The 104,977-nt window shown below is 43.2% G+C and overlaps 1 protein-coding gene across 4 annotated transcripts; it reads left to right on the forward strand.

Moving 5' to 3' along the window:
- Positions 1-26,400: 26,400 nt before the first annotated feature.
- acot9.1 (acyl-CoA thioesterase 9, tandem duplicate 1) lies at positions 26,401-104,524 on the forward strand. 4 transcript variants are annotated; one of them, XM_043700255.2, is made up of 18 exons: positions 26,401-26,431; positions 29,673-29,773; positions 40,302-40,328; positions 42,340-42,385; positions 45,159-45,329; positions 45,452-45,489; positions 47,454-47,534; positions 50,290-50,393; positions 52,139-52,212; positions 59,694-59,761; positions 63,875-63,986; positions 71,546-71,636; positions 84,300-84,383; positions 87,531-87,616; positions 90,745-90,832; positions 101,376-101,526; positions 102,720-102,780; positions 103,139-104,524. In XM_043700255.2, exons 1-17 carry the CDS (start codon positions 26,406-26,408, stop codon positions 102,776-102,778), a joined length of 1,407 nt encoding a protein of 468 aa, XP_043556190.1. In that variant the 5' UTR covers positions 26,401-26,405; the 3' UTR covers positions 102,779-102,780; positions 103,139-104,524. The 4 variants fall into 4 exon arrangements, with proteins under 4 accessions (XP_043556190.1, XP_043556189.1, XP_043556191.1 ...); XM_043700254.2 differs by having other exon boundaries at positions 102,720-104,524; XM_043700256.2 differs by lacking the exon at positions 84,300-84,383 and having other exon boundaries at positions 102,720-104,524.
- The last annotated feature ends 453 nt before the right edge of the window (positions 104,525-104,977 follow it).

The following is a 104,977-nucleotide window of genomic DNA, read 5'->3' on the forward strand; positions in this document are numbered from 1 at the left end:
TTCAGGCTTCTGTACCTTCTCCCGATGGTAGAGTTTGTAGAAAAACATTTCCAGGGTGGGATGGATCTTTGAAAATGATGGCGGCCTTTCCTTGACAGCGGGCCTGGTAGATGGATTCTACAGATGGGATTGTCCGGGCCGAATTCACCACTCTCTGTAACCATCTCCAATCTTGAATGGTACAGTTGCCAGGAGAAAGTGAGGACTGCAGATGCTGGAGATCAGAGCTGAAAATGTGTTGCTGGAAAAGCGCAGCAGGTCAGGCAGCATCCAAGGAGCAGAAGAATCGACGTTTCGGGCATGAGCCCTTCTTCAGGTACAGTTGCCAGACCAGATATTGATGGATGACATCATGTCATCACAAATGGATGACATTAATATCTTTTATTTGGATCCATTGTCAGTGTGTAGATTGATGAGCATCTGTGACCATTTCAAACTGCCTTGCTAGCCAAAAGTTATGGCCAGAGCAAGGCAGTCCTGTGTGAGAACTGGGCTAACTTGTTCTCTTCATTCATCAAGTCAGATTACCTGATGGTACTGGGGATATCATTCAGAAAGGCTGGGGCTTGTGCTAAAATTTGGAGAAGTCAGTAGACATGGTGAAACAGCAGTTGAGCATATGTGAGCAACACTCCCTCTCCACTGATGCATAAGAACTTGTTCATTGGTGTAAGGTTATTTCAGAGTTGCTGTATCTGCCAAAGGTCTGGCAAACTCTTCACTCCTATGCTGTGGCGATCACATAAAGAACAAAGAAAATTTACAGCCCAGGAACAGGCCCTTCAGCCCTCCAAGCCTGAGCTGCTCCAAATCCACTGTCTAAACCTATCGCCCAATTCCTAAGGATCTATATTCCTCTGCTCTCACCTACTCATGGATCTGTCCAGATGCACCTTAAATGACTCTACTGTGCCTGCCTCTACTACCTCTGCTGGCAACGCGTTACAGGCACCTACCACCCTCTGTGTAAAGTACTCTCCACATGTATCCCCTTAAACTTTTCTCCTCTCCCCTTGAACCGTGACCTCTCGTTATTGAAACCCTCACCCTGGGAGAAAGCTTATCTATCCACCCTGTCTATACCCTTCATGATTTTGTAGACCTCAATCAGGTCCCCCCTCAATTTCCTTTTTTCTAATGAAAACAATCCTAACCTGCTCAACCTCTCTTCATAGCTAGCACTTTTCATACCAGGCAATACCCTCGTAAACGTTCTCTGCACCCTCTCCAAAGCGTCCACATCCTTTTGGTAATGTGGCGACCAGAACTGTACACAGTATTCTAAATACGGCTGAATCAAAGTTTTGTACAATTTTAACTTGACCTGCCAGCTCTTATACTCAATACTCCATCCGATGAAGGCAAGCATACCAGATGCCTTCTTGATCACTCTGTCCACCTGTGCAACCACCTTCAGGGTACAATGGACCTGAACTCCCAGAGCTCTCTCATCAACTTTTTCCAAGACTCTTCTGTTTACAGTATAGTTTGCTCTACATGAACCATCTCCTGCTTTATCAGCAGGTTAAAAGCTTGAACATGATATAAAAATCACAGAATTATAGATTCCCTACAGTGTGGAAACAGGCCCTTTGGCCCAACAAGCCCACACTGGCCTAGACACATTCCTCACCCAGTAACCCACCCAGACCCATTCCCGTAACTAACCTACACATCCCTGAACACTATGGGCAATTTAGCATAGCCAGTCCACCTAACCTACACATCTTTGGATTGGCCAAAATCTCTAGACAAAGGAAGAAAGAAGTGACCAAACAACTGTCTTCCTAATGAGTACCTCTCTGTATGGCTACATCTTCAGTGCACAAGCATCATGCTAAGTGTTACAGAGGATGGGTTTGTCCACACTGCTGTGAAATGCTGCATCTAGTTGGACTGTGTTGTACCACTTGTCCCTCATGGGAAGGTTTATGCACAAAAATATCTTTGACCAGTCCAAAAGGCAGTCATCTATGCTTGACATCCTCTTGGAAAGGGACATCTGTCAGATGGTTCCTTGATATTACATCTATAAACAAGAACCAAGATGTAGCTTGGCTGTTGGTGAGAAAGGTCTTCCCCGTCCAATTCTTCCTGCATAACTTAAGTCTTCTGCAGTTTCGGTGAATCAGATTGCGAAGGATAGCCTGAAAATTCATTCATAGTGTGAATTTGGGCAATTTTGTAGAGCAGTGTGTGCTAGGTCCAAATAGGTATGAATCAGACTATTTGACACCTGATAATGTTCAATGGGACAGAAATAATTAATAGCGTCATGATAAAGGAACCTTTTATTATGTTAGCAATTATAACATTGTCAAATGTCCCACTTAGCTTAAATAAGAGGAGGAGGAGTCAAGGAGTAATGTTTTAATCCTAAATAAAGGCAATTCTAAGAAAATGAAGACAGTTGGCTAAAATAAACTCAACGTTAGATTAAAAGGTAGAGATGTAGTAGCAGACTTCTAAGGATGTGACTATTAACTCTCAACAATGATTTATGGCAATGAGAAAGTTGTTTGAGGATAATCTGTTATCCTTGGCTATGTAAGAATGTGAAATTGAAAGAAACACTGTACAGTTCTGTAAATGGAATATAAAAATAGGGTAGTTTTATTGCAGCTGTACAGGGCCCATGATAATACCACACGCAGAATACGGAATGAAGTTTTGGTCTTCTTTAAAATTTTCTAAGCAACCTGTTCAGAGATGTTATTACACATCTCTTGAGCAGGTGGGACTTGAACCACTTGGCTGAAAAACAGGGACACTACCACTACACCATAAGAACCCTAAGGTTTTGGTCTCTTTACTTGAAAAAGGAGATAAATGCATTCACAGAGAAAATTTGACCCATTCCTGGGTTGAAGAGTTTATTTTTGAAGAGTTTGGTTTTTTGAGTAGTTGTTACTGTGTTGAGTTCTCCTGAATCTGCACAATTGGTCCTGACTGAAATCCAAACAAAAGACTGTCTCTGTGCAAAACGGCCATAAACGAAGACCCATGGTGTCAATGTGTCTAGTATTCTCCTCTACTGTTTGAATAAGGCTTTGTGGATACAATTCATGAGTTCCGATAAAATGTTCTGAAAGTGGCATCATTTTAAACAGTTTCCTTGATTTAAAGCAGTATTTTTTCCCCAATAATTAGCCCACAGTCCAAAGAAAAAGTTGAATTAAAGTCTTCTTCCAACTGACAAAGGCACCTAGAATGTCTCGAGTCCTAGCTGTGTTGAGTATGAGAACAACATTTACTTGCTTGAAACCACTTTGTTCTTCAGCCCCCTTTCTGTTCTGACTACTTTGACTGGTCAGTCACCTTTGAACTGTTCTGAGTGACCTATTGAAAATTTTACATCAAGTCCTGCCGTTATTACTGGGTAAAACCAAACAATGGAACAGACTGTTGCCTCAATATTACAATACTCACAGACTGTTGACTTACACAATGCAACTAGATACAAAAGAAAAGGATTTCATCAACTAGGGACCACATCAACTCTGGATCAAGGACCACCAACTCTGAGATTTGTTTTGGCTTTTTGGCTGATGTGCAAGTTGCTGGTCTTCAAATGCAAATTAATCGTTCATGATCGAGTGTTGCACACTGGTACATTCCAAAGTCAAAGACTATGTTTTGAAGGATGCATTAAAGCTTTGGGCAGCTGTTGCAAAGGCCCAGTGGGGAAAGGCCACTGTCAAAGACTCTCCCACCATACTACAGAAATGCTGAAACTGTAAAAACCCTTCAGGGGATAGATTCAATAGGAAATAAATATTGTGAATATAACCTGGAATGCTATTCAAGCGGTTCAAGAAGGCAACTAGGCCCAGCCAGTGAGGCCCACCTCCCACAAGTGAACAGAAAAATCAAACATTTAGTGAGGTAGCTCAGAGCGCCACAGAGTGGAAATGGCTGTGATTTGCACTTTATGTAATGTTGATTCTGAACTGTTATAGAATCATAGCGTCATAGAGATGTACAGCATGGAAACAGACCCTTCGGTCCAACCTGTCCATGCCGACCAGATATCCCAACCCAATCTAGTCCCACCTGCTAGCACCTGGCCCATATCCCACCAAACCCTTCTTATTCATATACCCATCCAAATGCCTCTTAAATGTTGCAATTGTATCAGCTCCACCACTTCCTCTGGCAGCTCATTCCAAACGTACCACCCTCTGAGTGAAAACGTTGCCCCTTAGGTCTCTTTTATATCTTTCCCCTCTCGCCCTCTAGTTTTGGACTCCCCGACCCCAGTGAAAAGAATTTGTCTATTTATTCTATCCATGCCCCTCATCATTTTGTAAACATCTATAAGGTCACCCCTCAGCCTCCGAAGCTCCAGGGAAAACAGCCCCAGCCTGTTCAGCCTCTCCCTGTAGCTCAAATCCTCCAACCCTGGCAATATCCTTGTAAATCTTTTCTGAACCCTTTCAAGTTTCACAACATCTTTTTGATAGGAAGGAGACCAGAATTGCACGCAATATTCCAACAGTGGCCTAACCAATGTCCTGTACAGCTGCAACATGACCTCCCAACTCCTGTACTCAATACTCTGACCAATAAAGGAAAGCATACCAAACGCCGCCTTCACTATCCTATCTACCTGCGATTCCACTTTCAAGGAGCTATGAACCTGCACTCCAAGGTCTCTTTGTTCAGCAACACTCTCTACGACCTTACCATTAAGTGTATAAGTCCTGCTAAGATTTGCCCAGCAATCACTTCTCTAGCTTCCCACAAGTTCTATGGTACACCTGATCAGGTCCTGGGGATTTATCTACTTTTACCCGTTTCAAGACATCCAGCACTTCCTCCTCTGTAATCAGGACATTTTGCAAGATGTCACCATCTATTTCCCTACAGTCTATATCTTCCATATTCTTTTCCACAGTAAATACTGATGCAAAATACTCGTTTAGTATCTCATTTTCTGTGGTTCTACACAAAGGCCGCCTTGCTGATCTTTGAGGGGCCCTATTCTCTCCCTAGTTACCCTTTTGTCCTTAATGTATTTGTAAAAAACTCTTTGGATTCTCCTTAATTGTATTTGCCAAAGCTATCTCATGTCCCCTTTTTGCCCTCCTGATTTCCCTCTTAAGTATACTCCTACTTCCTTTATACTCTTCTAAGGATTCACTCGATCTCTCCTGTCTATACCTAACATATGCCTCCTTCTTTTTCTTAACCAAACCCTCAATTTCTTTAGTCATCCAACATTCCCTATACCTACCAACCTTCTCTTTCACCCTGACAGGAATATACTTTCTCTGTACTCTCGTTATCTTATTTCTGAAGGCTTCCCATTTTCCAGCCGTCCGTTTACCTGCGAACATCTGCCCCCAGTCAGCTTTTGAAAGTTCTTGCCTAATACCGTCAAAATTGACCTTTCTCCAATTTAGAACTTCAACTTTTAGATCTGGTCTATCCTTTTCCATCATTATTTTAAATCTAATAGAATTCTGGTTGCTGGCCCCAAAAGTGCTCCCCCACTGACATCTCAGACACCTGCCCTGCCTTATTTCCCAAGAGTAGGTCACGTTTTGCACCTTCTCTAGTAGGTACATTCACATACTGAATCAGAAAATTGTCTTGTACACACTTAATAAATTTCTCTCCATCTAAACCCTTAACACTATGGCAGTCCCAGTGTATGTTTGGAAAGTTAAAATCCCCTACCATTACCACTCTATTATTCTTACAGATAGCTGAGATCTCCTTACAAGTTTGTTTCTCAATTTACCTCTGACTATTAGGGGGTCTATAATACAATCCCAGTAAGGTGATCATCCCTTTCTTATTTCGCAGTTCCACCCAAATAACTTCCCTGGATGTATTTCCGGGAATATCCTCCCTCAGCACAGCTATAATGCTCATCCCTGATCAAAAATACTACACCCCCCTCCTCTCTTGCTTCCCTTTCTATCCTTCCTGTAGCATTTGTATCCTGGAACATTAAGCTCCCAGTCCTGCCCATCCCTGAGCCATGTTTCTGTAATTGCTATGATATCCCAGTCCCATGTTCCTAACCATGCCCTGAGTTCATCTGCCTTCCCTGTTAGGCACCTTGCATTGAAATAAATACAGTTTAATTTATTAGTCCTACCTTGTCCCTGCCTGCCCTGACTGTTGACTCACTTCTGTTCTCAACTGTACCAGTCTCAGATTGTTCTCTTTCCTCACTATCCCCCTGGGTCCCAACCCCCCACCTTACTAGTTTAAATCATCCCGAGCAGTTCTAGCAAATCTCCCTGCCAGTATATTAGTCCCCTTCCAATTTAGGTGTAAACCATCCTTCTTGTACAGGTCACTTCTACCCCAAAAGTTATGTTTTGTACCCTCCCATATTTTTTGAATAATGTTTTTGCAACATTTTGAATGACACAAATTGACAGAAATTGGAAATGTGGAGGTCAGCCAGGTGACCTTTGCAATGAGATTCGGCCTGGAAGAAACAAATGCACGGTCGAGAGTTCCAGCAACAGGTGAGCCAATGCAGCGATTCAGTTCCAGAGGTGCAACCAGGTTGTCAGTGTGATGAGAAGACAGATTGTGAAAAATCTAGTTCAGACTCAAATAATGGCCTGGACAAAGTCAGTGGTGGTGACTGGTGCTAACGGCTTAAAAACCCCAAATGTTCACTTGGAAGAAAATGTTTATCCCACACTATTGGACACACTGTGTGACAAATCAGACAGTGAAAAGATCGAAGCAAGCATACGTGAGATAGAGCTGGGGGTTGTCTGCATACATATGGGACCTGACTATGTCTTCAGAGAATATCATTAAGCAGCGGTATGTAGATGAGAATTAGGAGGGAGCCAGGATAGAAGGTGGAGAGACATTAGAGTTAACATTGCATTACTGGGAGGAGAAGCAGGTTCTCTGACTGTGGATTGATAGATAAGAATGGAACCAGGCGAGTATAGTCCTATCTAACCTAAAGAAAACAGACAGCAATGACGTGGGATTGTGTGGTCAACTTAGTCAAAGGTTGCAGCTAAACTGAGAAAGATGAGGAAGAATAGCTTCCCATTGTCACACTCACACAAGAATTATTTGTGACCTTAATAAGGGTGGTTTTATTGCCGTGCTGGGGGTCGAAACCTGATTTGTGTTGGGGAGAATCTTAGTGATCCTATGCAAATTATGTCCTGTAAATTATGCCTGCCAACACCTCCTGAATCACACCTATAACTAAAAGCAAGAAGGGGCAGTAATGGCGTAATGGTATTATCGCTGGGCTGTTAATCCAGAGACCTAGACAATGTTTTGGGGACCTGGTTTCAAATCACCCCATGGCAGATGGTGGAATTTGAATTCAGTAAAAAGGAAATCTGGAATTAAGTGTATAATGATGACCATGAATCCATTGTTGATTGTCAGAAAAACCCATCTGGTTCACTTATGTCCTTTAGGGAAGGAAACTGCCATCCTCACCTGGTCTGGCCTACATGTGACTCCAGACTCTCAGCAATGTGATTGACTCTTAAACTGCCCTCTGGGCAATTAGGGATGGGCAATAAATGCTGCCTGGCCAGTGACACCCTCATCCTGTGAATGAATTGAAAAAAAGACAGAGTCATAGAGCTGTACAGCATGGAAACAGACCCTTCGGTCCAACTCATCCATTCCGACCAGATATCCTAAATAAATCTAGTCCCATTTGGCCCATATTCCTCTCAACTTGCTTTGCAGTAAGCCCTCACTGAAAGTTGTGGATGCGTTCCTGAATATTGCAGTTTTATTTGAAACATGGTTTCCCATGTGAAATATTAAAAACAGAGTCAGGATCCTACAGAATGTTTTTGCTTGGAAAAAACACAGGTTGAAATGTTGTACCACATTTGTATCATACTCTGTATTTCTAGCTGAAATAACTTGCAAAATCAAATAAATCGCAAAGTATGAAAGCAACACAGTAGCAGCAAAAAAAAATTTGAAATGGTATTAAGCCGAAATGGTATAAATTCCTAAACTCGTAAGTAAAATAACCTTTAAAATAAAATGTATTTAAAAATCTAGAATAATTGCTATAAATCAAACTGTTCACTTGATGAAGTTTTCATTGATCAGACTCCATCAAGTGGTAGACATTAGTTAGTACAGTCACATCCACAGGACATCAAAAGGGAATGTATTATTTTCAAATAAGGAACAAATTTGTTAAAACATTTGCTGTTGCTTTTCTACCATCATGACCTACCATCTTTTAATAAAGGTTCCCAGTTGACCTTAGGCAACTTGCCTCTCTTCCCTATCAAATTTTCACTGTTCAAATTTTGGAACCTAGTTTCATATTTGACTAAATCACTCTCACTCCACATAATATTCTATTGTATTATGATCATTCTTTCCTAGAAGCTGCATTATTACAAAGTAATTAATTAGCCCTGAATCACTGAATGATACTAGACCTAAAATAGCCTCTACCCCAGTTAGTTCCTTGATATATTAATCTAAGTAACTATATTGAATACATTCCATTAATTAATTTTCTGTATTCTCCATGGGCCTAATCCATTATGACGAAGATCATTTTGCCCTCAAGGACACGTTCACACAGTTTACTAAAAGTATGAACAATTAAAACCATCATTCAACATGGTATTCTGCATAAAATTACTCCAAAGTCAAACAATGGATCAAGTTTGCCAACTGAAGTGGCCATCCAACAAAATAATTTTATCAGTTGTTTGGTTTACATAGTGTACCACAGTGTATCCTTGAACACTGACTTCACCTTTACGCTCCTATTTTAAGTTTAAAACCAAATTAAAGGGAGGAGAATAAATACTTTTTAAAAAATTAAATACAGCACGATCAATGCAAACTGTTCCTTCCACAAAGCCACCAAAGCAGAAATGGAGTGAATTTTTGTGAAGGCTCTTCTGCTGAAATCAGAGGGAATAAACAGAACTCTTGTGTCTAGGAAGTTGTTTCCAGTGCAAGGAATTTATGCTGAGTGGTTGATTGGTTGTTTTGAGGGAAGGGTGGAGATGTTTTGGGGAAACTGTTATGGAGAAGTAGATTGTGTCCCTGCCTCTGAGTCAGAAACTCTGGGTTTGAATTCCACTCCAGGACTTGATGACCACAGATGGAGTGTGTTCTTAATGTGGCCGAATGGGTTCTCCAGCAATTTTTCTTTTAGATTTCCCCAGCATCCACAGTTCTTTGTTTTTTGAATCAGATCATTAATTGTTATTGGAAGAACATATTGTACAGCACAGGGACAGACCCTTTGACCCTCCATATCGGTGCCAATCATGATGCCATTCTAAACTAATCCCACCTGCCTGCACATGGTCCATATCCCTCTATTCCCTTCTTGTTCACGTTTGTCTAAATGGCATTTAAACAGTGCTATTTTATTTACTTCTAACATCTCCCCTGGCAGTGCTTTCCAGGTACCTCCCACTCTGTATAAAAAAAACTTGCACATCTCCTTTGAACTTTCCCTGTCACTTAAACCTATGTCCCCTAGTATTTGACATTTCCACCCTGGGAAAAAGATTCTGACTATCCACTCTATCCATACTTCTCATAACTTTATCTACTTCTGTCATGTCACCCAATGCTCTAGCTAAAATCATCTAAGTTTGTCCAACCTCTCTTTATGGATAAGGCACTCCAATCCAGGCAACATCCTCTTTTGCACCCTGTCCAAAACCTCCACATTCAACCTATAGTGTGGTAACCAGAACTGCACACAATACTCCAAATCTGGCCTAACTAAAGTTTTGTATAGCTGCAACATCACTTGCCAAGTTTTATACTCAATGCCTTGACTGAAGGCATGGATGCTAAATGCCTTTTTTTTTAAACCACTAAATCCGCTTATATGTGACTTTCAGGGACCCCAAGATCCCTATGTATAGTAATTCACCTGCCATTAACTGTATACTTTCCTCTTGCATTTGACATCTCACAATGCATCCTATCACAATTGTCTGGATTAAACTCTATCTGCCATTTCTTTGCCTAACTTTCCAGTGACAACCTTCCTCACTATCCACAATTTTGATGTCATCTGCAAACTTTCTAATTAGATCACCTAAATTTTCATACAAACCATTTATACATATTACAAACAACAGAGGTCCCAGCTCCAATACTTGCAGAACACCACTGGTCACAGATCTCCAGTCAGCAAACACTCCTCCACAACTCCTCTCTGCCTTCTATGACCAAGTCAATTTTGTATCCAACTTAACAACTCACCATGGAACCCATGTGACTTAACTTTCTGGACTAGCCTATCATGAGGAACCTTGTCAAATGTTTTAGTAAACTCCATGTAGACAAAATCCACTACCCTATCCTCATCAATCATCTTCAACACTTCCTCAAAATCTCAAAACTCAAAAAAAACCTGAAAGATGAGCCCTCCAAGATGTTGTCTCTTCATGTAGCTGTGACATTCTCCTTCATCAGTAATGTAGCTGCTGCACCTCTTTTATATCTCTCTAGCATGCCTGAAACATCTAAACCCTGAAGCATTGAGCTGCCAGTCCTGCCCTTCTCTCAACAAAAAGGTTTCTGTAATGACTACAACATTGTAGTTCCATGGACTAATCCACACTTTAAGCTCATTTGCCATACCTGTTATATTCTTTGCATTAAAATAAATACACTTCAGTCCCACTATATTCATTAACCTAACACTGCCTATTCTTCCTATTAGACTTAATCGATTAATCCCTCCTTTTTCCTCAATCATTCCACATGTTGACCTACTGCTCTGATTCTCATTCCACTGCCACACTAATGAAAACTCTCCTGAGTGGCACCAGCAAACCTCCCTGCCAGGATATTGGTGCTCCTGCAGTTTAGTTGCAACCCATCTTCTCATATACGTTTATCCTGCCCTAGAAGAGATCCCAATGATTTTGATATCTGAAGCCCTCCCTCCTATACGAGCTTTTTATTCATGCATTCAACTGAATTATTTTCCTAGTGTCTGGCCTCACTAGCACATGACACAGGGAGCAATCCCAAGATTACAACCCTAGAAATTCAGCTGTTCAATTTTCTTCTGAAATCCCTAAATTCTTTTGCAGGACATTATCTCTCTTTTGTGTCATTAGTACCAGTATGGCCATTACCTTTGGCTGTTCATTCTCCCACTTCAGGTTATCCCATGCACACTCAGAGACATCCTTAACCCTGGCAGCAGGGAAGCAACACACCATTCTAGAGTCTGGCTTGAAGCCACAGAAACACCTGTGTACCCGACTAGAGAGGCCCAACCAGTACCACTCTCCTTCAGTTTGACCCTTTCTGTTGTAAAACAGAGTCAGTCATTGTGCCACTGATTTGGCTGCTGCTATTGCTATCCTCTGAGAGGCCATCCCCACCCAACAATATCCAAAACGGTCTACCTGTTTGAGAAGGGAATAGCAACAGAGGACTCCTGCACCGTCTGCCTATCCCTCCTGGCGGTCATCCATCTATCTGGCTGAACCTTTGGTATGACTAAAGCGTTGAAATTCCTATCTACAGGGGAACCTCGATTATCTGAATGAGATGGGCGGGCACTATTTCGTTTAGATAATCGATTATTTGGTGAATCGATTAAACGCTTTTCCTCTGGGGCTCGGAGTTTTAAAAGTCTGCTCCCCATTCAGGAGACTGCAGCAGCACACAGTGCACGAGGCCCCAGCCCCATTCAACACCGCCCCCGCCCCGACCCCATCCAACACCACCCCCTTGCTCCCAACCCCATCCAACACCTCTCCACGCCCCACCCAACACTGACCCCAACATCGCACTCCCACCCCCCCCCCCCAGTGGTTAGCACTGCTGCCTCACAGCACCAGAGACCCGGGTTCAATTCCCGCCTCAGGCGACTGACTGTGTGGAGTTTGCACATTCTCCCTGTGTCTGCGTGGGTTTCCTCCGTGTGCTCCGGTTTCCTCCCACAGTCCAAAAATGTGCAGGTTAGGTGAATTGACCATGCTGAATTGCCTATAGTGTTAGGGGCAGGGGTAAATGTAGGGGAATGGGTCTGGGTGGGTTGCGCTTCGGCAGGTCGGTGTGGACTTGTTGGGCCAAAGGGCCTGTTCCCACACTGTAAGTAATCTAATCTTTAAAAACAACACCGTCCAACACTGCCCTCCCGTTTGCCCACACCCCCTCTATGGGGCAGCCAGACTGTACACCAACAAGAAAGCTGCTGCTACCTTTGTGGGGTGAGTCTCCAAATAGCACACACACACACACACAATGTTTACTGCAACTTTTTGACAGGTTACACGTTTGCCCTGTACAGGACAATGTTGGAGAGATTATCTAGGAAAGGGGGGTTTAGGGTACACTCCTCTGTAGAACTCCAGGGAAAGTGTCGAGAGAGAGAGAGAGAGAGGGCGGGAGGTCAGTCATTTGGAGGCGGAGCCTGTTTAATCACTGTTAATAAAAGACATGATCACTGTTGGAAACACGTCTCTGATGTAATGTTTCTACCAGGACCTCGAGATCTCCTACGGATAATCCGATTTTCGGATAATTGGTATTCGGATAATTGAGGTTCCTCTGTACACAACGTTCTGCTTCCTGTATGATCCTCAGTAAGTCCAACTGCTCCAAACAATCCATGTGGTCTCAGAGGAGCTGCAGGTGGACACACTTCCTGTAAACATCATTGTCAGGGATATTTGACTTCTCCCTAATTGCGCACATCTCACAGGACGAGTATACCATCTCACTATTTCTATTCCTTTAGTAAACATTGGATTAAAAGAAAAGACCTTACCTTGCTGTACCTTAACACTACTTGCCCTCCACAATGCAGTCTGACGCTCACCAAAGCCTGTTTTTCTCCTGGAATCCTCCTCGATCACTTCTCACTACTGCCCTCTGTTGAAGCTCTTCCTTCTGTTGAGCACCAGCTCCTTCAGACCCCTTCTAAGTTCCGGTGAGTGAGCTGACTGCTCCTAGATACTTCCTCAGTCACTTCTCACTTGCACCCTCTGAAGGAGCAGGTAAATCAGTATCTGGTATTATTAGAACGTGAAGTTTTCGTAAGTATCTTAAAGCTTATTGACAGTGCTAAAACATACTTTAAGGTGCAGTCTGCATTCATTATAAACTAATTATGCAGGAAATATTAGTTAACTATATCCATGTTAGAGATGGCAGGGCAGATGATGTGCCACAATTGCAGAATGTGGGAACATCTAGGTGTTAGTGTGATCTGGACAAAACATTTCTGCAGTAAGTGCTTGCTGCTGCAGGAAATTTAACTGCAAATGATTAAGTTGGAGGCCAAACTGCAGGTGCCATAATGTGGAGAATATTCCTGGGCACTTCATTCCAGGAAGCAGTCACACCCCTAAGACAGGGTCTTCTATTTAGTTAGTGCTTAGGGACAGAACTGTGTGGCTACGATAGTTTGTTTTGGGCTCATTTTGATTGGATTTTAGATGAATAAGGAATGATCTGACTGAAGCTTATAAGATCCTGAACAGTCTTGACAAGATGGATGTGGAAAGCCTGTTTCATCTTGTAAGTGAGTCTAGACCTAGTGACACTGTTTTAAATTCGGGGTTGCTGTTTTAAGACAGAGATAAGGGGAATTTTTACTCTCGGCAGGTGATATGATTTTGGAATCCTCTGCCTCAGAAGACAGTGGAGGCAAGGTTATTAATATTTTTAAGATGAAAACTGTCACTACAGTGATGTTATATTTAACTGTGTTTCAGAAGAATAATATCACAGAAGCAATGGGGAAAATGTGTCAGAAAAGGCTAAGTTTCCAACATATATTCAAATTTTTGCGATTGCCCATTCCTTATTAGGAAATTATTTGAATTAACTCTTTCAGTTTTGGTGTTGTTTTACCAACTGAGATTTTTATGCTAATGAGCCAAAAATAGGAATGACAATCTTTCACATGACAATCTTTTATTTATAGCTTTGCATGTTAGAAACAAAATGCACAACATGATTTCTTTTCTTTCTTTCTGTGAAAAATAAATCACATTGTGGTACTATTGTAAAAAAGAACTGCACATCCATAAAGCCATGGAAAACATTTAATTTAATCAACTTGTTCAAACATGTTTTGAAACATCTTCAGAATAGATGTGACTCAAACCCTGCGACCCAGAGCTAGGACACTATCACTGTGCCACACAAGCCCGGTAAACACTTTATAACATAAAGACCATTCAGGATCTTATGAACCTCAATCAGATCCCTCCTTGATCCAAACTCCAGTCAAAACAAACAATTGTCCCTAAAAATTAAAAATCAATTTGCTAAATAATCAATGTTTAATTAACAGATCGAGAGTTTAACCTAAAATTATATTAAGAAGGAAAATAATTCTAATTTTAATTCAATTAAAATCAAAGACAACATTTATTTAATATGAGTTTAAAAACAATAAAGGTATGATAACAGGGTTATCAATTAGTAAGAATGATTTAGAGGAGTGAATTTTCAGGGAAATTAGAGGTGCAAAAGCTATGGATCAGTGATAATGGAGGACTTTAATTATAAACTTACATAATAATAGTCTAAGGTTTAGTGCTAGTCTAGAGCAAGAGTTTCTGGTATGTTCATGAAAATTTTTTTGATGTATGTTTTCAGTCAAATAAGGATGCAGGATCTAATTCTGAGGAATAAGATGGAACAAGTGAATCAATCTCAATGTGAGAATGTTGAAGGAACTATGGTGGTGCTATTACATGGTTTAGATCAGCCATAAGAAAGGACTAGGGGTAATTGAAAGTAAATATATACAATTGAGGGAGGACCAATTTTAGTGGCAAATAGATTGTTCCAGATAAAGTGAAAGCAAATATTGACAGACAGAAGTGAAATAGAACAAATTATTGTCTTAGAGTCATAGAGATGTACAGGACAGAAACAGACCCTTCAGTCCAACTCGTCCACGCCGACTAGATGTCGCAAACTAATCTAGTCCCATTTACCAGCATCCGGCCCATATCTGTCTAAACCCTTCCTATTCATATACTCATCCAGACGTCTCTTAAATCTTGTAATTGTACCAGCCTCCCACAATTCCTCTGGCAGCTCATTCCGTACACACACCACCTTTTGCATGAAAAAGTTGCTCATTAGGTCCCTTTTAAAACTTTCCCCTCTCACCCTAAACCTATGCCCTCTAGTTAGAGTCATAGAGATGTACAGCATGGAAACAGACCCTTCGTTCCAACCCGTCCATGCCGACCAGATCTCCCAACCCAAACTAGTCCCACCTGCCAGCACCCGGCCCATATCCCTCCAAACCCTTCCCATTCATATACCCATCCAAATGCCTCTTAAATGTTGCAATTGTACCAGCCTCCACCACTTCCTCTGGCAGTTCATTCCACACATGTACCACTTTTTGCGTGAAAAAGTTACCCCTTAGGTCTCTTTTATATCCTTCCCCTCTCACCCTAAACCTATGCCATCTAGTTCTGGACTCCCCGACCCCAGGGAAAAGACTTTGTCTATTTATCCTAATCATGCCCCTCATAATTTTGTAAACCTCTATAAGGTCACCCCTCAGCCTCCGACGCTCCAGGGAAAACAGCCCCAGCCTGTTTAGCTTCGCCCTGTAGCTCAAATCCTCCAACCCTGGCAACATCCTTGTAAATCTTTTCTGAACCCTTTCAAGTTTCACAACATCCTTCCGATAGGAAGGAGACCAGAATTGCAGGCAATATTCCAACAGTGGCCTAACCAACGTCCTGTACAGCCGCAACATGACCTCCTAACTCCTGTACTCAATACTCTAACCAATAAAGGAAAGCATACCAAACACCTTCTTCACTATCCTATCTACCTGCGACTCCACTTTCAAGGAGCTATCAACCTGTACTCCAAGGTTTCTTTGTTCAGCAACACTCCCTAGGACCTTACCATTAAGTGTATAAGTCCTGCTAAGATTTGCTTTCCCAAAATGCAGTTCTTTAGTGAATTTTATGCCAGTAAGGGTATTATTGATGGTCTTGAAGGTTTCCTCTAATTTGTTTTGGTTAGTGATGACAAAGGTGTCATCCATGTGGCGGATCCAAAGTTTGGGTTGGATGGTTGGCAGAGCTGTTTGTTTGAATCTCTGCATTACTGCCTCTGCTAAGAAACCTGATATCGGAGATCCCATGGGTGTTCCGTTGGTTTGTCTGTGGTTTTGTTGTTGAAGGTGAAACTGAATGAGCTACACGAAAGACTAAAATACTTAGAAGACGCATGTTAGTCCCCACCCTCCACCCAAGAATTCCTGAAGACCATCAAAGGCACTAAGATTGATGTAACAGCCCTGTTCACATCAATCTGGCCAAGGAAACACTGACTACACGATTAGAAGACCCAAAGGCACATACACCAAACACCACCAACTTCATCAGCAAGGACAATATCGTCAAGCTAGTGGACCTATGCGTTATCACCCACTTCACCTTCAACAACAAAACCTACAGACAGACCAACGGAACACCGATGGAATCTCCAATATCAGGGTTCTTAGCAGAGACACTAATGTTCAGGACCTGACCATTAATTGTATAAGTCTTGCTCTGATTTGCCTTTCCAAAATGCAGCAGCTGACATTTATCTAAGCTAAACTCCATCTGCCACTCCTCAGCCCATTAGCCCATCTGATCAAGATCCTGTTGTACTCTTGAGGTAACCTTCTTTGCTGTTTGCTACACCTCCAACTTTGGCGTCATCTGCAAACATTCTAACTATACATCCTATGTTCATATCCAAGTCATTTACATAAATGATGAAAAGCAGTAGACCCAGCTCCGATCCTCGTGGCACACCACTGGTCATAGTCCTCCAGTCAGAAAAGCAACCCTTCACCACCACCCTGTCATCTACCTTCGAGCCAGTTCTGTATCCAAATGGCTAGTTCTCCCTGTATTCTATGTGATTTAACCTTGCTAACCAGTCTCCCATGGGGAACCTTGTCAAAGGATTTACTGAAGTCCATACAGATCATATCCACTGCCCTCATCAATCCTCTTCGTTACTATTTGAAAAAACTCAGTTGTTAGTGATATATGATTTCCCATGCTAAAACCCATATTGACTATCCCTAATCGGTCCTTGCTTTTCCAGACACATGTAAATCCTGTCCCTCAGGATTCCCTCCAACAAATTGCCCTTTCGTCATTACTGTATTTATAAAATCCCTTTAGATTCTCCTTAACCTCATTTGTCAAAGCTATCTCATGTCCCCTTTTTGCCCTCCTGATTTCCCTCTCAAGTACACTCCTACTGTCTTTATACTCTAAGGTTTCACTGAATGTCTGCTGTCTACACCGGACATATGCTTCCTTCTTTTTCTTGACCAAAACCTCAATTTCTCTTGTCATCAAGTGTTCCTTACACCTACCAGTCTTTCCTTTCATCCTAACAAGAACATACTATCTCTGGACTCTCGTTATCTCATTTGAAGGCTTCCCAATTTCCAGCCATCCCTTTACCTGCAAACATTCACCGCCAACAACTTTTGAAAGATCTTGCTTGATACTGTTGAAATTGGCCTTCTTCCCAATTTAGAATTTTAACTTTTTGATCCAGTATCTTTTTCCATTACTGTTTTAAAACTAATAGAATTATGGTCGCTGGCTCCAAAGTGCTCCCCCACTGACACCTCAGTCACTTGCCCTGCCTTATTTCCCAAGAGGTCAGGTTTTGTACCTCCTCTGGTAGATAGTGAATCAGAAAACTGAATCAGATACTGAATCAGAAATTTTTTTTGTACACACTTAAATTCCTCTCCATTTAAACCCTTAACACTATGGCAGTCCCAGTCGATGTTTGGAAAGTTAAAATCCCCTACCATAACTATCCTATTATTCTTACAGATAACTGAGATCTCCTTACAAATTTGTTTCTCAATTTCCCTGGGACTAGGGTGGAGAGGGTCTATAGTACAATCCCAATGAGATGATCATCCCTTTCTTATTTCTCAATTCCACCCAAGTAACTTCCCTGGACATGTTCTTAGGAATATCCTCCCTAAGTACAGCCGTAATGATATCCCTTATCAAAAATGCCACTTTCCCCTCGTCTCTTGCCCCCCTTCTATCCTCCATATAGCATTTGTATCCTGAAAAATTAAACTGCCAGTCCCGTCCATCCCTGAGCCATATCTCTATAATTGCTATATCACAGTCCCATGTTCCTAATCATGCCCGGAGTTCAATTGCCTTCCCTGTTCGGCCTCTTGCATTGAAATAAATGCAGTTTAATTTATCAGTCGAACCTCTGCTTTGTTCCTGACTGTTTGACTCGTTCGATTCGTCGAGAGTTGCGAGGGAGGAGCGGAGGACTGCTGGGAAGGTGAGTGAAAAGAGCAGAGCAGCGAGGAGAGAGGGCAGAGAGAAACAAGGGCTGCCAAGACGTTTTTAAGTGGGTGAGGTCTCTGACACTGAGCCTGGCAATGTGCCTCAGAAGGGAAGGGGGGAGAATAGAAAAGCGCTCGTGGTAGGCGACTCAATAGTTAGATGGGTTGACAGGAGATTTTGTGGTCAGGAATGGGACTCCCAGAAGGTATGTTGCCTCCTCGGTGCCAGGATCCTCGATATCGCCGATCGGGTTTACAGGATTCTGAAGGGGGAGGGTGATCAGCCAGAAATCGTGGTACATATTGGCACCAATGATATAGCCAGGAAAGGGATTGAGGATCTGAAAAGTGACTACACAGAGCTAGGTTGGAAGCTGAAGAGCAGGACGAGTAGAGTAGTGAACTCAGGTTTGCTACCGGTGCCACGAGACGGTGAGATGAGGAACAGTCAGCAAATGTAGCTTATCACGTGGCTGTGAGGCTGGTGCAGGAGGGAGGGCTTCAGATACCTAAACCATTGGGATACCTTCTGGGGAAAGTGGGACATGTACATGAAGAACAGTTCGCACCTGAATTGGAGGGGCACAAATTTCCTGGGTGGGAGATTTTCTCGTGTGGTTCGGGAGGGTTTAAACTAGTTTGGCAAGGGGATGGGAATCAGAGCTACTTATCTGAGAAGGGGGCAGTTGTAGATGGGGCAGGAACAGGATATAGTGAATCCAGCTGGAAGGTTTCTCACGTGATGAAACAAAGGGATTGGTTTAAGTGTGTCTGTTTTAATGCAAGGAATGTCAGAAATAAGAGTGATGAACTTAGAGCATGGATCAGTACTTGGGGCTATAATGTTGTGGCCATATCGGAGACATGAGTTTCACAGGGACAGGAATGATTGCTAGATGTTCCAGGGATTAGAACGTTTAAAGAGAACAGGGAGGGTGCAAAAAGAGGAAAGGGTGTAGCATTGCTAATGAGAGAGTGCATCACAGCTACATTAACAAAGGTTGTTGAGGAAGGTTTGTCTACTGAGTCAGTATGGGTGGAAGTTAGGAACAGCAAGGGAGCAGCCACCTCATTGGGGGTTAGCAATAGAGAGATTGAAGAACTCATAGGCCAGCAGATTTTGGAAAAATGCAGATGTAGCAGGGATATTGTTATGGGTGATTTCAACTTTCCCAACATTGACTGGAACCTCCTTAGTGCAGATGGTTTGGATGGAGCTGTTTTTGTCAGGTGTGTGCAGGAGGGTTTCCTTACTCAGTATGTAGACAGGCTGGTGAGGGGAGAGGCCATTTTGGATTTGGTGCTCGGCAATGAGCCAGGACAGGTGTCAGATCTCCCAGTGGGAGAACACTTTGGTGACAGTGACCACAACTGCAGGTCATGCCTCACAAACCTTACTGAATTCTTTGAGAAGGTGACTAAGGAGGTGGACGAGGGTAAAGCGGTAGATGTGGTGTATATGGATTTTAGTAAGGCATTTGATACGGTTCCCCATGGTAGGCTACTGCAAAAAATACGGAGGTATGGCATTGAGGGTGAGTTGGAGGTTTGGATTAGGAATTGGCTGGCTGGAAGAAGACAGAGGGTAGTAGTTGATGGTAAAGGTTCATCTTGGAGTGCAGTTACTAGCAGTGTTCCGCAAGGATCTGTTTTGGGACCATTGCTGTTTGTCATTTTTATAAATTAGATTAGATTAGATTACTTACAGTGTGGAAACAGGCCTTTCGGCCCAACAAGTTCACACCGCCCCGCCGAAGCGCAACCCACCCATTCCCCTACATTTACCCCTTACCTAACACTACGGGCAATTTAGCATGGCCAATTCACCTGGCCTGCACATCTTTGGACTGTGGGAGGAAACCGGAGGACCCGGAGGAAACCCACGCAGACACGGGGAGAACGTGCAAACTCCACACAGTCAGTCGCCTGAGGCGGGAATTGAACCCGGGTCTCTAGCGCTGTGAGGCAGTAGTGCTAACCACTGTGCCACCGTGCCGCCCACCAGGAGGAGGGGCTAGAAGGTTGGGTGAGCAAGTTTGCAGATGATACGAAAGTCGGTGGAATTGTTGACAGTGAGGAAGGATGTGTCAGGTTACAGCGGGATATAGATAAGCTGCAGAGCTGGGCAGAAAGGTGGCAAATGGAGTTCAATGTAGGTAAGTGTGAGGTGATTCACTTTGGTAAGAGTAACAAAAAGATGGGGTACTGAGCTAATGGTTGGATACTTGGTAGTGTGGTTGAGCAGAGGGATCTTGGTGTCCATGTACACAGATCTCTGAAAGTTGCCACCCAGGTAAATAGTGGGGTGAAGAAGACATATGGCGTACTGGCTTTTCTTGGTAGAGGAATTGAGTTCCGGAGTCCTGAGGTCATGTTGCAGTTGTATAAGACTCTGGTGCGGCCGCATCTGGAGTATTGTGTGCAGTTTTGGTCGCCATACTATAGGAAGGATGTGGAGGCACTGGAACGGGTGCAGGGTAGGTTTACCAGGATGTTGCCTGGTATGATAGGAAGATCGTATGAGGAAAGGCTGAGGCACTTGGGGCTGTTTGCATTGGAGAAAAGAAGGTTTAGGGGTGACTTGATAGAGGTGTACAAGATGATTAGGGGTTTAGATAGGGTTGACCATGAGAACCTTTTTCCACGTATGGAGTCAGCTATTACGAGGGGGCATAGCTTTAAATTAAGGGGTGGTAGGTATAGGACAGATGTTAGGGGTAGATTCTTTACTCAGCAAGTCGTGAGTTCATGGAATGCCCTGCCAGTAGCAGTGGTGGACTCTCCCTCTTTATGGGCATTTAAACGGGCATTGGATAGGCATATGGAGGATAGTGGGCTAGTGTAGGTTAGGTGGGCTTGGATCGGCGCAACATCGAGGGCCAAAGGGCCTGTACTGCGCTGTATTTTTCTATGTTCTATATTTACCATAGCCTTGGAGAGGAAAAGGAGCAGTTACCAACGGCAGATATTTAATTGGGCAAAAGGAACTTATGATGCTATCAGACAGGAGTTGGGAAGTACACACTGAGAGCAATTGTTCCACAGAAAGGGCACAGCAGACATTTGGAGACTGTTAGCATAGGGAACTTGTGCGTGGATTCTGAGCAAATGGGGGAAGCCCTAAATTAGTTTTTTGCTTCGATTTCCACTAAGGAAAGGAACCTTGTTGTGAATGAGAACTTTGAGGAGCTGGGATACAGGCTAGACCAGATCAAGATTGATGAAGTGGATGTGCTGGAAATTTTGGCAAACATTAAGATTAATAAGTCCCTAGGGCCAGACCAGAGTTATCCTAGGCTGCTCCAGGAAGCAAGAAAGGAGGTTGCTAAGCTACTGGCGAAGATCTTTGCTTCCTCACTCTCCATGGGAGTCGTACCAGAGGATTGGAAGGAGGCGAATGTGGTTCCTCTTTTCAAGAAGGGTAATAGGGAATCCCTGGAAATTACAGACCAGTCTTACATCTGACTGGTTAGTAAGGTTTTGGAAAGAATTCTGAGGGATAGGATTTATGACTTTTGTTTTGATATACAGCATGGAAACAGACCCTTCGGAAAAGCATAGCATGATTTAAGGCAGTCACAGCATGGCTTTGTGAGGGCCAGGATATGCCTCACAAATCTTATCGAGTTCTTTGAGGAGGTGACAAGACAGGTTGACGAAGGTCGAGCAATGGATGAGGTGTATATGGACTTCAGCTGAAACGTCGAATCTTCTGTTCCCTAGATGCTGCCTGACCTGCTGTGCTGTTCCAGCAATAAAGTTTCAGCTTTGATCTCCAGCGTCTGCAGACCTCACTTTCTCCTCGTATATGGACTTCAGCAAGGCATTTGATAATGTTCCCCATGATAGGCTCTTTCATAAAGTCAGGAGGTATGGGATACAGGGAGATTTGGCTATCTGGATTCAGGATTGGTTGGCTGACAGAAGTCAGAGAGTGGTTGTAGATGGAAAGTATTCTGCCTGGAGGTCAGTGTTGAGTGGTGTCCCACAGGGCTCTGTTCTCAGGCCTCTGCTCTTTGTAGTTTTTATAAATGACTTGGATGAGGAGGTTGAGTGGTGGGTTAGTAAGTTTGCAGATCTTAGTGTTCAAGTACATAGATCCCTCAAAGTTGCCACCCAAGTGGATAGGGTTGTGAAGAAAGCATATGGTGTTTTGGCTTTCATTAACAGGGGGACCGAGTTTCAGAGCCGCGAAGTTTTGCTGCAGTTCTACAAGTCCCTGGTGAGACCACACTTGGAATATTGTGTCCAGTTCTGGTCACCCTACTATAGGAAAGATACAGAGGCTTTGGTGAGGGTGCAAAGAAGGTTTACCAGGATGCTGCCTGGACTGGAGGGCATGCCTTATAAAGAAAGGTGGACTAAAATCGGACTTTTCTCTCTAGAGAGGAGGAAGAGAGTTGACCTGATCGAGGTACACGAGATAATGAGAGGCATGGATAGAGTCAATAGCCAGAGACTTTTCCCCAGGGCAGGATTGACTTGTACGAGGTGTCATAGTTTTAAGATATTAGGAGAAAGGTATAGAGGGGACGTCAGAGGAAGGTTCTTTACACAGAGAGTTGTGAATGCATGGAATGTGTTGCCAGCGGTGGTGGTGGAAGCAGTGTCATTAAGGACATTTAAATGACTGCTGGGCATGCACATGGATAGCAATGAATTGAGGGATGCATAGGTTGTTATTTTATTTTAATCCTCGGCACAACATCGTGGGCCAAAGGGCCCGTACTGTGCTGTACTATGTTCAATGTTCCTTTTTCCAACTGTATCAGTCTCAGACTGATCTCTGTACTCATTATATCTCTGGGTCCCACCCCCACCTTACTAGTTTAAATCCTCCTGAGCAGTTCTAGCAAATCTCCCTGCCAGTATATTAGTCCCCTTCCAATTCAGGTGCAATCCATCCTTCTTATACAAGTCACTTCGACCCCTGAAGAGATTCCAATGATCCAAAATGTGAACCCTTCTCCCTTGCACCAGCTCCTCAGCCATGCATTCATTTGCTCTGTCCTCCTATTCCTCTCCTCACTAGCTCATAGCACTGGGAGTAATCCAGATATTACTACCCTTGAGGATCTCCTTTTTAAATTCTGCGTAACATCCTATATTTCCCCTTCAGAATCTCATCCTTTTCCCTTCCTATGTCATTAGTTCCATGTGTATAACAACTTCCTGTTGGCCCCCTCTCCCCTTTGAGAGTATTCTGCACTCCCTTCAAAATATCCTTGATCCTGGCTCCAAGGAGGGAACACACAATTCTGATTTCTCACTGTCGGCCACAAAAATGTCTGTCTGTGCCTCTACTAGACAGTCCCTATTCACAATCGATCGCTTGGAGCCTGACATATCCCTTGTTCAATTAGAGCCAGTTTCAGTACCAGAAACTTCGCTGTTCATGCAATATTGCTGTGAGAGTCCATCACCCCCTACATTTCCAAAACAGCATACTTGTTAGCGATGGGATAGCCACAGGAGACTCCTGCAGTATTTGCCTACCTTTTCTGGCGGTAACCCATCTACCTGACTGTACCTGTGATTTTTTTCTCCCTTCCTATGACTGCCATCCATCACACCTCCTAACTATTGTAAATTCCTCACTGCCTCTAACTGCTGCACCAACTAATCCATGCAATACGATAAGATTCGCAACCAAACACACTTACTGCAGACATAATCATCAATAAATGGAAACTCTCCCTAATCCCCCACATCCGACAGGAAGAGGGCATCACTCCACCAAAGGCCATTTTTGCACCTTGACAATCTACAGACCCAGAAAATAACACAGTCTTACTGCTCTAAAAAAAACACTGCTCCAGGTTAACTTCGTACCTGTTTTATATTTTTAAAATTTAATCAAGAGACAGATCTCAATAAAACATATAATCAAAAAAAGAACACATTGTACTCGCTATCGTAGATTTCCAAACAAAAACAAAAGCAAGGCTATACTTAAAAACTATGCACTCAGCTACTCCAATGCTGTGCGCTCTCCCACACACGTTCCTCCAAGGTCAGCTGTGAATTTTGCTGTTTGTTCATTTCTCTGACCTCCAGAGATACTCAAACAGCAAAGGCAGTAGCTGTGCAGATTCACTGCTGCGTCAGGAAGAGCAATGCAACAGCTCATAAAATAGTAATTATTGCTCCTGGAATTCAAGGAAATCAGCTCCAACACCTAAAATACCTCAAAAAAGGAGCAGCTCTGACAGCAGGATAATATGGTTCATCTATGCTTGAGATAAGTTCCTGCAAATTTGTAAGGCTAAATACAGACCGGTCAATTTAACCACAGTAGTGGGTGAGCATTTAGAAATGATTACGGCAGAATAAAGCTCTAGTTCAATCCCAAATGGAATTTTGTGTTCAGTTCTGGTCACCACATTTTAGGAGAGATACAAAGATACTTGAGAGGGTGCAGAGAGAATTTACCAAAATGCTTCCAGGAAAGTGGGATTTTAGTTACAGTGTTGGATTAGAAAAGCTGGGGTTGTTCATGTTGGAGCAAAGATTGAGGGGAAAAAAATGATAGAGATGTACAACATTGTAATAGATGCAAATAAGGCGGCCAAGGGAAAAAAATGACAGAGGCATAGATTTGAATTTTTACATAAAAATGTTGCAGGAGCAAGGTGAGGAATACTTTTTCAAAATTCTGGAAGCTCACTGATGACGTTACCTAGTATGGTGACGAAACATCTGAAAACAAACCTTCCAGCTCAGCGAGCAAACCTACATCCAGAACCTCAACCTGAGCTACAAAGCTTCTCAAAACTCGCTATCAGGGAGGTGTTGATTAAGTGCATTAGTCAGGTGTAAATATAGAACAGTAAGGAATGGGCCTACAAAAAAATTAGTTGCAAAATTCTGGAAATTGCTGCCGATGAAAATTGTGGAGTGACAAACAATTGGGAAATTATGAAGAAAATAGGCTTTCAGAAACAAATTGACTGTTAGAAACGAAAATCGCTTCTCAATAATCGCTCTAGACAAATTCAGGAAAACAAAGTTTTATTAACAAGTCAAGTCTGCAGAGTCGGGCACCCTTAAAGAAAAGGCGCGCTGAGGCTTACAAAGTCTCCATTATTTATAGGACAAGTCCCTCCTCTCCTTGGCTCCAACAAGCCATGAGGTTCACATTCTTAAAAACATCATTATTTTTATCACAAAGTCTGCAACAAAAGGCTCCAGAGTCTCCAAAGTTTGTTGTTTTTCTCACCCTGTAGTCTTATCAGTCAAAAGCTTTAATCTTGAAACAGATGTCTCAAGTCGTACTCCCATCCTGGAGTCTTATCAGCCAAGGACTCATCCTTCTCTGCTGTGTGAATGGCTTCATTAATCAAGAGCCTGCTCGCTTTCACTATAGCTCACAAATTGTCAGCATTCTGCACAATTTAAACTACTCTACTTTTGAGTATATAAAATGGTTGTTAGAAAAGAAACAAAGGTTTTGTCTTTTATTATAGATCAGTCTGTGGTCCAGGCACATCTTAAAGTTTAAACCGAAATTACCTCTTACATTGACCAAGACCGAATTCTACGGATCTAGAAGAAGTAACACCAAATCATTTTTGAGATGTTAGACATCTTGCTAATGTTGAAGCCTATGGAATAAAAGGATCTGCAGCAGCATGAGCACAAACCTCAAACTGGAGGAAAATATGTAGCAGTTGAGTCCCGACTACTTGTTGCTACTTCTTTTTACTGCTACCTCGTAATTTGTTAATCAGATTAAAAGGAGTATATATATGGAGTGTTGCCAAAAAAAAAACACTTTCCCCAACCTACACACTCTCCCAACGAATTTCAGTCATGAACCCGGACCTGTCTCCCACGCGACCAGTGCGATGGACAATTTCTGGACGCAGCCGCACGAGGCAGGCTGCGTGATGACGTCAAGCTGGTGGACGGCTCGGCGCGCTGAAGTTGTGGGCGGGGCGAAACGGTGCTGTCAGGCCGGTGGTGGGACCTACGTGCTGACGTCGGTCCGAAGGGCGGGGCGGCGTGCTGACGTTCGCGCTGGGGCGGGGCGCGGCGCCGTGCCGCGCCGACGCCCAAGTTGTCACGGCGAGAGGTGGAGAGAAGCGAGGGAATGAGCATCATGTACCCGGGCTACAGGTTAGTGAGTGGCCGGGTTACTGCTTCTTCCGGTGGATCGAGGAGTTAAGAGTTGACAGCTCGAAGTTAGGCTATGGGAATGGGATGGGGATGGACGACTTCAGCCGCGGCAGGCGGAGGAGGGGCTCGGATTTCATACCAGCAGCGAGCCAGGGCCCGTGCCCGTGCCCGGGATGGAGCATGCGCAGTTGTCTCCAGCTCTGCCCGTATTGCTCGTGAAACACAGCTTTTCACTGTGCCTCGGGACACGTGACAATCAATTCCTTCATATTGGGCTCCCATTGGCAGGGGACTGAACTGAATCACCCACTGCCATTGCTATCCAACAATCGAAAGGCTGCTGTCATTCCCTCTGCTCACAAACTTATATAGCGCTGTGAGCCTGCTTTTAACCACCTGACAGCCTGTGAGTGCTGCCCCCTTGCCACCTGACAGCCTGTGAGTGCTGCCCCCTTGCCACCCTACAGCCTGTGAGTGCTGCCCCCTTGCCACCTGACAGCCTGTGAGTGCTGCCCCCTTGCCACCTGACAGCCTGTGAGTGCTGCCCCCTTGCCACCCTACAGCCTGTGAGTGCTGCCCCCTTGCCAACCTACAGCTTGTCAGTGCTGCCCCCTTGCCACCCTACAGCCTGTCAGTGCTGCCCCCTTGCCACCCTACAGCCTGTGAGTGCTGCCCCCTTGCCACCTGACAGCCTGTGAGTGCTGCCCCCTTGCCACCCTACAGCCTGTCAGTGCTGCCCCCTTGCCAACCTACAGCTTGTCAGTGCTGCCCCCTTGCCACCCTACAGCCTGTCAGTGCTGCCCCCTTGCCACCTGACAGCCTGTCAGTGCTGCCCCCTTGCCACTCTACAGCCTGTCAGTGCTGCCCCCTTGCCTCCCTACAGCCTGTCAGTGCTGCCCCCTTGCCTCCCTACAGCCTGTCAGTGCTGCCCCCTTGCCTCTCTACAGCATGTCAGTGCTGCCCCCTTGCCACCATACAGCCTGTCAGTGCTGCCCCCTTGCCACCTGACTGCCTGTCAGTGCTGCCCCCTTGCCAACCTACAGCCTGTCAGTGCTGCCTGTCGCCACCCTACAGCCTGACAGTGCTGTCTCTTGCCAACCTACAGCCTGTCAGTGCTTCCTCTCGCCATCCTACAGCCTGTCAGTGCTGCCCCTCACCCCAACATTCCCTCATCAATCCACAAGTTGCCATCCACACCTTCACCAATCTACAGTCTGTTACTCCCCCCCTCACTAACCTATTGACTGTCACCCCCAAAGCCCCTTACCAATCTACAGGTTGTCACCTTTAAGACCCCCTCACCAATCTACAGTTTGCCACCTCCACTGTACTGGCTGCCAACCACATTCCCACTCTTAGACCACTGATACTTGCATCTACCTTTGCTGGTCCACTAGCTATCAACCCCGAATTCCCCCAGCCTCAGTTCACAGACTAGCATCTCCCAGTCCATAGTGTTATCCCCTCTGGCTAACCAGAAGCAGCCATCCAATCTCCATACCCCTCCCCTGGTCCACTGGCTGGTACCACCCATTTCTCCTTGTCCACAGGTTCTACACACTGCAACTCAGCAGTAGCTAAACAGTTGGCTAAATTGTATTCAGACAGCTTAAATGGCTAACCATGGCTAACAAAGGAAGCTGAGGATTGAAAGCAAAGACCCGTGAAGAATATAGAATGCAGCAAAGGAGAACAAGAAACTGAATAGGAAAGGGACTCTAGAATATGAATGCAATTGTACAAAAAAAGCACTATAAATTGGCTCTTAAACCATTATAGATATGTAAAAAGAAAATGTTCAGCCAAAAGTAATGTGGGTTCGTTATCAGGCAGAGCCAGCAGAATTTATGATGCAGAATAGAGAAGTGGCAGAGAAACTAAATGATTACTTTTTGTGTCTTTTTTTCACTGAGGCAGGTACAAGAAATCTCCCAGTGTAGAGATTCAAGTGATTAGGGAGAATAGGTGTTGAACAGAATTAGTAAAAATAATGTATTGAAGGGCTGAATATTAATAAATTCCTAGACCTGATTGTCCACATCCCATAGCGTTAGAGAGGAGGTATCTACAGAGATGGTTGATGTATTGATTATTATCTTCAATAATTGTATAGATTCTGGAATGATTCTTGTGGAATGGAAAGTAAATTTAACCCCAGTATTTAAGAAGGGAACTAGAGAGAAAACTGAGAATTACAGATCTGTTAGCCGTATATCAGTTATAGGGAAAATGGTCAATCTATTATAAAGGGTGAAATCAATAGACACTTGGATAATAGTGATCTGATTAGATAGATTCAGCATGGATTTGTGAATGGGAAGTCATGTTTGACTAACTAGTTGGAGTTTATTTGATGATACTAACAATTGATGGTCGATGGACATAGTATACTTAGATTTTGAGAACACTTTTGATGAAGTCTCCCACAGAGACTGATTAGAAAGTTTAAAGCATACAGGAAGAAAGGTAATGTACTGGTACAAGTTAATGATTGGCTAATAAACTGGAGGAATAAATGGGTCATTGTCATATTGGCAGGCTGTGGTGAGTGGGGTACTGCAAGGATCAGCACTTAGCGCCCCAGCTGTTCATATCAATGATTTGGAGCAAATGTAATATTTCCAAATTTGTGGATGATGAACAGCTAAGTGGGAATGTGTGTTGTGAGGAAGATGTAATGTAACTTTGGGAAGATTTGTACAGGGTTAGTGAATGGGCAAGAGCATGGCAGATAGAATATAATGTGGAAGAAAGTGAGGTTACTTTGGTAGGTCAAACAGATGTTCAGAGTATTTCTTAAATGGTAAGAGTTTGGAATATGTAGAAATTAGAAAAGGATCCTGGTGCAGTATTCCCCCTAATTTTCTTAGAAGCCTGCACAGATGGTGAGATCCATGTAAGGCAGCAACTTTGAAGAAGCAGAAATCATGATCAGCATGCTGATTCCAAGCATTGGAGTGCATTGCTGCCATATTGCCTAGGTGACCTTGTCAATAAGTCATTGAAATGTTATTGCCATTGAAAGAGTACCAGACTTGCAACTGGACCTGCCCTTTGAAGAGAGATGGGAAAGCTGGATCTCTATTCTCTGGAGTTTTGAAGAGTGAGAGGTAACCTTGTTGAAATCTGCAAAATACTGAAATGAATAGTTCGAGATATTTTAAAGAGCATCTTTGAGGAGAGCAGGGCTAGAACTTCAGTTTTCTTTCAACATTGCAAAATATTCTTTTTGTTTTAAAAGGTTTTGGAAGCACTGGAATATTCCTTCTGTTCTCGTAAGATCATGTACCTCACTGTCTGCGAGTTTACACCCTGGGGGATGTTCTCCAGATTTGACTGAAGGTATTGAACCAATAATCGTAATGTGTCTACAGAGTTTTGCAATGCACATAAAGACATGTCTGATCATCTTGTGTTACAAATAATCATGTCTTTACTCATTTACTCACTGATTGGGGGAGGTGGTGGAATAAAAATCATCTATCCTATTCTAATTGTAGTCACATGACTGGTGATCATGATACATCATAGAATCCCTATAGCGTGGAAGCAGTCTACTGACCCTCTGAAGAGCATCCCATCCAGACTCACCCCCATCCTCTCCCTGTAACCCTGCATTTCCCATGGCTAATCCACCCAGCCTGTACATCCCTGGACTCCACGGGGCAATATAGCATGGCCAATCCACATACCCTGCACATCTTTGGACAGTGGGAGGAAACCACAGCCCCCAGAGGAACCCACACAGACCAGAGAGAATGTGCAAACTCTACACAGACAATTGCTTGAGGCTGGAATCAAACCCAGGTCCCTGCAACGGTGAGGCAGCAGTGCTAACCACTGAGGCTCTGGTCCATTACATTCTTTCTAGCAATCACACGACCAATCTGATGTTTCTTTCTTTAATGAGCAAGAACCTAACCACTTGCTACATGACAAGTTTGTTTATTACCTGGAATTGTATTCTTCATTTCTTGAGTCTTTCCAATGGGAATTATTTCTTCCTTCCTGCTTTTTCCAGGCCCCTAATGATTTTGATCTCCTGTCAGTTCTTCATCTACATTTTCTTTTCTACCGTAAATTCATGCTAATGTAGTGAAGATGTAGATCCCAGGTGGGACCTCACTGTTTCGAGATTGGTCAAAAGAATCAATGGAATGCAATCTATATAAAGCAAGGTTATCTGCTTAATAAAATAAGGCAGTCTAGCGCAGTTTTGTCCAGCAACACAGAGGTTAAAGCTTCTGTGTTCCGTGGCGATATTGTGTAATTACATTTGAAAATTACACATCATTTATAGGTTTTTTTTTTAAGAGACACCACAGCCTTAATTACAAGAAAAGACCAATCAAATGTAATAAGCTGACATGATTAACAACAGGTTAATCCAGTAATATTTCCTAGGAAATGATTCTTGTCTTATGTAGATCATCTCATGCTGCCAGTTCAAGGTTAGTTCGAGTGGTCAGTTAATGTCTCATGATTCATTTTATGAAACCTCCATTGTCTGCTTTATCTTGTAATTCAACTAACTCAGCAAAGCAGTAATGCAGATTCACAATGTCAAATCATAACTTGAAGCCATTTTGTTGTGTTATTTTAAATTGAAAAGAAAGCCATTTTGTGGTTATTAAAAACCTACATATATTTGTTGTTTCTGACAACAGCCTAAATTCAAATTTTAAATCCTCATCTCCCCTCTTTGGTCATTCTATGACCACACCATAAATGTGAAGGCATGGATAGGGACCAGGGCCAGGCAATGGTGCTTCCTCAGCTTCATCTAAGAGGAGAAGAAGCATTTTCTGGGTGAAATCAATATTTTTAGTGGAAGCTACTATCTTAGCAATAATACATTTAACAATAGCAATACAAACAATAAGACCAACTAAAATAATAGCAGCATATATAGCCATATTGATTAACCAATTGTATATGACCTAAATCTCCAAACTCCCCATCCTACACCTTAATTCATTTGACTGTCAAAGGTATGGATGTTACCCAAGAGAGAGTGAGACTACAAATGAGATAATTACAGTTTTGATGACTAATAACTCCTGAAGATCCTCCTACAGAAAAAAAAGAGCTGCATATGCTAAAGAGTGAGTTTTACTGTTTTATAGAGCCTTTGGATTCTTCCATTCTGCACAAAACTCAGGGGAGACTGAACGTGTAACAGGGGAATTCCAATCTCGTTGCCAGGTAATTGGACAGGGAACAGTAGTTGGAAAAAGTGTTCTACAGCTACTCAAGACAAGATGGTTAGATGCTTTATTATGACTAAAAAATAACAACCAAGTTCAGTATAGATGATGGAGGGACCTCCCCAATAAGAAGCGGGCCTATCTTTGTGACTTCCTGGAGTATCTGGATAGTCCATGATTACATAGTTTGATCCTGGACATAGAGGGTGAAAATTGTTCAGTCGAATGAGGTGGGTCTCTCAATAAGAGACGTGGTTATTATCCCAGAATGGTTCCACCCATCCCATAATTGGGAAGACATTAGTGCCATTAGGGGTTTCATAATGAAGGTGGGTGTTATTACCTCAGCTACAGCATGAGGAGTACTTGCTTTATTCAAGACAAGATGGTTAGATGCTTTATTATGACTAAAAAATAACAACCAAGTTCAGTATAGATGATGGAGGGACCTCCCCAATAAGAAGCGGGCCCATCTTTGTGACTTCCTGGAGTATCTGGATAGTCCATGATTACATAGTTTGATCCTGGACATAGAGGGTGAAAATTGATCAGTCGAATGAGGTGGTCTCTCGATAAGAGACATGGTTATTATCCCAGAATGGTTCCACCCATCCCATAATTGGGAAGACATTAGTGCCATTAGGGGTTTCATAATGAAGGTGGGTGTTATTATCCCTAAGGCATACGGATGAGATGCGAGGTCCTTCAGGGCAGCAGCGATGTCTGGTACATTTGATCATAGCACAGGGAATAGTTTTAGGCACTTTTACAAAGGTGCACTCCCATCCCTTACCATTGTGGAAATTTGGATAGGTTATCTCGAATTGTCCATAAACAAGTAGCGAATGGAGATAGATAATAATTAAAAGAAATATTACATCCCGTAAATGCTTTAGAATCATTCCACACTTCCATGTTAGGATTTGGGAGGATAAAAGGGGTCAGGGAGTCTTTTGCTAAAGTAAGGGCGTAACAAACCACTTCATCCTCTCCAAATATTCTATTATGACTTTCAAGAAACAAGTTGTTAGTAAAAGATAATGTTCCCCCTTTTTCTCTTTTACGATGTGGTCTATTTGAATTTGAAATCAAACTGGCACACAACACCTTGACAAGGTAAAGACCATTGGGGCTTGTTCTGTAAATGGACTGTTTGATCTTGTAGGTGTAGTTGACCATTATGACAATCATCTTGGGCAATGTTCCACACATCGAAGGGATCAGTCTTTTGGCATATAAGAACATCATCCTGGCATAGGTGGTATACAGTCTCCTGTTGTTCAGGATCACACAGATAGATGGTCCCTTCTTGTGTATGAATGCTGGCCAAGGCAAATCCATATATCAGGATGAAAGTAATTCTGATCCTGGTAGTCATTTCTGTAGCAAGGGTTAGGATATCTAAAACAGAAGGAAAATTATGATTCGAAAATACAGCTATGTCCTAATAGTCTGGTTCTGACTCCTTTCTCAATTCCCGTTAATTCTCATTATCTCCATCATCATCTTCATCTCCATCATCCTTCCCCCTTTTTCAATGACTTTACAATGATGGATGTGAACCCAAGCAGAACACCCAGCCACTTTAACAGCAGTTGGGGTGGTGAGGAGGACCTGAAAGGGTCGTTCCCATCGAGTTTGGAGGCCACGGCATGTCCAATTCTTGATGAGGACAAAGGAGCCTGGCTCTATTGTGAACTCCTTCAAGGGAAGGGAGCTTCTCGTGAGCAGTACATACTCGAGAATGGAGCCCACGCAAAATTTTAATTAAGGAGAGGACATGTCGTCTGCCATATGGTGAAGGTGAACAGGAGCAGTGGCGTCATTCCAAGGTGTGCGTAAGGCTCGGCCGTAAACTATTTCAGCAGGGGATAAGTGAGTTCTCCCAGCAGGAGTGCAGCGTGGGTGAAACAGAACCAGTGGTAATAACCCAGGAAAGGTCTGTCTCAGAAGTTAATTTTGCAAGTTTAGTTTTCAGAGTCTGGTTACAACGCTCCCCAAGACCTGCAGTCTGCGGGCGATAAGCACAAAGGAGTTGGTGGCGGATGCTGAATTGAGAGCACAATTCCTCATTTATGTTACCAATAAAATGAGGACCATTGTCAGAAGACAAAGTGGAATACCAAAGCGGGGAATAATCTCCTTAAGTGGGATACAGTTTTGGCAGGAGCTTTGGAAGTAGGGTAAACTTCAACCCATTTAGAAAAAACACCAACAATAACTAAAACATACTTAGAGTTTTGACACTTTTCTAATTCAATGAAATCAAGTTGAAGAGTTTGAAAAATTCCCTCAGGGAGGAGTGTCTGTCCCATAGGGCAAGGAATACCTTTCCAAGAATTGTGTTCTTGGCAGGTGAAGCAGCCATCACTTACTTGTTGGGCCATCTGCTGGAGGCGCAGATGCCACCAAGTGTTTAAAAGCAAATCAGACGTTGAGCGAGCCCCACTGTGTGTAGCATTATAAATACAAACAACTACCCAGAAAGCAAGTTCATCAGACATACAAATCTGTCCACCTGGAGTGGTCCATAGTTTAGTAACAGGATTACAATAATAGCCGATTTTGGACTACAACTGCCTTTCGGATTCAGAGGTGTCCCGCTGTAAGGTAACAACATCTTGAATGGTTGGCATTAGTTTATCCGAAGTAGACCCACCCTTGTCAGAGCTTTCAGTCTGACAATCATAAGATGGTTGCAAACGGCTTGTTTTGCAGCCACATCAGCAGCACGGTTACCAATATCAGCAGGGGATTGGCCAGTTCCATGGGCAGTTCATTTGATAACACAAACCTGTTTTGGGAGTAGGAGTGCAGTCAAAAGATCTGAGACAAGCTGGCGGTGAGAGATGGGCGTGCCAGATGATGTCAAGAATCCTCTGTTTCTCCAGAGTTGTCTAAAATCAAGTACAACCCCAAAAGCGTATCGGGACTCAGTGTAAATGTTAGACGGAGCCCTGTCCCTAGAATAGAAGCACGGATGAGTGCAAAAGGTTCAGCTTGCTGGGCTGAAAAAGGGCTGTGGAGGGCAGCAGATTCCAGGATAGAGCCATAGTCATCAACTGTAGCATAGCCTGAAAGATGAGTTCCTGTATGATCAATAAAGGAATTGCCATCAGTGAACTTATTGATATCAGGATTTGAGATTGGCGTGTCAGAGAGATCTGGCTGAACTTGGAAGTCCTCATTACAAAGTGTACAAAGTTGAAGGAGGATGAGCTAAGAAATCAGCAGGGTTAATGGTAGTACAATGCTTAAAGGTCAATTGAGGATTATTTAAAGGATAAATCTCATAACGGTTTTGGTGGGCTGCAGTCAAATGAGTTTGTAAATTCCCTAAGAGGGCAACTATTGAATGAGAACTGTAGATGATAATATCCTGTTGTAGTGTAAAATTCTCTGCGGATTGTAAACTGGGATAAATGGCAGTTAAAATTTGGGTGCAGCGGGGATATCTTAAAGCAATAGGATCAAGTTTAGTAGCAAAATAGGCAACTGGACAATGTTTATCTCCATGAAGTTGAGTAAGTACTGAAGAGATCTCTTTCCAATCCTCCCACTTCCTCCAAACGAAAGGAGTAGCCATGGGCACCCGCATGGGCCCCAGCTATGCCTGCCTCTTCGTAGGATATGTGGAACAGTCCATCTTCCGCAACTACACTGGCCCCATCCCCCACCTTTTCCTCCGCTACATCGATGACTGTATCGGCGCCGCCTCGTGCTCCCACGAGGAGGTTGAACAGTTCATCCACTTCACCAACACCTTCCACTTCGACCTCAAATTCACCTGGACAGTCTCGGATTCCTCCCTCCCCTTCCTCGACCTTTCTATTTCTATCTCAGGCGACCGAATCAACACGGACATCTACTACAAACCGACCGACTCCCACAGCTACCTGGACTACACCTCCTCCCACCCTGCCCCCTGTAAAAACGCCATCCCATTCTCCCAATTCCTTCGTCTCCGCCGCATCTGCTCCCAGGAGGACCAGTTCCAAAACCGTACAACCCAGATGGCCTCCTTCTTCAAGGACCGCAATTTCCTTCCCGACGTGGTCGACGATGCCCTCCACCGCATCTCTTCCACTTCCCGCTCCTCCGCCCTTGAGCCCCGCCCCTCCAAGCGCCACCAGGACAGAACCCCAGTGGTCCTCACCTACCACCCCACCAATCTCCATGTACAGCGCATCATCCGCCGTCATTTCCGCCACCTCCAAACGGACCCCACCACCAAGGATATATTTCCCTCCCCTCCCCTATCAGCATTCCGTAAAGACCACTCCCTCCGTGACTCCCTCGTCAGATCCACACCCCCCACCAACCCAACCTCCACTCCCGGCACCTTCCCCTGCAACCGCAAGAAATGCAAGACTTGCACCCACACCTCCCCCCTCACCTCCCTCCAAGGCCCCAAAGGAGATTCACCTGCACCTCCACACACATCATTTATTGCATCCTCTGCACCCGATGTGGCCTCCTCTATATTGGGGAGACAGGCCGCCTACTTGCGGAGCGTTTCAGAGAACACCTCTGGGACACCCGGACCAACCAACCCAACCACCCTGTGGCTCAACACTTCAACTCCCCCTCCCACTCCACCAAGGATGTGCAGGTCTTTGGACTCCTCCATCGCCAGACCACAACAACACGATGGTTGGAGGAAGAGCACCTCATCTTCCGCCTAGGAACCCTCCAACCACAAGGGATGAACTCGGATTTCACCAGTTTCCTCATTTTCCCTCCCCCCACCTTGTCTCAGTCAAATCCATCGAACTCAGCACCGCCTTCCTAACCTGCAATCTTCTTTCCGACCTCTCCGCCCCACCCCAGTCTGACCTATCACCCTCACCTTGACCTCTTTCCACCTATCGCATTTCCGACGCCCCTCCCCTAAGTCCCTCCTCCCTACCTTTTATCTTAGCCTGCTGGACAAACTTTCCTCATTCCTGAAGAAGGGCTTATGCCCGAAACGTCGATTCTCCTGTTCCCTGGATGCTGCCTGACCTGCTGCACTTTTCCAGCAACACATTTTCAGCTCTGATCTCCAGCATCTGCAGACCTCACTTTCTCCTCTAAGTACTGAAGAGGCACAGTCATCCAAAATGGTATAGTACAATTGAAAGGGTCTATCATAAAGAGGTCTTCCCAGAGCTGGAGCGTCTGACAAAGCTTGCTTTAGTTCATCAAAGGCTTACTTTGCATCTGAAGAGAGGGTAAATGTACCTTTGTAGGGGAAATATAGAGTCAGCTTCTTAATGAGGAGAGCCGCGTTTGGAATCCACTGTCTGCAGAAGTTGACCATACCCAGCCATTGGCGCACTTGTTCGCAGTGATTGGGGCTGGGAAGCTGATAATAGGAGTGACGTGGCTGTGTTCCAGAGAGCGTGAATCAGCAGATATAATAAAGCCTAGGAACTTAGTGCAATGGAAACTTTCTGTGGAGAGACGACATATCAAGTAGTACTTCAAGTAGTTGAGGAGGAGACCAACATCAGAGCGGTTTGATTCTTAATCAATACTGGCTACAAGTAGATTAGATTACTTAGTGTGGAAACAGGCCCTTCGGCCCAACAGGTCCACACTGAAGCGCAACCCACCCAGACCCATTCCCCCTCCATTACCCCTTCACCTAACACTACGGGCAATTTAGCATAGCCAATTCACCTAATCTGCACATTTGTGGACTGCGGGAGGAAACCGGAGCACCCGGAGGAAACCCATGCAGACAGGGGGAGAATGTGCAAACTCAACACAGTCAGTCTCCTGAGGTGGGAATTGAACCCGGGTCTCTGGCGTTGTGAGGCAGCAGTGCTAACCAGGTTGTCTATGTATTGAACTGTTGTAGATCCACTTGTCAGGGTTAAAGACCGCAATTGTTTCTGTAAAATCTGAGAGATAAGGGTTGGAGAATGAATGAAGCCTTGGGGTAGTTGAGTCCATGTTAGCTGCTGCCCATTAAAGGTGAAGGAAAATAGGTACAGGCTGTTCTCATGAAGAGGCAGTGAGAAAAGGGCATGTTGAAGATCGACAACAGCAAAAAAATTAGCCTCTGATGGTATGGTGGATAAAATACGAGCTGGGTTTGGAACAAAGGCATGAAGTGGCTGGACAATGGCATTCATAGCTCTTAATGTTGAACTGATCTATATTGGTCTGGCTTGCCAGGATTTGGGAAAGCCATAATTGGAGTGTTACAAGGCAATTGGCATGGGGCTAATATGCCTTGATCAAGCAACTTGAATGGTTTCACAGTCTAAGTCCAACGTGAGAGGATGTCTCAGCCCATACATCAGGGTTGACCAAGTCAAGGATATAAGGGGTAAAAACAATGACTGCAGATGCTGGAAACCAGATTCTGGATCAGTGGTGCTGGAAGAGCACAGCAATTCAGGCAGCATCCGAGGACAGGCAAAATCGACGTTTCGGGCAAAAGCCCCTGATGAAGGGCTTTTGCCCGAAAAGTCGATTTTGCCTGTCCTCGGATGCTGCCTGAATTGCTGTGCTCTTCCAGCACCACTGATCCAAGTCAAGGATATGCCAACTCTCATGGTGCTGGAGTGTGGCATTGCAGGAGGTAGGAGTTGGATAATAGAGAAGTCATATCTTCTTGAAATGTCTGCAGCATATAATAATGTGGGTCAGCCTTGGTAATTGCACGGTGGACCAAACGGCCAAGTTCCTTAGCTTGGTGAGACAGATTCACTTTCCGAGGGATTTGAGGGGCTGAGGAATCCCCTTGCTTCCACAGGTGAGAAGGTATTTCAACAAAATCTGCCTCACCTTCTGGACCGGTAACACGAGCCAAAATCTGTACAGTCCATTTAGTTCCAATTAAATCTGCAAAGAAGTTTTCAGGAAATTTATCTTGGTCTGTTCGATAAGAGTAATGTGACCTGCAGAGGCTTGAGGGTCAATATCAAGTGACCACCATTGTGGTTTAGTGGACACATACAGCTGGCGTTCAAATGAGTCAGAATCAAGTTGGGCACCATCAGGGGAACATGCAAGTTTAACTTGAAAGGTACACAGCAGGTCTTGTCCCATCAGGTTACATGATAAGTTGGTTGCAACCACAAAGCGATGAAGCAGGGAACAGCCTTGGAAATAAACACGGAACGGATCAGAAAGCAGATATTTATGGCTTTCTCCTTGGAAACCAGATAAATTCTTTGTCTGTTTAGTAATTGGCAGATTCATGTCAGATTTCGCAGAAGACATTGAAACCCCTGTGTCAATTAGAAAAGTCAATTAGATATAGTCAATCACTATATAAAAAAAAACTTGGAAAGTTGGAAAGAATTGGTTGCGGGGTTGGGGATCAAGGCTCAGAGTTCAACAACACCAAAAATCGACAAAGGTTCAGAGGTCCGGAGGTGAACAACCCCAGAAATCGCCATCTATGAATATAAGGAGGTCCCAACTTCACTTATTCTCCCCTGCTCCTTTTTATATAGGGTCCCCTGACCCTATCCTTGCTAAAACCGATCCTTTCGGGCTGGACTGGAAAATAAACAGCGAGGGGTCAGGTTGGACACATTGAGTGAGAGGAAAACCAAATGCATATACAATACTCACCCTTGGCCGGCCGAATTCCTCAACCCTCAATAGGATTCTAGGCTCCTACACCGCTGTTCACGATCTGTTCGTGCTGAACCACTAGTTACGGCACCAAATGAAGATGTAGATCCCAGGTGGGACCTCTCAGTTTCGAGATCATCAAAAGAATCAAAATAATGCGGTCTGTCTAAAGCAAGGTTACCAGCTTAATAAAATAAGGCAGCCTGGCACAGTTTTGTCCAGCAACACAGAGGTTAAAGCTTCTGTGTTGAAATTACATTTGAAAATTAAACATCATTTAGAGGTTTTTTAAAGAGACACCACAGCCTTAATTACACAAAAAGACTAATCAAATGTAATAAGATGACATGATTGACAGCAGGTTAATCCAATAATATTTCCTGGGAAATGATTCTTGTCTTGCATAGATCATCATCATGCTGGGAGTTCAAGGTTAGTTTGAGTGGTCAGTTAATGTCTCATGATTCATTTTATGAAAACTCCATTGTCTGCTTTATCTTCTAATTCAGCTAACTCAGCAAATCAGTAATGTATGTTCGCAATGTCAGATCATAACTTGAAGCCATTTTGTTGTGTTATTTTAAATTGAAAAGCCATTTTGTGTTTAATAAAAATCTACTTATGTTTGTTGCTTGTGACAACAGCCTAAATTCAAATTTTAAATCCTCAGTAGTACCCCCAATCTCACAAGCCTGAGTCTTGTATAATGAACTTGTGTGGCAAATGCCTTCTGAAAATCCAAGTGTTCAACATCTATGTGTTCTTCCTTACCTGTTGTGCTAGTTACATCCTTTAGAAAATATGTCGTTTCTGTTTCATAAAATCAGGTTGACTGAGAATGTGGCACAAATCAGACCGTAGGTCATTGCACAAATTCCACTGCTGTTAAGTTTTCTACATGATTTACTTTGTACTTAAAAAAAATTACGATGTTTACTCTTTGCAAAAACAGAATAAAGTATTTTGATACTGTTAGTTACAACATAATGTTTGTTCGACTTAAGTTCCATTGTGGTTCTATATCTGTGACTTGGAGCCTTTTGCACATTTTGCTACAAATCTTAGTCCTTTTTTTCTCTTCACAGGGCATTCCAAACAATTAATGAATGACGGTGAGTGGCACATTGTGAAGATTGGTACGAAACAGTTAGAGTTACAGAGTCATACAGCATGGACACAAACCTTTGGTCCAACCAGTCCATGCTGAACATAATCTCAAACCAAACTAATCCCACTTGTTTGCTCCTGGCCCATATCCCTCCAAACCGTTCCTATTCATGTATCTATCCAAATGTCTTTTAATTATACCCACATCCACCACTACCTCAGGGGGTTCATTCCATAGCAAACAAACCTCTGTGTAAAAAGAAATTGCCTCTCATTTTTTAAAAAACCTCTCTCCTCTCACCTTAAAGGTGTGTCCCCTAATCTTGAAATCCCTCATTCTAGGGAAAAGGCAACTGCCATTAACTCTATCTACACCTCTCATTATTTTATAACCTTCTGTCAGATCGCTTCTCAACCTCCCACGCTCCAGTGAAAAAAGTCCCAGCCTATCCAGCCTTTCTTTATAAGTCAAACCTACCTTACCTGGCAGCATCCTGGTAAATCTCTTCTGATGCCTCTCCAGCTTGATAATATCCTTCCTGTAACTGGGCAACTAGAACTGAACACAGTATTCCAGAAGAGGCCTCACCAATGTCCTGTACAACCTCAACATGACTTCCCAACTCCTATACTCAAAGATCTGAGCAATAAAGCAAGCATGTCAACTGCTTTTTTAACCATCTTGTCAATATGTGACGCAAACTTCAAAGAATTATGTACCTGCACCCCTAGGTCCATCTGCTCTACAATACTACCCAAGGAGAAAGCGAGGACTGCAGATGCTGGAGATCAGAGTCAAGAGGGTGGTGCTGGAAAAGCACAGCCAGTTAGGCAGCATCCCAGGAGCAGGAGAATCGATGTTTCAGGCATAAGCCCTTTTTCAGGAATTCCTGATGAAGGACTTATGCCCGAAATATTGATTCTCCTGCTCCTCGGATGCTGCCTGACCAGTTGTGCTTTTCCAATTCCATTAATTGTATAACCCTACATTTGTTGTACCAAAATGCAATACCTTGCATTCATCCAGATTAAACTCCATCTGCCATTTTTCAGCCTATTTACCCATTTGATCAAGATTCCTTTGTAATCTTATAAAACCTTGTTCATTGTCTACAATACCACCAATTTTGGTGTTGTCCACAAACTTGCTAACCATGTCTTCTATATTGTCATTTAAATCATTTCTATAAATGACAAACAAAAGAGGACCCAGAACCGATCCCTGTGGAACACCACTGGTCACAGACCTCCAGTCCGAAAAGTAACTCTCCACCATTACCCCCTGTTTCCTGCCATTTACCCAATTATGTATTCAGTTGGCTAGCTCACCCTGAATCCAGTGTGATGTAACTTTACTGATTACTTAAAGGTAGTGCATTATTATTGAGGAGGTGATGGCATTGTAGTATTGTTGTTACTCTAGTATTTCATAGACCCAAGTTGATGCTCTGGGGCACAGATTTGAATCCTACCAAAAGAATCTTGAAAATCTGGAATTAAATAAAGATAGTTTAATCGCGACCATGGTACCATTTTTGATTGTCGTAAAAATGTCTTTTTGGAAAGGAAACCTGATCTGGCCTGTATGTGACTCCAGATCTACAGCAATGGGGTGCCATTAACTGTCTCTGAAATGGCCCTAACATGCCACTCAGAGGAAGGGCAATAAATGCTGGTTAGCCACCGATTCCCATATCCCATGAATAATTAAAAATAAACAATTTATATTGGAACAGATTCCCTGATGGACTGAGCCTCTTACCTCTAAAAATAAGGTGATGTCAGGAAATGCTCAATTACCAGCAAAACTCAGGAAAATTCTCCCTGCAGAATCTGTCTAACTTGTTGAGTGAGTCCAACATTTTCTGTTTCTAATAGCGATTTCCATTTTTCTCTCATTTTACTTTGTGTTTGACTTCGTCATTGACTCAGCAACAACAATTTGAGGGAAAAATACTTTCTCAAAGTCAAGTGGAAATCTTATTAGATGTTAATTAAGTTCTCCTTTTTGCTCAGTTCGGTCGAAGCTACAGGAAATCGTTGGTGCATCTAAAGACTGGAGGTATGTTGACTGTGCAGTTCTTAAATCAAGGCTGGACAAAATATTGGGATCATGAGCTCCAGTGGGATTGCAAGTTCTGAGGCAGTAATGGCTGCCGCGGAGCTCTGACTGGGTGAACAACAAACTTGCCTGCGGTCCTTACCTCACCTGTTATCATCAATGAAAAGGAGGGAAGTGAGAGACAGGAAAAGGAACAGAGGAATGTGAAGGACAATATAGAAAGACAGGGTCTCTCAGCAACCCAAGCTCCAGTCAATAGTGAGTCTATTTCTTTACCATTCACCATTATCCACAAAACATGCCACAGTGGTATCTTTTAAAGGCACATCCATAACACTCATTTACAAAAATGATTTGGATGCGAGCATGAAAGGTACAGTTGATAAGTTTGCAGATGACACCAAAATTGGAGGTGTAGCGGACAGCGAAGAGGGTTACCTCAGATTACAACAGGATCTTGACCAGATGGGCCAATGGGCTGAGAAGTGGCAGATGGAGTTTAATTCAGATAAATGTGAGGTACTGCATTTTGGGAGAGCAAATCTTAGCAGGACTTCTACACTTAATGGTAAGGTCCTAGGGAGTGTTGCTGAACAAAGAGACCCTGGAGTGCAGGTTCATAGCTCCTTGAAAGTGGAGTCGCAGGTAGATAGGATAGTGAAGAAGGCGTTTGGTATGCTTTACCTTTATTGGTCAGAGTATTGAGTAGAGGAGTTGGGAGGTCATGTTGCGGCTGTACAGGATATTGGTTAGGCTACTGTTGGAATATTCTGGTCTCCTTCCTATCGGAAAGATGTTGTGAAACTTGAAAGAGTTCAGAAAAGATTTACAAAGATGTTGCCAGGGTTGGAAGATTTGAGCTATAGGGAGAGGCTGAACAGGCTAAGGCTGTTTTCCCTGGAGCGTTGGAGGCTGTGGAGTGACCTTATAGAGGTTTACAAAATTATGAGGGGCATGGATAGGTTAAATAGACAAAGTCTTTTCCCTGGGGCTGGGGAGTCCAGAACTAGAGGGCATAGGTTTAGGATGAGAGGGGAAAGATATAAAAGAGACCATGGGGCAACTTTTTCATACAAAGAGTGGTACGTGTTTGGAATGAGCTGCCAGAGGAAGTGGTGGAGCTGGTACAATTGCAACATTTAAGAGGCATTTGGATGGGTATATGAATAGGAAGGGTTTGGAGGGATATGGGCCAGGTGCTGGCAGGTGGGACTAGATTGGGTTGGGATATCTGGTCAGCATGGACGGGTTGGACCGAAGGGTCTGTTTCCATGCTGTACAGCTCCATGACTGTATGACTATGAGCACCCCTACTCTTGCTCAGCGTAGTCCACTCACCTCTTTCCACTCCACCTTCCTCCAGGACATACTCATTCCCCTTCCCACCTTCCAGTCTCTCTTCTCCCTACCTTCCCACATATTCCTCCTAGATTTATTTCACCTTCCTTTCTCGCTCCTCTTCTCCTCACCTCACCACTGCCACCTTCTGTTACACCCTGAACCCCACTTCCCAATCATCTCCCTCTCTTCCTAATCCTATAACTCCCCCCCCCTCCCCTCCACCATTACCACACCTTTACCTCAATCTTTAGAGTCTCCATATTAGAATGATATCTGACTAGATGATTAGATTCACTCTATTGCATAATTTCCCATAAACTGTTTTTGCTGCTTTGCATTTATTTGATGGATATATGATCAAGTGCAGCAAGATTGCCAAATGTCTTTCAGTTTCAGGTTTAGTAGTTTGAATGCCATGGGAGCTGTCCAGTCTATTTTTAGTTTAGTGATTTTATTAAGCATTAAGATGCTTCCCATTTATATGTTCTGCTATTCTTGTTGTGTAATTCCTCAACTGCCTCGTCCGAATAGTCAAAACTAGTTCCTTTTTCATTAACCTGTAAATTTTACCACTTTGAATTAGGTTTTGCAATACTGGTTGTTTAAATAAATTGTAGGCTGGGGAGCGTGATGAGGTGAAGGTGAGCGATTCTCAGGGAAAGAATGGGGTCACATGAGTGCACAGAGGAAAGATGCCAATGTGGAGAGGTTTATGGGCGATGGGGTTTGGGGAAGAAGAACATTTGTCAGGGACGGACTCATTTTTCATGTTCACCTCAAGTTTCTCTTTCTCTCATTCTCCTTTCCATTGATGGGAAGAGAAAAGCAGATTAGCTAAGGGACCTGTTCAAGGCACAGGCTGGGTTTGCATTAAAGAAGATCCTCAGAGCAACTTGGGCATGATGCTTGTAACTTGCTCTTTTGCCCAGCATCTGTATCCGACACCCTGCAATCTCTATTGTCCAACCTAGCTTGATTCTTCTCTTTGCCCCCTTGTTGTATTTTACCTCTTTTACCAACCATCCCATTCTCCCAGTTTCCTCCATTGTCTATTGTCTTCCACATTGCTGCCCATTTGCACTACCTGTACAGGCCTATATCCTTCCTTTCCATGACATCTTGATCCTATTCCCTGCCTTTGCCTTCATTCACTCTTGTGACCTTTCTTGCTGCAATACTAACTGAAGCAAACGCAGTTACATGTAGTGGAAGGCCTGGTTGAAAGTCAAGGAATGTAATTGTTGAGATTTCTTAGGCAAAATGTTTTCCTCACCCCTGAACCCACAATTGCTGTGGCCTCCTCTGTACTGTCCTTTATTTTGCTTTTGACTTTTCCCTGGTCTCCTGCACCATTACCACTGTCCCTCCATTCCACCTTCATTTCATATTCTGCTTTGCTTGCAATTCTAGTTTTCTTGTGACCCTTTTCCAGTGACCATCTCCAATCTATGAAGGAAAGAGCTTCATTAAGCAATCAACTAGTCAGCAAGCAGGAGGATTTGCCTCATCGACGAATGAAAGACAGTTACCTGGAGGCTTATCTGCCATTGGGAAGCCAACCCAACTTGAGGGAGAAATACCTGAATGTTCATAAGCATGTAAGGTACAGCAACTGATTAATTGTGCTTTACAACTTCAATTACCTTTTAACTTTGACACCAAACAGTTTGCATGTAGTATTTTCATGTTGAAACTCCCTTAAAAAAAAATGTCTTCCTCCCGCAGATTTGGCAGGATTCTTGAAGACCTTGACTCATTTGGAGGTAAAGTCCTGGCCGTTTTAAACCAATTTTAAGTGCTGTTTACATATTTTTGCTTCAGTGGGAGGTGTATTAGAATGGCAAAGCTTGTGTAAATTATGTGGTAAAAGTGATGATCAAGATGATCGATTTTACAGAAGTTGATGTACATGACATCCAATATTTCTTCAGGTCACAAATCCCAGTTATCAGCTTGTCATCTTGTTCAAGAGTAGTCACAGCTATTTAAGGCAATGCAGGTCAACTCTTGATGAATGGGGAGTCAAAGGGTTTGGGGGTTTGCTATTCTTTGGAAAGAGAAGTTGAGGCAACAATCAGAACAGCCGTGATCTTATTGAATGGCAGAGGAGGCTTGAGTGGCCAAATCGCTTACTCCTTCTAATTTGTATGTGGGACATGAGATTACTGTAGAACAATATTGAGTAAATTGTATATGAATGCAATTCTATTTGATGTGGGAAGTTGTATGAGGTAAAAACCCAGGATTTTAATAAGTAAATGTTGAAGTAAATCAAAAAGGGGTGACTACAAATTCTGTGCACATGGGAAGAAGGCAAGACTAAAGGTGGCATATTTCAGGATCCTGGCATGGAGCGAGTTAAGAGTAGGAGACAGCATGATCTTTTTCCTTATTGTTTTAGCGGACCAGCACATTAAGAGCCAGAGAAGCACTGACTATGGCAGCATTGAGCAAGAGAAACGGAAAGTTAAAATGATGAAAAATATTAGTTGGAGGCCAACTGGGGTTGAGATTTTCTTGCATCCAGTCAAGGAATGCAGATATTTTCTAATCAACCTGTTCAGAGATGATCTTACATCTGGAGCAGGTGGTAATTGAACCTGGGCCTGCCAGCCAGAGGTGGAAACACTACCACTGCGCTGCAAGAGTTCTCCTCCGTCACTGTGAAAAAGATTGCATGAGTTTGCTTAGATGTGGCGAATATATCCAAATTGTAGATGAGCCTGGGCATTACACAGCTTTGAAATCAATCAATGGGAGATGCATTGGAAAGATAGTGCTTATTTGCAGCATCTTTTGCACTGAACATGTTGCAATAGATTTTCTTTGTGCCACTATACCTCACGATGAATGTTTCAGTCAAGTATCAAGTATTCTTCCCACCTTTCAGTTTTTAAAGGATTACATTGTGCCCCTCTGAGTCTCAAGCTATCAACCCTAAAAAATATCAATGTCACTTCTGGGGCGGCACGGTGGCTCAGTGGTTAGCACTGCTGCCTCACAGCGCCAGGGTCCCAGGTTCGATTCCAGCCTCGGCCGACTGTCTGCGTGGAGTTTGTGCATTTTCCCCGTGTCTGCATGGGTTTCCTCCGGGTGCTCCGGTTTCCTCCCACGGTCACAAAGATGTGCAGGGCAGGTGAATTGGCCATGCTAAATTGCCCGTAGCATTAGGTGCATTAGTCAGAGAGAAATGGGTCTGGGTGGTTACTCTTCGGAGGGTCGGTTTGGACTGGTTGGGCTGAAGGGCCTGTTTCCTCGCTGTAGGGAATCTAATCTAATCTTAGGAACTGGATCAAGATCTTGAAATTCCCTTCTTACCAGCCCTGTGGATGCATCTTCACCATCCAGATCGTAGCAGTTTAAAAAAGTGGTTTATTATGACATTGAGGCAGTTGCTGGTGCCCACCAAATGCTGGCTTTGCCAGTGATGCCCACATCCTGTGAAATATTTTATAAAGGTTTGAAGAAATGCATCGGAGGAGGAGATACCATTCTGGGTTGGGAACAGAAGGAAAGGTCTGTTGGAACAGGCAATTGCAAAGAAGGTAAAAGAAAAAGGAACTGTGGATTTATTGACAATAATGGAAAGGTAGCTACATTAGAGACTAGTAACAGAGCCTCTGAATTTTGTGCACATAACTCTGTGAGTAAGAACTTGTTGTTAATATTTCACAAGATTAATTATTGAGCAAGTGTGATATAATTAATATTTCCTTTTGTTTTACAGTTTTGATTAGCTATACCCATGCCAAAACTGATAATCCTAGAAGTCCTTTTTCTATTGTCACTGCCCTTGTTGATGAAATAGGTATGTTTGCTTTTTTCTCAAAATTGTATGATTAGAACATCTCTGGCACACATGCACCAAAGCAGCCCCACCGGTCTGTGGCCGACCACTTCAGTCCACTCTCCCACTCTGCCAAGGACATGCAAGTCCTGGGCCTCCTCCATTGCCAAATCCAAGTCACCTGACGACTGGAGGAAGAACGCCACATTTTCCGCCTTGGGACCCTCCAATCACCCGACATCGATGTCAACTTCACCAGTTTCCTTATCTCCCTCCAACTTGGCACTGCCCTCTTGAACTGTCCATCTTCCTTCCCATGTATCTGCTGTACCCTCCCCTCTGACCTATCACTATCACCTGCCACTTGCACTTACCCATCGTCTTCCAAGCTACCTTCCCCTCCATCCCTGCACCCATCCTCCTACTTATCTCTGAGACCCCCCTCCATTCCTGATGAAGGGTTTATGCCTGAAACATCGATTCTCCTGTTTCTCGAATGCTGCCTGACTAGCTGTGCTTGTCCAGTGCCACACTTTTTGACTCCAGCATTTGCAGTCCTTGATTTCTTCTAGTGATTATTGTATCAACTGAAACCAATATATCCATGTGGATGGCATTTACTGGATGTTTAGTTGAGCACCTGTAAGGGGATGGTACCCTTTAACAGGTTTTTCTTTAATTAAGCAGCTTACTGGTCTACTTTAAAAAAATATAAAGAGATACTTATGCTGGAGTGGAGTCAGGAGATATGTACCTGTAACGTTTCACTTTGTGAATGAGTACATTCCAATTGAAGACTGGCTTTGGTTACTTCACCAGATGACTTAGAGGAATTTAATATGAATATTTTTTGTAGAAGTCCCATGGAATCCATAAAATGTTTTCTTTTCATCAGCCCAATGTGTTTTCAGTAATACTACAATGATACAAAGTCACTTTTAGGCATTATGCCAAAATGATGGACCAATTATAGAGTCAGGTCAGGGATCTAACTTTCAGATATATCAAGTACTAACCTAAGATCATTTCCAACAGATAACAAAAGGTCCATTCCTTGTGCTTTGTAACTTTGTGATGTATAAAATTTACTTGTCCATTGGGCTGCAAGGACTGCTTTAATTTTCATGTTTCTGCAGCGCAAAATTACTGTTCACCCATTGCCTTTGTTCACTGACCCACTTTGGCTCTAGCCAATCTGTGTCTCAATTTTAAATTTCTTATCCTTGTACTCAAATCCTTTTCCCATGCCCCTCCCTGTTTTTGTGCCCCTGTGCAGGCCTACACTGCTCAGATACCTGCATTTCTCCACTTTTAGCCTCTGGTGAGTTAGGGTCATTGGTGGCTGATCCATCAGCTGTCCAGGCAACAAACATGAGGGGATTAAAAAAACCCATCAAATGTTGAAGAGCCATTGAGTTTGTTAAAGTGAATCAGTACAGATTTGTCATAAGCAGATCATGCTTGAATACGCTTATTGAATTCTTGAAGTTACGTAGAAGGTTGATCATAGAATCATACTATACAGAAGAGGCCCTTCGGTCCATCGAGTCTGTATAGCCAAAGGTAGACTAAATCTACACAAGTCCCACCATTTAGTCCATAACCTTGAATGTTAAAAAGAAATTTTAATTAATTTTAATGAAATATTTGTCAAAGCATTAGATGATAAAATACTAGATGACAAAATAATAGGTTCATGTTCTGCTGAGAGGGAAAAGGAGGAGGAGATGGTTGGGAAGGAGGAGGTTGTGGAGAAAGTGTGTTCCTGGACCTCCCCCCTGCCCCAAACCCCCACACACCCCACTGCCACACCACTCCCCCTTGCATGTCCTCACTCCTCCCCCACTGCACCTTCATTATCTCCACCCTGTCCCAACCTCGCTCTCGTTGAAACTCATTTCAATATTGCACTGCTTGTCTGCATGTACACAGTGTGGCCTTTGAGCGTGAGGTCATGAAATGATTATATAGTGGGTCTGGAATTGTGTGCTCGCACATTTCCGGATTACAGTGCAGATGATGTCAGCAGACACTTCTTTAAAAAAAATCCATCATCTCTGCAGAGACTTGTCCTTTTGTGTTGAATGTATCTGCATGTGAAATTAAGGAGATAATTTTAATTTCGGATCACAGTTTAGATGTTAGTCAGTTGTCGTGTATTTTTAAGAATAGGTTTTGTTTACAAAAGGCAGGTTCGTTTATTGGGGTTGATCGCCTTGCTTGTCAGGACTGCTGGTTTGCACAGTAGAGTGATGTTAACAGCCTGTGTTCAATTCTTACTCTGGCTGAGGTAACTGTGAAGGCCCTGCTTTCTGAGCCTTGCCCTTTGCTCGAGATATGGTGACCCTCAGGTTAAACTCACCACTATCCTAATGACAGAACAGTCAGTGGTCCTCTGGGACTTCGGTGACTTTCATTTCATATTTTGAGAAGCCTGATTGATGTTTCTTTTATTCTGAGTAGTAGTACAAATGAATGGATTTGGCTGTTTTGGTCATTGAATCAATAAATTTACACTAATATTGCGACTGGTTATCACAGTTTTGATTTGCTGTAATAAAGATTGAAAATACAGAGCAGGTCAGACAGCAACCATGGAGAGAGGAACAGAGTTAATTTTAGTATTTCCAGCACTTTCAGTTTTATTTCAAATTTTCAACGTCTGCAATGTTTTGTTTTTGTACGTTATTTACAGGTTGTCTTAATATTTTTGTGCTCTCATTCTGTTGGAAGTACAAACATTTGAAATGCTGTTTTTATTTTGTTTTCTCTCCAGACCTCGTCAAAAAGATGATACGGCCAGACTGTGACCTAAAGTTCGCTGGTAATGTCACCTGGGTTGGGAAAAGTTCCATGGAAGTCCAGATGCATGTATCTCAGGTTAGCACACAATTTCTGAAAGAAAGTACAAGTAATTGCCTCAGGAAATTAAACACGATCATTGCTGAGCGCACAAGATTTGAAATGTGTCCAGGTGAAGATGTCACAGAAGACAGAAAGTGGATTTTGTTTTATATGTAGTTTCTGGATTGATGAGAAAACTGAAGGTGAAGCCTCTTACAACATCTGTGATACTTGGAAACTTGCAGTAAATTAGAGTCATAGAGATATACAACACGGAAACAGACCCTTTGGTCTGACTCGTCCATGCCGACCAGATATCCCAACCTAATCTAGTCCCACCTGCCAGGACCTGTTCCCATATACATATCTCTCCAAACCCTTCCTATTCATATCCCCATCCAGATGCCTTTTAAATGTTGCAATTGTACTAGCCTCCACCACTTCCTCTGGCAGCTCATTCTACACAGGTACCACCCTCTTTGTGAAAAAGTTGCCCCTTAGGTTTCTTTTATATCTTTGCCCTCTCACCCTAAACCTATGCCCTCTAGTTCTGGACTCCCCCACCCCAAGGAAAAGACTTTGTCCATTTATCCCACCTATTTCTTGCATTGTTTATCACCAGCAGCTTAATTCCATTTTTATTCCTCAATAATGGGTATAGAGTAAGCGCTTCTTCTGAAAATGCTCTGGGCAACATTGTTTTGACCACAAAAACAGAATTGTTAGAGAAGCTCAGCAGGTCTGGCAGCATCTGTGGAGAGAACGCAGAATTAACGTTTCGGGTCCAGTAACTCTTTTCATGGTTTCAGAATGGATCTCCACAACCTGATCAAAACAAAGCCAATGTACTCTGCCATTTTGCAAATAGCTAGTATTGATAATGCTAACAAACTGGACTGAAGTTTCTTAACTAATCGCATGCTCTTTCATATGTTTTATCAAGTTGAGCAGTATTTGTGACCGAACATACTCATATTTGATAACACTGGATATTAAATAGCATATTCATTTTGTCTTCTCAATAATGAAACTGTTATAATCTTTGGGGAATTTCAAGAAATTGTTCATTTCCTGCTCTTTGAATGGCTTTTCAACAATTTTGGAATAATATACTATGGACAAATATGGTTCACAAAACGCATGTGCATGCAAAGTATTGAATGATTTGATGAATATTGATTTGGCTTGACCAGATGGAGGAGACAGATTAATCTCTTCGTTGCTTGGATGAATAATTTTGAATGTGTGTGGTATATATTGGAAAATCTGGTGAGGAGGATTACACAGCTGTACAACCATCCAATCTTGTGCCTGTTTTAGGATGGATGGCATTGTGGATGTGTGGTCCTCCTGGCTGGATTTTCCTGTATGTGACTCACCCAACTGGTCCATTCCAGTTGATAAAGAGGATGATCCAGTCCTTCATTTTCTCAAAAATGCATGCTATGCTTACCAAATTATAAAAATGAGAAGCTTTTATTAGAGGTTAAATATCAGAGACATAGGGCAAACAGTTGTTGATTTGTGTAATTCTGGATTAAAGCAATTATTCTAAAAATATCACAAATTGTTGATTATTCACCGAATGCAAATGGGCAACCACTCGACACAGCCTGACCATAGCTGGAAAAAGGTTATCATTTACTGATATGTGCAAACTTCAGATACTGAGGATATTGATCTAGCCTTGTCAGAAAACACAAATTCTGCCAAGAATGAAATCAGTTCAGTCAGATGAGTTTGGATAATGCATTGCATTTAATTGTGTTTTTTCTTTCAAGTATCATGATGATGTCTACAATCCTGTCTTAGATGCTACTTTTGTGATGGTTGCACGAGATCCTGCAAATAAAAGGTAATCATTGTCGGAACTGCTTCCTGTAAAAGTTAGAATAAGTTATTTGATTTATTTTGTGCAGAATTTCTAGTGTCATCCTATAAATGCAATGTTTTCTTTGTACATCTGAAGATCACAAGTAACTCTCAATAAACTGAAGATGTAATGTACAGAATGTTGCACTTCAGTTTCTGCTGCATATCCAAAGGATAGTTTTCCCACTTCTGTGAAAAATTCACGTAAAACACAAGCTAGGTGTCTTACATTCAAGAAAAATGTATTGCATGCTGCTGCCATTTGTATTGTGATTTCTTGTTTTGGGAGAAGATGAGGATTAGGTGATAGGGTGTTGAACAACACGCTTTCTAACCTTTGGATGTTGCATGTGTCTCCAAGCTCACTTTTGGTAATAACATAAAGCATAAAATAAGTTTGTCTGTCTGGTAATATTTGCCCTGCCTGGATCTTGGCATCATACCGCCAGACAGCATCAAAGAAAAGAATGGATAATTTCTGCAATTTTCAATGTAGTTTATCCTAACTTTGCTTGATCAGCTGTGACTCTCCCCTCTTAAGGCAGAACCTATTGGTTCCAGCTTGAGCACTGATATCTAGGTCAGCATGCCACTGCAGTGCTTTCAGGTAAGTCAGGAAACTTAGGACGTATTGGCCCTCTTAGCTGGCCATAAAAAAATGCAGCAGTACTATTTTGAAGGTTAGCCCTAGTGTGGCAATGCTTGTGCCTCAATTACCATCACGAAATACATGATCTGTTTGTTAGCATTTTGTTATTTGTGGGAGCTTGTAATGTGCATATTGCCTGTAATGCTTGTTGTGTCAGAGGAATAACTACTTCAAAAGCACGTCATTCACTGTCAGGTGCAATGGGATGTCCTGAGGTTGAGAAGAATGATATAAGAATGCAGTGTCTGACAGAATGGAGTCCTAAATATTGGCAGACTTTCTCTCCTACTTTGGCCTCATTTGGGACTGACCTAGGCAGATTGATTGGAAAGCTAGACAGGGTTAATTGATGCTTACAATTTCTGAATTTTCAGCTAAAGTGGAGCCATGTCAACGTGGGCAATGTGCTTTGGACCATCTCTGCCTTTGCATTGCTGGTATAAAGACCATTTTACATTCTTCTTTCTCAGTAGGGCCATAGATGTGACTGGCCTGGCATATGGAGGGTAGAAGCCAATCTGATCATTTTTCGTTCCCCCACCACCCATCCCAGGTAATCTCCCAAACAGAAGTAGCTTTGCTGTTGGAGATTAATTGAAATACCTAAAGTTCAATTGCTGAGGAAAGCAAATGGGGATGTTAGCATTTATTGCAAGGGGAATCAAATATAAAAGTAGAGAAGTTTTGCTGCAACTGGACATAACCTTACTCAGACCCTATCTGCAGCAATGTGTAAACTTTTGACCAGCCTAAAAAGCACACAATGCTTTAGAAACAATTCAGAATTAGAACAATTAGATACAATTACTCGACTCATTCATAGGCATAGAGAGAAGGAGATGAAGACCATTCAGACTTTGAGCCAGTTCCTTCATTCGGTATGACCATGAGTGATCCTGTATCCCATTGCCATATTCCTGCTTTCTCCTCCTATCACTTGTTACTTTTAATATGTAAAAACTTATCTATTTCTTGAATATATCCAGTGACCTGATTTTCACAGCATTTGCAGGAATGAAATCAACAAGCTCACTACCCTTTTGGGTAAAGAAATGCTTCCTCATCTCAGTCCTAACTGGCTTACTCAGTATCCTGAGACTGTGATCTTTTGGTTTAGTTTCCCAACCAGGGAAAACATCCTCTCTGCATCTAGCCTGTTGAACACTGTTAGAATATCACGTTTCCGTCATATTCCTCTCATTTTTAAAATTTCTAGTGAATACAGGCCCAATCAAACCAATCTCTCCACATATGACACTCCTGATATCCCAAGTATCAGCTTAATGAGCCTCCATTGAACTCCATCTCTATGACAAGTACTTCCTTTCTTAGGTAGGAAGACCAAAAATGCACACAATATTCTGGGGCAGTCTTACCAAGTGCCTGTATAACTGCAGTAAGACATTCTTACTTGTGAACTCTAATTCTCTTGTAGTGAAGGCCAACATACCATTTGTGTTCCTAATTGCTTGCTGCATCTGCCTGCTTACTTTGATTGACTTCATTTAGATACAGAACTGGCTCAAAGGTAGAAGACAGAGAGTGATGGTGGAGGGTTATTTTCAGACCGGAGGCTTGTGACCAGTGGTGTGCCACAAGGATCGGTGCTGGGTCCACTGCTTTTCCTCATTTATATAAATGATTTGGATGTGAACATAGGAGGTATGGTTAGTAAGTTTGCAGATGACACCAAAATTGGAGGTGTAGTGGACAGCGAAGAAGGTCACCTCAGAGTACAATGGGATCTTGCTCAGATGAGCCAATGGGGTGGGGAGTGGCAGATGCTGTTTAACTTAGATAAATGTGGGATGCTGCATTTTGGAAAGGCAAATCAAGGCAGGACTTATACATTTAAGGGCAAGGTCCTAGGGAATGTTGCTGAACAAAGAGACCTTGGAGTGCAAGTTCATAGTTCCTTGAAAGTGGAGTCATAGGTAGATAGGATAGTGAAGAAGGCATTTAGTATGCTTGTCTTTATTGGTCAGTGCATTGAGTATAAGAGTTGGAGGTCATGTGGCTGAACAAGACATTGGTTAGGCCACTTTTGGTGTGCAATTCTAGTTTCTCTGCTATAGGAAGGATGCTGTGAAACTTGAAAGGGTTCAGAAAAGATTTATAAGGATGTTGCCAGGGTTGGAGGATTTGAGCATTAGTGAAAGACCAAATAAGCTGGGCCTATTTTCCCTGGAGTGTCAGAGGCTGAGGATGACCTTATTGAGGTTTATGAAATCATGAGTGGCATGGATAGGGTAAATAGACAAGATCATTTCCATGGGGTGCAAGAGTCAAAAACTGTAGGGCATAGCTTTAAGGTGAGAGGGGAAAGATTTCACGCAGAGGGTAATGCATGTATGGAATGAGCTGCCAGAGGTAGTGATGGAGGCTGGTACAATTACAACATTTAAAAGGCATCTGGATGGATATATGAATAGGAAGGGTTTAGAGGGATATGAGCCAAATGCTGGCAGATGGGACTGGATTTATCTAGGATATCTGGTCAGCTTGGCAAGTTGGACCGAAGGGTTTGTTTCTGTGCTGTACATCTCTTATTGGTGTACAAGAACGTGTCAATCCCTTTGTACATCCACATTTACCAACATATCTCTGTTTAATAATATTCTTCCTTTCTGTTTTTCACCCCAAAATGTATGATTTCACATTGAACGACATTGTGTTTGCCTGCACACTCACCTTCTCTCGATCACCCTGAAGGTCCCTTGTGTCCTCCTCACAACTCCCAATTCCACCACCTAGTTTAGTGTCGTCAGCAAACTTATAAATATTACATTTGGTTCTCTCGTCCAAATCATTTAAATATATATTGTGAATAGTTGGGACCAAGCACTGATACCTGCAGTACACCACTAGTAACCACCTGCCACCTGAAAAAATCAATTTATTCCCACTCCCTTTGTTCCGCTCTGGTCTGATAATTCTTGATTGATACCGCTATATTACCCCCCATCTGGTGTGTTTTAATTTTGCTCACTAGCCTATTATGTGGGACCCTATCAAAATATATAAGCCCGGGATGTCTTAATAAAGAAGGTTGGAAAGGCTGAGTTTCTGTTCATTGGAGTTTGGAAGAATGAGCGGTGATCTTATTGTAACATACAGAATATTAAACAACTTTGAGACAAAAAACAACAAAGAATTATGAATGCTGGAGATCTGAAACAAAATCAGAAATTGCTGGAGAAACTCAGCAGGTCTGGCAGCACCTGAGGCAAGGAAAATAGAGTTAGTCTTTTGACTCCAGTGACCCTCCTTCAGAATTATTTCTCTCCACAGATCCTGCCAGACCTTCTGAGTTTCTTCGTTTGTTTTTATTGCAAATCTTGAGAGAACTTGATAGGGTGGATAAAGGGAGGACGTGGGGGAGACTAGAATTACAGGACATGGTTTAGGAATGGGGGAAGGGAGTGTTCCCTTCTAAAACAGGGGAGAACCTATTTTTACACAGAGATTTGTTAGTCATTGGAATTTTCTTCCCCAAAAGTCAATGAAGTTGTGTCATTGAATTTATTCAAAGCTGAGTTAGATAGATTTTTGTCAGAGTTTTGAGTCGAGGGTGGGGGTGCGGGGGACAGGAAAGTGACATTGCGACCACAACCAGATTAGCCGGGAAAGAGTGGACTTGAATGGCCAAATGGTTTGCTCCTATTCCTGTTCATAATCATAAGCATTCATCCTGAGGATCAGAACTGCACTATTTAGCTCAGATCAGAATCCCTTGCAACAAATATATGAACATAGAAATATGGAGCAGGAGTAGGTAGTTTCGTGACTTGAGCTTGTTCCACCTTTTCAATAAGATGATAACTGATCTGATTCTAAGGAGAAAGTGAGGATTGCAGATGCTGGAGATCAGAGTCGAGAGTGTGGTGCTGGATAAACGCAGCAGGTCAGGCAGCATTCGAGGAGCAAGAGAGTCGATGTTTCAGGCAGAAGCCCCTCTGCCCGAAATGTCAATTCTCCTGCTCGTCAGATGCTGCCTGACCTGCTGCGCCTTTCCAGCACCACACTCTCGACTCTGATCTGATTGTAACCTCATCCACATTCTCGTCTTCCCTGATAATCCTTCAACCATTTGCTTAATAAAATAATTCTATTTCTGCCTTCAATATACTCAAGGACTTTCAGAGAGAGTATTCCAAAACACACACAACCATCTGAAAACACAAAAAAGGCTTACTATCTATTTTAAATAGTGACCCCCTAGTCACAGATTCTCATATAAGCTGAAACAGCCCCTTTATAGCTATCCTATCAAGACCCCTCGGAATCTTATGTTTCAGTCAAGTTGCCTCTAACTCTATTAAACTTCTGACTTTTGATTTGAAACCTGAGCACTTAAGCCAGTATCTTTCTTTTCAATTCCCTGTGACATTCCCCTCATATCTATTCTTTATGCATATACAGAGCTAATGTTCAGTCATATTTCCTTTTCATTAGCTCATCTTTCTGTTCACTATAAAATTACACTTCATCTATTTTGTTTTGTAGATCAATTTCTGTAGTTAATCTCAGTAAATTCCACCTTTCAGTCTTGCTTGTTATAATGTTATTTGATTCACTGGCTCTGGGATTTCAATGATGCCGAGCTATTAGCGATCTGTGGTGTAAAAGCCACATCGCTGACCCAAATGGATAATGGAACATTCAGTTTGTCCCTGGCCAGGGAGAGTGCAGCTGTTAGTGCTCTTTTTGTGACTAAACAAGCCCACTCAAATTTCTCCTGAAATGGTTCTTGGCTTTGTAATGGAATCCTTCATACTCCGAAGTCGCAGCTAGAATTGGCACCATTGAGTGACAATGCGATGTAACAACCACACCATTTAGTGAATAAAATTCTTCCTGTTAATTTCAAGCAAGAGCAGGAAATTGCATTTGGCTGGTGTTTTTCATGCTCAGATGTCCCAAATTACTTGACTACCAATTTAAAAAAATGTCTTTGTTTTTCGTCAGATGTGGCATCACTGCCAAGACTGACATTTTTTTCCTCATTCTTAATTGCCCTTGAACTGAGCGGCTTGCTAGGCCATTACAAAGGGCAGTTAGATGTCAACTACACTACTGTAGGCCTGGAGTTGCAGGTTGACAACAGACAGATGAGGTAAGAACAGTTGATATCCTTCCCTAAAAGTCATTAATGAACCAGATGGCTTTTGTTTTCTTCTTTTGTTTTACTGAGGAGACTCTAAATCTCCTGGTTTTTTTTTCTTTTTCTTTAAACCCCCCCACCCCACTACCGACTAACTGCGGTAGTGCTTATATTTTCCCCAGCACCCATGGTGTGTGTGTACATGTGTGAGACACAGTGAAGGACAACAGGTGTACAAATCTTTATTCAATTTCCACCACCAGGAAGAAAGGAAACACCCAAGTGGCCAGTGACAAGACCAGATAGCTTTATATATCGTATTTCAATGATAGATTGATCAATTGAATTTTAATTCCATCGGCTGTCATGGTGGGACTTAATCCTGTATCTATGGAGCACTGCGTTGGGCCATGGGATTACTAGTCCAGCAATATTACCACTGCAATACCAATTAGAACGTTAAGTTGCTAGGGTGGCACGGTGGCTCAGTGGTTAGCAATACTGCCTCACAGCACCAGGGACCCGGGTTTGATTCCAGCCTTGGGTGACTATCTGTGTGGAGTTTGCACATTCTCAATTGGCCAAGCTAAATTGCCCATAGTGTTCAGGGATGTGTAGGTTATGGAATGAGTCAGCAAAGAATGGATGTGGACTTGCTGAGCTGAAGGGCTTGTTTCCACACTGTAGAGATCCTACAAAAAAAGAAAGCACAGTGAATTCTCGCTATCAGAGTGGGTCCTCTCAGGGTCAGTGCAGGGGCCACAACTGATGGCTAACTATTTGTTTTAATAATTTTGGCTTTGCAATTAAAAGCATAATTTCAAAATATATGGACTGCACTAAATTGGAGATCAGTTGTAATGAAGAGGACTACAACACTTTTCTAGAAGATATTAATAAACTTGGAGAATGGCAGAAATTGGAAAATTAATTTCAGCATGAGCTGTTGTATTTTATTAAGTGAGAAAGTTGCATATTACTTCAAAAGTGAGAAAATAAAGGAGTTAGGAGAGCAAACCACTAGAAAGTAGTAAGTTAGTATGACCATTCTTTTTTAAAAAAAAAACAAAGTAAGCATCAGAATTTATTTCTAGGTGAATAAAATTGAGAAGTTGACAAAATGTGCTCAACAAATATTAAATCTCGTTTAGAATACACTTGGCATGTAACATACCCTGGTTGTCATTATTGAAAAGATGCACTAGAGAAGTTGTCCAAAAAGTCAGCATGACTGAAATTAGGATAATTAGAGTATAACATCACCAGAGTGCACAGGTTGGGTTCCTTCTCTGAAGTGAAGGCTGAGGGATAACCCAATAAAAGTACTTTAAGTTATGAAAGGCTTGTGATAGAGTAGAGACTGAGCAAGTGTTGTCATTTGTGGGCAAGTGAAAAACAAGAGGCTGCCAATATAAGGTAGTTGCCAAGAGATTAAGTAGGAGGTTCATGAGAAGAAAAGATTATGCAGTGGGTGGTGTGGCACTCACTACCACAGAGAGTGATTGAAATGAATAGGACTGCTGTATCTAAGAAGAGGCTCAATATGCAATGAAAGCGAATAGAGAGTCATGCTGACAGATGAGAATGGATGGGAGGAGCTCAAATGAACACAACCTAGTCAGCCAAATGGCCAGTTCTGTATAGTATATTCTGTTACATAGGCGCAACATGTTCTGTTAACGGCTGAAATTAATTTTTTTCACTTTTACAGTGCCGCTGTAATTAATCCATTGAAACCTGAAGGTCCGGAGGAGGAGAATCTCTTTAAACAAGGAAACTGTAAGTCATGTTGCACCTTGACTGCCTAAACTATCATAATAAAGGAAGTATGTTACATACATACAGCTGATGTAGTTTACTTTAATGCAGCCAATGCATTATTTTGAATCGTATTAATTGTTTTGTCAAATGCAACAGCTAATTTAACCACGGCAAGGTCCAAAAGTAAAGTAAATAACCAGTTCATTATTTTTGAATTGCTTGGTTAAGGGATAATTATTGGGTGCTGAGAGAATTTGCTTCTTTCCTTTTGAATAATGCTCTGAAATCTTTTACATTCATCCAAACAGAAAATGTGACCTTGGTTTAACATCTCATCAATGAGACTGAGTAATTGCATTGGGATGTCAGCCAAAACTATGGCATTACTGGATGGGGAGAAGGCAACCAATTGCTACACCATAGAAGTGACATATTGTGGATACTGGAGATCGAAAATAAATACAGAAGGCGTAGCACAGCTGGCAGTATCTGGAGAGAGTGAAATAGTTGATGTTTTGAGCCCAATAATATGACTCTTCAATGTGTGGTCTCAGCTGGTGATAGAATTTAGTTAGATTTTAGAGTGAAACCTAGCTTGATAGACATTTATTTTACTTAGGTATTTTGGTTATTGTGATGGTGATTCAGAGGCTGCATGTGTACTTTTAACAAAAGAACATAGCTTTATTACACAAAAGGAAAATTAACAAAGCTATAAATGTAACAAGCTTGAAAGAACTTACTAATTAAAAAAAATTCAGTTCTTTTTCCCAGCAATATCTATAGACACTCAGTGCCAGTGAAGTACCACTCCAATTTTAGTCTTTATTACTTAATTGATGCAAGGAATTGGTCAGAGATAGCTTTATCTGCTTGAAACAAAGTGATATTGTAAGGCCATATGGCATAAGAAGCATTCTCAGAAGATCAGTGGATTATCCCCGAACGGCTTGGTGGATGTTTATGTCAGCAATTGTTTTACGCAGGGGGTGGTTCATTTATGGAATGAACGTTCAGAGGAAGTGGTGGATATGGGTACAATTACAACATTTAAAAGACCTTTGATTAAGTCCGTGAACAGAAAATGTTTGGAGGGATATGGGCCAGGAACAGTCATGTGAGACAAGTTTTTAGTTTGGGGTTATGTTCAGCATGAACTGGTTGGACCAAAGCGTCTGCTTCCATGCTGTATGACTTTATAATGAGGTCACAAGTGTTTTGTTTTGGCAACTTCCTGCACATTTTACCAGATCTGTCTCTCTCCATCTCTCCCTAGCTCATTCACTGACTTTTTTTTCTCACTGAATTGTAAAGGCAGCTTAAGACTACTTCTGACTGTGATGGCCTGGACTGCTGAAACTTTATGAGACTTCTTTCCAGCTCTAAATTTCACAAATTGAAAACTGTCCTCCTGCTGGAATGAGTCTACTCTTCTGAACTCTGCTTGTGGCCTTGAGCCATGTCGATTGTAAAATCCAACTTTAGCAAATATCTCCCTAGGTATCTTGCTTGTTATTTGCCTTAAGTCATGTGCCTTCTTGACAAGGTTACTTTGAACCCCCTGCTCAAAGTTGATTTTCTAACCTGTCTTTAAAAAAACACAAGTTTACATTCACAGAAATAAAACCAAAAATCCATGCTAAATCTAGAATCCAAATCCCCAGGCAATAATGTGATATAAATTATTATAACATCAAAACCAATTGTTGCAGCTGCACAGGAATAGAAGACAAAAAGCTTCATTTACTGACTTTCCATGGAATTAAAACTTCATAAAATTAACTGTGCAGATGGAGTAGTGCTAAAACTGGCCCAGTAATTTATGCATGGCTTTTCCAGCTGTACTCCTGCCATTGCTACAAATCACTAGAAGGGCCAGGCACTGAACAGTTTTAATATGTGCATCATCTTGAAATCATCATTATCCAAAAAGGGAGAGTTTGTTTAAACAGGCTCTCTTCTGCTTTACAACTGTGGTAGAAGCAATGGAGACCTTGCTGAGAGGTAGATTTCTGTTTTGTCTTTGTCTTTGTTGAAATACAAAGTTGTCATGTTGAAGGGATTTCATTTCAAATGGAGCCTCTTCATGCTTGTTTTGACAGAAGGCAAATGGCAAGTTCCCGTTTATTGTAAGGAAATTGGAGTAAATGAATGACGAAGTCTTACTACAGTTGTGTCGGGCCTTATGCTTCAGTTTGGTTTCAATATTCAATACTTGCATTGGAGGTGATACATTGCAGCTTCATTACAGTGGAACTTGGAATGAGGAGGTTGTAATAAGATGCTGAGAAATGTGCCTTTATTCTCTAGAGTTCAGAGGAAGTGGATGTAATCATACTGAAACATGCAGTATTCGGTCAGACTTGATGAGATAGATTACTTACACTGGTCGGCTAATCTAAAACATGAAGGTACACTCTCAGGATAAAGAACTGATCGTTTAGGACTGTGAAGAGAAATTACTTTACTCAGAAAGTTGTCAATCTTTGCAGTTCTCTACCTTAGTAGTTTTGCATGCTCCATTGTTGAATACACTTAAGGCTGGTATAGACTTTCGAGGGATGGAGTGCAGGTAGGAAAGTGGAATTGAAGCCCAAGATAGGTCATGATTATGTGGAATGGCAGAGCAGATTTAGCACTCTATTGCCTGCTCTAGATCTAGTGATTGTACTTTAAATGGAAAATAAGAGTAGTGCAGTCCACTTTTCTTTGTGTTCTATTTCTATGGCATTTTATATTGAGAAATGTAATTTGAAGTTAATTCTGTTTGTAGAATGTATAAACCAATCCTTGACTTATGGTTTAATGTATTTTGTAAATGCATTTCACCTTTTTACCTGGTTTTGAGCTTGATCCAAACTAGGCTAAAGCAAGTTTGTACCTCTCCTCCTCCATTTCATTAATTTGGCCTGGTTTCTGATATGCACCACCTGCGATGAAACTTTTCCTGTTTACAACATTGATCACTAAACCCCCAACATTTCTTTTCATAATGTTGATGTTTTCTCCCAGACTGTCTATTATTTGGAGAAGGTTTACCTTAGAAACTTAGATAACTGCCCTCTGGTTAATTAGGGATGGGCGATAAATGTTGGCCTAGCCAGTGATGCTCACATTCCCTGAATGAATGTAAAAAGGACTCTTAGGAATAGGCCATTTGGCCCTCGAACCTGCTGACCCATTAAATATGATCATTCTGATCCTCTATTTCAATGCCATATTTCTGTCTTTCTCCTGTATCCCTTGATGCCAGTAAAATATAAGAAAGTGTATTGTTTTGAATATATTGGGCCTGCACAGCCTTCTGTGGTAGAGAATTTCACAGATTCACTGCCCTTTGCGTGAATAAATATTTCCTCATCTCAGCCCGAAGGGGCAGCACGGTGGCACAGTGGTTAGCACTGCTGTCTCACAGCGCCAGAGACCCGGGTTCATTTCCCGCCTCGGGCAACTGTCTGTGTGGAGTTTGCACATCCTCCCTGTGTCTGCGTGGGTTTCCTCCAGGTGCTCTGGTTTCCTCCTACAGTCCAAAGATGTGCAGGTTAGATGAATTGGCCGTGCTAAATTGCCCGTAGTGTTAGGTGAAGGGGTAAATGTAGGGGAATGGGTCTGGATGGGTTGCTGTTCGGAGGGTCGGTGTGGACTTGTTAGGCCGAAGGACCTGTTTCCACACTGTGAGTAATCTAAATAGTCTACCCATATCCTGACACTGTGTCAACTGCTGTCCAAACAGGGAGACCATCCTTCCTGTATCTAGTCTGTCCAATCTTGCCAGAATTTTATACATTTCAATTCAGATTCTCTCATACTTGTAAGCTCTAGTGAATACAGGCTGAGTCGAAACAATCTTTCCTAAATATATTCTTATTAATTATTTTCTTTTCCCACATTTATAGAACTTTACATGGGTCTATGCTGCATGCTATTTGAATCTCATATTTGATTTTCCCTTCCTTAATCAAACTTTTTGTCTGATTTTGCTAAAATCAAAAATGCTTCTAATCCTCAGGCTTGCCCGTTTTTGCTGGTAATCTTCTGTTTGTTAAAGGTGTAAATGTTAATTTTGCATTCTGTCCTTTTGAACTTGGTAACAAAGCTACTGAAAGCAAATTTTCTTTGTCCAAACTCTAGTGAACAAAGCAAAGCGAACTAAGCTAAAGGAGACCTCATTACTGAAAACAGCGCCGAATGAGGAAGAAAGAAACATTATACACAACATGTTCCTTAGGACTCTGGATATGCAGTAAGTGCTCAATCTGCCCATCCTTGCAAGCCTCAGAGCATGTTCATAGAATTATAGAATCCCTATGGTCAAAATTCAGCCCATCAAATTCACACCAACTCTCTGAAGACCGTTCCACCTGGACCCACCCCCTACCCAATCACTGTAACCCTGCACTTAGCATGACTAATCCACCTAGCTTACACATCCATGGACGTCTTTAGACTGTGGGAGGAAACCAGAGCATCCAGAAGAAACCCATGCAGACGCAGGGAGAACATGCAAACTCCACACAAGTTGCCCAAGACTGGAATTGAACCCAGGACCCTGGTGCTGTGAGGCAGCAGTGCTTACCAGTGTTTCACCTGCTGCCCGATGATTTCCTCCATTAGATGCGATTCTGCTATCAAGCTATAATTCTGAATTAATCTAAATGGCCTAAGAATTACACTGGAAACCAATTTCAAGTATTTAATCAGACTTGTAATGTGATCAACTTGCATGTGCTAGAAGTTACCTAGATTAACACCCTGTTTTATGGAGGCAAAAGGAATTTATCCATTAATTACAACATTTTCATTGGGGAAATCAAAAGGGGATAATTGAGACCGCCAATCTCTGGAGCATTTCTGTGGTGACAAGGTCTATTTGCCTAGTCTGTGAACTAAGAAAGTGAACCATTCTTGCTGTAAATGTTGCAGTCATTGCTGTTTCTTTTTTTTGTGGAAGGTGACTATATTTGCATGTCCCAAGGCACAAGTTATTTCTTTTGACAGAGACACAGACGTTCATGGCGATATGGCCCCACGTTGGTTCTCCACTTGGATGTTTTCAGGCCGAATGCCGTCAGTTCCCAAAAACTAGTCAGTGGTCTCACTGCCCAACTCCTCCATCACAGGAAAATTCTGAATGATATCAAGAGCTTCTTCAACAACACTGGTGTTCTGTTGTGTAGAGTTCCAGAAAGTGCACCACCCATCTTTGCTTCAGCTTGATAGGTTCTGTGATGACTGTGGTGAAAATGTGTTGCTGGAAAACCGCAGCAGGTCAGGCAGCATCCAAGGAGCAGGAGAATCGACGTTTTGGGCATGAGCCCTTCTTCAGTCCTCTGTGATGACTGTCCCTGTCTTTGTCTTAAGCAGAGCTGATTGGTTCACTGTTGGGTCTGTTGCTTCCTTGATTCTTTCATATCTCCCTCTAGCTTCCCCAGATTCAGCAGATTGTAGGCTGTACCAGAATTTCAATAGTATTGATTGATGCAGCGGTACATACAGCACAGAAACAGACCCTCAGTCCAACTTGTCTATGCCAACCAGTTATCCTCAATAAATCTGGTCCCATTTGCCAGCACTTGGCCCATATCCCTCTAAACCCTTTCTATTCATATACCCATTCAGATGCCTTTTAAATGTTGTAATTGTACTCACTCCCACAACTACTTCTGGCAGCTTGTTCCATACACACACCATCCTCTATTGACAAAGTTACTCCTCAGGTCCTTTTAAAATCTTTTTCCTCTCACCTTAAACTTATAGAACATAGGACATAGAATAATACAGCGCAGAACAGGCTCTTTGGCCCTCGATGTTGCGATGACCTGTGAACTATTCTAAGCTCGTCCTCCTACACTATCCCATCATCATCCATGTGCTTATCGAAGGATTGTTTAAATCTCCCTAATGTGGCTGAGTTAACTGTATTGGCAGGTAGGGCATTCCACGCCCTTACCACTCACTGAGTAAAGAACCTGCCTCTGACATCTGTCTTAAACCTATCATCCCTCAATTTGTAGTTATGCCCCCTCGTACAAGCTGATGTCATCATCCTGGGAGAAACATTTTCACTGTCTACCCTATCTGATCCTCTGATCATCTTGTATGTCTCCATCGAATCCCATCTTAGCCTTCTTCTTTCCAATGAGGACAAGCTCAAGTCTCTCAGCCTTTCCTCATAAGTGCTTCCTTCCAGACCAGGCAAAATCCTGGCAAGTCTCCTCTGCACCTTTTCCAATGCTTCCATATCCTTCCTGTAATCGGGCGACCAGAACTGTACACAATATTCCAAGTGCAGCCGCATTAGAGTTTTGTAAAGTCGCAGCATGACGTTGCAGCTCCGGAACTCAATCCCTCTACCAATGAAACCTAACACACCGTAATGCCTTCTTAACAGCACTATCAACCTGGGTGGCAACTTTCAGGGATCTATGTATGTGAACTCCCAAGATTCCTCTGCACATCCACACTACCAAGAATCTTTCCATTAATCCAGTATTCTGCCTTCCTGTTATTCTTCCCAAAGTGAATCACCTCACATTTAGCTGCATTGAACTCTATTTGCCACCTCTCAGCCCAATTCTGCAGATTATCCAAGTCCCCTTGCAACATTCTTCCATTACTCCACTGACTTTAGTGTCATCTGCAAACTTACTAACCCATCCACCTATGCCTGCATCTAAGTCATTTATAAAAATGACAAACAGCAGTGGTCCCAAAACAAGATCCTTGTAGCACACCACTAGTAACCGGACTCCAGGCTGAATATTTTCCATTAACCACTACTCGCTGCCTTCTTCCAGAAAGCCAGTTTCTAATCCAAACTACTGAATCACCCTCAATCCCACGCCTCTGCATTTTTTCCAACAGCCTACCATGTGGAACCTTATCAAAGGCTTTACTGAAGTCCATGTACACCACGTCAACTGTCCTACCGTCATCTACTCAAAACTCAATGAGGTTTGTGAGACACAACCTGCCCTTGACGAAACCATGTTGACTATCTCCAATCAAGTTGTTACTTGCTAGATGATTATAAATCCCATCTCTTATAATCCTTTCCAAAACCTTTCCTACAACAGAAGTAAGGCTCACTGGTCTATAATTACCTGGGTCATCTCTACTGCCCTTTTTGAACAAGGGCACAATATTTGCAATTCCTCAGTCCTGTGGTACTAAACCTATAGACAATGATTACTCAAAGATCAAAGCCAAAGGCTCTGCTATCTCCTCCCTAGCTTCCCAGAGAATCCTCAGATAAAGCCCATCCGGCCCAGGGGACTTGTCTACTTTCACTCCTTCTGGAATTGATATCACCTCTTCGTAACTAACCTCAATCCTTTCTAGTCTAATATCTCATATTGCATTCTTCTCTATAATATTCTCCTTTTCCTGAGTGAAAACCGATGAGAAATATTCGTTTAGCACCTCTCCAATCTCCACGGGGTCCGCACTCAACTTCCCGCTTCTGAGTTTGACTGGCACCATTCCAACCGTAGTCATCCTTTTATTCCTCGCATACCTATAGAAAGCTTTAGGGTTCTCCATTATTCTACCTGCTAAAGACTGCTCATGTCCTTTCTTTGCTCTTCTTAACTCTATCTTTAAATCATTTGTAGCTGATCTGTAACTCTCCATCGCCTCATCTGAACCAGCTTGTCTCATCAACACATAAGCCTCCTTCTTCTGCTGAACAAGAGATGCAGTTTCTGTAGTAAACCACGGTTTTACTTACTTTATCACTTCCTCCCTGCCTGACAGGTACATACCTATCAAGGACATGCAATATCTGTTCCTTAAACCAGTTCCACATTTCCATTGTCCCCGTCCCCTGCATTTTGCTACCCCATTCTATGCATCCTAATTCTTGCCTAATTGCATTACAATTGCCCTTGCCCCATCGATAATTTTTGACCTGTGGCACGTACCTATCCCTTTCCATTGCTAAACTAAACATAACTGAATTATGGTCACTTTCTCCAAACTAAATCTCACCTACCACTAAATCAAACACATGGCCTGGTTCATTACTAAGCATCAGATCCAGTGTGGCCTCTCCTCTTGTCGGCCCTTCAGGAAACCCTCCTGTACGCATTGGACAAAAACTTAACCATCCAACGTACTAGAGTAATAGCATTTCCAGTAATGTTGGGGAAGTTAAAGCCCCCATAATGACCTCCCTGTTCCTTTCACTCCTTACCCAGAATCATTTTGCTAATCCTCTCCTCCACCTCCCTGGAACTCTGCGGAGGCTTATAAAAACTCCAAGCAGTGTGACCTCTCCTCTCCTGTTTCTAACCTCAGCCCATACTTCCTCAGTAGACGAGTCCTCGTCAAAAGTTCTTTCAGCCACTGTTATACTATCCTTAACTAACAAGGCCACACCTCCCTTTTTTTTTTGCCTTGCCTGTTTTTAATGAAAGATCTGAACCCTGGAACCTGCAACATGCATTCCTCACCCTGCTCTATCCATGTCTCCAAAATGGCCACAACATCGAAGTCCCAGGTACCTATCCATACTGCAAGCTCACCTACCTTATTTTGGATACTTTGGATTTTTATGCCCTCTAGTTTTGGACTCTCCCACCCTAGAAAAAGAGCATGGCTATTCACCCTATCCATGCCCTTCATGATTTTATTAACCTCTACAGGGTCACCTCATATCCTCCAATGCTGCAGGGAAATAAGTCCCAGCCTATTCCTAGAACTCAAACCCTCCAATCCTGGCAACATTCTTATAAGTCTTCCCTGCACCCTCTCTATAGAACAGTGACAAGAATTGAACACAGTAGTCAAAATGTGATCTAACCAATGTTCTGTGCAGTCGCAGCCATGACTACCCCACTATTATACTCAATGTTCTGACCAATGAAGGCAAGCATGCCAAACACTGTCATTACCACCCTGTCTACCTGCGGCCCCCCCCTTTTAAAGAACTATGTATCTGCACCCCTAAGTCTCTTTATTTGGTAGGTCTCAACTGAGATTTGATATTGGTGGCTGAGAGATTTTGTTTACTGGGAACTTGTTGAGGGCTCACCTCTTGGTTGCAGTAACTGTCTCCATGTCAGTCCATTAAGCCTCAAAGTTGTCACCTCTCCTCTCGTCTCTTTTCCAACACAGAGTGAATGTAGAATTACAATCGTGCTGTGTAGAGGGCTGTCTTTGATGCTTATCGAAAAGAATCCAGTTGAGGATGTTGAGGAACTCTTGGGTCCTTTTGGGGTCAGTGGCACAGGAAGTGTTGAGCCAAGGATAAGCTTTCCTCTTCTATTAATATAATTTCTTTGGCTGAAGCCTGATCTTGCTACACAACACAAAGTGTTCAATGTCACAGCTGGTATTCTGATAACTACAAGTTTTTTAAAATTTGCTCATGGGATGATGGTATTGCTGGCTAGGCCAGCATTTATTGCCCATCTCTAACTAGGAGAGGGTAGATAAGAGTCAACTGCATTGGCGTGGTTCTGGAGTCACATGTAGACCAGACCAGGTGAGGAAGGCAGATTTCCTTCCCTAAAGGACATTAATAAACCCAAATGGATTTCTAACCGACAATTTGCAATGGTTTCATGGTCATCATTAGACTCTTAATTCCAGGTTTTTAAAATTGAATTCAAATTCCAACATCTGCCATGGTGTGATTCAAACCCAGGTCCCCAGAACATTCCCTGGGTCACTGGATTAACAGTCCTGTGATAATACCACTAGGCCATCACCTCCCCTGATGAAGACCCTATTGAGGTTGGTACCTCTGCTGATGATGAGATCTAGGTGTAGCGACAGTGTGATCTTGGATCTCTCAGGACATCCTTGTGACATAGCTTGATTTGGAACTAGCTGATCATCACCCAGAATCCATCGTAGCTTGAGTAAACTTTGTTCGTTTCCATTCACCTTGCCATTACCTGTTGCCCTCTGCATGTTGGTGATATGTTTGATTGGGATACCCCATGTTGAGCTCCCTGTGAAGGTACAATCTCTTGGTGCTGGCAGTTCCACTGATTCATGTGTGTCTCAGAATCAACCTTTAACATCCAGTGCAAAGCTGAATGGGGGAACTGTGGCTCAGGAGGTTAATTTGCCCATGCTTGCGGAACCTTCTGTGGGGGGTTCAGTGATCATGAGAATGTTTCTAACTGCAACACTCACTTCATGTTCCTGTATCACCTCTTGAGGTTTTCTCTGCCAGAGGAATGTGCACTATTTGTCTTTGAAGAATCCAGTGTGAGCAAGCCAGGTTTTTTTGCATTGAAGCAACGTGCACACTGAGCCTTGTAAGTTCTGTGTCAGTCACAGACGACATTGCACCACCTGCAGCAAGTTGGTGGTAAGACCAATGCTCTTGGCTCCTACTTTGCAGCCTGCAGTGTGAAGGACTAATGTCATCCATGTTGAGTTTGTGCTTGGTGCAAAGCTGAGCAACCTGCCTGTCTAGAGATGGTGTTGTAAGCCCGGAGCAGCCATTGAGGCAGAACAGCACCTTACTGGGGATGAGGCGGAGGTGGCAGCTATCTGATCAGACACAATGATCTCTCTTGAGATTGAACAGAATGCCAGCGCTCATGCTGTGTGTCAGTGTTGCTTGTTTGATACCAACTGTGCTGTACAATTTGCCAGATGCAGCTGTCAGATGTGGACTCTGTTCCAGGGTTTTCTGTCAGGGTTTACTCCCTATGTTGCCTTCTCTTCTGAAACATCCGTGAGGCAGTGGGACCATTCTCCCAGAACTGGGGTTTCTGCTTCACTAGAGTGCAATCTCTTTTGGGCCCACATTTGGGAACCTGCCCTATTTGAGGCCCCTTTAGCCTGGCACTGCAAGGTATGCAATGTACATATGTCACCAGGAGGAGGTATTCCACACATTGAAGATGGAGAGACTGTGTACTGCCAAGAGAGGCTTAGTACTCAGCTCTCTTTTCACAATAGTTATTCTGTTAACCAGCAGTGATACCTGAAAACAAAGAGGTGACGAGCAGACTAGCCTCTACACAACACCCACTGCACTAACACTCAGTGCATCAACTGGAGACACACACATTCTCCATTATACTTCATGCATGGTAACCTCACATAACTAAATTATATTTACACTTCTAAAGTATGACAAGGTTATTTATTATCCAAGGTTCTACTGATTTGAGGAAAAACAGAAGTGTTTTGAACAGCATTACTATACTCTGTATAGTAGCTAATCCTGGATGCTCTCAGTTCATGTCAAGTTATGCAGCATCCGAGAAGCAGGAGAATCGACGTTTTGGGCTGGAGCCCTTCATCAGGAGGGTAATGAAGGGCTCCGGCCCGAAACATTGATTCTTCTGCTCCTCGGATGCTGCCTGACCTGCTGTGCTTTTCCAGCAATACACTCTCAACTGTGATCTCCAGCATCTGTAGACCTCACTTTCTTCTCATGTCAAGTTATCCCAAGTCATTTTTCTAACACTATGCTAAAACTGACAGGGAGTCTTAATTATGTACCTCACATGGATTCGAGCCCAGGTCTGTCCAACTCTCAAAACTTCAATCATAGTGTCAAAGCTAATGCTAGTTCAAGGCTAAATGTGCAGTGATTTTGTTTAATGTAGTCTTTGACTTTGATTCAGATGTCCTAAGATAAGCCTCCACTAAAGCCTTATCCACCATGAGTATACTGAATTTAAAGTGTCATTAACTTTAAAAACATCACAAACTGTTATAGAGATTGGTCATTGAAAGAAGATAGAAACAGAAAGTAGTTTGCTCAAGTCGAAATAAGTGAAATTCTTGGTTGCTGCTCATTGCCAACTAACCAGTGACTGATCTTTTTAGGACTGTAAGCTTCCGCAGTCGGATATTACCAGCGAATTCAGTGTGGATGGACCAAACAAAGCTTAAAAGTCTAGAGATATGTCATCCACAGGTATGACATCTTATGCATTTTTAACTTCATTCCTGTTTTGATATGTTAAAACCATTTAAAAAGCTACAGCTATCAAGAGTTACAAGGATACTATCAGGACTGAAGGGTTTTAGCTATCGGAAGAGGCTGAATGGGCTGTGGCTTTTTACCCTGGAGCATCGGAGGCTGCAGGGTGACCTTATAAAATCAGGAGGGATATGTATAGGGTGGGTAGCCAAAGTATTTTTTTCTGGGGTAGGAGAATTCAAAACTAGAGGGCATAAGTTTAAGGTGAGAGGGGAAAGATTTAAAAAGGACCTGAGGGTAGCTTTTTCATACAACGTGTGGTGCATGTATGGGACAATCTGTCAGAGGAAGTGGTGGAAGGGGTATACAATCACAACACAAAAACATCTGGATGAGTATATGAGCAATGTCGCTGCAGAAGCTCTCAGTACCATTCAAACTTTTCCTATTGTGGAGAAGCTGGGCAGTGAGATCATCACGTTCAAGCTCAGCAAGGCCAAAGTTTCTGGGAACTGATGGCATTCGAGCTGAAATCATCCAAGTGACAAACCAGCACTGCAGCCATATCTCCATGGACTACTGTCTCTCTGGCGGAAGAAATTATTTGTGCCTTGGGATATGCATGACGCAAAAATACAAGGAATAGTCGCGACTTCAACATTTATGGAAGCATCTCCTTGTTATAGTCCAATGGGTTTATTTGAAATCACAAGTTCATCAGGTTGAGTGAAAAGAAGCACACAGGCACATTACCTTTAGGCAGACATATTAAAAGATCATACAAATGGTATGTCGACAGGCTGAATAATAAGGCTCTGCTAGTGATCAAAAGTGTCAGATGGTGGGAGTAAATTGTTAACAGCTGAATAGCAAGTGTGGGGATGACCTATAATCCAATTAATTGAGGCAGAGAGATAATTACAAAAAATTAAAAGTAAGGTCATGCTGGAAACAAACCAAGTGGCTGGAATAAGATGGTAAGACCATAAGACATAGGAGTTGAAATAAGGCCATTTGGCCCATCAAGCCCACTCCGCCATTCAATCATGGCTGATGGGCATTTCATCGCCACTTACCCGAATGTCCCCATAGCCCTTAATTCCTTGTGAGATTAAGAATTTATCAGTCTCTGCCTTGAAGACATTTAACGTCCCGGCCTCCACTGTGCTCCGTGGCAATGAATTCCACAGGCCCACCACACTCTGGCTGAAGAAATTGACCCCCTCTAATTCTAAGGCTGGGCCAACAGCCTTAACATCCCCAACTGACAGAATCAAATTCCCAGCATCCACCCTTTCTAAGCCATGCATTACCTTGCAAGTTTTTATTAGATCTCCCCTTTTAAACTCCAATAAATATAATCCCAGGTTCCTCAGCCATTCATCGTATGTTAGGCCTACAATTGCAGGGATCATTCGTGTGAATATCCGCTGGACATGCTCCAGTGCCAGTATGTCCTTCCTGAGGTGTGGGGCCCAAAAGTGGACACAGTATTCTAAATGGGGCCTAACCAGAGCTTTATAAAGTCTCAGAAGCACATCGCTGCTTTTACGTTTCAACCCTCTTGAGATAAATGTTTGGCAAATAGAATTAAGGAGAATCCAAAGGGGTTTTATAAATATATTAAGGATCAAAAGGGTAACTAGGGAGCGAATAGGGCCCCTCAAAGATTAGCAAGACGGTCTTTGCGTGGAGCCACAGAAAATGGGGGAGATACTAAATGAATATTTTGCATCAGTATTTAATGTGGAAAAGGATATAGAAGATATAGACTATAGGGAAATAGATGGTGATATCTTGCAAAATGTCCAGATTACAGAGGAGGAAGTACTGGATGTTTTGAAACGGTTAAAGGTGGATAAATCCCCAGTTCCCCGAGAACTCTGTGGGAAGCTAGAGGAGTGATAGCTGGGCCTCTTGCTGAGATATTTGTATCATCGATAGTCACAGGTGAGGTGTCGGAAGACTGGAGGTTGGCAAACTTGGTGCCACTGTTTAAGAAGGGTGGTAAGGACAAGCCAGGGAACTATAGACCAGTGAGCCTGACCTCGGTGGTGGGCAAGTTGTTGGAGGGAATCCTGAGGAACAGGATGTACATGTATTTGGAAAGGCAAGGACTGATTAAGGATAGTCAACATGGCTTTGTGTGTGGGAAATCATGTCTCACAAACTTGATTGAGTTTTTTGATGAAGTAACAAAGAAGATTGATGAGGGTAGAGCAGTAGATGTGATTTATATGGACTTCAGTAAGGCGTTCAACAAGGTTCCCCATGGGAGACTGATTAGCAAGGTTAGATCTCATGGAATACAGGGAGAACTAGCCATTTGGATACAGAACTGGCTCAAAGGTAGAAGACAGAGGGTGGTGGTGGAGGGTTGTTTTTCAGACTGGAGGTCTGTGACCAGTGGAGTGCCACAAGGATCGGTGCTGGGCCCTCTACATTTTGTCTTTTACATAAATGATTTGGATGCGAGCATAAGAGGTACAGTTAGTAAGTTTGCAGATGACACCAAAATTGGAGGTGTAGTGGACAGCGAAGAGGGTTGCCTCAGATTACAACAGGATCTGGACCAGATGGGCCAATGGGCTGAGAAGTGGCAGATGGAGTTTAATTCAGGTAAATGCGAGGTGCTGCATTTTGGGAAAGCAAATCTTAGCAGGACTTCTACACTTAATGGTAAGGTCCTAGGGAGTGTTACTGAACAAAGAGACCTTGGAGTGCAGGTTCATAGCTCCTTGAAAGTGGAGTCGCAGGTAGATAGGATAGTGAAGAAGGCGTTTGGTATGCTTTCCTTTATTGGTCAGAGTATTGAGTAGAGGAGTTGGGAGGTCATGTTGCAGCTGTACAGGACATTGGTTAGGCCACTGTTGGAATATTGCGTGCAATTCTGGTCTCCTTCCTATCGGAAAGATGTTGTGAAACTTGAAAGGGTTCAGAAAAGATTTACAAGGATGTTGCCAGGGTTGGAGGATCTGAGCTTCAGGGAGAGGCTGAACAGGCTGGGGCTATTTTCCCTGGAGCGTCGGAGGCTGAGGGGTGACCTTATAGAGGTTTACAAAATTATGAGGGGCATGGATAGGATAAATAGGCAAAATCTTTTCCCTGGGGCGGGGGAGTCCAGAATTAGAGGGCATAGATTTAGGGTGAGAGGGGAAGAATATAAAAGAGACCTTAGGGGCAACTTTTTCACGCAGAGGGTGGTATGTGTATGGAATGAGCTGCCAGAGGATGTGGTGGAGGCTGGTACAATTGCAACATTTAAGAGGCATTTGGATGGGTATATGCATAGGAAGGGTTTGGAGGGATATGGGCCGGGTGGGACTAGATTGGGTTGGGATATCTGGTCGACATAGATGGGTTGGACTGAAGGGTCTGTTTCCATGCTGTACATCTCTATGACTCTATGAACATTACATTTGCTTTCTTAACCATGGACTCAACCTACCAGTCAAACGTCTGGTCAGGGCTGACCAAAGTAATATGTAATCCAAAACTGTACAAACTAATTAAGGTAGAGAGATCATGACAAGTTATCAAGGTGATGGTGTAAAAACAGGACAGTAAAGAAGATTTTACAAATACAGAACAATGTAGTGGGACTATGTGTAGCACAACATGAACCCAAGATCATGGTTGAGGTCACCTTCATGGGTATGGAACTTGGCTATCAGAGTAGTCCCCAATAAGTCTGATGGTGGGATGAAACTTGTTGATATCGTTGTGACTCTCACTGAGTTTAAGGAAGAAAATGTTATCAATGTATCTAGTGTACAATGTTTTTTGGGGGTCCAGTGCAGTAAATAAGCCTTAGTCAAGCGTTTGCATGAAAGTGTTGATACATTGGAGTGCACATTTGGTCCCCATGGCGTGTGTCTGGTTGAAGAGCTGGTTGTCAAAGGTGAAAACATTTTGTTCTAGGATGAAGTGGATGAGTTGTAGAATGGCGTCTGGAAATGGGCAATTATTGGTGTTCAATACTGAGGCTGTTGTAGTGATGCCGTCATTGTGGGGGATGCTGGTGTAGAGTGCCGAAACATCCACTGTGATGAGCAATGGTCTTAGTTCCACTGCTCCGTGGTGATGAGTTTCTGTAAGAAGTCTGTAGTGTTGCGACAGAAGCTGGGCATTTCTTGTGCAATGGGTTTCAAGATGCCCTTGATATAGCCAGAGAGATTCTCATACAGAGTCTCAAAGCCAGATGCGACAGATACCATTGTTGTGATGCTACAGACTATCAGCAAGTTTCATCCCACAATCAGACTTACCATGGACTATTCTTCATAATCAGTCTCATTCTTGGACACATGCATCTCCATCTAGGACTTACTCTACCACAAGCTCATGGATAACCTCACGATGCTGCACTTCTCTAGCTTCCATCCTAAACATGTTAAGCCATTCCCTATGGACAAACCCAGCATGCACACAGGATCTGCTGAGATAAGGAGGAATGTGACAGACACCTAAAGATGTTGAAAGATGCCCTCATAAGAACAGGATATGATGCAAAACTCATTGCTCACCAGTTCCGATGTGGCACAGCAAAAAACCTCAACAATCTCCTCAGAAGACAGAAATGGCACAAGACTGATAGAGTACCCTTCTTCATCAAGTACTTCCCCAGACTGAAGACACTATGCCATGTTCTTCGCAGCCTTCAACATGTAATCGATGACAAACATCTCACCAAGATCATCTCAACACCTCCACTTCTAGCCTTCCAACAACTGCCAAACCTTAAACTGATCGTCATTTGCAGCAAACTCTCCAACCTTCAGGAGAATAGCGATCACAACACCACATAACCCTGCCATGGTAACCTCTGCAAGACATGCTAGATCATCGACATGAATACTACGATCACACATGGGAACACCACCCACCACATACATGGCAGGTACCCATGTGACTCGGCCAATGCTGTCTCCCTCATACGCTGCATACAAGGATGCCCCCAAGCCATGGTATATTGATGAGACCACACAGTCACTACAGCAATGAATGATTAGACATCACACAAAAATTGCCAGACAGGAATGTTCCCTCCCAGTCAGGGAACACTTCAGCGATCAGGAACATTCAGCCTCTGATCTTTAGTTAAGCGTCCTTCAAGGCAGATTTTGAGATACACAACATAGAATCGCTGAGCAGAGACTGAAAGCCAAGTTCCGTACCCATGAAGGTGGCCTCAACCATGATCTTGGGTGGTACATGTAACCCCAGCATACTGTTCTGTATCTGTAAAATCTTCCTACTGTCCTGTTTTGACATGATCACCTCAATAACTTGTTATGATCTCTCTATCTTAATTAATTTATACAGTTTGGGATTACTTATTACTTTGGTTAGATCCTCAGCATATGACTCTTATACCTACCATGTTATTCCAGCCAATTGGTTTGTTTCCAGTGTCACCTTATTTTCAATTTTTTGTAATTATCTGTCTGCCTCAATTAATTGGATTATAGGTCATCCTTTCACTCGCTATTCAGCTGTTGACCCTTTATTCACACCGTCTGATATTTTTGATCACTAGCGGAGCCTTATTATGCAGCCTGTCGACACACCACTCGCACCATTTGTACGGTCTTTTGATCTCGCTGCCAATAGATTCTGTGCTGGTGTGCTTCTCTTCACTCCACCTGACAAAGGAGCAGCATTCCAGAAGCTTGTGATTTCAAATAAACCTGGTGTCGTGTGACTCCTGACCTTGTCTACAAAAGCTAAATATTGCTAAAAGGGCATACAAAGTCAGAGGGTTTTGTTGCGCACTTGTCAGGACTGACACACGAGAGGTTCTTGGGAAAAGGAACACCAATTTATATAACATGAGAAGAGAATGCTGAATGGTTGGGCCATTGTTGATGAGGTTGCAGTAGGAATAATTAATTTTCATTCTCAGTTCACAGACTAGTCAGGTGTGGACAATGTCAGCGTGCAACAGAGATTAGCAGTTTCCATTACCCCCTTTTCTTACCCGCGCCCCCCCCCCACCCACCCACCAACTCTGCAATTTATGTACAAATTCATGGACATGACTTTGGTGGGACCACCTTTAGAACACTGCATACAATTCTGCTTGGTCTTTTGTCGGGAGGATTTTGTTAAACTTGAGAGGGTGCATAAAAGATTTACAAGGATGTTGCCAGGGTTTGAGTTGTAGAGAGAGGCCGAATAAGCTCCAATAAGGAGCATTGGAGGCTGAGCGATTTATAAAATCATGAAGGGCATGGATAGAGTGAATAGACAAGGTCTTTTCCCTGGGGTGGGGGAGTCCCGAACTAGAGGTTTAAGGTGAGAAGGGAAAGATTTAAAAAGGAGCCATGGTGTAACTTCCACATACAGGGGTGGTGTGTGTATGGAACAAGCTGCCAGCGGAGGTGGTAGAAGCTAGGATAGTTACAACATTTAGAAGGCATCGGGATGGGTGCATGACTTTTTCTATTGTGGGCGGCACGGTGGCACTGCTGCCTTACAGCGCCAGAGACCCGGGTTCAATTCCCGTCTCAGGCGACTGTGTGGAGTTTGCACGTTCTCCCCGTGTCTGCGTGGGTTTCCTCCGGATATTCCAGTTTCCTCCCACAGTCCAAAAATGTGCAGGTGAGGTGAATTGGCCATGCTAAATTGCCCATAGTGTTAGGTGAAGGGGTAAATGTAGGGGAATGGGTCTGGGTGGGTTGCCCTTCGTCAGGTCGGTGTGGACTTGTTGGGTCGAAGGGCCTGTTCCCACACTGTAAGTAATCTAATCTATATCATGAATAGGATGGGTTTAGAGGGATATGGGCCAAATGTTGGCAAACGGGACTAGATCAAAGTTAAAAGTCACACAACACCAGGTTATAGTCTAACAGGTTTATTTGGAAGCACTAGCTTTTGGAGCGACGCTCCTTCACCTGTTGGACCATAACCTGGTGTTGTGTGATTTTTAACTTTGTCCACCGCAGTCCAACACCGGCTCCTCCAAATCGGAACTAGGTCAGATTAGAATGTCTGATTGGCACAGACAATTTGGACTGACTACCTTACTCTGAGATAGTATAATGTTAGTGAAACTCCTACTTTTATACTCCATTCACTTTGAAAGGGCCAGCATTCCATTTGGCTTCCCTATTACCTGCTGAACTTGGATGCTAGTTTATTTGATTCATGGATGAGGCTCCCAAATCTCTGTTCTGTAATTTGCTGCAGTCTTGTTCCATTTAAATTATAATGAACTTCTAATGTTTTGAGGCATGGATTTCACTGCCACATTGGGAGATGGTTAAATTTGAATTCAATAAGAAATTTCTGCATTAAAGCTATCTTAATAGAGACTGTGTAAGCCCTGTTGGTCCTTATATAAACCCACTTGGTTCATTAATACCCTTTATAGAAGGAAATCTGCTATCCTTATCTGGTCTGGCTACATGTGATCCACATCCACAGTTATGTGATTGATTCTTAATTGCCCTCCAGAATGCTGAAATGGCTTCATAACACCACTCAATTGCAGGGCAGTTAGGCTAATAGGTACCAGTGATGTTCACATCTCCTGAATGAATAACTAAAAAAATGAAAATGCCATTAAGGGCAATGCGGAAACAAAGTGTTTTTGAACTAGTTTTGGCAGATCAGTGAGTGATTTTCATAATATAAACTGCAAAGTAAAGGATCTTTGGTTGGGCGGCACAGTGGTTAGCACTGCTGCCTCACAGCGCCAGAGACCCGGGTTCAATTCCCGACTCAGGCGACTGACTGTGTGGAGTTTGCACATTCTCCCCGTGTCTGCGTGGGTTTCCTCCGCGTGCTCCGGTTTCCTCCCACAGTCCAAAGATGTGCAGGTCAGGTGAATTGGCTATGCTAAATTGCCCGTGGTATTAGGTGAAGGAGTAGGTGTGGGGGAATGGGTCTGGGTGGGTTGCTCTTCGGAGGGTCGGTGTGGACTTGTTGGGCCGAAGGGCCTGTTTCCACACTGTAATGTAATCTAAAATCTAAAATCTTTACTTTGGGCCTGATGCATCCAGTGAGTCTCTGATTGTGATTAGCATGGATCAGATGCAACCAGAGGGGTTCCAGTAGTGATTACCTGTGGTCTGGTGCAGATGCTGAACATTAACTTAGTAGTACAGGTCCTGAATATTATTGAAAAGTTGGAAACGTTGCTGAAGAGTTTCATCTTGCATACGTTGAGATAAATGCAAAAATGCCAAATTTCTGAGATAGTAATGATTTATACTGTTGGAAAAATAAGGTTGATGAATGGTTGATGTTGGAGAAATTTTCCCAATAGGTTAGAGATCACAAAACACAGCTCAAAGTGAAATTGACAGTTTATTGCAAGCCATATCGCTGGAAGAGAAATTGACCCAGACTGACATTTTTTAATTTCAAAAATATACTTTATTCATAAAATAATTTGATGATCTGTACAGTTGGTCATGCCATACATACGTAAACATTTACATACAGAGATCAGAATTTATCATTTTTATATACAGGTCTGGTACGTTTATCAATCATATGTCCATATAATTAGCTGAGGCGTCAGCAGAGCCCAAATGACTGTGTGGGCCCCCTGTTCTTCTTAGGCAGGCAGATGTTACATGGTGGTCTTTCCCCACCGCGCCTTGGCGGCAGCTGCCCCAAGCTTCAGTGCATCCCTCATCCCTCAACACGTAGTCCTGGACCTTGGAATTTGCCAGTCTGCAACACTCAGTCAGGGTCAACTCCTTCAGCTGGAAGATCAACAGGTTTCGGACCTGACACAGAACAGACAGTCTGCACAGACAGATCAGATTTCTCCTCCCAGAGCTGAGGATGAGACCAATTTTGTAGTAATGCTGCACAATGACACTGATTAAGAAATGGGAAACTACAATGTTTCTATACATTGAGTAATTTAGTTGTCAGGATGCTAATTGGTAAAACAGTTTATTGGATGAATGTCCTGTTCCTTCACACAATGCAACATCCTGACAGTATCATGGTTTCATTCATCTTCACAGGTAGGTGTTAAAGTCTTTTCTGGAGTGGTGAGGTGCTTCCATTGTCCTGTGGTGCCTCTCTGTCTGTCCTGCTCTTTGTGTGGCTTTGATATTGCTGGGTTGTGAAACTGTCCTTAGGGCTTTGAGATCACTGTCATGTCCATGGGAGCTTTAAGCATATTTCATTGTCTGCGTGCTGTCTGACCCAGTTTGTGAGCTGCTCAGGAATTCTGGGTGTCCTGGTACAATTTGGCCAATTTGCTTTTGTGGGCCTATCATGGATTAGCAAATCTTTTCCCACAGTTGACAAGTTAACTCTGAATTTTTTAAAGTTTGGCTTAAAATAGAGAATGTATTAGAGAACTAATGCTCCTAATGTTTGTCTAACAAGAAGAGCATTCTGTCTTAAACTAGATGTAATTTATTGTATATTTTCAACAAAACACAAATTATGTTAATATGATAGACATTATTGCAGAGACTGATGAGGATCTGGATGTGGGTCTTACTCCTTCAAGAACCTAAGCTGTTCTCCTCAAGTCCATATGCCTTAATAATAGATAATGCTTAAGGCAGTCTTAAGTATTCACTTTTTCAGATCTTTACATCCTTGTACCTTTTAAATGAAATTCCTCATCCCTGCAACCTTCTCAGGAATCTTTACTGTATTCTCCAATGTCTTCACATCCTTCAATAAAGTGTGGGGCCCAGAACTGGATGTGACATTATAGGTGAGGCCAAACTAGTGTCTTGCCCAGGTTCAAGATACCCTCCTTACTCTTGCACTCCAGGCCCTGATAATGAAACCTAGAATATTGATTAACTGCTCTATCCTGCTGCCTTATACCCCAACTCCCTCTGATCCTGCACCTTCTTTAGAATTGTCCCCTTTGTTTTATATTGTCTCTCCATGTCCTTCATACCAAAATGGTTCACTTCACATTTCTCTGCATTGAACCTCCTCTGTCACCTGTCCCATCCATTCAGACAACTTGTCAATTTTCTTTTCACATTTGATACTATAGTCTTCACAATTCACAATGCCACCAAGTTTCAGATCATCTGCAGACTTTGAAATTGCACCAAAGTCTTGGACAGGCCTGTCCACAGGCGTATCATGCTGCCGAGTGGGTCCTATCCAGCTCTCTACACATGTTCCAAATACAGAGGATACAGGATTGTGCAAGGAGCTGCTCTAGTGAGAGGCTCAAGGCAGCTTTCTTCCTGCGCAGGTGCTGGTCCTCTGAAGAACTGCATTCAAATAGCAGAGCGGGATACCAAGGCTGCAGAACTGTGATTGAGGGTGGGAGAGGGAGGAAGATAGGAAACAGGGTTTATGTGTGTACTTCAGTCTCAGAGTTCTCTCCACAATGAACACCACCATCACCTCCCTCTTCTAAAACCTATCTATAAAGCAGACCGAAGAGGAGAAAAACTCAGGCTGAATAACAACCCGTTCCTGATCCCCATTTTTGTGTGAATTCCATAGAGGTCAGCTTGGAAATTCCTCACTGGGGTGAATACATGGTTATTGTTAGTTAAATCCAACACCTTAACTTGGTTGTAATCTCCAATCCCCTTCCCTGGTGATTAGGATTTGGTCTTTTGCTTGGCCTCACTGTTGGCTTTGCTTAGCTTAGTACTGTTAGCTTAGTACGTTTTAATGGTAATTTTTATTTATTTCTCATTCTGAAATTTGCACACTGACCCCCTAACTGAGAAAAAAAATTGACATTTTGACCTCGTGAAGAGATTGGACAATTCTTATAGCGGCCATTAGTATAATCAAAAAAAGCACTGAGCCATAGGGAACTACCCAACTCCAGCCTGAAAAATTACTCCAGCCATTACTATTAATCTCCATTTCCTTAGTTAAAAATCACACAACAGTAGGTTATAGGCCAACAGGTTTGTTTGGAAGCACTAGCAATACCATTGTCTCCATTTCCTGTCACTCAGCCAATTTCTTGTCCCCTTTACTGCATTAGCTCCAACTTTGCTCACAAATCTGTTATGCAGCACAGTATCAGACACTGTTTCAAAATCCATGCACACCATATTAACATTCTGTTACCACTTCAGTAAATCTCAAGATATTTAAACACAATTTTTCCTCAACTAATCTTTCTGGGTTTTCTGGAATTCACCTGCATTTGACCCTGCAGCTATTAGGTTTTGAGGCTCGAAATTCTGTGGTAACTCACTCCCTGTTGATGATCTACAGGTTACAAGTCAAGACATTGATGGAATACTGACTTGTCTGGATGAATGCAGCTTCAACAACACTCAAGAAACTGAACACGGGTTCTGTTAGAATTCTACTTTTAAACCAGGTTTTATCAGTGAGTCACTCCAGAAAGTGAGACATTCAGATGTATACGGAATCGTAGATGAAGCCCAATCAGATGGGATAGTGCAAAATCCAAAAATATAGCGCCTCATTCCTTATTAATGTTCTCAGAGGTAATGGAGTAACAGCAACGGGCACCATTAACTTGTTGCTACTTATCTCAGTTGCTACATCAGAGATCATTGATGGCACTGAACAAGAAAGTCTGTTTCTGCCTCTGTTGAACTTTCTTTCTTGTAAAAATTGATTTAAAGAAAACAAAGTAAATTAGACTTTGTGGGATATGGTTGTCACTGGTAAAGCTGAGGTTTATTCCCCATTCACTATTGCCCTTGAGAGGCTGATGGTGAGCTGCTTTGATCCAGTACATTCTTTGTGTTGGTGCACTCACAATGCTGTTAGATGGGAGTGCCAGGATTTTGACCTGGTGACATTGAAGGAACAGCAATGTATTTCCAAGTCAGGATGGTATGTGGCTTGATGGGAAGCTTGCAGGTGGTGGTGTTTCTGTCGATCTGCTGCCTTTGTCCTTCTAGGTGTGGGAGAATGGTGGTTTGGAAGCTATTGTCTAAGGAGCCTTAGTGAATTTCTGCAGTGAACCTTACAGCTGGTACACACTAGTGCTACTGAGTGTCAGTGATGGAAGGAGTGATGGATGTGGTGACAGTCAGCTGGACTGCTTTATCCTAGATGGTGTCAAGCTTCTTGAATGCTGTTTGGGCTGCACTCTTCCAGGCATCTGGGGATAATTCCATCTTGGCCTTAAGCCTGTGAACTGGTTTTGAGGAGTCAGGCGGTGAGTTACTCACTGCAGGATACGCAGCTTCTGATCTGCTTTGTAGTCCCAGTATTTACCTGGTATTTATCTCTTCAGATACAGGTTCCTGTCTTTACTTTTCATTTAATTGGGAATGAAAATGGAAACTGACACTTTAGCCTTCTTACATAAAATTACTTGACAGATAAAATCTAAAATTTAGAATGAACCTGTTGCTGAAGAAAGCAGTCTTCTGTCGAAATCTTTCACTTTGCACTCTTCAGGACAAATGCACTAATGCCAAGTTTCAAAGTGAGCACAATTTATACTACGTGAGAAGAATGTTTGGTTGGTTGATAAATCATCTGTAATTGTATGAAGCATTAATATGGAGAGAGCAGCAAGAAGCTAATGTTCTCTGTGCTTTCGCTCAGTTTAAAAACAAAATGCAATGCCTGGACACATACCTTATGTTGCAGGTGACATGTCCCTGTATTTGAACATGTATTGTGACAAGGCAACATAAGCAAGTTGCATTGCAAGTGCAGTCAATAATCTTATATTGGTTGTTAATGTAATTTTAGCACACTTGGGATTATTCAGCAAATGACATAGAGACCTACAATACAGAAAAAAGCACATCAGCTCATCACATCCCTACGAGTCAGGTATAACCACTTAACTATTTTAATCCCATTTTCCAGCACTTGGCTCCATAGCTTTGTATGCCTCTTAAATGTTATGGGTTTCTGCGTCCACCATCCTTTATAGGGACTGAGTTCCAGATACCCATCATGCTCTGGGTGGAAAGGTTTTTCCTCTCATCTCATCTGACCCCTTACCTCAAATCTATTTCCCTAGTCAATGATCCCTCCACCAAGGGGAAACATTTCTTCCTGTCTACCCTATACCTCATAATTTTATACATCTCAATCAATCTCCTCTGCTGTAAGGAAAACAAACTACAGTCTGAGCAGTCTCTCTTTCATCACTGAAACTCTTCAGCTCAGGTAACTTCCTTGTAAAATGCTATGCTAATCCGAAGGCATTGCTCAGAGATCAAAGACTCCAGGAGGAATCTCCAAGGGTTGGGAAATACTGGGAATTTAGTTGAGGGATTATGGAACCCTGTGGATCTCCGTGTGGGATTAGGAGACTTTAGGGATGCCAGTCAGCAACGAAGATGCTTTGCAAGATAAAGTAAACATGCTTTAAAAGGTGCGCCTCTCAAGTTGATCTTGACACCATTCTTTAAGGTCAAGCTTTCTTCTAAGCAGCAAGTCTAGGGTTTTTAAAGCTATGTCTGAAGTGAACAGGCCTGGGGTCATGGTGGTGTTTAATTTGCATATTCTGGCAAGAATAAAGACATTAAAACTTTTAACAGATTCCAGAACAAGTTCCCATGGAGTAGAAAATTGTAGGACTATAAAGGTCTCTGTTGCGAGTCAGTACATGTGGCACTCTGCACTTTCAGAACTAGTTTTTGAATCAACCAGTGGGTGTGTTAACAGGTACTGATTGATTGATTGACTATCAAAGCCTAGTAAACTTAGATCCAGTGTGATACAAGTCAATTCTTCACATGCTCTTTGTATCTCTTTCCCACAAAAACTCAAGTGATAGCATACACAGATGTAAAAATTAAGTGTTCCAGTAGCTGACAATTATCTTATTTAGTAATGGCAATGGTCTTCAGCTGAAGGTATTTGAGGACTTATTATCACATGTCCAAATTTGCGTGTAAGGAAGTTTAATGTTGTAAAGAAATATTGAATGGCTTAAGGAATAGGCAGAATTGTGGGAAAAGGGTTTCAAAAAAGTGTGAAAATAAAAGTAAATTTGAGGTTATCCATTTCAGACCTTAAAGGAAAGAACAAGTTACTTTCCAAATGGCAAAAAGCTAGGAAGAGATTTTAGGAGTCCCGATCATTGCCTCAACAAAGCTTTCTATCCTGTGTCAGTTCTGTTATAGCTCCTGGTCTGGTATTGAATTCCCTTCTGTCATTGCCTGTATCACTTGGAGAAGTTGTTCAGAATTTTATTGCACATTTGGTTTAGAAATTGTTTGAAATATTTTCTTCAAATTTAACTCCTATTCTCTTGTCCTAAAATTTGGCTTTATTTAAAATAAAATTCACACATAATCTAAGACATTTCTTGCAGGTCTAAATAAGAATTCTCTTTAACTTGCCGCTTGCTGGATTATCATGCTTTTTTTCTGAGATCATCTTTTATGTTTGGCACCTACCTTGTTGCTTCTCTATAGGGCAGTCAGTGTTAGTATAACATCTGTAAAAAAAAATGTAAGTATTAGGAAAGAAGGATGTATTTATATTACTTTTTATAATCCTTGGGATATTTCAAAACATTTCACAGCCCAAAAAAGAAAAAGCACAAAATAAAAACCGAAAGAACTGCAGATGCTGTAAATCAGAAACTAAAACAGAAATTGCTGGAAAAGTTCATTGGGTTTGGCAGCATCTGAGAAATCAAGAGTTAATGTTTCAGTTGCATGGTAGCTCATGGTGGAGCAGTGCTGCCTCACAGCACCAGGTTCCTGGGTTCGATTCCAGCCTTGGGTGTCTGTCTGTGTGGAGTTTGCGCGTTCTCCCCATGTCTGCGTGGGTTTCCTCCGGGTGCTCCGGTTTCCTCCCACAGTCCAAAGATGTGCAGGTCAGGTAATTGGCCATGCTAAGTTGCCCATAGTGCTAGGTGCATCATTCAAGGGACTGTGGACTGGTTGGGCCGAAGGGCCTGTTTCCACACTGTAGGGAATCTAATTTAATCTAATGTTCTGAGGAATGGTCACTCAACCCAAAACGTTAACTCTGCTGAGCGTTTTTGCTAAAGAAAGAACAGAATTGCACGAGAAACAAATCAGAGAAATTTTATGCAGTTGATTCTGGAATGTGGGGCTATATTATGAGGACAAACTGGTCCTGTATCTATTGGAGTTTGATCCCAATGGGTCTTGACATGGTGAATATTGAAAGCATGTTTCTCCTTGAGAGAGAGAGAGAGAGAGAGAGAGAGACAAGAACAAAAGACACCATTTATAAATTGGAGATGAACAATGGAGATAAGAAGAAATACTGATGAGGATTGTGAGTCTGTGGCATTTTGTTTTGTGGAGAGCACTGAAGTTAGGGTCATTGAATGTTTTTAAGGTGTAGATGGATAAATTTTTAACTAACAAGGGAGTCAAAGGATACGAGGATGGTTGGGGGTTAGAAGGCAAATGGGGATGAGCCCATAAACAGATCAGCCATGATTTGACCAAATGGTGGAGTGGGCTGAAAGAGCTGAACAGCATCTAAAATTAATATGTTTGGCTTTTGGCTTGTTGAGCTCATGCAGGCTTTCCCTGACAGCCAGTCCTCCTCCCTGCCCTTTCACCATAATCATGCAAATTGTTTTACCTACTCCAAGAACAAATTAAAGAACCTTTTCATTGTTTGTGGAAGACCACCTGCAGATTTTTCTGAATTTTTTTGCCTGGAGATGCAATCCCGCAGTACCCATCGATAACAAAATAACTTCTTGTACCATGTCATGGCAGTATTCTGGAAGGACTAGATCTTCAGTGTGTTTGCCTCAAGGTCTTGTGCAGAAGTCTATTATCTTATCCACTTTTAAAACACCATTTAAGTCATCAAAATTGGTTTTGATTAAATTTCCTTTCTGCTCAATGAAAAATGGAAGTGTGTCCTTTACATTGAATTGCTTGGTTATTAAAGTTATAAGATCGAAGAGAAATATTCATGTACCATCTCGGTGAACTGTATTCTAATTTATCTTTCTTCTTAAAAAATTAGGAACGTAATATTTTCAACAAAATCTTTGGTGGGTTTCTGATGAGGAAAGCTTTTGAGTTGGCCTGGGCAAATGCTTGTGTCTATGGGTAAGAGCCTTGTATTTTGTGCATACTTGAATTGAAAGTGTTGGGGGTTCATCGCACTTTTTCTTTTACTCTGATGTACTATAGACTTTAGCAGTTTCTCCCTTCTATTATTGATACTATATATGTTCCTTTTTTCCGATTTTATTTGCTGTTTTTCCAAAACCCTGCTTTTTAGCATTCATGAAATAATCAAATAGTCAATGATATAGATTTTTCAGGATTGTCTCATTTGTTTCCATCCATGCATTTAATTATGGTCCTGTACTGTCAGTAGTCTTTCATAGAACCTCTAGTGTGGAAGGAGGTTGAGTCAGCGGTGATCCTCCAAAGGTAGGTGGCACCCAGACCCAGTCACCTACACTATCTCCGTAATCCTGCGTGGACCATGGCTAATCCACCTAGTCTGCACATTCATGAACAAAGAACAATACAGCACAGGAACAGGTCATTTGGCCCTCCAAGCCTGCGCCGACACATTTTGCCCTTCCATACCAAAACTGTCTTCACTTACGGGATCCATATTTCTCTATTCTCATCCTATTCTGTATTTGTCCAGATGCTTCTTGAATGCTGCTATTGTGTCTGCTTCCACCATCTCCTCTGGCAGCGCGTTCCAGGCTCTCACCACCCTTTGAGTGAAAAGCTTGCCTCGCACATCTCTTTCAAACTCCACCTGCACCTTGAACCTGTGTCCTCTAGTAATTGACCCCTCCACTCTGAGGAAAAAGCCTCATATTTTCCACTCTATCCATGCCATCCACGATCTTATAAACTTCTATTAGGTTGCCCCTCAACCTCCTGCTTTCCAGTGAAAACAAACCAGTCTATCCAATGTTTCTTCATAGCTAAAATCCCCTAAAATCATAGCAACATCCTGGTAAACCTTTTCTGTAGCCTCTCTAAAGCATTCATAACCTTCTGGTAGTGTGGTGACCAGAACTGTACGCAATATTCCAAGTGTGGCCTAACTAAAGTTCTATAAAAATGCAGCATAACTTGCCTATCCTTATACTCCGTGCCCCTTCCAATGAAAACAAGCATGCCATAGGCTTTTTTTAACGACCTTATCTACCTGCGCTGCCACCTTCAGTGATCTGTGGACCTGTACACCCAGATACCTCTGCGTATCAATACACCTATTGGTTTTGCCATTCACTGTGTAATTTCCACCTGTATTTGACCTTCCAAAATGCATCACCACACATTTGTTCGGATTAAACTCCATCTGCCATTTTTCTGCCCATGCCTCTAACGGTTCTACATCCTGCTGTATCTTCTGATAATCCTCGTCAGTATCCGCAACTCCATCAATCTTTGTATCATCCACAAACTTACTAATTAGACTAGTCACACTTTTCTCCAAATCATTTATGTAGATCACAAACAGCAGAGGTCTCAGCACTGATCCCTGTGGATCGCCACTAGTCACAACCCTCCATTCCAAAAAACATCTTTCCATCACTACCCTCTGTCTCCTATGACTAAGCCAGTTTTGTAACCATCTTGCCAGTGAACCCCAATGCCATGTGACTTTACCTTTCGTACCAGTCTACAATGAGACACCTTGCCAAAGGCTTTACTGAAGTCCATGTAGACAACATCAACTGCTTTTTCCTCATCAGTCATCTTTGTCACCTCCTCAAAAGTCTCAATCAAGTTAGTGAGACACTACCTGCCCCTGCACAAAACCTGCTGCCTATCACTAATCAGTCCGTTTGCTTCTAAACGCGTATAGATCTTGTCCCTGAGAATTGTTTCCAATCATTTCCCTACCACTGACATAAGGCTCACAGGCCTGTAATTTCCCGGACAATCCCTGCCACCCTGCTTAAACAGTGAGATAACATTGACCATTTTCAAGTCCTCTGGGACCTCTGGCTAAAGAGGATACAAAGATGTCTGTCAATGCTCCAGCAATGTTTCTCTTGCCTCCCTCAATATTCTGGGATAGATCCCATCAGGACCCGGGGACTTATCTGCCTTAATACTTTTTAAGATGCACAATATCTCTTTCTTATTATTCGCAACTTGGCTTAGAAATTCGCCGTTCCCTTTCCTGATCCTTCACTGATTCCTTCTCTTTGGTGAGTACCAACACAAAGTGTTTGTTTCGGATCTCACTCACTGCTGGCTCCACACATAGATTCCCTTCTTTGTCCTTGAGTGGGCCAACCCTTTCCCTGGCTACCCTCTTGCTTTTTATACATATATAAAAAGCCTTGGGATTCTCCTTCATCTTGTTTGCTAACAACTTTTCATTACCCCTTTTAGCCCTTCTAATTCCTTGTTTAAGTTCCTTCCTACTTTCCTTGTAAACTTCAAAGGCTTTGTAAGTTCCCTTTGCCCGACACCTTACGTATGCTTCCTTTTTCTTTTTGACCAAGGTCATAACATTCCTGGCCATCCAAGGATCACGTAACTTGCCATATCTGTCCTTCATTCTCGCAGCAATGTGCTGCTCCTGAACTCTTATCAACTGCCATTTGAAATACTCCCACATGTCTGATGTAGATTTACCCTCAAACAGCCGCCATCAGTCAAACTTCTCCACGTCCTGCCTAATATTGTTGTAGTTCACCTTCCTCCAATTTAGCACCTTCACCCAAGGTAGACCTTGCAGACAATTTAGCATGGCCAATCTACCTAACTTTGCACATCTTTGGACTGCGAGGAAACTGGAGCATCTGGCAGAACCATATGCAGAGAATGTGCAACTCCACATACTTAGTCATCTGAGGCTGGAATCAAACCCAGGTCCCTGGCACTGAGGCAGGAGTGCTAACCACTGAGCCACAATACCACCCAAAAAAAGGTCGTTATGCACATAGTTCACTCCTTGGGTTATGTAAGCCCATCGACATGCAAGCAAACATACAATGCTACGTGGAAAAGGCTGTCTACTGGTGCCAGGATAACAAAGGCAGCCGCCTCGAAGTCTGATGTTTCAGCTTGCAGCTTCAGTGGCATCACACATGTATTTCTCCAAGAGCAGTGATCTTGATCGAGGCATTGGGATAACTTTTGTCCTTGACAGATATGTGGCAGTGGAGAAGCTAGGGTGAGGAAAATTGAATGCATCATTGCTGATGTCCTGCATTTCCAATTTGCAAATTTTTGTTTATTTTCAGAAATTCGCGACCTCATGCAATCGCTGTCGATGATATCTTGTTTCAGAAACCAGTTGAGATTGGCTCCCTTCTGTACCTTTCATCACAGGTAACGTCAATGCTTCCAGTAATGAGGTATCCATGTTAGTTTAATCTAGCTGTGCACTGCATTTCATTTCATTCTCGTCCATCTCATTAGGTGCCTGTCCTCCCATATCAATGTGCCTTCTGCCAATTTAATATACATTCTAGAGCTGGACCCTGGATCTATTCAGCAGTGAGCAATTAAACCTGGCCAAACAACTGTCACTAGATTTGATGAAATGTTACACTTATTGCCTTCATTGGAGAAGTTAACTTAAACACCTTAACTGTTGTTTTATGTCTCAGCCCACATTCTCCCTAGCTTTCTTATTTTCTGTGTGGATCTCCGAGATTTATGTGCAGCAGCGACTTTTGAAACCTGAAGTCAATGCAGGGAACGGTGTCAGCACAATTCAGAGAAAATGCTGGTTTCAGTCAGGTTGCACCATACCTATAAGGGACATGATCGTGAAATGATCATAGCATGTGACCTGCGGGTAGAAAGGTCGCGGACACCTCCTCCTACTGCCCCCTTGACCATGACCCCACCTCCCACCACCAAACCATCATCTCCCAGACCATCCATAACCTCATCACCTCCGGGAATCTCCCATCCACCACCTCCAACCTCATAGTCCCACAACCCTGCACCGCCCATTTCTACCTCCTGCCCAAAATCCACAAACCTGACTGCCCCGGCCGACCCATTGTCTCCGCCTGCTCCTGCCCTACCGAACTCATTTCCGCATACCTCAACACGATCCTGTCCCCCTTAGTCCAAGAACTCCCCACCTACATTCAGGACAACACCCACGCCCTCCTCTTCCTCCATGATTTTCGCTTCCCCGGTCCCCAACGCCTTATCTTCACCATGGACATTCGGTCCCTGTACACCTCCATCCCCCATCACAAAGGACTCAAAGCCCTCCGCTTCTTCCTTTCCCGCCAACCCAACCAGTACCCTTCCACTGACACCCTCCTTCGACTGACTGAACTGGTCCTCACTCTGAACAACTTCTCTTTCCAATCCTCCCACTTCCTCCAAATCAAAGGAGTAGCCATGGGCACCCGCATGGGCCCCAGCTATGCCTGCCTCTTCGTAGGATATGTGGAACAGTCCATCTTCCCGCAGCTACACTGGCCCCACCCCCCACCTTTTCCTCCGCTACATCGATGACTATCGGCGCTGCCTCGTGCTCCCACGAGGAGGTTGAACAGTTCATCCACTTTACCAACGCCTTCCACCCCGACCTCAAATTTACCTGGACCGTCTCAGACTCCTCCCTCCCCTTCCTAGACCTCTCCATTTCTATCTCGGGCGACCGAATCAACACGGACATTTACTATAAACCGACTGACTCCCACAGCTACCTAGACTACACCTCCTCCCACCCTGCCCCCTGTAAAAACGCCATCCCATTCTCCCAATTCCTTCGACTCCGCCGCATCTGCTCCCAGGAGGACCAGTTCCAAAACCGTACAACCCAAATGACCTCCTTCTTCAAGGACCGCAATTTCCCCCCAGACGTGGTCGACGATGCCCTTCACCGCATCTCCTCCACTTCCCGCTCCTCCGCCCTTGAGCCCCGCCTCTCCAATCGCCACCAGAACAGAACCCCACTGGTCCTCACCTACCACCCCACCAATCTCCATGTACAGCGTATCACCCGTCGTCATTTCCGCCACCTCCAAACGGACCCCACCACCAGGGATAAATTTCCCTCCCCTCCCCTACCAGCGTTCCGAAAAGACCACTCCCTCCGTGACTCCCTCGTCAGGTCCACATCCCCCACCGACCCAACCTCCACTCCCGGCACCTTCCCCTGCAACCGCAAGAAATGCAAAACTTGCGCCCACACCTCCCCCCTTATTTCTCTCCAAGGCCCCAAGGGATACTTCCATATCCGCCACAAATTAACCTGCACCTCCACACACATCATTTACTGCATCCGCTGCACCCGATGTGGCTTCCTCTATATTGGGGAGACAGGTCGCCTACTTGCGGAACGTTTCAGAGAGCACCTCTGGGACTCCCGGACCAACCAACCCAACCACCCTGTGGCTCAACACTTTAACTCCCCCTCCCATTCCATCAAGGTCATGCAGATCCTTGGACTCCTCCATCGCCAGACCATAGCAACACGACGGTTGGAGGAAGAGCACCTCATCTTCTGCCTAGGAACCCTCCAAACACAAGGGATGAACTCAGATTTCTCTAGTTTCCTCATTTCCCCTCCCCCCCACCTTGCCTCAGTCCCAACCCTCGAACTCAGCACCACCTTCCTAACCTGCAATCTTCTTCCTGACCTCTTCACCCCTGTCCCCACCCCCACCCCCACTCCGGCCTATCACCCTCACCTTAACCTTCTTCCACCTATCGCATTTCCAACGCCTATCCCCCAAGTCCCTCCTCCCTACCTTTTATCTTAGCCTGCTGGGCACACTTTCCTCATTCCTGAAGAAGGGCTCATGTCCGAAACGTCGATTCTCCTGCTCCTTGGATGCTGCCTGACCTGCTGCGCTTTTCCAGCAACGCATTTTAGCTCTGATCTCCAGCAACTGCAGTCCTCACTTTCTCCTAGAAAGGTCCGATCTTACTGAGTTTTATCTCCTGCTGCATGTCACACTGAGGTAGTGAGGTGCAGTTTTCTTCCAAATTGCTTAATTTGTGCCCAGATACATAAGTGTCTTCATCTGTAATGTGTGTATGCAAAGGAATCGGGAAGTTATGTTGCAGCTTTACGGGACATTGGTTAGGCTACTTCTGGGCTACCACATTCAGTTCTGGTCTCTCTGCTACAGGAAAGACGTCTGACGCTTGAGAGGATTCAGAAAAGATTTACAAGGATGTTGCCGGGATTGGAGGGTTTGAGCCAGAGGGAGAGGCTGAATAGGCTGGGGCTGTTTTCGCTGAACAGGGAAGGTTTAGAGGGATATTGACCAAATGCTGGCAAATACAGCAGCAGTGGGAGTGGTGAGAGCGAGGAGGGTGCTGCCGGGAAGGTAAATATCCCTCTAAAATGGACTTATCTCGTGAGTCAGCGGCCTCCATTTTGCAGCAGCAGCGGGAGCGGTCGAATTGCACTCTGGGAAGGTAAGTGAACTGATATATTTGGGCAGCAGCTGAACCCAAGACACTCTCTCACCCAACCTCCTCTTACTGACAAAAAAGACTGGTGTGTTGATAAGGTAAGGCTTTTCTATTTCTTTTTTATCATGATTGGTTGAAAAAAATTCTTTTTCATTTATTTATTATTTGATTATTTGAAAAAGAGCATGGAGAAGTGTTAGAAATTAGTTAACTCATTAATTTGTAAACATCAATAAAGTTAGTAGAGATGGCTGGGCAGGTGATGTGCTGTAGCTGCATGATGTGGGAGCTGGCTGTTCCCATTGTGAACAGTAGTGAGCACATCTGCAGCAAGTGTTGGTTGCTGGAGGAACTCCGGCTCAGAGTTGATGATCTGGACTCTGAGCTTCAAACACGCGGCACATCCGGGAGGGGGAGTTACCTGGGCACTTTGTTTCAGGAGGCAGTCCCACCTGGGAGATTAAGTAATTCAAATTCAGGCAGTGATCAGGGACAGCAGGGTGTGATTGCAAGTGAGGCAGGCAGGGGGATCCTGAGTTCAGGAATGGATGAGCCTCAGCTTTTGACCTTATCCAACAGGTATGAGGTACTTGCTCCCTGTATGGAGGAGGAAAAGGGCTTCGGGCAGGATGTGCCAGCTGACCATGGCACCATGGTGCATAAGGTCATTCAAGAGGTGGGGAGCAAAAAGACAAGTGTTAGTTATCAGGGATTCTATAATTAGGGAGATATATAGTATCCTTTGCAAGTCGAATCGGGAGTCCCGCATGGTGTGTTACCTGCCCGGTGCCAGGGTGCAGGACATCCCTGACCAGTTTGAATGGATATTGGAGTGGGAGGGGGGAGGGGGAGGATCTAGTTGTTTTGGCCCACATTGGGACTAACAACATAGGCAAGGCTAGGATGGAGGACCTGTTTGGGGATTATCAAGCACCAGGAGCGAAATTAAGGAGCAGGTCCTCGATGGTCATAATCTCCAGATTACCGTCTGAGCCACATGCAAACTGGCTTAGGGACAAGAAAATTAGGGAAGTAAACACATGGCTAAGGGAGTGGTATGGGGAAGAGCGGTTCCATTTCATGGGGTATTGGCACCAGTTTTGGAACCACTGGGATCTGTACTGATGGGATGGTCTCCACCTGAACTGATCCGGAACCAATGTCCTGGCGAAAGGGATAAATAAGGGTGGTCATTAGGACTTTAAACTAATGAGTCGGGGGATAGGGAAAGGGAAAATAACAGGAAGTACGATAAACGAAAAGGTAAGCAGCAGGTTAGCGTGTGTGCAGGAGAGTTTAAGTACAAGGCAGACTGTGAAAGAAATTAAAAGGAAAGGTATCTCGGGTGATACTATTAGATCCTGAGGGTTAGAAAGCTAGCATAAGGGCACTTTACCTGAATGCTCGTAGCATTCTTAACAAGGTCAATGAGTTAACAGCACAAATCATCGCAAATGAATATGATTTAGTAGCCATTACGGATACATGGTTATAGGATGGTCACAACTGGGAGTTAAATATCTCGAGGTATTAGACTATATGGAAGGACAGACAGGAATGTCAGGGAGGTGGTGTAGCTCTGATATTCAAGGACGACATCAGGGCGGTGCTGAGAGATAATATAGGTTCTATGGAGAATAAGATTGAATCCATTTAGGTGGAAGTTAGAAATTCTAAGAAGAAAATGTTCACTGATAGACGTAGTCTGTAGGCCACCAAATAATATCACGTTGGAGTGGGAAATAAACAAGTGGGCAATAATTAATGCCTGTAAAAATGGTATGGCAATTATCATGCGGGATTTTAATCTACATGATAATTGGAACTGAGTCCACAAAAAGATCAGCCATTGAATGGCAGAGCAGGCTTGAAGGGCCAGAAGGCCTATTCCTGCTCCTATTTCTTATGTTCTTATATAAATGGGCCTAAAGTAATTTAGGATGTTTGCTTTGCATGGACAAGTTGGACCAAAGGGTCTGTTTGGATTGTACATCTGTATAACTCAATGTAGATATCAGGAGCAGTATTAAAAGCTCATTGAATGTTTCAGTGCCACATTACCTTGAATGGTCAGCCACAGAACTGGACATGAAGTTCTTCCCTGACCCTAGAGTTGATGAGGAGGGAGGCTGAAACAAGATTCTTTGCAGTGTTTAGGCACAGTCTCCATTTTGTTAAGAAGGCTCCCAGAGGCTGAGTGAGTGTTGCTCCTCTCTACCCTGAAGTTCTTTGACTTGCCAACTTCTCTAGTTTTGTGTGAGGGAAGTCATGTTGAAGGGAGTTGATGCTCCCTGGTACACCCTGTTGGTTGTAAGCGGGTCACTGATTTGACCTCTGAGGTGTACACTGATCACTGATTGTGGAGTTGGTCAGTTGTGTCACAGGATAAGTCAATAAACTCAGTTTCTGTCTTCAAATCTCTATGGAAAGCGGCCTTGATGTGTGAGCTCTGTGCCAGGACCTGGTCAGATCAACAATGACTAATGCTCAAACATTGGGGAGGATACTACAGTTTCCTGGCTGGGAATCAATCTGTTTTATGGCAGGTGATCCAGGTCTGACTGGATATTGTTATTGAGGGGCAGGGTGATGTGTGGTAGCTGCATGACTGTGAAGTGGCTTCCTTCAATTAGAAATGACCACTACCTTGATTTGTAGCCAGATGTTTGACATGTGCCTGTGCAACAGATCACCAGTTAAACTGCTTTGCTAGCCACTTCATTCTATATGATCCAGTATTCTTTAGGAATTTGAGGAAAATCCCATCGGCTCCTGCTACTTTGCTCCGTTTGGTTGCCAGTAGTGCACTGTCCTCCTGTTGAGTGTTATGTTGTGCCAACACATGTTGATCTTCCTGATCGAGAGTGTAGCGGTGGTAAAGCACAACAGGTCAGGCAGCATCCAAGGAGCAGGAAAATCTATGTTTGGGCAAAAGCTCTTCATATCTCCAGCACCTGCAGTCTTCACTTTCTCCTAGTTGATCTTCCTGATGTTTGTAGGGAAACCAACCTCCTCAAAGAATGCCATCAGGAAGTGGAAGCTAGTTACTCCACAGGGGAACATCGGCAACAGCTCAGTGTGCCCGTATCCATTCAGATCAGACCATCACCCGCAGACTGAACTCCTGCCCTGAAAGATCCATTTGTGCTGGCTTCATAGCATGTGCAATGTGCTAGTTGAAGTTGTTGAATGATTTATTAATCTCCAATTCAAGCTGGTATTGCTTCTGCAGCCATTCAAATGGATTAAAAACAAACCTTTTCAACTGTTCTCAACAATTGTAAGCTATCTCCAGCCTGAGTATCAATAAATAATACAGTGCAGAGCAACACTGGGGACCAGTTAATCTCCTTTGAAGGTAGCTATGCAACAGGACAACACATGAGCTATAATTAGGGTAAATCAGATATGAAATCCACATACAGTGCAGTCTAGTAGCGCAGTGGTTAGCAGTGGTTAGGTTTGATTCTAGTCTTGGGGAGGTTTGCAAATACTCTCCTTTCGTGTGTGGGTTTCCTCCCACAGTCCAAAGATGTGTAGGCAAGATGGATTGCCATACTAAATTGCCATGGTGACCAAGGATGTGCAGGCCAGGTGGATTAGTCATGGCAAGTGCATGGTTACGGGGTAGGGGTATGGGTTGGGTCTGGGTGGGATGCTCTTTGGAAGGTTGGTGTGAACTTGATGGGCTGAATAGTCTGCTTCCACCCTGTAGGAATTCCATGATTTGAAATAACTAGCAATGCATAATGGTCTATAAACATCTGAGGAACATTGCAGCTTTTACAGAGCTTCCACTTTGTGACTCCCAGTTACTGAGTAACAGGACACTGAATTTGTATTATCTAAGCTTTGACATAGGCCTCCCTATGCTTTTGTCCAGCACCATTTTGCACGTCATACTGTTTAGCTCTGCTCGCCAATGCACCCTCTCCTTTGTCCCACTTAATCTGCCAGCAGTGGTCCCTGAGGTGAATGCTCAATGTCTGTCAGTATATGTTAATATGGAATTTTTCCAGAATGCTGGCCCCGAGGTTATGTTCCAGACCTGTGAACAGCAGCGTAAGAGAGCCATTGGGTGTTAAGCCATTGCGTTATTGAAAAATCAGGAACGCAAGACATTAGGCAGCTAATTTTACCTGCTGCACACTTTCAGAACAAGCAGAAAAATAGGAATTATTTCCACTATTTCCATGTGGGTGGCTGGCACAGAGGCCCCCTGCTGGAAAAGTACAGATTGATAAAGGTAAAAACAATGACTGCAGATGCTGGAAACCAGATTCTGGATTAGTGGTGCTGGAAGATCATAGCAGTTCAGGCAGCATCCAAGGAGCAGTAAAATCGACGTTTCGGGCAAAAGCCCTTCATCAGGAATAAAGGCAGAGAGCCTGAAGTGTGGAGAGATAAGCTAGAGGAGGGTGAGGGTGGGGAGAAAGTAGCATAGAATACAATTGGTGAGTGGGGGAGGGGATGAAGGTGATAGGTCAGGGAGGAGAGGGTGGAGTGGATAGGTGGAAAAGAAGATAGGCAGGTAGGACAAGTCATGGGGACAGTGCTGAGCTGGAAGTTTGGAACTAGGGTGAGGTGGGGGAAGGGGAAATGAGGATACTGTTGAAGTCCACATTGATGCCCTGGGGTTGAAGTGTTCCGAGGCGGAAGATGAGGCGTTCTTCCTCCAGGCGTCTGGTGGTGAGGGAGCGGCGGTGAAGGAGGCCCAGGACCTCCATGTCCTCGGTAGAGTGGGAGGGGGAGTTGAAATGTTGGGCCACGGGGCGGTGTGGTTGATTGGTCCTCAGCAAAGGACTCACCTTCATCCCCCTCCGCCCATGCATCAATGAATTTAATACACGCCGTGACGTCGAACACTTCTTCCTTCGCCTCCGCCTCCGAGCTTACTTTCACAATCAGGACACCCGCCCACCTTCTGAGAACCCCTTCGCCCACCTCCAACACACTGCATCCACCTGGACACCCCGCGCTGGCCTATTACCTGCCTTCGACCTCTTCACTTCCAACTGCTGCCGGGACATTAACCGCCTCAACCTGTCTCCCCCCCCCTCCCCCACTCCAACCTCTCACCCTCACAACGCGCAGCCCTCCAATCCCTCTGCTCCAATCCCAACCTCACCATCAAGTCAGCGGATAAAGGGGGCGCAGTGGTAGTCTGGCGCACTGACCTCTACACCGCTGAAGCCAAACGCCAACTCGAGGACACCTCTTCCTACCGCCCTCTCGACCATGACCGCACCCCACATCACCAAACCATCATCTCCCAGACCATACAGAACCTCATCACCTCAGGAGATCTCCCATCCACAGCTTCCAACCTCATAGTCCGGGAACCCCGCACTGCCCGGTTCTACCTCCTTCCCAAGATCCACAAGCCTGACCACACTGGCTGACCCATTGTCTCAGCATGCTCCTGCCCCACTGAACTCATCTCTACCTACTTCGACACTGTCCTAACTCCCCTAGTCCAGGAACTCCCCACATACGTTCGAGACACCACCCACGCCCTCCACCTCCTCCAAGACTTCCGTTTCCCCGGCCCCCAACGCCTCATCTTCACCATGGATATCCAATCCCTCCATCCGCCATGACCAGGGCCTCCAAGCCCTCTGTTTCTTCCTCTCCCGACGTCGCGAACAGTACCCTTCCACCGACACTCTCATTCGTTTGGCCGAACTGGTCCTCACCCTTAACAATTTCTCCTTCAAATCCTCCTACTTCCTCCAGACCAAAGGGGTAGCCATGGGCACACGTATGGGCCCCAGCTATGCCTGTCTCTTTGTTGGCTACGTAGAGCAGTCGATCTTCCGTAATTACACCGGCACCACTCCTCACCTCTTCCTCCGCTACATTGATGACTGCATTGGCGCCACCTCGTCAACTTCACCAACACATTCCACCCTGACCTTAAATTTACCTGGACCATCTCTGACACCTCCCTCCCCTTCCTGGACCTCTCCATCTCCATCAGTGACGACCGACTTGACACTGACATTTTTTACAAACCCACCGACTCCACAGCTACCTGGATTACACCTCTTCCCACCCTACCTCTTGCAAAAATGCCATCCCGTATTCCCAATTCCTCCACCTCCGCCGTATCTGCTCCCAGGAGGACCAGTTCCACCACAGAACATACCAGATGGCCTCCTTCTTTAGAGACCGCAATTTCCCTTCCCACGTGGTTAAAGATGGCCTCCAACGCATCGCGTCCACATCCTGCACCTCCGACCTCAGACCCCACCCCTCCAACCGTAACAAGGACAGAACACCCCTGGTGCTCACCTTCCACCCTACCAACCTTCGCATAAACCAAATCATCCGCCGACATTTCCGCCACCTCCAAAAAGACCCCACCACCAGGGATATATTTCCCTCCCCACCCCTTTCCGCCTTCCGCAAAGACCGTTCCCTCCGTGACTACCTGGTCAGGTCCATGCCCCCCCTACAACCCATCCTCCCATCCTGGCACCTTCCCCTGCCACCACAGGAACTGTAAAACCTGTGCCCACACCTCCTCCCTCACCTCCACCCAAGGCCCTAAAGGAGCCTTCCTCATCCATCAAAATTTTACCTGCAAATCCACCAATATCATCTATTGTATCCGTTGCTCCCGATGCGGTCTCCTCTACATTGGGGAGACTGGGCGCCTCCTAGCAGAGCGCTTTAGGAAACATCTCCGGGACACCCGCACCAATCAACCAAACCGCCCCGTGGCCCAACATTTCAACTCCCCCTCCCACTCTGCCGAGGACATGGAGGTCCTGGGCCTCCTTCACAGCCGCTCCCTCACCACCAGATGCCTGGAGGAAGAACGCCTCATCTTCCGCCTCAGAACACTTCAACCCCAGGGCATCAATGTGGACTTCACCAGTTTCCTCATTTCCCCTTCCCCCACCTCACCCTAGTTCCAAACCTCCAGCTCAGCACTGTCCCCATGACTTGTCCGGACTTGTCCTACCTGCCTATCTTCTTTTCCACCTATCCACTCCACCCTCCTGCCTGACCTATCCCCTTCATCCCCTCCCCCACTCACCCATTGTACTCTATGCTACTCTCTCCCCACCCCCACCCTCCCCTAGCTTATCTCTCCACGCTTCAGGCTCTCTGCCTTTATTCCTGATGAAGGGCTTTTGCCCGAAACGTTGATTTTACTGCTCCTCGGATGCAGACTGAACTGCTGTGCTCTTCCAGCACCACTAATCCAGAAATAGATTGATAAAATCATCCCCTCAGTATCCATTTCGAAATAGAGCAACTTTCTCAAATTAGTTCCAGTCGGCCCTTTCTGTAGTGAAACATGCTTGTTTGTCAGTTTATTCTCTTTTACGTATTATGCTGAAATCTTATCATTGCCAGTTAGAACTATCTCAAAAAAAATTATGTAAAAAAATGGGTGATAAAGCCTAGTAAAGCCAACTGTCTTGTTTTTTTTTTCCTGTAATAATGTCATTTCTTCGATCTATAGGTTTGTTACACTGAAGATAAGTACATCCAGGTCAGAGTGCACAGTGAAGTTGTAGACCCATTCACAAAAGAGCACAGCACCACCAATATTTTCCATTTCACCTTTGGTTGTGAGACAGAGGTGAAGCAAGTCATCCCCAAGACCTACGGAGGTATATAATTCTAACCCAGTGCCTAGTTTTGAAGCAATTTTGTTCACGTTGCAATGTATGTAGCTGAGAGATCAGATTCCTATTGTAATTTTGCACAATTTGAGGCAGTTGCTAAGTAAGGTTTCCTGTAAATTAAGTTAGTTACTTAGCATTTTAGTTTCATTACCCACTCTGCTTAATGGCATTAGCATCATCGTATCCTGTTTTAGTGGTAGGAACTTAAGGATCCAATCTGCAGCATTTATATCAATCCAATACCGAGAGAAATGCAGGAAGTACAACATGGGGAATTAAATTCTATTTATTTTCTGAGATGGGGCAAGAAAGCTTAACTCTCAAGTAATGAATACATTAGTCTCTTTCATACATGAAATGGTGTAGGAGGACTTCATGGTCATTATCAGTCACACATTTTTCAGGGTGAAATAGGCAAGGCCATGTTTATTCCCCATATTTAGAGTCACCTCAAGAGTCAACAGTGTAGCAGCAAGCTCCATGATCTCTGAAATGGACCTGGTGAGTCTGAATACACCATGAATGCTTACAATACAGGAGTCTTTAATTCTGACATTACTACTAGACAGAAGGGCAGAGACAGATGATGGTTTCATCTGAGGAAACCAAATTCCAAACTATGTACCTGCAGCTCTGTGCAAAATCTACCCTTCACCCAATCATCCCCAGGAAAAAAAACCACACCAAAGGTTGTCCAAGCATGTCTGAGCTTAAACCAACATCATACTCTCCGGTGCATTGACCTGCAGGGTTTCTGGGTTTGGAATAAGAAAGGCAATGCATTTGTACAACACTAGTCACAGATTTCAGGAATGCCTCCATAGTGATATAGTATTTGCAGGTAGGTAATGAACACTGCCCAGGAGTTTCCTTACAGACAAGTGGAAGCGTGATCTCCACCATGTTACCATGCACATAGATTTGTTCAGTCCAGGGCAACACTGGCTACCAATCTCATCAACTGCATTCAGAACACTGTGTTGGCTGATTAGAAAGGAAGACCAGGGGAGTTCATTCACAAATTATTAAAGACTGATCTTAAGAGTCGTGTCATCCTGAAATTAATAGTTGTCCTAACTGTCACACCTCTGTTTTTAAAATGATGTACCACTGGAGATCATCAGCATCTGTGATTACAACTATATACAACGGTTTGATATTCTGGTTTCTTCCTACAGAGTCTATGCTTTACTTGGATGGAAAACGACACTTCAAAGCACGAATCATCAAAAACTGAAGGTCTGGCAAACCAGCCTCTGTCCAGATAGACAGTCTGAATATCAGTAATAGAGTAATATTAATCTGAAACGCAGGATTAAAAATACCTGCAATTGTTCTTGCATATTAGGTTTTTTTTTGTTTAAAAACTGCTTTTATACTTTTCTAACCATATTTAAATATCTTGCAATTGCCTCACTAGTTTTAATAGCACAACATTGCTTAAAACGTTTGCTATATACAATACAGGAGAAACATGTATTTAACTGCATAGCTCAATGACAAATTGCCATTATAGTGCTGCTGAAGGGTAGAACTGACCATTGGTGAACAAGTGCACAAGAACTAGTGTAAGATTCCTTTTTTTATTTTAACACAGGAATTACCCAGCAGACAGAGGACCACAGTGAAAACACATGCACCATTATCAGCTACAGTAATGCTTCAGGTCCTTTTAGTTACATAACTCTGTTTATTCATCCAGTTTGCAATTGGCTGAAAGAGCCAGCACTTTGTGAAGAGAAGCTTTCCCACGTGTGGTATCTCTACTAGGTAGAAGGGAAACCATGTTAGTGTACTATTTACTTACATGAAATACCTGTTAAGTGTGCATGGGCAAAATGTCAAGTTGTTGCTTTTCTAATTTCAAAATCAAGGCATGTACCAAAAATATATTTGTTACAAGTATTTTGCTTTTTGTTTACTCAAAGTGCATAGAAATTGAAGTGTGTTTGTAGGGGTTTCTTTGCTCTTTTATATATACACGTCTGAAAATATTTGCACTATATATTTTATTTGCTATCAAGCTTACATAGTGGTAAGGGAAAGGGAGGTGCCCTACACAGGTGTATGGTTTATGTCTGATCATATTTATATGCTGCGAGAGGAACCTTTTTAAAAAATGAATGAGTCATCTCCAGTGTCAGTAATGCTGAATGGGATATTCAAGGTTATGTCTTCATGATCTGAAAGAACTGCCTATAATGCCTACAGTAAGTTCAGTCTTCATGAAAAATATCAAAATGTTGTGTTGTAGATTGTGACATTCAACTAAAGAGGATCACTGTAAACTTGGGGTGGATAATTCAGGCACATGTTCATTTTAATAGCGCAGATACATGCAGTGAAAGATTTTCGTTTGCCTAATTGCCTTACAGTCTGACTTTTTGTGAAAAGATGATCCTGAATGATTTAGTGTAAGCTGTTTCGTTGTTCTGTGAGTTTTCACAAATCATCTTCCTGAATAGCTGAGTGAATATTAATCTGAAAAAGGTTGGACTGTCTTTTAATTCTGGAAATCTGGATTGGAATTTAATTGGTTGGATTTAAAAAAAAAGGTCTGCCACCAAAAAGGTTTGGGCCCTTTGAACTTAATGATTGCAAAACACTAAACTGACATTCCCAAACTGAGATGTCTGGAGTTGGTAGAGAATGCTCTTCAAGGTCAGGATCTAATGCAGAGAGCAATGAAGGAAAAGCCTCTGGAAAAGAATGTTATCTTAGAGCCCTAGACAGGATTTTTTTAATGTTTTGTTCTGTGAACAGGAGAGCAAGTGCAAATTATTCTGTTGTTCTACATGCCATATTATGACACGAAAACATGACTGTGATTAATGTATGTTTTATCAGAGGCAGTTTTAGTTTCCTTTAATATTAAAGATGGAAAAACTGTAATAGTTTCTAAACAGTGCCAGTCAACGAATGATGATTTATCAGTTGTGCATGACAGTTGAATGAATAAAGGTGTTTTTTTAATCACTGAGAAGTGACATGTAAAATGTCTGATTTGAATCATTTGTTGCATTGCAAGTTTTAAAAATAACTTGTATCTTTCATTTTATTTTGAATTTACATGAGATTAATAAATGGTTATTTGATAATGCTGCACAATTAAGGTACTGGTGGCCCCATGTCACACAGGATAAGCTCCCAAACTGCAATAATGCATCCACATTGGGATTTCTTATTCCAACTAACAATCTGAGCATTCACTGTGACTTAATAATCTCTGACTGAACTGTGGCTGGAGATGTCTGATCTGAGCATCATCGATACAAGATTGGACATTGCAAGTTACTAGTATACTACAGGGATCAATGCTGGGGCCACAGTTATCTGCAATATATATTAATGATTTGGATAAGGAAAGTGAATGCATTGTGGCCAAGTTTGTGGGTGACACAAGAAACTTGCAGAAGTGTAAATTTTGAAAAACATA

This window comes from Chiloscyllium plagiosum, unplaced genomic scaffold, assembly GCF_037043375.1.
Source record: "Chiloscyllium plagiosum isolate Xiang-an unplaced genomic scaffold, Cpla_swu_hap1 HiC_scaffold_12, whole genome shotgun sequence".
Classification (NCBI taxonomy): Eukaryota; Metazoa; Chordata; class Chondrichthyes; order Orectolobiformes; family Hemiscylliidae; genus Chiloscyllium; species Chiloscyllium plagiosum.

What these genes read in the sequence shown, in the direction of transcription:
- acot9.1 (XM_043700254.2), top strand. Translation starts at nt 26,406, where the DNA reads ATGAGCATCATGTACCCGGGCTACAG. An exon ending in TTCTGTACCTTTCATCACAG is followed by an intron (nt 90,833 to 101,375) that starts GTAACGTCAATG and finishes TTCGATCTATAG; the next exon opens with GTTTGTTACACTGAAGATAA. An exon ending in CATCCCCAAGACCTACGGAG is followed by an intron (nt 101,527 to 102,719) that starts GTATATAATTCT and finishes TTCTTCCTACAG; the next exon opens with AGTCTATGCTTTACTTGGAT.